General features: G+C 46.1%; 1 protein-coding gene across 1 annotated transcript; it reads left to right on the top strand.

The window, feature by feature from the left end:
- Window positions 1–9,612: 9,612 nt before the first annotated feature.
- LOC144493174 (arrestin-C-like) lies at window positions 9,613–77,957 on the top strand. Its single transcript, XM_078212071.1, has 17 exons — window positions 9,613–9,632; window positions 12,770–12,800; window positions 13,060–13,120; window positions 15,346–15,390; window positions 18,667–18,863; window positions 22,119–22,178; window positions 28,201–28,203; window positions 30,312–30,379; window positions 37,791–37,926; window positions 42,194–42,278; window positions 43,737–43,809; window positions 47,105–47,242; window positions 49,214–49,297; window positions 51,189–51,212; window positions 53,824–53,876; window positions 60,578–60,746; window positions 77,858–77,957. Exons 1-17 carry the CDS (start codon window positions 9,613–9,615, stop codon window positions 77,955–77,957), a joined length of 1,347 nt encoding a protein of 448 aa, XP_078068197.1.
- Window positions 77,958–144,179: the final 66,222 nt, after the last annotated feature.

Here is a 144,179-nt window from a genome sequence, read left to right on the forward strand (position 1 = left end):
TTCTCCCTCAATGTATCCAAACAGGTGCCGGAGTATAGTGGCTGGGAGATTTCCACAATAACTTCATTGCAGTGTCAATGTAAGACTATTTATGACACTAATAAATAAACTTTAAATGCTAGCCTAGCCAGTGTTCTTACATCCACTGAGTAACTTTTTAAAAAGTTTCCATTCTGCAGAAACCGACATTTACTTGAATTAATCCAAAAATTTACCAACAATACAAATTGTTCACATCACCACAGTGTAATCACTCAAATACAATAAATCTATGACTGCGAAATAACATATTGCTTTGTGATTTCTGAGTGCATTATCCTGTAATTATATTTCTGGTGTTCCATATTCTATGACATTGCATTGTTATTTACTCTCATCATAGTTCTGACTCATGCCTTGTGTAAATTCAGCCAACCTGACCCCAAATAAATGCATACTCTCGACTCTCTTTCCAAAGGTGGGAAACAACAGGACAGAAGACAAGATGAATTAAGTATTGGTTAAGTGACACTTTGTTTGTCTGATAAAAGCCTGTTGGTTGTAAGAAGAATCTATCAGAAATTTAGTAAAATATACTCATGGTTTCAACACTATGGGATGTAGAGAAAACCTGACAAATGGAGCAGTTTGAAGGACCTCTGCTCTGGTGACTGCAAGTGGAATGCGTTATCATCCATCTGAAGATCAATACGCCTTATCTAGAATCATAGAATAGAATCCCTACAGCGCAGAGGGAGGTTGTTTGGCCCATCGAGTTTGCACTGACCACAATCCCACCCAGGCCCAATCCCCATAACTCCACTTATTTAGCCCACTAGTCCCCCTGACACTAAGGAGCAATTTAACATGGCCAATCATCCTAACCCACACATCTTTGGACTGTGGGATGAAACCAGAGCAAACCCACACAGACACAGGGAAAATGAGCAAACTCCACACAGACAGTCACCCGAGGCCGGAATTGAACCCGGGTTCCTGACACTGAGAGGCAGCAGTGCTCACCACTGTGCCACTCCAACTCTCTCAACATTCTGTCTCTTTACTCTGGGAATCACGACGATCCCCTGATGACCTTTGCTTTGTAAAGTGTGAGCAGAGGTTCCAATCTCATGCAAAGATATTCCAGGAACATATGGAAACTGCGGGGATCCAGTTCAACTCCTGATGAGCTCCTTTGGTCATTGCTGGTGTTAGCTCAGGAAATTAGCAGAATCTTGAGGGACTTCCATTCCCAACATGAATTGCAAGTTAGGGGAGCAGGATTGAGCATCCGAGAGCCAGTGGTAGGGTCTGTAGAATGTTTAGGTCCTTTCTTCCCAATCTACGCAAGCATTCAGATGACATTGTGATGCAAAATGAGCACTGATGTGTCAAAGCTGATATCGGAGCAGTTTATAATGAGTGATCAATAATTGGTTTTAGCACTGCTGCACTTGGGAGTCTACAATTTACCACCAATAATTGACTTCAGCTCATTGTTATGATTGTACATAACTCAACCTCTTCACTGTCTCCAATTTGTCACAATGCTTGTCCACCATTCATTACTGGATGACCAAATATTCCCTCCAACTGAAGGGTGGGAAGACTGTAGCCATTATCTTCTGTTCCCCAGCACAGACACCATTTTCCCAAGTCACAAGCTCCATTCTCTCTCCATGCTCACTGTCTGAGACTGAACTAGGTTGTTGGAACCCCGGTATTTTATATGATCCTGGGATGAGCTTCTGATCGAAGATTTGCTCTGCCACCAACATTGTATAATTTCACCTGCATAACAGTGCCCCATTCTGAAATGGCCCAGCAAGCCACACAGGAAGGGCAACTTGGGATGGGCAAAAAGTGCTGGCCAGCCAGCGACAACCACGAATGGATAAAATAAAGCTAATCTGCTGCTGAATCCCTCTTCCATACCTATTAACTCAAGATTAGACCATTCCAATATACTTCTGGCCTGTCTCACATTCGAACCTCCATAAATGTAACCTCATCCAAAACGTTGCTGCCTTATCCTCGCTCGCATCAAGTCAGCTTCTTTCATCATTCCTAATTTATTCACTTGTGTTATCTCCTGGAATGGCAACACCTCAGTTTGAAAAAGCTCATCCCTCCATGATCTCATCCTTTCCCATCTCTGTAATCTCCTTTACAGCCCCATAATCCTTTGCCTTCTCTGCATTCTTCTAATTGTGCTCTCATGCATTTTCAATATTAATCGCTCTAGTTCAACCAACTAGACCCTATTATTTGGAAATCCCGATTTAAAGTTTTATGCTTCCCCCCCTCTTGAAATTTCTCCTCCTTTAAGAGACTCCAGTGGCACAATGGTTAGCACTACTGCCTCACGGCACCAGGGACCTGGGTTCGATTCCCAGCTTGGGTCACTGTCTGTGTGGAGTTTGCACATTCTGTCTGTGCTGTGATTTCCTCTGGGTGCTCCTGTTTTCCTCCTCTCGTCCAAAGATGTGTTGGTTAGGTGAATTGGCCATGCTAAATTCTCCCTCAGTGTACCCAAACAGGTGCTGGAGTATGGTGGCTAGGGAATTTTCACAGTAACTTTATTGCAGTGTGAATGTAAGCCTACTTGTGACATGAATAAATAAACTTTAACTCCTGGAAACTTACCTTACTCATCAGTCTTTGGCCATCTGTCCTAATAACTACAGTGTCAATTTTTGTTTAATATCATGTCTACGAAGTGTCTCGGAACATTTTACCATGTTGTTGTAATAGCTCCAGGTACAGAATTGGATCTATGCAAGGATCACACTAGTAACAGGAGTCAAAAAGTCAGTGGAACTTACACTGAACCCCAGATAGACATTAGTGAATTTAGTTCGCAATTCTATTACTTACTTGTGGTTCTCATCCCACAAACAAAGGAACAGGAGTAGGCCATTCAGCCCCTTGAGCCCGCTCCGCCACTCAATAAGATCATGGTTGATCTGTGGCCTAACTCCATCTACCTTCCCTAGGCCCATATCCCTTGATACAACGAAAATTTGTTGATCACAGACTTAGAACAATTGAACCAGCATCCACCGCCGTATGAGGAAGAAAGTCCCAAACCTCCACACTCTCTGCGTCTAGAAGTGTTTTCTAACATAATTTCCCGAACAGCTTGGTCCCAATATTTTAGATTATGGCCCCTGGTTCTAGAGTCTTCAACTGATTTGTCCTTATCCATCCTGTCCTTCCTGCCCTATCGCTAACCTGCATTGTGAACTCAATGCTGCCTACCAGACATTTCTTGATCAAGTCTTTTCATTAGCTCAGATGTTAAGTGCTTCTCTAGTGTGTTTACAATAATCAGCTTGAAGGGTTTATTTCCATTAGCTGCTTAACAATAAACCTTTCAATGTTTACATCTCACTGTGGGCTCTTGGATAGAAATGGACTGTGAACAGATTTATTTTCTCTTTTAAGAAGATTAACAGAATGCGTTAAAACTGTTAGACATCAAATTTAGTCAGATTTGCAAAGGGTTAAATCTTCAGCTCTTATTTTTAAACCCAGTGCTGTTAATGTGCTAACCTGCTGTTGAAAGCATTTCCCTGGTTGACTCAGTGGAAAAATAGATCGAAAGAAAAAAAAATGCTTGCATTTATATAGCCTCAGCAAGTCTCCAAGCGTTTCACGGCTATTCAAGTACTCTTGAAGTGTAGTCACTGCTGTAACGTTGGCAGCAATTAGCAGCAAGTTAGGGAAGATGTCCATGGGCCTGCCCACCAAGGAATTAATTGGGGTGGAGGTGGGAATGTGGTGGGATCTCTACTTGCTCCCCAAACAATTAAATGCCACCCCTCGCCACCAACCGCCCCCCCCTCACCCCCGCCCCGCCAAAAATGCCACCAGAATCTGAGGGAGTATTGTTGACATAGTGGTAAACACACTGGGCTACTAATCCAGAACCAGCAGCTTAATGCCCTGGGCACCAGGGTCCTAACCCCACAATGGCAGTGGGAGGAATGTGAGTTTGAAATCAATTAATAATCTAGAATGAACAGCTTGTCTCAGTAATGGTGACCATGAAGCAATTGGTGTAAAAACCATCTGGCGAACTAATGAGGAAAACTGGCACGTTTGATCATTGAAGGTGGCAAAACAGGTGGAGGGAGCAGTTAATCGAGCATTTAGTATTCCGGGCTTTATTAATAGGGGCATGGAGTACCAGAGCAAGAATCTGATGCTGAACATATAGGGCAGGATATTATGGCCTTGTTCTTCTCAAAATCATAAAATTCCACCGAGGTTAACGGACCTTTCTATTTTCCGCCCCCCCCCCCCCCCCCCCCCCCGCTCCGATTCCCGTAGCGGGTGGGGCAGTAAAATTCCGGCCATAGTTTTAACTTTTTTTTAGTTTAACACTGCAGTGAAGTAGTGAAGTTACTGTGAAAATCCCCTAGTCGCCACACTCCGGTGCCTGTTTGGATCCACTGAGGGAGAATTTAGTATGGCCAATGCACCTAACCAGTACATCTTTGGACTATGTGAGGAAACTGGAGCACCCGGAGGAGACCCACACAGACACGGGGAGAATGTGCAGACTCCACACAGACAGTGACCCAAGCCGGGAATTGAACCCAGGTGCCTGACGCTGTGAGGAAGCAGTGCTAGCCACAGTGCCGCCATGCCACCCCCATATACAAGACACTAATTAGACCTCAGATGGAATATAGGGAAGGATCCTCAGCCCACAATCGCCGTCCGTGGGAATGCTGGCGGGGATTAAATATCCGGCGAAACCCAGAACGAAATTCGGAACTTCCGATTTTCACTGCCCCTCACCAGCAAGGTTGTCACATTCACACGCATAACTGATCACCCATGGCATTGTTCAAACCCTCTTTGAACTGTGGAATTTTTAAAATGATGGTTGAAAAAAATTTCACGAAGGAATTTGAGCAATTTTATTATATTTATAAACCAGTAACCAGATTGAGCCATCACAGGTGAATATAGCCTCACCATGAAATAGCAACCGTTACGACACATTTAGCATTGAAAATATTTTTTACATCACCACCTATCGAAATAACAAGTACTGCCAGTACTTGTAATGAATGTTCAATCACCCAAGTACCAATATAGGCCTTTTGGCTAAGATCAAGTGTAGTTATGCGGATGCTGCACTTGGTTGAGGTCGTTGGGTTGCATTTAAGCTTCATATGTTTCATATGAAGCAATTTTAAAAAGCGGTATCTCGGCCTTTTGGCTAAGATGCAAATGAGATCAAGTCTTGGAGGAGGAATTGCTTTCCCTCCTCCAATCAGCTTGGCTCATGTAGATCAGGCCCAGGACAGGGTAAATGGTCGCTTGCCCTGTCTTGCCAGCCTGGATCGGAAATGTCTCAACTTGTTGAGACTCTGAATTGGACTTGATTTGATTGAATTGGAAAAGTATTAAAAAAAGAATGTTCAAGTACCAATATAGGGACTGAGGGCAGGGGATAATTGCAACAAAGCATGCACATGGCATGATGGCACAGTGGTTAGCACTGTTGCCCAGGTTCGATTCCCGGCTTGGGTCGCTGTCTGTGTGGAGTTTATACATTCTCTCTGTGTTTGCGTGGGTTTCCTCTGGGTGTTCTGGTTTCCTCCCACAGTCCGAAAGATGCGCTGGTTAGGTGCATTGGCCATGCTAAGTTTTCCCTCAGTGTACCCGAACAGGCGCCGGAGTGTGGCGACTGGGGAATTTTCACAGTAACTTCATTGCAGTGTTAATGTAAGCCGACTTGTGACTAATAAATAAACTTACACAATTCGTTCCCCATTTCAAAGTCACAGAATATATCTTGATATAAGCAAAGTTTAATATTTAAATATATTCTGAAATCACACCATACTCTTGGCACAGTGGTTAGCACTGCTGCCTCACAGCACCAGGGACCTGGGTTCAATTCCTGGCTTGGGTCACTGTCTGCGCGGAGTCTGCAAGTTCTCCCCGTGGCTGCGTGGGTTTCCTCCAGGTGCTCCGGTTTCCTCCCATAGTCCAAAAGACATGCTGATTACGTGCTAAATTCTCCCTCAGTGTACTTGAACAGGCATCGGAGTGTGGCGACGAGGGGATTTTCACAGTAACTTCATTATAGTGTTAATGTAAGCCTACTTGTGACACTAATAAATCAACTTTAAACTTTACATGCAAATAAATGCCTGAAGTAATGTTCTCAACAGCAACATGCAACAGAACAATTTTAGCAAATACCACCACCGAGCACAGATTAAAATAAACTCACCGGGCGGAATTTTCCCATCCTGCCTTGCCACGGGAATCGTAGCGGGCAGGGGTCGGACCATGCAAAGGTCTGTTCATCTCCAGAATTTCCAGCCTTGAGGCGAGTGTGGCTGGAAAATCCCACCCTCTGAAACAAATGCAATCACGCAGAACAAAATAAAAGGTCAATAGCAAACAAATTCCCAAAAGTGGCGTCGTGATTAGCACTGCTGCCTCACAGCCAGGGAACCGGGTTCAATTCCGGCTTTAAACGACTGTGTGGAGTTTATACATTCTCCCTGTGTCTGGGTGGATGGCACAGCGGCACAGTGGTTAGCACTGCTGCCTCACAGCGCCAGGGAACCGGGTTCAATTTCAGCCTCGGGTCACTGTCTGTGCGAAGTTTGCATGTTCTCCCCGTGTCAGCGTGGGTTTCCTCCGGGTGCTCCGGTTTCCTCCCACAGTCCAAAGATGTGCGGGTTTGGTTGATTGATCATGCTCAACTGACCCTAGTGTCAAGGGGATTAGCAGGGTAAATGTGTGAGGTAACAGGAATAGGGCCTGGGTGGGACTGTGGTCGGTACAGACTCGATGGGCCGAATGGAATCCTTCATAGAATGGAATCCTTCTATGATTGCTCCAGGTGCTCCAGTTTCCTCCCGCAGTCCAAAAAAGTGCAGGTTAGGTGGATTGGCCATGCCAAATTGCCTCTTGGTGTCCCAAGGTGTAGATTCGGGGGATGAGCGGGATAAATATATGGGTTATGGAGATAAAATCCAGGAAAGATGTTCTGTTGGAGAGTCGATGCAGACTCGATGGGCTGAATGGCCTCCTTCTGCACAGTCGGGATTCCATGATTCAACAATTTCATCAACAAATAAATGGGTTGGATTACATACCGAGGGTTGGTCCTCTGCACCATGGTGTAAATGTTGGGCATGAACCCTGTTTCACTCAGCTGGCTGTCCCTGCTTTGAGCTTTTAGTTAATGTGGCCTTTAGTTATTATGAGGAGACACTTTCACCCTCCCCTGGAGGAAGTCCCATCTCATGGAGCTCCTGGCCAATCAGAGATAAGTTCAGGATCGGCCTCGGCAAGGGTGGCGTTGGGCGTGTTGGGAGGGTGAGAGGTGGTGGGGGGGGAGGAGGGAAGTGTGGGGGTGGAGGGATGGCAGTAGACATGGTGCGGGATGGCTGTTGTAGGTGGGGATGGGTATGGCGGGGGGGGGTGGCGCTTCCAATTCATAGGGGACTCGGAAAGGCAGAAAATCACCCCTGCCCCCAATTCCTCAATGGCCACAGGGACAAACCTGCCAGGCTGAACATTTAATCTGAGGGGTAGAGGGAGACCTCGAAGTGGGCATTAATTGCCCACTTAAGGTCCTTATATGGACCACAGGTAAACAGCCCACCTGTGCCTTTGCCACAACATGTAAAGTTGAGGTGGGTACAGGTTAGGCTGGTTAGCAGCAAACACATCTCCAATGCCACTGTGCCCTATTACGCAGTTTCACCCGCCTGCCTCCCTGTCCTTGCATGGCCTGTAAAATCCAGCCCAACATGTCTGTAACTAAAGCCTCAAATTTAATAATAGCGACACCTCACAACAAAGTGAGCACAACTCTATATATAACAAAGCTGGATCTCACAAGTACTTGTTGCAGCAAGAACCAGTATACAGCTGATTACTGAAGAAGAAATTTAAAGTTATTTATTAGTGTCACAAGCAGGCTTACATGAAGCTACTGTGAAAATCCCCTTGTCGCCACACTCTGGCACCTGTTCAGGCACACAGAGGGAGAATTTAGCATGGCCAATGCAACCGAACCAGCACGTCTTTCGGAATGTGGGAGGAAATGGGAGCACCCAGAGGAAACCCACGCAGACACGGAGAGAACGTGCAGACTCCGCACAGACAGTGACTCAAGTCGGGAATCGAACCCGGGTCCCTGGTGCTGCAAAGCAGCAGTGTTAACCATTGTGCCACTGTGTTGTCCCAGAAGATGTCATTGGAGTAGTCAGGTGTGAGGAACATTGGCAAATGGAGTTCAATCCAGAGAAGTGTAATGTTACACATTTGGGAAAGCTAACTGCCCAAGAAAATGCACAATAAATGTTCGGAGTGTGGAAGAACAGAGGGACCTCGGAGTGCATGTCCACACTCTGTGAAGGTGGATGGACAGACAGATAATGTGGTCAAGGAACATACCATTTATTTTCTTTTATAGGAACATACAAATTTAGGAGTAGGAGTAGACCATTCAATCCTTCGAGCCTGCGCCACAGTTTCGTAAGATGAGGGTTGATCTCATTGTGCTCATAGCTCTACTTTCCTGACTGCCACCGCCCCTCTCCCCCCAATAACCTTTGACTCCTTTGCCTAACAAAATTCTGTCTAACTCTGCCTGAAACAAATTCAATGATCCGGCCTCCACTACTTTCTGGAGAAGAGAATTCTACACACTAACAGCCCTTTGATAGATAAAGTTTCTCCTCATCATCTGGCTCACTAATGTCCTTTAGGGAAGGAAATTTACCTGGTCTGGCCTACATGCGAATCCAGAACCACAACAATGTGGTTGATTCTTAAATGATCCTCTGAAATGGTTGAGCAAAGTCATTCAGTTCAAGGGCATTCAATTGGAGATGGGCAACAAATGTTGGCCCAGTCAGTGACACCCACATCCCCTGAAAAAATTTAAACTAAGGGAAAACATCCTCCAGTTATCCACCCTGTCAAGTCCTGACAGCATCTTACATGTTTCCAGAAGATCACCTCCCAGTAATTAGCCAAGGCATAACAACATTAAAGTTTATGCTGTAAGTGTATAAAATACTAGTTTAGGAAATACCCTTCCAGACATAAACTCAAAATCAGTTAGAAAATATGTAGCTTATATGGTTTTTACTTGGTGCCAGTCCTTGAGCTTTTGAACACCCCTGGACAGAGATACAGGGAGGCACCTGTCTTCTGACTCTCAGACAACGGCCTCCAGAGAAAGACCTGTCTTTAAACAACAGTACTCTGACCCAAAAACTCTTTCCATCTGCCAGCAGACATATTTTAAGGATTTATAGGCTGATAACCAATCTGTTTGGCTAAAGTTGTGAACACACCTTCCGTGGCCATCAAGTCCTGAAGTGGAATTTGCACCCAGAGCTTTTGGTCTAGATGTAGGAATGCTAACCACTGCACCACAGGATATTCTCACTGAGGTGCACCATTTGGTACTAATGAGAAAGTAGATGCACAGTGAAAACATCATTGTTAATGTTGTAGAGACTTGCTGGTTTTTATCTACTTGTAATTCTTTATTAAGTCTATTGCTCATATTAATTGTGTGTTATGAATATTGTTCTATTTTACAGAACATCAAATCCATCAACTTTTATCGCCATGACTCAGAAACCAGGCCAGTGAGTAGGAATTCTCTTGCTTTGAAAATTGTCTTGAGACTTCACCTTCTTAAGTTTAAGTTTATTTATTAAGTTCATTTATTAGTGTCACAAGTAGGCTTACATTAACACTGCAATGAAGTTACTGTGAAAATTCCCCAGTCGCCACACTCAGGTGCCTGTTCGGGTATAGTGAGAGAGAATTTAGCATGGCCAATGCACCTAACCAGCACATCTTTCAGACTTAACATCATGGCTTAGTATGTTGACACCAATATACGTTTTCCCCATGTCTGCGTGGGTTTCTTCCAGGTGCTCCAGTTTCTTCCCACAGTCCAAAGATGTGCTGGTTAGGTTGATTGGCCATGGTAAATTGCCCCTTAGTGTCAGAGGGACTAGCAGGGTACATAGGTGGAGTTAAGGGGATAGGGCCTGGGTGGGATTATGGTCGGTGCAGAATCGATGGGCCATTTGGCCTCTTTCTGCACTGTAGGGGTTCTATGAACGCAGAACAACAAACTGATGGCATTTCCCTCTCATCAATTCTCGTTCTCACCCAATAACCATGACATCACCCCTGCTGGTTTTTGGCAAAGAGATTGAACTATTCAAGAGAGGCCCAGCAGTTAAAATGATATTGATTATAGAGTCTCTGGCATTCTCCCTCCTTCCCTCCCAAGACACTGCCCAGGTTAAAATTGGCACTTACAAACCGAATTCCTCAGCAATTCATCAAATTGTATACAATGTCATATGCTGACTCTCGCAAGGGTGCCCTTCACAGTGGCACAACACATTTCAGCTGTTTTTAGCATCGGTTCTGGATATGCCATTCCAATGGGGGGCATTCAGCAATTATACCCGCTTGTTCTGTGGACCAGCAATACACAGAATCACAGAATTTTACAGCACAGAAGAAGCTCTCTTGGTCCATCATGTCGGCATCATATCTCTGAATGAGTAATTCACTTCAGGCATTCTCCAGCCTTCTCCCCGTAATCCTGCAGATTTTTCCATTTCAGGTAACAGGCTAATTCCCTTTTCAATGCTTGAAGTGAATCTGCCTCTGCCACATGCTCAGGCAGTACATTCCAGACCTTAACCACTCGCTGCATAGAGAAAGTTTATTTTCTCATTTCACTATTGCTTCTTTTACTCATTACTTTAGATCAGCGCCCCGTCATTCTCAATTCTTCCACCAAGGGCAACAGTTTCTCCAAACCCCTCATGATTTTGAATCCCTCTGTCAAATCCCCTCTCCACCTTCTTTTCTCCAAGAAAACTACCCTAACTTCTCCAATCTATCTTCCTGCCTGAAGTTCCTCATCCCTGGAACCATTCTCATGAACCTGGGCGGCATGGTGGCACAGTCATTAGCACTGCTGTCCCACAGCGCCAGGGACCCGGGTTCAATTCCACCCTCAGATCATTGTCTACACAGAGTCTGCATGTTCTCCTCGTGTCTGCATGGGTTTCTTCCGGGTGCTCCAGTTTTCTCCCACAGTCCAAAGATGTGAAGGTTAGTTCAATTGGCCATGATAGTGTGTCTAAAGTCCAGAATCAAATTCTAGTTGCGTATTCTTTCACAGAGGTCAGAGGGTTGAAAATTGACTTCTCCAGTGGAACTAACTTCCACGATAAGATAGGTGCACAGAAATAAAATAGCATTGGAGGTGGTGGTACAGAAGTTCAAAGGTTCACATAGAAACAGTGTCAATGAGGGCCAGGCATCTAAACCTGGACACAGTATATTTTGTGTGCAGCTGCTTGATGGGTGAAAAGATGAACAGACAGAGCTTTGCAGCTAAGGCAGTATGACAGGTCCCACCATGTCACATGACTCCCACCTCTCTACTTTGGCTTTGACAGAGACTGTATATCCATTCCTTTGTCTGTGTTACTGAGATTGTTAATGCTCCACCATTAAGTCTTAATGTGAGGTTGGAAGTTTGTTTATCCTTGCAGCCAAATTGGTTCCAGTTGACCAGGCTTGGCTTATGACATGTAGATGGCCTTTGTATAATTCCCTTTTGAATTTGGTTTCTGCAGCTGTTAGCGTACCCTCAGTGATAATGAGGTGCAGGTTCCTATAACACTACCAAATAGCCCTGTTGTTTTAAGGGTCATAGCCAGACCTGACTTCAGCCATTTTTAAAAGTAATTGTCCAATTTTAGAATTTAGCCAAATAAAGCCAAGGATATTGTATACTTTATTAACTGCTCTCTTAAGCTGACTTGCTACATTCAATGAGTTACACACAGATACATTCAGGTCCCTCTGCTCCTGCACCCCTTTAGAATCTCATCTTCTACATTGTCCAGCCATTCCACCATCTTGTCTATAACCTTCCAACGTTCTACACTAAGTTCCTCATAGTTCATAATGCAATACAGTTCAAATTCAGCTGCAGCAAGTGCAAGTATAATCAGGTTGCATCAGCCTATGGAGAGGAGTGTGATGACTCTGATCATCAAATCATTGGAAGAATATTTACCCCTTTGGGAAGATCCAGAGGTAAATAACAGACATACATAGAACCATAGAATTATGGAATCCTGACAGTGCAGAAGAGGCCATCAAGTCTGCAATGACTCTCTGACAAAGTACCTTGCCCAGGTCCTACTATCCCCCCGCCCCCTCCTTATCCTCACCCATTTCACATGGCTAATTCCCCTAACCTACACATCCTGGGTGCTAAGGAGTAATTTAGTATGGCAAATCAACCTCCCCTGCACATCTTTGGACTGTGGGAAGAAACCAGAGCACCCGAAAGAAATCCATGCAGACACAGGAAGAACATGCAAACTCCACACAGGCAGATAGTGACCTAAGGCTGGAATCGAAACCGGGTCCCTGGCATTGTGAGGTAGCAGTGCTAAGTACTGTGCCACCATGCCGCACATCCATGACATAATCCGAGCTGACAAAGTTTAAGTTACATAGAAAGATCAAATGGCCTGGTCTGTTTACTTTGGAGAAAAGATTTTGAGGGAACATCATGTTGAGAATTGATAGTCCATTTGCCAAGTGACCTTTTCGGCTTATGGGATCATTACACAGCGGCTTTTTCTTGTATTGCAATAGCAGAAATGACACTGTAAGATTATAGCTGGAAAGTATGTGCTGGGCTTGTAATTATTTACTTTTTAATTTCCAGAGTCTTCAAAAAGACAAGCCCAAATGAGAAGGTTAGTATCTTCAGGTCCTTGTCTGAGGATTTGATTGACATTTTCATTTCATCTTTTGACATGATGTTGCCGTTGGATTTCTGAACTACACTGTTCCCATTTGTAGTTTGCATTGCTGGCTACCTTAATTCTATTATCCCTCTCCCAGTAAGAAGGTCTGGGGGTTGTTTTGACTTTTGCGATAGTGCCTACTGAAGTATAGAATTGCATAGAGATTTACAGTCCTGTGTAAAATAACACTTATTTCCATTATCAACAGATCTCACTATATCTGGGAAAGCGGGACTTTGTGGATCATGTCAACACTGTGGACCCAGTTGGTGAGTAGCATAACATTTACAAATCAAAACTGATTGCTTACCATGTGCATGCATTCCGCTGCACAATGTCAAAAACACACTAGCAATCGCTAAGGAAACTTGACATTGAACTTATAAAATTCTCCTTGATCAAACAAATTTCCACTCAATCTTGAATTTGGAAGCCATTTTTGATGTGGATGGTGAGGGGAAGTACCTGTCTTCAATACTGTGCTCCGTTCGTAATCCAGCTTGATCTATGGATAGTGTATCCTCCACAGTTGGTTGGACACAGTACAAGATGATTCTCTCTAGCAGCTTAGGGAGCAGCACAGTAGCACAGTGGTTAGCACTGGTGCCTCACAGTGCCACGGGACCTGGGTTCAATTCCCGGCTTGGGTCACTGTCTGTGTGGAGTCTGTATGTTTCCTACGTGTCTGTGTGGGTTTTCTCCTGGTGCTCTGGTTTTCTCTCAGAATGCAAAACTGTTCAAATTCCAAAAGATGTGCTGGTTAGGGTGCATTGGCTGTGCTAAATTCTCCCTCAGTGTACCCAAACAGGCGCCGGAGTGTGGCGACTAGGGGATTTTCACATTTACTTCATTGCAGTGTTAATGTAAGCCTACTTGTGACATGAATAAATAAACTTTAACCTCTTAAAGATACAGGCTGTTTTTTTATTTTTAGAGTGGTGCAGATTTAAATAATTTCAAAGCTTTGAGTTTTTTTGCTATCAAGGGCTGTGTTATGTTAATGTAAGCCTACTTGTGACTATAACACATGGACAGAAAATAAATTGATCTATAACTGGAAACTTCATTAGGATCCGTGCCAGGTTTGGGGTTTGCAATGATCTTAGCTTTCCACCAAAATAATGGTGGTGGGTCTGGAAGGTGGCTGCTTAAGGAGCCTTGGTGAGTTCCTGCAGTGCATCCTATGGGTGGCACAAACTGGTGCCACTCTGCATCAGTGGTAGAGGGAGTGAATGTTTGTGGAAGGAGTGCCAATCAAGTGGGCTGCTTTGTCCTGCATGGTGTCAAGTTTCTTGAGTGTTGTTGGAGCTGCATTCATCCAGCTAATGCACTGTGGGGCTGCTACAATTCATCTTGGCAGCGTCTAGGCTGGAAGGCAGACAGGACAGCCTTGCCATCACCACTATGTAACCTGCTGCAAAATATATGCATGATGATGCTGGGTGGGCTATGTTGTGATGGCAATCAATCAGCCTGCACTATAATCACACACTGAGAATGGTTAATTGGGCAATGTTCCCAGCGTCCTCAGTGCCTGTGGACCCAACTGTCGGTAAACACCTTGAGGAGTGAGAGAATAGTAAAGAAACAAAGGGTAATTCTTGCAAACGTTTTGGGATATTAAATATTTTAATTTCTGTATCACAGTGTGGGCAATAAATTGATTGAAATACATTTATTTTAAAAGCTTTGGGCAAAATATCATTTAAAGTTGTCCTGCTCCTAATTGCAGCAAGGAGTAAGGGGTGGCAGGGCGGCGCAGTGGTTAGCACTGCTGCCTCACAGCGCTTAGGGACTTGGGTTCAATTCCGGCCTCGGGTGACTGTCTGTGTGGAATTTGCATGTTCTCCCCGTGTGGGTTTCCTCCAGGTACCCCAGTTTCCTCTTACAGTCCAAAGATGTGCAAGTTTAGGGGAGGTGGTGGCCTAGTGTTATTATCGCGAGACTATTAACCCAGAAACTGAGCTACTGTTCTGGGGACGTGCGTTTGAAACCCGCCACGACGGTTGGTGGAATTTGAATTCAGTAAATAAAAAATATCTGGAATTATGAATCTACTGATGACCATGAAACCATTGTCGATTGTCGGAAAAGCCCATCTGGTTTGCTAATGTCCTTGAGGGACGGAAATCTGCCGTTCTTACCCTGTCTGGCCTACATGTGACTCCAGAGCCACAGCAATGGGGTTGACTCGCGGGCAACTAGGGATGGGCAATAAATGCTGGCCAGTCAGCGATGCCCATGTCCCATGAATGAATGAAAAAAAGGTTAGATTGATTGGCCATGGTAAATTGATCTTAGTATCAGGGGATTAGCAGGGTAAATATGTGGGATGCAGGGTTAGGGACTGGGTGGGATTGTGATTGGTGCAGACTCGATGGACCGAATGGCCTCCTTCTGCACTGTAGGGACTCTATGATGATTGATGAAGTTTTAGCAAATAGATTGTAATTAACTTGGTATTTTAAAAGTTGTTTTGACTTATTTCTTTCAGATGGCATGTTGCTGCTTGATCCGGAGTATCTTAAGGACAGGAAAGGTAAAGGGACTTTGTTGGCATGTTTTACTTTCCATGTTTTGACTTTTCAGCTCGATCTGCAATATCTCCAAAGCACATGTTGCCACTGGACTCAGCATTACTTTCTTCCTTCATATTGTTTCTCCTGCTAAATCCAGAGTCTTGTTGCCACTCTGTGACCCAGTAGTAGCAAAATATTGATGAAAAATGGCTAAATTCTAGTGTGATTTTGGTCAGTCACCTCGGCTGGCGTCAAGGTAAGTTATTTTCTTATTAATTTATGGGATGTGGGCATCACTGGCTAGGCCAGCATTTATTGACCATCCCCTAGTTGCCCTTGAGAAGGTGGTGGTGAGTTGCCTTCTTGAACCGCTGCAGTCTCTGAGGTGTAGGTTCACCCACAGTGCTGTTAGGGAGGGAGTTCCAGGATTCTAACCCAATGACAGAGAAGGAAGTCAGGATGCTGAGTGACTCTGGGGGAAATTCCAGGTGGTGATATTCCCAGATATCTTCTGCCTTTGTCCTTCTAGATTATAGCGGTCATGCATTTGGAAGGCACTATCTATGGAGCCTTGGCAAGTTCCTCCATTGCATCTTGTAAAGGGTACACATGGCTGCCACTGTCATTGGTGGTGGAGAGAGTGGATGTTTGTGGAAAGGATGCCAATCAAAGGGGCTGCTTTATTCTGGATGGTGTCAAACTTCTTAAGCGTTGTTGAAGCTTCACTCATCCAGGCAAGTGGACAATATTCCATTACAGTCCTGACTTGTGCCTTGTAGATGGTGGATAGGCTTTGGGGAGTCAGGAGATGAGTTACTTATAGCAGGATTCCCAGCCTCTGACCTGCTCTCACAGCCACAGTATTTACATGGCTAGTCCAGTTCCATTTCTGGTAAATGGTAACCCCCAGGATGTTGATCGTGAGGGTTTCAGCAATGCTGATGCCATTGAATGTCAAGGAGTGATGGTTAGATCCTCTCCTGTTGGAAATGGTCATTACTTGGCACTTGTGTGACACAAATGTTACTTGCCACTTGTCAGCTCAAGCCTGGATATTGTCCACGTTTTGCTGCATTTGGACATGGACATGGACATACTTAATTGTCTGCCGAGTCATGGATGGTGTTAAACATTGTGCAATCACAAGGGAACATCCCCATGTCTGACCTTATGGTGGAAGGAAGGTCATTGATTGATGGAGGAATTTGAAATACCCTGGGATTTAAACACAGATAAAGACTATTAGAACCCTGGGATTTAAAACACTAACAAAGACTATTAAAACGGAGTGACAGAGTGGATTAACTTAGGATGGGAATCACAGACTGCCTTACAGATATATTTTACAAAAGTATTGTCTGCATAGAAACACATATAACCACAGTTGGAGGATTTAGACATGTATTTTTCAAAGTGTATTATTGAACAGGCATACATCTTGGCTAATGCCACAGGGAGCTAAGGCATCATGGGAAATAGGCCAGTAAAGTGAACCACATTCCTAATAACAATACACCCATAGAAACATAGCTCTCAACAGCATGGATACCAGACAGTTCAATTCATTGATCAAGGACAAGCTAGTGGTTCCAGACAGCTCAATGAATAGGCAGAGTCTTCAACTAGATAAGAGAGTCTAGAACTGGCAATAGGTAGCCAGGGGAAAGTCAGACAGAAACAACTAGAACTTACTGTTCCCATACTGTCAGAGAATATCTGTAATTGGCCAAGGTATGTGACATTTACTAATGATTATTGACCTGTACTAATGATGGTAGGCTCATGATGAGCAAGAGGGCGGGTAAAATATCTTTTGGAAAATGTATAATTGTAATGCCACTGTGATGTAACTTCAGAGAAGTGTTGGATCACCCAATCCTTCTCTCCCAGCGTGCGTTGGTCAATAAAGAATGTCTTTCACCGGGATGCTGTGGCCGCGGGTCTTTACATTAGCTAAAGTTCGGCTCAATACTTAGCCTCTGAAAAAAACCCTATATTGATGAAGCAGCTGAAGATGGCTGGGCCTCGGACATTACCATGAAGAGCTCCTGCAAAAATGTCCTGGAGCTGAGATTACTGACCTCCAACAACGACAACCATCTTTCTTTGTCCCAGGTATGACTCCAAACATTGGTGAGCTTTCCCTTTGATTTCCATTGACTCCAGTTTTGCTAGGGATCCTTGATACTATACTTGGTCAAATACTGCCTTGATGTCAAGGGCAGTCATTCCCACCTCACCTCTGAAGTTCAGATCTTTTGTCTGTGCTTGAACCAAGTCTATAATGATGATCGAGAGTAGACTTATAGGGCAGTAATTGGCTGGGTTGGGTTTGTCCTGTTTTTTGTGTACAGGACATACTTGGGCAATTTTCCACATTGCCAGGTGGATGCCAATGTTATAGCTGTCCTGAACAGCTTGGCTAAGGGCTCAGCAAGTTCTGGAGCACAAGTCTTCAGTACTGTTGCCAGAATTTTGTCAGGGCCCATAGCCTTGGAAATATCCAGTGCCTTCAGCTGATTCTTGATATCATGTAGAGTGAATCAAACCGGCTGAAGACTGACATCTGTGATGCTGGGGACCTCCAGAGGAGGCCGAGATGGGTCATCCACTTGACACTTCTGGTTGCAGATTTTTGCGAGTCCTTCAGCCTTATCTTTTACACTGGTGTGCTGGGCTCCCCTATCATTGAGGATAAGGATACTTGTGGAGCCTCTTCCACCAGTAAGTTGCTTAACTGTCCGCCACCATTCATGACTGGATGTGGCACGGCCGCAGAGCTTAGAACTGATCCGTTAGCTCCTGAACTCCATCAGCCAATCTGAAAACCTGCCAGTGGGGTGAGGTAAAATTCTGCCCTCTGTGTTGTAACCTGAGCAATTGCAAATCTCAGACAGGTTCAGTTATAGACTTCATATTAAAGCAATGAATCCCCACTTATGTTGCAAATCGTGATGTTCTGCAACCTGCCACTTTGTATTGGTCAAATATAGAGCCAGCCATAGGTTTGTCATCAATGTTAATCTATATAGCCAGAACTGCCTTTGATTTCTACTTGATAAAACCAGTTCTTATCTATATTGTAGAAGAATACACCTTAAAACCCACATGTTTGATCAAGTTTGTTGGAATGTGGTTTGAGGTTGCACCATGTCTGCTTATGCCTTGAGTTAGATCTATTTCGGTAAAGAGGCTATATATACAAACACCATCAATCCTACAAGTGTAATTCCCAATGAGCACGAAGTATTCTTAATTCACTTGTTTCAGAATTCTCTTTTTTCCTATTTCAATAGCTTATGTGACATTGATATGTGCATTCCGATATGGGCGTGAAGATTTGGACGTCATGGGCCTTAGTTTCCGAAAGGATATTTATTGTGAAACGATCCAGGTCTATCCACCAGTTGCAGACAACAAGAAGCCACTGACTCCACTGCAGGAGAGACTGGCTAACAAACTGAAAGAGAACTGCTACCCTTTCATCCTCCAGGTATGACTGTAATGATACGAGGTGCTTCCTCCTGCTGTCAAACACAGGGAAACATGGGTTCCAATAATAGCTCTTGAGGTGGGGAGAGAGCAGGGGAGACAAGACGCCTATGATTACGGGGGTCCCAGATGCCCTGCTGAAATTAGCCGCAAGACATCTTTTACCTGTTTCCTGAGAGAAATAGGGAGAGATTTTCCCAAAAATACTAATTGCCCAACGGGTGGGAAAACGGGAGATTTTTTGGGGCACACTTAGTGGGGTGGATTTCCATGCTGCCAGAGGATTCACGTGGTATGATGTGGGTGAGGGGGGGGGGTTGCTAATCCCACCTGAGAGGCCTGAATCAGCATGCCGAGTGGGCTACTGCACATGCCCTGACCTGTCAGTAGGGAGATGGGCACATGTGCAATGCCCACCCCCCCATCACTGGCCTCCCAATAACTGGCTTCCCCAACAGCCCTCTCCCGCTCTCCGACTACCTGATGGCTTCCCCACTCCACCACCCTCCCCCCCAACCCGGCGCTCACACAAACCCCCCCCCCACCCCCTCCCAGCCTGGGCCAATCCCCGATCACCAGCTCCCCGTGGCCAGCGCTGACCCCCCTCATCCCCGCATGGCCCACATGATCCTCCGCCCCACAACCAAGGAAAGCCCAGATCGCACTCCTCCCTCCCTCTCCCACCGATCTCTAACACAGAGTGCGCAGCTGTCATCAACCCCCATCCACCTCCCCCCCCACCCCCCCCCCCACCATCGATTGTCCCCCGAGTAGGTCCCACCCCCTTGGCACTACCTGGTGCCCAGTGGGAAATGCCAGGGTGCCAGGCTGGCACTGCCAGGGGCCATACCATCCCAGGCTTGCTAATGATGTGAAAATGATGATATCTATATTGTAATCAGCCTCATGCTGATTTCTGGTGCAAGGCTGATTACATTGAAAAGAAGGGCCTGGGAGAGTCGTGATCAACTGGATGCTGGTCGCAACTTCCATTAATGTCCCCCGCTGATATTCCCTGGCCAGCTGCGCTACTCAAGCAGCACAGCGGCTGGAAGAATCACGCTTATAGCCTTTCAGTGCTGGGGTAATTCGAGTGAGTCTTTTCTTTTGCACCTTCTCTAATGCCTCTACATCATTTTATGATATGGACACCAGAATTGTGATCCAAGTACGATTTGGCAAGATTTTAGACAAGTTTAGCACAACCTTGATTCTATGCCTCTGGAAATCAACCCCGGTGCTTTGTTAATTTTATAGCTTTAGTAAATGGTACCGCACCATTTTGGTGAATCTGCACCAGCTCCCTCTGTCCCTCTGTATCATTTAAACTCTTTGATCTGGGTCTTAGCCTGGAAGTGAGCCCTGTGCATTGAGAGTGGTGTTGGCCAGTGGGACAGAACATGTCTGCTTTCAGTGGGCATCCTACCCACAGGCAGAAGAATCTGACAGGGTGGAGGAATCTGGTGTTGAATTTCTCTGAGAGCGGGCGGTGAGAATGAAAGAAACCTCGGGGAGGAACCAGATGACGAGGGAATTCCGGATTGTGGCAGATCAGATGCTTATCCATGGGCCTCTATTGAGGGGGCGGGGGTGGGATTTGGGGACATTGTCCTGCTAAGCTGCCCAGCGAATAAAAATAGAAGGAATGTCACGGCCTTATTCTCATACTCAAATACCAACCCTCTACCTGCCAGAGGATTGTCTCTGACTCTTGTCCTGCCTCAGCTGAAACCAGAATTGGGTGGTTTCGGGATGGGTTCAGTGTCTTTTCCAGGGTTTCTACATTTTAACTCAGACCTGACGTCAGCCCAGCCTGTCACTGGGAGCATAAGATTCAGCCAATGTTTTCTGAGGGGTGTATAGAATCATATAATGGTTACGGTATAGGAGGAGGCCATTCAGCCCAAGGTGCATTCCGTATTCTTCCTACCAAAATGTACTGCCTCACACTTAGTGTTCATTTGCCATTCACAAGCCTACTGTGCACATTTATTAAAGTCTTTCCGTTTGTCACAGTCTACATTAACCACATCCTATTGTCATATGCCTTTGAGCAGCATGACATCACTTGAAGGGAAGTGTGTCATATAATCAAGTCTCAGTTTCACTTTGATCTGTAAGCAGAACACAGCACACACAGCTCTGCTGCTGATGTCTTCAAGCTCTCTCACCATGTATATCCATTCTCATGTGCCTAGTTTAAATAAATGAATGCACAACGTGTTCCCCTCATCCCGTATGAGTGACTTGTGCCTTTATATCATTATGAAAACATGACACATCACAATATCTACAACCTGTTATAACTAGGTAAGCACATTTTAAAAGGAGTAAATTACTTCAATTTCCTCTTACCACATCTGAAATAACTCCTCAGAGGCCGGTGTCCCTTCACCAAATTTAGATTTATTTACACAGTGAGTAACACTCAGAGAGGTACTTCCTCGTACAGAGTATAAACCCAGAGTGGCAGTAACCCTGACACTCACATGATGTACACATGCAGGGTTCCCTGATTGAACAAGTCATTACTGCCGTAATCAGGGAGCTCATATTCTAAGAGGTCCACATCATGGGCCTCACTGAAGTCATTGCAACATGCCTTCTACTCTTTGTGTGGGAACTGGCTCCTTGTCACTCATGATTGTACTCAAGGTCTGTTAAAAGCTAAGCAAAATGAATATTTACACCCACAATATCTATCTCTCTAAGCATTTTAATCTTCCCTTCTTTGGTAAAGGCAAGTTTAACTCTATAATTCTCCACTTACAGAAACATAGAAACTAGAAGCAGGAGTAGGCCATTCGGCCCTTTGAGCCTGCTCTGCCATTCATTTTGATCACAGCTGATCATCAAATTCAATACCCTTCTCCCCATATCCCTTGATTCCTTTAGCCCCAAGTGCTATGTCTAATTTCTTCTTGAAATCAGACAATGTTTTGGCCTCAACTACATTCTGTGGGAGTGAATTCCACACATTCACCACCCTCTGGGTGGAAGACATTTCTCCTCACCTCAGTTCTAAATGGTTTACCTTTCATCCTCAAACTATGACCCCAAGTTCTGGACTCCCCCACCATCGGGAACATTCTTTCTGAATCTACCCTGTCTATGATAGCTGGTAAGGGTTTTTATTTTCAAAAATAGCCTTGTTGTCACAAGATAGTGCCAATTAAAATGAGCTAGATGTTATTATATAACACCAACATTATATTGATATGTGTGTGTTGCTTTACAATAATTAATGTCTCCATAGATGCCTCCAAACCTGCCCTGTTCAGTCACTCTGCAGCCAGGATCAGAAGACCACCGGAAGGTAAACATACATTTTCTGTCCTGGGAACTTAGATTGGGATGGAAATAGAACATTCCCATTGATAATAAGGAGAGGCAATGGCCTTGTAGTATTTTCATTCGACTGTTAATCCAGAAACTCAGCTAATGTTCTGCGGAGCAGGGTTCGAATCCCGTCACAGCAGATGGTGGAATTTGATTTCAAAAAAAAATCTCGAATTAAAAAGATGACCATGAAACCATTGTCGATAGTCAGAAAAACCCATCTGGTTTATGTCCTTTAGGGAAGGAAATCTGCCGTCCTTACCCGATCTGGCCTATATGTGACTCCAGACGTGCTTGACTCTCAGTTGCCCTCGGACAACTGGGGATGGGCAATAAATGCTGGCCAGCCAGAGATGCCAATGCTCCACGAATGAATTTAAAAAAAGTTAGAGATTGTGGGATGAGGATGAAAATTGGGATTAATTTTTAACTTCCATCTGCTATAGTGGCTGCACCTCCTCCTTAATGTCAGCATCAAAAAGTTGCAACCATTATCGTTTGACATCTACTTTGACTGCAAATTCCATCCGGAGGCTCCACCATAGCTCCGGCATATTGGTCAGATAGCACACCAAGCTGGCCCGCAGATTGGGTCTGGGTGAGGTGGAGCAGGAGGGGGAAGAACGTGAAACCAAAGAGTGTGAGGTCAAGTCTGGGGGTCTGGGGGGGTTGGGAGGGGAGGAGAAAAGGTTGAGAGAGATGAGGGTGAGGTCAGGTCCGGGGCAGTGGGTGAGGGCGGGGAGGAGAAGGGAGATGAGGGTGAGGTCGGGTCTGGGGCAGTGGGTGAGGGTGGGGGCTGGAAAAGGGAGATGAGGGTGAGGTCGGGTCTGGGGCAGTGGGTGAGGGTGGGGGCTGGAGAAGGGAGATGATGGTGAGGTCGGGTCTGGGGCACCGGTTGAGGGTGGGGGCTGGAGAAGGGAGATGATGGTGAGTCGGGTCTGGGGCAGTGGGTGAGGGTGGCAGCTGGAGAAGGGAGATGATGGTGAGGTCGGGTCTGGGGCAGTGGGTGAGGGTGGGAGCTGGAGATGGGAGATGATGGTGAGTCGGGTCTGGGGCACTGGGTGAGGGTGGGGGCTGGAGAAGGGAGATGAGGGTGAGGTCGGGTCTGGGGCAGTGGGTGAGGATGGGAGCTGGAGAAGGGAGATGATGGTGAGTCGGGTCTGGGGCACTGGGTGAGGGTGGGGGCTGGAGAAGGGAGATGAGGGTGAGTTGGGTCTGGGGCAGTGGGTGAGGGTAGGGAAGGGGAGAGATATGATGAGGGTGAGGGTGTTGATTCTGGGCTGAGGCTTTTCCTGTCCAAATGAAAATTTCCCTGGACCATTCCAGAGCAGTCTCCAGCTGTTCCCTTACGGTTCACAAACTGTACGAAATGATGGACTTTGCGTAGCACTGTCACCACCTCACTGTTCCCGAAAACTGGCCCCAAATCTGCCGAATGAAGCAGCAGCAGCCACCACATCCCGCCCCAGTTCCGGCAGACATACTGTTCCCCCAGTTTTAACCCTGAAGTAAAGTTCCATCAGGCAGACATTGGGCACTAGCGGGAGAAGCAAGGTGCTCCCTTCCCCCACCGCACCCCACCCCACCCCACCTGACATTCAGCGGCTGGTCATCTGTTTCCTGATATGAAATGAGTGGTCAACAGAGGACAGATACCTCCCCCTCCCCCCAGCCAACTGGATTGGGACAAATTCTCAGAGCAGAAACAAGTTTAAAACAGCTTCACCTACAAAGAACAGCATTGCGCCTTCACTATTGTCACAGCGGACAGTATCTTCCTCTCAGGATCCTGCTGGCTGAGGTGTATAGCTCCCCAACTGCCCAGCTGACTTTTCTCTCCAGATAATCCAACCCTCAGTGCCAAAAAAAATATTTGATTTGATTTGATTTGATTTATTATTGTCACATGTATTAACATACAGTGAAAAGTATTGTTTCTTGCGCACTATACAGACAAAGCATAACGTTCACAGAGAAAGAAAGGAGAGAGTGCAGAATGTAGTGTTACAGTCATAGCTAGGGTGTAGAGAGAGATCAACTTAATGCGAGGTAGGTCCATTCAAAAGTCTGACAGCAGCAGGGAAGAAGCTGTTCTTGAGTTGGTTGGTACGTGACCTCAGACTTTTGTGTCTTTTTCCCAATGGAAGAAGGTGGAAGAGAGAATGTCCAGGGTGAGTGGGGTCCTTAATTGTGCTGGCTGCTTTGCTGAGACAGCAGGAAGTGTAGACAGAGTCAATGGATGGGAGGCTGGTTTGCATGATGGATTGGGCTACATTCACGACCTTTTGTGGTCTTGGGCAGAGCAGGAGCCATACCAAGCTGTGATACAACCAGAAAGACTGCTTTCTATGGTGCACCTGTAAAAGTTGGTGAGAGTCGTAGCTCACATGCCAAATTTTCTTAGTCTTCTGAGAAAGTAGAGGCCTTGGTGGGCTTTCTTAACTATCGTGTCGGCATGGGGGGACCAGAACAGGTTGTTGGTGATCTGGACACCCAAAAACTTGAAGCTCTCGACCCTTTCTACTTCATCCCCATTGATGTAGACAGGGGCATGTTCTCCTTTATGCTTCCTGAAGTCAATGACGATCTCCTTTGTTTTGTTGACATCTGGAGGCCTGGCTCCCGCCGTCACGCTGGCAGAGTGAGGCCTGATAGAACCAGCAACACCAGCTCCACAAGGAGCCCCATCTGCACTTAAACCCCAGCAACCCTGCCCCTCCCCCAACAACAGATACGGGAAACTCCCTCCCCCACAGCCATCAGGGGAACCCCCATATGGAGCTCCCCACTCCTGGCAGTGCCACCCTAGCAGTTCAAAGGGCAGCACCAGAATGCCTGGGGGATGTGCCAGGACACAGCCCAGGCATATCCCTCTCTGTCTTCTGTCTCTCCGCCCCCCCCACTCCCCCTCCCCCACACCCCCAACCCCCCCCCACCCAACCCTGGGAGCTACACTGGCCAGTGCACCCCCGACAGGTTCCCCTCGATAACTTCATGTTTTTGAAAAGCAGTTTGTAAACTGCTTACCAATTGTGAATGTGCAGGACCATGTGGCAGGGAATCCCGCTAATCTTACTGAAACTTACTAAAATGTGTCAAGGGCGGGAAGCTTGTTTAGTGAGTGGCGAAGGGCCGGGGAAAATTGTACAACGAGGATCTCGCTGGCGAGAATCTCATTTTCCAATTCTTGCCGGATTTTGCGCTCACATTGCTGAGGTCACATGGCTAAAGTCTCCAGTCTTTGTCTCCACCGCAAACCAGGGAAAATCATTACAAGTGTTATTACAACCCTCGGTCATACGATGGAGAGATTACTGCCTGTGCTCGGAACCTGAAGTTATGGCAAGCCTGTGTCCCACAAATATTTACAGCAAACCACATATTCTGGACAGTTTTTGAACTATCAGTTTATTAGTGGTGGGGCTGTTTCAGACACTGGAAGTCTCTGATCCATTTTCATAAATTCATAAGCTATAGGGGCAGAATTAGGCCATTTGGCCCATCGAGTCTGCTCCGCCATTCGATCATGGTTGATATCCTCCTCATCCCCATTTTCCTGCCTTCTCCCCATAACCCTTCAACCCATTCCCAATTAAAAATCTGTCCAACTCCTCCTTAGCATCCACCGCACTTTGGGGTAGCGAATTCCACAGATTCACAACCCTTTGGGAGAAGCAGTTTCTCCTCAACTCTGTTTTAAATTTGCTGCCGCTTATCCTAAGACTATGTATGACCTCTCATCCTAGAATGCCCCACAAGAGGAAGCATCGCTCCAAGTCTACTTTATCCATACCTTTTATCATCTTGTATACCTCAATTTATCTCCCCTCATTCTTCTAAATTCCAGGGAGTATAGGCCTCAAATGTTCGCTAGTTTTCTTGTTTGGCATGTCCGTGAAAATTGTGCATGAGCTTTCCCGAGGGAACTGCAGAGCAATCAATGGGCAAGAGACCTGAGCAAACCATGTAAACAACACACTGTGGTGGAACAGCTGTCAGAAATGCATGCTTTCTCTTTCCTTCATTTTCCCATTCAAGTATTCCCCTTGTCCTCCTGGTGATGTGTGTTTATCCTGGGTTTCAGTTCTAAAAGCACTAATCAGTCACCAAATATACTGTCCGAGTCACATACAACCCCTGACACTGAGCCAGCCTGTTCCTGCCAGTGGGGCCGGTAGGACGAGAGATACGCCCAGGGACATAGAATCATAAAATGGTGACAGTGCAAACAGAGGCCATTCAGCCCACTGCGTCTGTGCTGGCAGATTTCAAGAGCAACTCAGCTCTCCTTCACCCTCACACTCTCCCTTTAACCTGCAGTTATTTTCTCTTCAGATCCTGAACCAATCCCTCTTTTGGAAACTCTGAATCCGCCTGCATCATACTCTCAGCAACGCATTCCACATCCACTGCGTAAAAAAAACCTTCTTCTGGTGTTGCCAGGCACCTTAAATCCATCTCTTCCAATTCTTGATCCTTCCACCATAAAAAGTGTTCATGAGGAAATGCAAAGTTTTAAAGTTTATTTATTCATGTCACAAGTCGCCTTACATTAACACTGCAATGAAGTTACTGTGAAAATCCCCGAGTCGCCACACTCCGGCGCCTGTTCAGGTACACTGAGGGAGAATTTAGCATGGCCAACGCACCAAACCAGCACATCTTTCGGACTGTGAGAGGAAACCGGAGCACCCGGAGGAAACCCTAGGGATGGGCATTCAATGCTGGCCAGCCAGCGACACCTGTGTCCCACGAATGGATAAAAAAACCCCACACAGACACAGGGAGAATGTGCAAACTCCACACAGTCAGTGACCCAAGCCAGGAATTGAACCTGGGTCCCTGGTGCTGGGAGGCAGCAGTGCTAACCATCGTGCCACCGTGCCGCTGAATGTAACTCTATTGAAAATGGGGGAGACCATGGCTGCCAGTAGAAAGGAATTAGGCATCCTCCCTCGGAGTGTGATCCTTTGCAGTGAACAGCTCAGCAGTTCTTCACAAAGGACAACGCCACCACCTACTGGTCAGACAGAAAAGTAACAATTCTGTCCTGTGTGGGTGAGAGAAAAAGAGGATCATTCCCCTTTAAAGGGGGCGAGCATTAATCCTTTGCATTTTATTCTTCTGCTTTGAAGTAGGCTTATCTCTGGGTTTGAGTGACAGAATGGTGGCAGTATTGAGAACATCTAGTCTTCACTATCCGGTAACATTCAGCATGGGCACTGGTCAGCCTGCTTTACAATTGAAAGGATGTCTGCAGAATACATTCTACCCACCAGGGATTTTTTTGCTGCTGAAAAACAAAGTAATGAACTAATTCCAGCTCCTACTTTATAAAGTGTGCTGGCAGGGAGCATACTAATACAGTCCACTAGTGACACAGAATCCCTACAGTGCAGAAGGAAGCCATTAGTCCCTTCAGGTCTGTACCAACTCTCAGCAGAGGATCCCACCCAAGTCCTATCCCAGTAACCCCGTACATTTCCCATGGCTAATTCCCCCTAACCTACACATCTTGGGACATTAAGGGGTAATTTAGCATGGCAAATCCAGCTAACCTACACATCTTTGGACTGTGGGAGGAAACCGGAGCACCCGGAGGAAACCCACACAGACACGGGGAGAACATGCAAACTCCACACAGACCGTGACCCGAGGCTGGAATTGAACCCGGGTCCCTGGCGCTGTGAGGCGCTGTATTTCCCATATCACGGCACCTGGTATTTACCCTACGAGTCCCCCGAACACGAAGGGGCAATTTAGCAATTTAGGCAATTTTGGCAATTTAGCATGGCCAATCCACCTAACCTGCACATCTTTGGACTGTGGGAGGAAACCGGAGCACCCGGAGGAAACCCACGCAGACAAGGGGAGAACATGCAGACTCTGCACAGACAGCGAGCTAAGGCCGGAATTGAACCCAGGTCCCTGGCGCTGTGAGGCAGCAGTGCTAACCACATGAAAGATTCCTGTCACTAACACATGGAACCTATTGCCAGCAGGTATCTATAGTAGTTTGTGTGTCAGAAACATGGTCCTGTGCCATGGACCCTCTCGCCAAAATTTCTCTAAAATTCTGGGAAGTGCAAAAACACACCAAGCATCATTTAAAATTGTCTTTTAAGTTCAGGGATGTGGATGTCATCGGCTGGGCCAACATATGCTGCCCATCCTTCTTTGCCCTTGAACTGAGTGGCTTGCTGGGCCACTTCACAGGGAATTTAAGAGTCAACCAACATGACGGTGGGTCTGGTGACACATGTGTCATAGAATCCTTACAATGGAGAGGGAGGCCATTCGGTCCATTGAGTCTGCACCAACCACAATTCCACTCAGGCCCTTTCCCTGTAACCCCCACGAATTTACCCTGCTAATCCCCTTGATACTGAGGGGCAATTTAGCACGGCCAATCCACCTAACCTGCACATCTTTGGAGTGTGGAGGAAACCGGAGCACCCGGAGGAAACCCACAGTGTTTCATGCAAACACCACACAGTTAGTCACCCAAAGCCAGAAATGGAGCTGTGAGGCAGCAGAGCTCATCACTGTGCCACACTCGTGCAGGCCAGGCCAGGTCAGGATGGCAGATTTCCTTCCCTAAAGGGCATTAGTGAACCAGGTGGGTTTTTATGACAATCGACATTGGTTTAATTCCAGATTTTTTAAAAATTGACTCAAATTACACTATCGGCCATGACAAGATTTAAACACAGGTCTCCAGAACATTATTCTGGATTATTAATCCAGTAATAATTCCACTGCGCCATCAGCTCTGGTGCTTGTGGCTACTGCTGAAGTGGCACAATGCACTGCAGTACACAATAATCCAAAATGCATCTCAAAGAGTTTACATTGTGACAGCAGACTCCCTCTGAAATAAACCCAATCACACGGTGTGCAATTTACCCAGACAGCTACAAACAAGAACAAGGGAGTTACAACATCAACATCACAGAAACACAGGTCCAAAATTAAAAATCATTTTCTAGCTTCGGAGTATGAACGATGGCAAAGTTCTCATACAGGTTGGGCTGGGGGAGAGAGTAAGCAAACGAGAAACTGGAGTCGATTTTGACTTTGCGCAACTGTGGGTTGCCAACCCATCTTCCATCTCTGCTGAATTCCTTCAAAGTACTCCCTGGAAATAAAAGAAAGATCGGGGGAGATGATCTTTCATCTTCAACGTGCCCGCACCATTTTCATGTTGTCACATTCCAGGTACAGAACTGTTTCCTGGTAATTTTTGACATTTCTTTAAAGACTGGGGGTTGGGAAAGGGGGATGGAACTTTTTTTAAAGTTTTAAAGTTATTTTATTAGTGTCACAAGTCAGTTTACATTAACACGGCAATGAAGTTACTGTGAAAATCCCCTAGTCGCCACACTGCGGCGCCTGTTCGGGTACACTGAGGGAGAATTGAGCATGGTCAATTCACCTAACCAGCACATTTTTTGGACTGTGGGAGGAAACCAGAGCACCCGGAGGAAACCCACGCAGACATGGGAAGAACGTGCAAACTCCACACAGACAGTGACCCAAAGCGGGAATCGAATCTGGGTCCCCAGTGCTGTGAGGCAGCAGTGCTAACCACTGTGCCACCATCCCACCTCCACTAACCACACTCCAGAATGTTCCAGTGTAATTTCCATGCCAATTGGTGACGGTTTGGAATGCATTGGGAGACTGTTGGAGGCGGGTTGCCTCACATCCTTCAAAAAGTACCTGGATGTGTACTTGGCCCATCATAACATTCAGGGCTATGGGCCAAGTGCTGGCAAGTAGGATTAGGTGGGCAGGTCAGGGCCTTTCATGCGTTGGTGTGGACTCGATGGGCCGAAGGGCCTCTTCTGCACTGTAGATTTCTGTGAGTCTGTGATTCTATGAATAGAGGACAGGTGAAAGCCCCACAGAACCACAGAACATCAAAGTAATTTAATGGCATTTTTGGTGCAGGTGATGTTATGGTTGATAATCTACCTCTTGTTTGCAACTTGTGTAAGTTATAATTGCTGTAGCAATTTGTAATGTTCCCTTTAAAACATTGAATTTAGTTTTGGTGATTTATCCTCCTCCAAAGTAGCTTTAATTAAAATGTCTGTTTCTGTTCCAGACGTGCGGTGTGGACTTTGAGGTGAAAGCATTCTGTGCGGAGAACCTGGAGGAGAAGATTCATAAAAGGCACCTTCACCTTCTGACAATTATCACCATCAGATTAGGATTGGCTGCTTGCTCCAAATATCCCATCTCTTTTTCATTAATCTCAGCTATCTTCCCTCACAATGACTCTCTTCATCCATTTCTTGTCTGTTCTAGTTGCCTGTGTAATCCACAAGCCTCTCAGCGACCCCCTTGCTTTACTTTGATGTCTTCCACAGCCTCTTGCAGCTGGACTCCGTTAGCTCGCTGCCCGCATGCGGGTAGAACCAACAGTGCCTTAATGTGCACCGTGGGCAGAGCAGGAAGGCAATTCCCAAATCCTTCCCAGCCAGAATGGGAATCAAATCCTCTGCTGTTGGCACAAAAACAGAAAATGCTGGAAAGTTTCAGCAAGTCTGACAGCATCTATGAAGCGAGAATAGGAGAGATTTACTTGGGTACTACTGGGACCTGATGGTTTGAAATATAAGGAGAGGCTGGATAGACTGGGACATTTTTCTCTGGAGCGTAGGAGGCTGAGAGGCGATCTTATAGAAGTCTATAAAATAATGAGGGGCGCAGATCAGCTAGATAGTCAATATCTTTGAGTCTAAAACGAGAGGACATAGGTCTAAGGTGAGGGGCGAGATACAAAAGGGTCCAGAGGGGCAATTTTTTCACACAGAGGGTGGTGAGTATCTGGAACAAGCTGCCAGAGGTAGTAGTAGAGGCGGGTACAATTTTATGTTTTAAAAAGCATTTAGACAGTTACATGGGTAAGATGGGTATAGAGGGGTATGGGACAAACGCGGGCAATTAGGACTAGCTTAGCGGTAAAAAAAGGGTGGCATGGAGAGGTTGGGCTGAAGGGCCTGTTTCCATGTTGCAAACCTCTATGACTCTAATAGAGCCAATGTTTCAGGTTGGGATGACCCTTTGTCTGCTGTTGGCACCAGTCTGATCCACACCAGCCATCTAACCAAATAAACCAACTATCCCGCCTCTCCCCAAAGAGACTGAGACAACTGTGACAACATACACATACACTTTGACATGAATGTTGTAGCCTGGATATATGAGTAGTGATAGTCGAGGCTCCAATTTCTTTCCATCACAGGAATTTCCCCCATTCTCACCACCATTGATGGATGTTGTCTACAAGGCATTTGACAAGGTCCCACATGGCAGACAGCTCAAAGAAGTACAAGCCCATGGGATATTTGATTTGATTCATTATTGTCACATGCATTGGGATACAGTGTAAAGTATTGTTTCTTGCGCGCTATACAGACAAAACATACCATTCGTAGAGTACATAGAGGAGAAGGAAAGAAGAGGGTGCAGAAAATAGTATTGCAGTTACAGATAGGGTGAAGAGAAAGATCAGCTTTATATATGATAGGACCATTCAAACGTCTGATGGCAGCAGGGAAGAAGCTATTCTTGAATATACTGGGGCTTGCTTTCAGACTTTTGTATCTTTTTCCTGATGGAAGAAGGTGGAAGAAAGTAAATCAGGGGTGCGTGGGGTCCTTGATTATGTTGGGTGCTTTTCCAAGGCAGCGGGAAATGTAGACGGAATCAATGGATGGGAGGCTGGTTTGCGTGATACAGGGTAATGTGGCAAATTGGATCCAAAAGTGGTTTAGTAACAGGAAACAGAGGGTAATGGTCCTTGGCTGCCCTTGCAAATGGAAAGCTGCTTCCAGTGCTGTTCCATCGGGCTCGGTTTTGGGACACCTTCTGTTTTGCATACTAACGATTTGAACTTGAATGTTTGGGGGGGGGGGGGGGGGGGGGAGGGGGGGGGGCACAATTGGGAAATTTGCAGGTGAAACAAAAAGTGGCCGTGTAGTGCGTAGCGTAGAGGATAGCCATAAGCTCCAAAATGATATAGATGGGTTGGTGGAGTGGGTAGGAAAATGTCAGAAAGAGTATAACTCTGATAAGTGTGAGGTAATTAGGGAGGTCAAACAGTAAAAGAAAATATACAATAAATGGGAGTATACGGAGAGGGTTAGGTGAAAGGTGAAGTGAGAGATCTTGGCGTGCAAGTGCACATGTGCCTAAAGGCTGCAGTACGGCTAGATAAGGTTGTAAACAAGGCATACAGAATACTCTCCTTCATTGGCAGAGATATAGAATACAAAGATATACGGATGAAACTGTGTAAAGACACTAGTGAGGCCATAACTGGAGTATGTGTGCAGTTCTGGTCACCACATTATAGGAAGAACATAATTGCTCTGGAGAGAGTGCAAAGATTTACTAGAATGATGCCAGGGGTGGAGAATTGTAGCTACAACAGGAGATTGGAGAGGTTGGAGTTGTTTTCCTTGGAACAAAGAAGGCTGAGGGGTGCCATGATTGAGGTGTACGAGATCATGAGGGATAGAGATAGTGTAGATAGGAGAAATTTGTTTCCCTTGGCAGAGAGTTCAAAATGATGTGGAGATGCTGGCGTTGGACTGGGGTAAACACAGTAAGAAGTTTAACAACACCAGGTTAAAGTCCAACAGGTTTATTTGGTAGCAAAAGCCACACAAGCTTTCGGAGCTTCAAGCCCCTTCTTCAGGTGAGTGGGAATTCTGTTCACAAACAGGGCATATAAAGACACAGACTCAATTTACATGAATAATGGTTGGAATGTGAATACTTACAACTAATGTTGTCAACTCACATTGTTTTGTTTCTTAAAGACTTGATTAGTTGTAAGTATTCGCATTCCAACCATTATTCATGTAAATTGAGTCTGTGTCTTTATATGCCCTGTTTGTGAACAGAATTCCCACTCACCTGAAGAAGGGGCTTGGAGCTCCGAAAGCTTGTGTGGCTTTTGCTACCAAATAAACCTGTTGGACTTTAACCTGGTGTTGTTAAACTTCTTAGAGAGTTCAAAAACCAGGGGTTATAGATTCAAGCTAAATGGGAAGGATTAGAGAGAACATGAGAAAAGATATTTTTACACAGAGAATGGTGGGTGTCTGGAATTCGCTGCCTGAATTGGTGTTGGAGGTAGAGACCCTAAAATCATTTAAAAAGTACTTACATCTGCACCTTAAGTGCTGGAAGTTGCCGGGCTATGGGTTGCGTGCAGGAAGGTGCGATTAGAAAAGGCTTTAGCACACAAAGTCAGAGTTCTCTGTTTTCCACCAGTGCCTGCAGTTGTGCCAGACTTCCTCTCCAATCTATGATGGGCATCATGAGGAGATGTTTTCTGCCACCTCATCAAAAAAACCTCTGTAATGAGAGGCAGCTGCATGGGGCTGAGTTTGGCAAGTCATGTTAGTGAAGGCTCGTCTTCCGAAAGGAGGCTGCACCGCAGAATCACAGAATTGTTACAGTGCACCGGTGCACTGCAAACACAGACTGCAAGATGATAATGTGGTGGGATTAAAAATTAAGCATGAGAGACCCGAACAGGCACCGGAGTGTGCCGATTAGGGGAATTTCACAGTAACTTCATTGCATTGTTAATGTAAGCCTTACTTGTGCCTAATAAATAAACTTAACTTTTTTTTAAAAAACAGGGCAGCACGGGGTGGCACAGTGGTTAGCACTGCTGCCTCACAGCGCCAGGGGCCAGGTTCAATTCCGGCCTCGGTCACTGTCCGTGCGGAGTTTGCACATTCTCCCTGTGTCTGCGTGGGTTTCCTCCAGGTGCTCTGGTTTCCTCCCACAGTCCAAAGATGTGCAGGTTAGGTTGATTGGCCATGCTAAATTGACCCTAGTGTCAGGGGGATTAGCAGGATAAATATATGGGGTTGCGGGAATAGGGCCTGGGTGGGATTGTGGTCGGTGCAGGCTCGATGAGCCAAAATGGCCTCCTTCTTTACTGTAGGGATTCTATGATAAAAGGAGGCCATTTGGCCCATCATGTCTACACCTGTTCTCCAAGCAGGTATCATGACTTGGTGGCATTCTCTTGCCTTTGCCTTTTTTCCCCATACCCCTGCACATTGTTTCTTTTCAAATAATCATCATCCCCCCCACTGCCTTGAATGCCTCAATTGAACCTACCTCCACCACACTTCCAGGCAGAGTATTCCAGACCCCAGCCACTCGCTGTATCAAAAGGGTTTTTTTTCATATCATATTTGCTTCGTTAGCAAATCATTTTAAATCTCTGCCCTCTTGTCCCTGATCCTTTCACAAGTGGGAACAGTTTCTCTCTGTCTATTCCATCGAGACCTCTCATGATTTTGAACATCTCGATCAAATCTCCTCTTAGCCTTCTGGGAGAACACTTCTAGGCGAACAGTCCCATCTTCTGTAATCTATCCTCATAACTGAAAATTATGGAGGAGGGCCTGGATGCATCTTCAGTGACCTCCTCTGCAGGCAACAGATGAGTTGCAGAGTCTTTGTGGGAATGAAATGGAATTTAACGATGCCTGAAGTTATGTGAACTTGAAACACAGCGAGGTTACCTCAATTTTCATAGAATGAGATAGCATGAAAGGAGTCCATTCAGCCCATTGTTCTTTAAAAGAGCTATCTCTTAATATCACTTTTTGCTCTTTTCTCCAGCGCAGGAAATGCTTCCCCTTTATAATGACTTCAATCAGGCCATTGAGGTTGGCCTATTGGAGTATGAACTCCCTGATTAAGGATCCAATTGAAGGGCCAATCAGGAAGTCTTTGTCTTGTACTTAACTGCTGACTGATAGCACTCTGTGTACTGCTGTTAGAGTTTGTAAAGCAAAGGATTTTGGTGAAGGGGCTTCAGCCTCCACAGACTTATGACACCCTTCAAGTTTTTTTTAATTCCCTTTTGCAAATTACTATTGAGTCTGCTGCCACCATTCTTGCAGGGAGCACGTTACACATCGTAACAACTCAGTGAATAAAAACATCTCCCACTGGTCCTTTTGCCAATCATCTTAACTCTGTGGGGAAATACCCACATTTGGGGAGACTTCTATGCCCATCGGGGAAAATACCCCCTCTCAAGATGGTGCCCTCTCTTTCTCCCCCTTCCTACCCCCCAACCACCAGCCTCCCTAACCCAACACCCCACCTCCTCTCCCATTCGCTGGAGTCTCCCACCATGCTCCCCCCAAAATCTCCAGACTTAATTCGCTTCTTCCTTGGGGTTGCTTGTAGTCCCAGCAGTGGCCACCACTCTTTTCTGGCGCTGTTGGCTCTTTTAGCTGAGATGTCTTGTTCATGAGGGTTGGAAGTCCCTCTCTGGCCCAACAAAGATTTCACATTGGCGAGGTGCTGACTGACTTTTAGTTTGGAAGGTGTGTAATCCATCTCCTTCCCCAGCCCCACCTCAAACCACTTACTTTCCATCCCAAGGTTATCCTTTTCTTTTTAACTTGCCCTTCCATCTTCCGAGATTGCCGCAGTTCTCTCTGTTCCTTCACCCACTTTAATTTGATTTAACAGTTGGCTGGTTAGGAAGGATGATTTGAATGTGGTCCTAATAATGCCATGGTCGTATGTTTGATTCCTGTACTGGCTAAGCGCAATCAATTGTGCTTATACAATCCTATTTGGGTTACTTGTTAGTATAGTGGTTAATATCCCTGCTTGTCACGCGGGAGTCTGGGATTCACTTCCACGCTAGGGGGGGATTGTGAAAACGTACAGAGTTGCGTTGGCAGGCGTGATCTGCTGTTAAAGAGTCAGTGTTGCTCCTGTGGCCTAGTGTTATAAGTCACTGAAGTGGTAATCCACAAACCTAGAGCAATTCTCTGGGGTTCCAGGCTTGAATCCCACCCCAGTGGATGATACACTGTCCTGTGGCAGGCATGGGTGAGCTGGAAAATGTCTTCATTCTTCTATCCCAAATACATTACTTCACACATCTCTGCATTGAATTGCATCTGCCACTTGTTTTCCCGTTTCACCAGTCCATGTCCACGTGAATTGTGTTACTCCTCACTTCCAATTTGAGTGCCTTCTTCTAACTGTAAAATTATGCCAAGTATGCCTCCGTATCTTCCTCAATGGAAAATAGGGCATTGGCGACCATTGTATTGGTCCATGATTATGCTTGGCAAAGTACTGCAGTGGTTTGCCATTGGCTTCTGCAATACGGCTGACCAGGAAACTCTCACTTTACCTCTTGCCATATTGGAAGGATATGCAGGCTGATAATCTTCCTGCTCTGCAATGTTACATGCATGCTGTAGTCGAGTGCTATAACAGTGATGATTAGTGGCTTCAATTTTCCTTCCATCCCATGGCTGATCAGCAATTTCTCCTGCTCTTACTACCCGCCATTGCCAAATGATTTGATTTAATTTATTATTGTCACATGCATTGGGATACAGTGAAAAATATTGTTTCCTGCGGACTACAGAGACAAAACATACCATTCATAGAGTACAAAAGGGAGAAGGAAAGGAGAGGGTGCAGAATATAGTGTTACTGTCATAGCTAGGGTGTAAAGAAAGATCAACTTAATATCTGGTAGGTCCATTCGAAAGTCTGATGGCAGCAGGGAAAAAGCTGTTCTTGAGTACGTGATCTCAGACTTTTACATAGACATAGAATCCTGCAGTGCAGAAGGAGGCCATTCGGCCCATCGAGTCTGCGCCGACAACAACCTCACCCAGGCTCTATCCCAATAACCCCATCTATTTACCCCAGTTAGTCCCCCTGACAGTAAAAAGCAATTTAGCATAGCCGATCCACATAACCTGCACATTTTTGGTGTGTGAAAGGAAAGCAGAGCACCCAGAGGAAACCCATGCAGACACAGGAAGAATGTGCAAACTCCACACAGACAGTGACCCAAGCAGGGAATCGAACCCCTGTCCCTGGCGCTGTGGGGAAGCAGTGCTAACCATTGTGCCACCATACTTTTGTATCTTTTTCCTGACAGAAGAAGGTGGAAGAGAGGGTGGAGAGAAGAGAGGGGTGCGTGGGGTCCTTGATTATGGTGGCTGTTTTTCCAAGGTGGTGGGAGTCAATGGATGGGAAGCTGGTTTGCGTGATGGACTGGGCTTCGTTCGCGACCCTTTGTCGTTTCTTGCGGTTTTGGACAGAGCAAGATCCATACCAAGCCGTGATACAACAGGAAAGGATGCTTTCTATCATGCATCTGTAAAAATTGGCTGAAGAATTTACAAATTGACACTCAACCTCTTTAACCACATTATAAATGCACCTTCCTTGGCCATCAAGTCCTGGGTGGGACTTGAACCCGCGGCTTCTGGCTCAGAGGCAGGGACACCATCCACCATGCCACATGATCTCCAGCCCCTTCCTGTCTCAACTTAAACATTAAGAATAAGAGCAAAGCATTCTATCAACAGTTGTCTTTGAAAAGGCGTGGAGAAAATTATAGGTTGGGTGAAACTTTATAAACTAAATGATAATAATCAAAGCGTGGATCTCAGTGCTGTATATTTTATTCACCTCAGTGAGTGTGGATCAAGCTTAATGTTATTTCTCTATGGCGTGGTGACATTAATGAGGCTTTTTTTTTACGTGACAGGAATTCGGTGAATCTGATTATCCGCAAGGTACAGTACGCGCCGGAGAAAAGCACGGTGCAGCCCAAAGCAGAAACCACTCGACAGTTCCTCATGTCAGATAAACCCCTGCAACTGGAGGCATCGCTGGGTAAAGAGGTCAGTTCCGATCAATAAGAAGTCTCACAACACCAGGTTAAAGTCCAACAGGTTTATGGTATCAGTTAATATGGTATATCAGTTAATGGTAGGGCATTGGGGAGACTTATAGAACAAAGAGGGGTACACGTTCATAGCTCGTTGAAAGTGGAGCCACAGGTGGACAGAGTGGTGAAGAAAACATTCAGCATGCTTGATTTCATTGGTCAGAACATTGAATACAGGAATTGGGACATCTTGATGAAGTTGTACAAGACATTGGTAAGGCCACACTTGGAGTACTGTGTACATTTCTGGTCACCCTATAATAGAAAGGATATTATTAGACGAGAAAGAATGCAGAAAAGATTTACTAGGATGCAACCGGACTTGATGGTTTGAGTTATTAGGCTGGATAGACTGGGACCTTTTTCTCTGGAGCGCAGGATGCTGAGGGGTGATCTGACAGAGGTCTATAAAATAATGTAAGGCATAGATCAGCTCGATAGTCAATATCTTTTCCCAAAGGTAGGGGAGTCTAAAACTGGAGGGCATAAGTTTAAGGTGAGAGGGGAGAGATATAAAAGTGTCCAGAGGGGCAATTTTTTCACACAGAGGGTGGTGAGTGTCTGGAACAAGCTGTCAGAGGTAGTAGTAGAGGCAGGTACAATTTTGTCTTTTAAAAAGCATTTCGACAGTTACATGGGTAAGATGGGTATAGAGGGATATGGGCCAAATGTGGGCAATTGGAACTAGCTTAGGGGTTTAAATAAAAACAGCAGCATGGACAAGTTGGGCCAAATGGCCTGTTTCCATGCTGTAAACCTGTATGACTCTATGAGGTTTATTCGGTAGCACGAGCTTTCGGAGCGCTGCTCCTTCATCAGGTGAGTGGAGAGTTGGGTTCACAAACAGGGCATATATAGACACAGACTCAATTGCAAGATAATTATTAAAATGCGAGTCTTTTCAGGTAATCAAGTCTTTACAGGTACAGACAATGTGAGTGGAGAGAGCGATAATCACAGGTTAAAGAGGTGTGAATTGTCTCAAGCCAGGACAGTTAGTAGGATTTTGCAAGACCAGGCCAAATGGTGGGAGTTACACGTAGTGTGACATGAACCCAAGATTTTGGTAGAGGCCGTCCTCACGTGTGCGGAACTTGGCTATCAGTTTCTGCTCAGCGATTCTGCGTTGTCATGTGTCTTGAAATCCGCCTTGGAGAATGCTTATGCGAAGATCGGATGCCCTTGACTGCTGAAGTGTTCCCGACAGTTCCGATCAGACAGAGGTAATGTCAGCAGACTGCATGGCACCAAAATCATCTTGATTACACCTCTGGGTGGCTCCTGTAGTATGTTTCAGTTTGTAGCACTCACACCTGTGATTCAAAAGGCTGCTGTTTCAGGTGTCCCACTCCAGAGACTTGAGCACACAATCTCAACGACATTTCAGAGCAGCACTGAGAGAAGGCTGCATAGTTGGAGGGTGTGATTTTTCAGATGAGATGTTAAACCTGAGGCTCTATCTTTGCTCACAGGCTGGTGTACAGTAAGTCCTGGCACTGGGTAGCATAGTGGTTAGCATTGCTGCCTCACAGCGCCAGGGATCCAGGTTCGATTCCCGGCTTGGGTCACTGTCTGTGCAGAGTCTGCACGTTCTCCCCATGTCTGCGTGCGTTTCTTCCAGGTGCTCCAGTTTCCTCCCACAGTCCAAAGATGTGCGGGTTAGGTGGATTGGTCATGCTAAATTGCCCCTTAGTGTCAGAGGTTCTAGCAGGGTAAATACGTGGGGCTATAGGAATAGGGCCAGGGTAGGATTGTGGGTGGTTCAGACTCGATGGGCTGAATGGCCTCCTTCGGCATTGTAAGGGCTCTGTGATTCTATGACTACTTCGAAAAAGAACAAGGAGATTTTCCAGTCAATGACCCTCAAGAAAATAATCACTAAAATTGATGATTGAGTCAGTAGCTGTTGCTATGAACACATTGGGTGGGATTTCCTGGCCGTGCATGCTCCAAGATCGGAAGTTTCCACCCGAGGTCAACGGATCTCTGCATGGCCCACCAGGAAAATTCTACCCATTGTCTGTATTGCAACAGTGATTCAAAAGTACTTTGTTGGCTGGAAAGCACTCTGGGACATCCTGAGATATGAAAAGTGCTATATAAATGCAAGTTTTTTTTTAATGAGATGGAGATGCCGGCTGGGGGGTGGGCACAGTAAGAAGTCTCACAACACCAGGTTAAAGCCCAACGGGTTTATTTGGAATCACGAGCTTTCGGAGTGCTGCTCCTTCACCAGCTGAGTCCAGATAAACCTGTTGGACTTTAACCTGGTGTTGTGAGACTTCTTTCTTTAATGCCTGAGCTGCGGAACATTTATGACTGATCATTCTTGCGTTTGTTCTTCCCGCAGAATTAATTGTCACCCAAGATATAGAAAAGCTGAGGCAATAGTTGTCTTCGGTAGCCCTTGTGTGACTCTTGGCAATCGGGTTACGTGTCACACACTGGTCCCTTGAGCGAGCAAGCAGCCTGCGACGAGAGTGGGGTGCCAAGCCAATTACTGGGTGCACCATTGCTATATCCGATTCTTCCCCATTGGCTGCCTCTGTCATTCAGAAGGGGAGGCAGTAACTTATCATAGAATCCGTACAGTGCAGAAGGAGGCCATTCGGCCCATCGAGTCTACACCGACTACAATCCCACCCAAGCCCTATCCCGTAACCCCGTGTATTTACCGTTAATCCCCTGACACTAGGGTCGATTTAGCATGGCCAATCAACCTAACCCACACATCTTTGGAGAGTGGGAGGAAACCGGAGCACCCGGAGGAAACACACGCAGACACGGGGAGAATGTGCAAACTCCACACAGATAGCGACACGAGGCCGGAATTGAACCCTGGGTCCCTGGCGCTGTGAGGCAGCAATGCTAACCACTGTGCCACCGTGCCACCCACAATGCAGGGAAGGATCCGATATTCAGGGGTTTTAGTGCCCTTGTCCTGCCCTCCACCCTTGCTCTGAACATTGTCTTAACTAGCAGATTAACCCAAGTTCATGTCACTTCCAATATTTCACACTCCCAGGCTCAGGAATGCTGCTACAATGTGCAAATGGAAGAAAACAAAGGCAGGAAAAAAATCTTTCACAGTCTGATGTTTTGGAAAATGTTATTATGTTTATAAAAAGCCAGAAGCAAAGCACTAAAATAAACCTTTTTAATCCAATCAGTGGATGGAGAGCTGTACTGGATAATCCTTTGCTAAGTAATAATCCCTCTGATATTTGCAGATTTTCCCTTGTCCGACACTCCCAATCCAAACCACAGTGGATGCCATTTAATCCCAAATATATCCAAGCCCTGATGAAAATACATTTGTTAACATGTTACATAAAATGTGAGCACTGGTGCAAACTAATACACTGTTCATAGATGTGCCGTCATTCTCGACATAGAATTCCTAACAAACAGAAATTGGGCAGTGGGCAGACTGGACAAAGGGAATTTCAGGATGGACAATAAATGCTGGCCTAGCCAGTGATGCCCACCTCTCCCCAATGTCTAAATTTCAAAAAGAAATTAGATGAGGCTGTTTTAAAAGTTTAAAGTTTATTCATTAGTGTCACAAGTAGGCTTACATTAATACTGCAATGAAGTTACTGTGAAAATCCCCCAGTTGCCACACTCCGGCGCCTGTTCAGGTACATTGAGGGAGAATTTAGCATGGCCAATGCATCTAACCAGCACGTCTTTCATACTGTGGGAGGAAACCGGAGCACCAGGAGGAAACCCACGCAGACACGGGGAGAACGTGCAAACTCCACAGACAGTGACCCAAGCTGGGAATCGAACCCAGGTCCCTGGCACCGTCAGGCAGCAGTGCTGACCACTGTGCCAGTTATGGTGTTGGGGCTGTTCCCTTAGAGGCAATTGGCACCAAAACGGAAAAACAATCTTTGGAGTTGATAATAAATGATATTTTCAGAAATGAATGCTGAAACTAGTGATGAAGTTACTGATCAATTCATTTGTTTTGAACTTGAAAGATGCTGGGACGCTGAAGAAATTACAGGCGGGATTTTCCGACCATGAGCACTCCAAGACAGGAAATTCCCACCTGAGTTCAACAGACCTTTAAATGGTCTGCTGAATTTTCTCTCTCGCTCGCTACGATTCCTGTGATTCTTTTATGATTGTGATGAATGGTGTAGCAGGCTAGAAGGGCCAAATGGCCTCCTCCAGCTCCTATCTTCTATGTTTCTATGTTCCTATGTTTACAGATGTATTACCATGGAGAACCAATCGAAGTCACCATCCACATCAACAATAACACAAATAAGGTGGTGAAGAAGATTAAGTTATGCGGTAAGTGCAACTTGCCCAATTGCACACTTGTGTTTGTTTTTCTGTCAGGTGCTGGTGTGCATGGTTAAACACAAGCGCCCCACCTTACCTCATCCCATCTGGCATTAACCGGGACCAACCAGTTAGAATAAAGTGAGTGACACTCACTGTGAACCCACTGCTTCCAGATGTAAGCCTGGTTTTTTGAGCAGGCAGGGACACGTGCTGGAAATAAGTGATCAGAGAATCCCTACAGTGCAGAAGGGGGCTATTCAGCCCATCGAGCCTGCACCGACAACAATCGCACCCAGACCCTATCCCCATAACCCCACATATTTACCCTAGTCCCTCTGTCACTAAGGGGCCATTTAGCATGGCCAATCAGGCTAACGCGCACATCTTTAGACTGTGGGAGGAAAACAGTGCACCCGGAGGAAACCCACGCAGACACGAGGAGAAAATGCAAACTCCACACAGACAGCCACCCATGGCTGGAATTGAACCCAGGTCCCTGGCACTGTGAGACAGCAGTGCTAAACACTGTGCCACCATGCCACCAACCACTGTGCTGCAATATCCTACTTTAAATGTGCAGATAGATTCCCGATTTTGTCATCAAAACCCAAACAGCAATAATAGTTAGAAGCCTGAACTATGAAGGCCTCTCCATCAAACCAGAGGCAGACTATGTGGCCAGAACAGGTGCAGCTAGATAAGTAACTTAAGGCATTAAGCCAAGGCAGAGCAGGCCATGATCCAAGTGCTGGCAAATGGAATTAGCACAGATTAGTGTTTGGTAGTCGGCATAGACATGGTGGGCTGAAGGGCCTGTTTCTGTGCTGTATGACTCTATGACTATTATTTTAGGTGTCCTGTGAGTCAGGAGGGACAGGACTAGTCATTTAGTCCTCACCTGGTTCCAGCTAAGTGCTCCCACCCCACACTGCCAACCCAAACCTGATCATGTTAAGCATTTAATACTGTGATAATGAGAATATATACAGTCCTTAGTGACTGGTCTTTGACTAATTCATTATGTAGCCTCAATAGGCCTGTCTTCTACTATCCTAGCTATATATATCCTTGTACTTGTAATCTTTATTAATTGCCTTGCCACATTCCCCACACGTTGTCAGTGTTAAGTTGCCTGAGTCAGTTTGCACTAATTATATTCCATTCATTTTGCAATAAAGTTGCCCATTATTTTGTCCCACTAATGTGCAGCCGTTTGCACTTGCCAGTAAATTATATTGTGTGCTCTCGAACATTCTCCCAGACAGTTCAGGGGCATTAGAACTTTCGCACAATCGGAAGTGTGAAACATTGAGCCAGGAACAGGATGCAGGCAGCATCAGCTGTAACCCTGCAGAGGAAGCGTGGTTTCAACATTTGATTATCTACTTCATATCAGAGAGGGTATTGCACTGTGAGTGTTACCTGCCAGCTACTGTGACTGACATTGTCCTTTTGTCCAATCAGTCGATCAGATCACGAATGTAGTCCTCTATCAACTTGACAAATATGCAAAGACAGTCTGTTCAGAAGAGCCAACGTAAGTTATGTCTGCATTGGCAAATGAATCACTTGTGCGCTCTATGGGAGGTTTTGCATGTCTATTTGTATATATGTGTATATCTACACATATATATGTGTGTGTGTGAGTGTGAGTGTGTGAATGTGAGTGTGTGTATGAGAGTGTGTGTGTACGCGTGTGTGTATGTGTGTGTACGTGTGTACGTATGTGTACGGGTGTGAGTGTGTGAGTGTGTATGTGTGTGTATGTGTGTGTACGCATGTACGTATGTGTACGGGTGTGAGTGTGTGTGTATGTGTGAGTGTGCGTGCGCGTGTACACTGTGGTGTGTGCGAGGCATTGCATTGCAATTAAATGCATCAGTGTGTGAGATTCCAGCAGGGGAATTATCGAGAGAGGTGTGGCAGCAAATTGATTTTCACCTCAATGTGCTACACCGAACTTTATCAGCTTTCTCCAGACTGATGTGTGGGCACAGAAGGGTAATGGGTGGAGCACAAATATATTCCCTCAAAGCAAAAAGGGGAAAGAAGAAGGAGAAGCAGAGTTGAATTCAGCTGAATTTACTCATCATGAAAGTGAACAGAGCTTCCACTTGGTTTTATGCATAGAATCCCTTCAGTGTGGAAGAGGCCATTCAGCCCATTGAGTCTGCACCGACTTTCTAACAGAGTATTTTACCCAGGCCCTCTCCCCCATCCTATCCCTGTAATCCCACACATTTACCATGGCTAATTCCATCTAATCTACACATCTCAGAACACTAAATGGCAATTTAGCACAGCCAATCGCCTAACCAGCACATCTTTGGAGTGTGGGAGGAAATCGGAGCATCCAGAGGAAACCCACGCAGACACGGGGAGAATGTACAAACTCCAGACAGACAGTGACCCCAGGCTGGTCCCTGGGGCTGTGAGGCAGCAGTGTTAACCACTGTGCCACCCCATCTGGTGAAAGAAGGGGAGGATATTCCCAGCATTCATTTTGGTGGATTGAGATACAAAATGTCTTTGGAAGTGAATGGACTTGTCAGTGATAGGCAGCATGGTTTTGTATGGGGTAGGTCATGTCTCACCAACTTTTATTGAGTTTTTTGAGGAGGTGACAAGAACGAATGATAAGGGAAAGGCACTGGATGTTGTCTACATTTGACAAGGTCTCTCATGGCATGCTGGTACAAAAGATAAAGTCTCATGGGACCTGGGGTGTGCTGGCTAGATGGATACAGAACTGGCTTGGTCATAAAAGGCAAAGAGTAGTGGCAGGAGGGTGCTTTTCAGAATGGAGATCAGTAACTCCTGGTGTTCCACAGGGATCAGTACTTTGTTGTTTGCAATATGTATAAATGATCTGGAAGAAAATGTAGATGGTCTGATTAGTAAGTTTGTAGATGACACAAACATTGGAAAAGTTGCAGATAGTGACACGGATTGTCAAAGTATACAGCAGGATATAGGTAGATTGCACATTTAGGCAGAGAAATGGTCGATGGAGTTTAATCCAGACAAATGCAAGGTGATGCATTTTGGGGGATCAAATTCAGGTACAAATTATACAGTAAATGGCAGAACCCTTAGCAGCGTGACATACAGAGGGATCTGGGCGTACAGATCCCTGAAAGTGGTAACGAAGGTGGATAAGGTGGTCAAGAAGGAATACAGCATAATTGCTTTCATCGGCCAGGGCATCGAGTATAAAAATTAACAAGTTATGTCACAGCTGTAAAAATCTTTGGTTAGGCCGCATTTGAAATATTGCAAGCAGTTCTGGTCGTCACACTGGAAAGACGGAGGCAGAGGGGCGACCTGATAGACGTCTATATAATTATGAGAGGCGCAGATAGGGCAGATAGTCAGGGGCTTTTCCCAAGGTGGAAGGGTCAACTACAAGAGAGCACAGGTTTAAGGTGAGAGATGATAAATTTAGGAGATACGTGCGGGGAAAGTTTTTCACACAGAGGATGGTGGGTGCCTGGAACACACTGCCAGTGGAGGTGGTGGAGGCAGGCACATTAGCAATGTTCAAGGTGTATCTTTTCAAACACATGGACAGAAGGCAAACGGAGGGATAGAAACTGCATATTGGCGCAGACTTGGTGGGCCGAAGGGACTATTCCTGTGCTGTATTGTTCTTTGTTCTTTATGAAATAGACTTTGTCTCCCATTAAACTTTTATTCATTCTAATGGGAATTGTCTTTTAATTTTTCTACCAGCACAACCATCAAGATTCTATTTCTGATTTTTTTAAGTCTGTTAGTTGAAGAAAGGTATCAAGAAATTGATAGATTTGATTGTCCAAGCTGATTTCTCTGAATGACTGAGGGGCAGATATGTAGTTCCCATCCTTAGCCTGTGCCCAGAAGGATGGGAATCTTATGCCAGTAATATCATGTTGCTTGGTTGAATATGTTTAGACCTGTGAATGTGCACACATGCACATGTACACGCGAGTGGATGTGTGTGCATGCATGCATGCGTGTATGTTTGTGTGCGTATGTGTGTACAGTAAACATAGGCTTTCTTTTCCCTGCTCTAAATCTGAGTCTCTGCCATTTCAGTTCCCTAAATAATGACTCACACGTGTAACCCGTACCACAAGAGAAGCCATAATGGAAAACAAGCACTCCTTCATGAAGGAAAATGAAAGGAAAATCAGAGGATCGCTTTGAGTCACATTAATATATCTCTCAGCAATGAGTTATTGAGTTGCATTGGGAGTTGGCCTTTGCCTATCCTTCAGCTAGAGGTGGGAAGGTGATGGCCCAGTGATATTATCGCTGGACTATTAATCCAGAAACTCAGCTAATGTTCTGGGTTCAAATCCCGCCATAGCAGATGGTGGAATTTAAATTCAATTAAAAAATATCTGGAACTAAGAATCTAATGATGACCATGAAACCATTGTCGATTGTCGGAAAAACCCATCTGCTTCACTAATGTCCTCTCGGGAAGGAAATCTGCCGTCCTTACCTGATTTGGCCTACAGGTGACTCCAGAGTCGCAGCAATGTGGTTGACTCTCAACTGCCCTCCAAGGGTAACTAGGGATGGGCAATAAATGCTGGCCAGCCAGTGACATCCGTGTCCCATGAATGAATAATGACACGAGGAAAAAATGATTGATACCTTTTTTTTAGAAAAAATAGCACTCGAGATCACTCTTCAAGTGAAATATGAATGTTACAGCTCTGACTAGTAAACTGAATACACAAGAAGCATATCACATCATTGCCCACCCAAATTTCAAAAATAATTTGTATCCAAGCCTGTTTAACATTGTAAAATTGTTTGGATTTTATTGTGTGTGATTCCAGTGACACTGTGGCTCCCAATTCTACCTTCACCAAAGTTTACAGCCTCACCCCTACTCTGGAAGGGAACCGGCAGAAACAAGGCCTCGCCTTGGATGGCAAACTCAAACATCAGGACACAAACCTAGCCTCCAGTACCATGTAAGTGCCATGGCTAACAGCCTATTCCTGCTGTCCTCTTCATACACAAACTGAACATTAACTCATACAAGAAGGTGGTACAGAATCCAATTTAGGTTTTAGAAATTAAATAGTATTCTAATCCAGAATACTGATCAACAGCGTATGGATACATGCTAATGAATTTAGGCAAGGCAGTGGTATAGTGTTATTATCATCGGGCTAGTAATCTTAGAGACTTTGGGTAATGCTTTGGGGAGCTGGCTTCAAATCCCACCGTGGCAGGTGGTGAAATTTGAATTCAGTAAAAGAAAATCTGAAATTAGAAATCTAATGGTGACCCTGAAACCATTGTCAGTTGTAGTAAAAACCCATCTGGTTCACTGATGCTCTTTGGGAAAGGAAATCTGCCACACTTAACCAGTCTGGCCTATACGTGACTCGTGACTCCTGACCCACAATGATGCAGTTGACTATTAACAATGCCCTCTGAAATGGCATAGCAAGTTCAAGGGCAATTAGGGATGGACAATAAATGGTGGCCCAGCCAGTGATATCCATATCCCATGAATGAAGTTTTTAAAAATTCAGCAGAGTAATTAGTAATTATTTTTCATTCCCTCATGTGCACTCTTTCATTAACAATGGAAATCCTCTGTTCAAATTCTGTCTCATTGTCCCCCTTTCAATTCTACAGTCTGACCATTCTGCATAATTTTCTTCACGCCTTCCCCCTTCACAAGCTCAATGGCCCACCATCACTTCAAGCCTCTTCCTTGCCCAATAACACACCCATTCTTATCCCTGCCTGATACCTGATACAGCTTATTTCCGGCCAGGCTCACCCCGATCTCAACACTCCAGTTATTTCCCTTCATCTTAAGCTTGTCCTGTTATTCGGCCCATCCAAAGCCTTGCCCAGGGCCTTCACAACCTTACCACGATCCAGTCTGCCCTCTCTTCCAATGAAAGAATACCTGATCTCCTCTTACCTCTCCATTTTTAGGTGGAATGAGAGATCATAAAAGGTGAAAGAAAATGTAGGGAATGTATTGACGGTAGTGATAACAAGTTAGAGGTACAGAGAACAAACATTCAAACATCCTGTATACTGACTAATGTATAGGGTGGCACAGTGGCACAGTGGTTTGCACCGCTGCCTCACAGCACCAGGGACCCGGGTTCGATTCCCGGCTTGGGTCACTGTCTGTGTGGAGTTTGCATGTTCTCCCCGTGTCTGTGTGGGTTTCCTTTGGGTGCTCCGGTTTCCTCCCACAGTCCAAAGATGTGCGGGTTAGGTGCATTGGCCATGCTAAATTACCCCTTAGTGTCTCAGGATGTGTAGGCTAGAGGGATTAGCCAGGTAAATACGCGGGGTTACGGGGCCTCGATGGGATTGTAGTCGGTGCAGATCCGATGGGCCGAATGGCCTCTTTCTGCATTGTAGTGATTCTGGGATTCTATGACTCATTGAGGGGAAGTTCAAACATACCTGCCATAAGGGTCATTTCTGGGTTCCGTTTCTTCTGTAAGGCAGACAATTAAAAATATGCCTTTGGGATCTCTATCCAAATAGGAATATCCTCATTGTCATCAGAGAGCAGTAGAGGCTGGGTCATTGATTGCCATTAGTAGGTGAGACTGGGATCCGAGGGCACAGCCTCAGAGTAAAGACCCCTTTGGAACCGAGATGAGGAGGAATTTCTTCAGCCAGCGGGTGGTGAATCTGAGCTATTCATTGTCACAGAGGGCCAGGTCATTGAATGTACTTAAGACAGAGATAGATTGGTTCTTGATAGGTAAGGGGATCAAAGGTTACAGAGAAAAGGCAGGTGAAACATATCAGCCATGATCAAATGGCAGAGCGGACTTGCCAGGCAGGCCCGAAAGGGCTGAATGGCCTACTCCTGCTCCTATTTTCTACGTTTTTTCATGTCTCCTTTTCCATCGCAATCACTTTCCCACTTGTGCTTTGATTCTGAATCCTAATAGGTTCAGAGCAGGCTTGGATAAAGAGGTCCTCGGAATGATTGTGTCTTATCTGCTGAAAGTGAAGGTGACAGTCTCCCGGGGAGGGTAAGTAACCTTTCTTCAATCAATGCTCTCGCCTCTCGCCAAGGCTGAATCCACATGGGATGGAATAAGATATTTACTTAAAAGTAAAGCTGTCATTGAATTGGATCATTTGTGAATTTGAATTAAAACATTTCTGGACACAATCTTGAAGGGTTGCTGGCAACCCTGATTTTCATGTTTGCTACTTACCGATACATTGTACGAGTGGTCCCACTACACTCAAGGGCAGCACAGTGGTTAGTGTTGCTGCCTCACAGCTCCAGGGATCCAGGTTCTTTTCCAGCCTTGGGTCAATATCTGTGTGGAGTTTGAACATTCTCCCCGTGTCTACGTGGGTTTTCTCCAGGTGCTCCATTTTCCTCCCAGACTCCAAAGATGTGTGGGTTAGATCATAGAATCATAGAATCCCTACAGTGCAGAAGAAGGCCATTCGGCCCATCGAGTCTGCACCGACAATAATCCCACCCAGGCCCTATTCCCGTAACCTGCTAATCCCCCTGACACGAAAGAGCAATTTACCATGGCCAATCAACCTCATCTGCACATCTTCGGACTGTGGGAGGAAGCCGGAGTGCCCGGAGGAAACCCACGCAGACACGGGGAGAACGTACAAACTCTACACGGACAGTGACCCGAGGCTGGAATTGAACCCAGGTCCTTGGCGCTGTGAGGCAGCAGTGCTAACCACTGTGCCACCGTGCCCTTTACTTCATCTTATCGCATCAATATAAACTTCTGTCCCTTTCTCCCTTGACCATGGGAAATGTGTAGAGTTGCGGGGTAGAGGACCTGGGTAAGATATTCTGTCAGAGAGTCGGAGCTGACTCAATGGACTGAATGGCCTCTTCTGCAATGTAGGGATGCTATGAAAGCCTTTCATATGTACTTTTCTTCCCCCTTTTTTCAATTATCTCTCCTCTTCTCCTGAACGCACAGACTGATGTTTGCTACAGCTCCAGGCCCTCTGCTACCTTTTTCAAGTCTTCATTCATCGTAAAGTAAAGCAATCCATTCAGCCATTGGAGCACCATGTCAATCCACTGATCACCTTCGCCTGACAAGCGTGCATAAAAAAATTTCCAGCAGTGAAAAGTGATGAGCTTCGCCCCCATCCCCACGCCTGATTGTAGCACCCCTTAACTTTATATCCCAGCTGAAGATTGTTCAGCTCGAATGCAGCATGGAAACTGAGCGATGCCTGTCTTCACTAGACGGATGATTTTCTGGTATTTGAGGGGAACTAGGGCAAGGATATGAGGGAGAAAGGAACAGAAGTTTATATTGATGAAGTAAATCGAGTTGGAGGGGAATTGTACAGGGCACGAACACAACCCCCTTATTTGAACGTGTAAAGCACCAGATGCTTGCTTCACCTCTTCTGTTTGACCTTATCAAGTGGAATACATTTCCAATTGGAATTGGGAAGACACTTACTGCCCTCCACACTGGGGAATCATTAATCTGAGCAATGCATGCAAAATGGGAGGCATGCGGATCAATTTCAAAGCCCATATCTGTCATATATTTAATTGTCCATCTGTTTTGTGGTTAGCACTTCTGCCTCACAGCGCCAGGGACCTGGGTTCGATTCCCAGTTGGGGTCACAGTCTGTGCGGAGTCTGCACATTCTCCCCGTGTCTGCGTGGGTTTCCTCCGGGTGCTCCGGTTTCCTCCCACAGTCCAAAGATGTGCTGGTTAGGCGCATTGGCCATGCTAAATTCTCCCTCAGTGTACCCGAACAGGCGCCGGACTGTGATGACTAGGGGATTTTCACAGTAACTTCCTTGCAGTGTGGATGTAAGCCGACTTGTGACACGAATAAATAAACATTTAAACTTTAATTTTTTTGTGTGTTCTTATTTCTCTTTCTGTTTTTATTTCCTTTCCTTAGGATCTTGGGAGACCTCACTTCAAGGTCAGCAAGAATTTTATCACATTCAATTCTGAGCATTGTTTTTCACAGCGACAGTGCCACAGCTGAATTGATTGTTGGGTTTTCTTTTTGTTCACTCATGAGATATGTATATCCATCATTGGCAAGGTGACCATGTTGCCCATTCCCAATTACCCCTGAGAAGGTGTTGGTGAGCCATCTTCTTGAAACACTGCAGTCCACGTGATGAAGGTACACCCACAGAGCTGTTAATGAGGAAATTCCAGGATTTTACAACAGTGAAGGAACAGTAATATGCATCCAAGTGTGAGGCTTGGAGGGGAATTTGCAATCGGTAGTGTGCCCATGCTTCTGCTGCTCTTGCCCTTCTAGGTGGTAGAGGCTGTGGATTTGGAAAGAATTGGTATTATTGCAGTGTATCTTGTAGATGGTACACACGGCAGCCTCCCTATTCTAGTGGTGAAAGAAGTGAATGTTTGAAGTGGTGAATGGGTTGTTGATGAGGATTGCTTTGTCCCGGATGGTGTTGGGCTTCTTGAGTGTTGTTGGAACCGCACTCATCCAAGAAAGTGGGGAGTATTCCACCACACTCCTGACTTGTGCCTTGTAGAAGGTGGACAGGCTTTAGTGAATCAAGAGGCGAGTTATTCAGCACAGAATTCCCAGCCTCAGGCCTGCTCTTGTAACCATGGGCCCAGATTGTCCGGTCAGTGTTGGAGTGTCTGACACTGACTCCAATTCAAGCTGCCCACTTATCATTTCACAACGGAGCTGTGGCAGCTTCCAGCGCGAGCTTTAGTGAGGAGACAGGGACAAGGGGCAAACACGGTGAGGACTCAAATAATTCCAAGGCAGCCATGGCCCTGTTTCTCAAAATTAACTGAAGACACGCCCCTTAAAATCTGTCCTCACTTCAATGACTGACATTGTTTTAAATGGAGCTTTAAATGGAGCTCTCAATTTCAGAAGCTGCCCCGCCCCAGTGACAGTGTTAACTCCCCCCCCCGCACCCCACCTCACTGACAGTGTTAACCCCCCCACCTCACTGACAATGTTAACCCCCCCACCTCACCGACAATGTTAACCCCCCCACCTCACCGACAATGTTAACCCCCCCACCTCACCGACAGTGTTAACCCCCCCACCTCACCGACAATGTTAACCCCCCCACCTCACCGACAGTGTTAACCCCCCCACCTCACCGACAATGTTAACCCCCCCCACCTCACCGACAGTGTTAACCCCCCCGCCCCACTGACAGTGTTAACCCCCCCACCTCACCAACCGTGTTAACCCCCCCACCCCACTGACAGTGTTATCCCCCCCACCTCACTGACAGTGTTAATCCCCCTCCACCCATCAATACTGTTAACCTCCCCCTCACCCTGCCAAGACTGTTACCCGCCCCCCACACCTGATAATGTTCATCTCCCCTCACCCCCACTGACAGGGCTAACACCCCCCTTGCACTCTTGCCCGTTTTCACCCGCCCCCCCCCCCCCCCCAACACACATGAAATTGTTCACCTCCCCCAACATTGTATACCCCTCTCTCACGTCCCCAGCAGTGTTTGTTCCGTTCACCTCTCGAAAACACCCCGGCGGCCCTGCGCTCCCCAACCATGCTGGCTCTTTCAACATCAGTCGGACAGGAGCCAGGGATTCTGGAAGGTGAGTTAGGAGAAGGGGTATGGGAATGGGTGAGCACTGGTAAGCCGGTGGGAGATGGGGGGCGGTGTGGGGAGGGGGAGTGGGTGGCGAGCACTGTCTGAGAGTGCAGGAGAGGGTGAGCACTATCTGGGGTGCAGAAGGGGGTGGGGGGTCAACATTGCTGGGATGGGGGTGAACATCACTGTGGGCTCTGGAGTGTTTTGACAATCCAGCTGATTTACTGAAGAGTTACGTTGGTTTTAAACCTGCTGTGAAAAAATAGCCAAATCCTTGTGAAAACTAGGGTAGGTGTGCAAGCAGCCCACGTATCCGTGGTTCTGACTATCTGATCCACTGTCATTGGAATCAAGGAGCAGTCTGGACAGAGTGAAACCGGCCATTGAAACATTAGATTTCCCATATAAGTACCACAAAATTGTATACGTCAGGACGTCCTCAGTGTCCTGAGACTCATGAGCAATGTATGTTCAATTGGAGGCCTCGCCACATGGTGGAGGGCAGCATGGTGGCACAGTGGTTAGCACTGCTGCCTCACAATTCCAGGGATCCCGGTTCAATTCTGGTCTGGGTAGAGTTTGCACATTCTCCTTGTGTCTGCATGGATTCCCTCTGGGTACTCCGGTTTCCTCCCACAGTCTAAAATAATGTCGGTTAGGTGGGTTGGCCATGCCCAAATTGCCCCTTAGTGTCCAAAGTGTGTAGGTTAGGTGAATTAGCCATGGTAAATGAGTCGCTGGGATAGAGCAGCAGGATGGGCCTGGGTAAGATTCTCTTTTGGCTAGCTGGTGCAGGGTAGATGGGCTGAATGGCCACCTTCTGCACTGTAGTGATTCTATTCTATTGAAAATTTGGGCCGAGTATTCATATGACTGGTTAATAGACACTTGTGAAACATTAAAAATTCTGATTATTATGATGTATTTTGCTTTTACATGATGCAGTTTGTTTCTGTTATATCTTAGTGAGGTGTCTGTGGAGGTCCCCTTCTATCTGATGCACCCTAAACCCTCTGAGGGTAAGTACTGTTTAGGTACCAGAACCTTCCCCATCACCATTAACGATTTGAACCCTTTTTAGAATTGTATCTTCCATTTTATATTGCCTCTCTTTGTTCTTTTTACTGAAATGTATCAGTTCACATTTCTTTATATTAAGGGAAAGCGATAGCCTAGTGGGATTACCACTAGACTATTAATCCAGAAACTCAGCTAATGTTCTGGGGATCTGGGTTCGAATCCCACCACAGCAACTGGTGAAATTTGAATTCAATAAAAAATATCTGAAATTAAGAATCTATTGATGACCATGAAACCATTGTCGATTGTCGGAAAAACCCACCTGGTTCACTAATGTCCTTTCGGGAAGGAAATCTGCCGTCCTTACCCGGTCTGGCCTACTTGTATCTCTCCAGAGCCACAGCAATGTGGTTTACTCTCAACTGCCCTTTAAGATGGCCTCGCAAGTCACTCAGCTCAAAGGCAACTAGGGCTGGGCACTAAATGCTGGCCTGCCTAATGCCCATGTCCCACGAATGAATAAAAAATAAATAAATTTCATCTGCCACATGTTCACCTATTCCACCAGCCTCTTTATCCCCTCTTGAAGTCTATCATTGTCATAGAGTCACACAAAGAGGCCCTTCAGCCCATCATGGCTACGCCAGCCATCAGGTCCCTATCTCTCCTAATCTCATTTTTCAGCATTTGGCCCGTAGCCTTGTATGCTTGACTGTAAGATTCTTCGGGCAGGAACACCCAGAGACTACACAAAGCTACACAAGCAGAACAAGTGATGAGATAGGATGTATGCGCATTTAGAAAGGAATAAACTAATTAACGATAGTCAGCATGGTTTTGTGAGAGGGAGGCCATGCCTCACTAACCTGGTGGAGTTTTTTGAAGAAGTGACCAGAATGGTTGACGAGGCAAGGGCCGTGGATGTCGTCTATATGGACTTTAGTAAAGCGTTTGACAAAGTCCCTCATGGTAGGCTGGTGAAAAAGGTTGGATCTCATGGGATAAAGGGGGAGGTGGCTAGATGGGTGGAGAACTGGCTTGGTCACAGAATAAGAAGTTTAACAACACCAGGTTAAAGTCCAACAGGTTTATTTGGTAGCAAAAGCCACACAAGCTTTCGGAGCTCTAAGTCCCTTCTTCAGGTGAGTGGGAATTCTGTTCACAAACAGAGCTTATAAAGACACAGACTCAATTTACATGAATAATGGTTGGAATGCGAATACTTACAACTAATCAAGTCTTTAAGAAACAAAACAATGTGAATGGAGAGAGCATCAAGACAGGCTAAAAAGATGTGTATTGTCTCCAGACAAGACAGCCAGTGAAACTCTGCAGGTCCACGCAACTGTGGGAGTTACAAATAGTGTGACATGAACCCAATATCCCGGTTGAGGCCGTCCTCGTGTGTGCGGAACTTGGCTATCAGTTTCTGCTCAGCGACTCTGCGCTGTCGTGTGTCGCGAAGGCCGCCTTGGAGAACGCTTACCCGAATATCAGAGGCCGAATGTCCGTGACCGCTGAAGTGCTCTCCAACAGGAAGAGAACAGTCTTGCCTGGTGATTGTCGAGCGGTGTTCATTCATCCGTTGTCGCAGCGTCTGCATAGTTTCCCCAATGTACCATGCCTTGGGACATCCTTTCTTGCAGCGTATCAGGTAGACAACGTTGGCCGAATTGCAAGAGTATGTACCGTGTACCTGGTGGATGGTGTTCTCACGTGAGATGATGGCATCTGTGTCGATGATCCGGCACGTCTTGCAGAGGTTGCTGTGGCAGGGTTGTGTGGTGTCATGGTCACTGTTCTCCTGAAGGCTGGGTAGTTTGCTGCGGACAATGGTCTGTTTGAGGTTGTGCGGTTGTTTGAAGGCAAGAAGTGGGGGTGTGGGGATGGCGAACATCTCGCCAAGGCCATCCCCACACCCCCTCTTCTTGCCTTCAAACAACCGCACAACCTCAAACAGACCATTGTCCGCAGCAAACTACCCAGCCTTCAGGAGAACAGTGACCATGACACCACACAACCCTGCCACAGCAACCTCTGCAAGACGTGCCGGATCATCGACACAGATGCCATCATCTCACGTGAGAACACCATCCACCAGGTACACGGTACATACTCTTGCAATTCGGCCAACGTTGTCTACCTGATACGCTGCAAGAAAGGATGTCCCGAGGCATTGGGGAAACTATGCAGACGCTGCGACAACGGATGAATGAACACCGCTCGACAATCACCAGGCAAGACTGTTCTCTTCCTGTTGGGGAGCACTTCAGCGGTCACGGACATTCGGCCTCTGATATTCGGGTAAGCGTTCTCCAAGGCGGCCTTCGCGACACACGACAGCGCAGAGTCGCTGAGCAGAAACTGATAGCCAAGTTCCGCACACACGAGGACGGCCTCAACCGGGATATTGGGTTCATGTCACACTATTTGTAACTCCCACAGTTGCGTGGACCTGCAGAGTTTCACTGGCTGTCTTGTCTGGAGACAATACACATCTTTTTAGCCTGTCTTGATGCTCTCTCCATTCACATTGTTTTGTTTCTTAAAGACTTGATTAGTTGTAAGTATTCGCATTCCAACCATTATTCATGTAAATTGAGTCTGTGTCTTTATAAGCTCTGTTTGTGAACAGAATTCCCACTCACCTGAAGAAGGGGCTTAGAGCTCCGAAAGCTTGTGTGGCTTTTGCTACCAATTAAACCTGTTGGACTTTAACCTGGTGTTGTTAAACTTCTTACTGTGTTTACCCCAGTCCAACGCCGGCATCTCCACATCTTGGTCACAGAAGACAGAGGGTGGTAGTGGAAGGGTCTTTTTCCGGCTGGAGGCCTGTGACTAGTGGTGTTCCGCAGGGCTCTGTATTGGGACCTCTGCTGTTTGTGATTTATATAAACGATCTGAAAGAAGGTGTAACTGGGGTGATCAGTAAGTTTGCGCACAACACAAAATTGGCAGGACTTGCAGATAGTGAGGAGCATTGTCAGAGGCTACAGAAGGATATAGATAGGCTGGAAATTTGGGCAAAGAAATGGCAGATGGAATTCAATCCCGATGAATGTGAAGTGATGCATTTTGGTAGAAATAATGTAGAGAGGAGCTATACGATAAATGGCAGAACCATAAAGGGTGTAGATACGCAGAGGGACCTGGGTGTGCAGGTCCACAGATCCTTGAAGGTGACGTCACAGGTGGAGAAGGTGGTGAAGAAGGCATATGGCATGCTTGCCTTTATAGGACGGGGCATAGAGTATAAAAGTTGGGGTCTGATGTTGCAGATGTATAGAACGTTGGTTCGGCCGCATTTGGAATACTGCGTCCAGTTCTGGTCGCCACACTACCAGAAGGACGTGGAGGCTTTGGAGAGAGTACAGAGGAGGTTTACCAGGATGTTGCCTGGTATGGAGGGGCTGAGTTATGAGGAGAGATTGGGTAAACTGGGGTTGTTCTCCCTGGAAAGACGGAGGATGAGGGGAGACTTAATAGAGGTGTATAAAATTATGAAAGGCATAGATCGGGTGAACGGTGGGAAGCTTTTCCCCAGGTCGGTGGTGACGTTCACGAGGGGTCATAGGTTCAAGGTGAAGGGGGAGAGGTTTAACACAGATATCAGAAGGACATATTTTACACAGAGGGTGGTGGGGGCCTGGAATGCGCTGCCAGGCAAGGTGGTGGAGGCGGGCACACTGGGAACGTTTAAGACTTATCTCGATAGCCATATGAACGGAGTGGGAATGGAGGGATACAAAAGAATGGTCTAGTTTGGACCAGGGAGCGGCACGGGCGTGGAGGGCCGAAGGGCCTGTTCCTGTGCTGTATTGTTCTTTGTTCTTTGATGTCCTTTTAACTCTCTTGTTGCAGACTGCCTCTGCTGGTAAAATTATGTATGATAGCTTCAAGTGGACAAAACATACATTGCAATTTTAAAACACTACAATACCACATCCCTCTCCTTAGTCAATGAGAGACATACCATATTTCCATAATTTGTCTCCAAAGTGTAAACAATAAACTTAAGCATAACTTGAAGATTCAACTCATTATTCAAACTTGATTCAACTTAATGTACTCAGGAAAGATTTGTTCATCAGCTGTTAGGGTACTGATCAGAAACTCCAAAATATTATTATGAAGCCTGACGAGATCCCAACTGCTTTTTCTGTTTTGGCATTAGCGTGAGGATAAGGTTTTCACTCCAGGTGTGATTCTATTGGTACACTAGGCAGCTTTTATCAAAACAAACTTGATTTAATGATACAGTTTAACAATAACTAATAATTGAGCTTAACTTTTACCAATTGAAATACTTAAACATGACAAGATACAATGCTTAACTCCTAACCTATCTCTATTAGTTCCAATTCAGGTAATATTCCTCTTATAGACTTAAACGCCTCTTCAAAACCAATTAGCACTATACAGGTTTACATGCTTGGGCTTGGGCTACCATTGAGCCTCCAGAATCCTGCTGGAGAGAGATAGAGAGAAACCTATTTCTCCTAGCCGGTCCCAAACATTAGCCTCTAAGGAGAGAGACAGAAAGAGAGAGAGAGACTTCTTGCTTCTTACAGAACCCGACAGTAACTACCTGCTTTTCCATGTAAACTTAGCTCCTTCCCTTAATCCAACCAAAACCCAATTCCAAAACCTCAGGGGAAAAAAACAAATAAACAAAAATGCATTAACTCAGATTGAAACAAACACATTTCTAGCTAAAACAATCATTGGCCCACATTCTCAGGATGTGAGCTGCCTGGTGCCCAGACAAATTGGCACCATGTAAAAAGAACTGAATTTTAAACATATCCCTCACATGAAACATGATCATGAATACATTTCTTAAAGATGCAGCATCATCACACAACTGAAAATGATTCACTTTGCAACATAATCACTTAAATATGATGGGTTTGTTTCTCACAAATAGGATATTGTGTAGCCTCAGTTGTGGTCCCATTTAACGTATGTTCTTCATTTGAGATGTTGATGGTGGAATCAGATTTGCTGCTTACAAATGATGCTTTCAGTGCTTTGAAGAATGATGTGTTTTGTCTGATGATTTGTGAACTGTACCGAGCAGTGATCAATGATCCTATCGTGATGGTCACAAGAAAATGTTGGATGTCATAATGTTTGCTTTCCAACACAGCCATCATGTTTCACAAGTACTTTATCTCCTGGCTTTAGCAATGCAGCTTTGAATTTCATGTATTTACTTGCAATCAATCCTCCTATTCTCAGTTGTGTTCTCGTACGTGTTGATCATTAGCTCCACGGGGTAGCTCAGGGAGATGTGTGCACATTGGATGTGCAAAGTTGAATATAATTGAAGGTGTTCCAGTAGCCAAATGAGGAGTTGCTCTGTAATTGTGAAGAAAGCGTTGGAACACTAACTTCCATGATTTGCACCCAGTTGTAGCTGTACTTTATTCAAGGTGTGTATAAATGTCTTAACATTTGGCCAATTTTGTGCCCATGCTGCCGCATACTGTCCCTTGGGATTAGCTCTTGGCTAATGGGGTGTGAGTTTCAATGAGGGAAGCCTCAGTAGTTGTGAATTTACCAAACTCATCGCCGTTGAATAGACGCCCATTGTCACTTCTCACTGTTTGAGTCATTCCAAACTAGACGAAAATCTGGTCAAGTTTTGGGATACTAATTATGTTGCAGTAGACATAATGACATCCAATTATGGAGAATCTGTTGTACTCATCAGTGACAACAAGTAGGTGTTCACCAGTGGGCAAGTCCACAAAATCCATGATCCTGGAAGTAGTTTAGAGAAGCAGTGAGATTTGACATTGTGTTTACTTAACATGGCAAGTACTGATTGATTTTGTGCTCTACCATGCACTCAATTCCTGGGAACCAGACCTTCTCCCTCAGGAGTTGTTTGCTTTTGACAATTTACTGGTGACCTTCATGTGCTACATCCTCAACACATTCCCTCAGTGATTGTGGAATGATAACACAATAGCTGCCTAGCACAAGATCAAGTGTGGTTACAACAGTGAGCTCATTTTCAACCTTGTGAAGACCTTGTACTGTGTGAGTGATTTTATTGGTAGACGGTCACATCCTTCCAGTTTTGTGATCCTACAGTCATTATGCTTTGTTGTAAATCCTCATGTTGTTTCGTTACCACTTTGGTGTCAGCTCATTTTAGTGGCTTCGAAACTGCATTTAGACTTACATAGATCAGATGTTGTTCGGCAACCTTTTCCTCAAGACTAGGAGGAAATGACTATTAGCAATGGATGCCGCAAAAAATGGTCTGCTGGGTTGATCTTGCCTGGTTGATATGCAACATAGAACATATGCTGTTGCAGTGTGAGTATCCAATGCTTTATTTCACTTGAGAGATTTGCTATGTGGATTGTTGAACAAGCTTACTAGTGGTCCATGATCAGTAACGGCTTTAAACTTGCTTCCATACAGATAGAGATGAAAATGCAAGATACCCCATGTGATTGAGAGCACTATTCTCTTGGCTTGTGAATAATGTTGCTCTGTTGGTGTTAGTGATTGCATTAGCATGCATTGATGGGTTTCCTGACTTGTAGTTTTGCACCAGAACCAAAGCCAAGCAGGTTTGCACCCCTGGCTAGCTGGGTCATTTTCTCAGGGTTAAAATAAGTCTTTGCACAACTTGCTGACAATCGTTGTTTGATCTGATGTCCAGCTTGTTTGTGTGATGTAGTCCACTCCTACTTGGTGGTCCTTTCTGTCAGTTTGCATAGGGGGCCGGGCACCGTAGTGAGATCAGGAATGAAGCAACTACAGTACATGAAGAGCCCCAACAGATTTGGGACTTCTTGCATCGGTAGAATCCACAGCATTTGCAATGGCTTCAAATTTCCCTGGATCAGGTGAGAGACCTTCATCAGTGAACATGAATGAAGAATTTAACTCTGTTTTCATTGAAACTGAATGAATTTCAATTTCATTGGAATTGAAGCCAGGTCCTTGGCACTGTGAGGCAGCTGTGTTAACCACTCTACCACTGAGTTTTCATGATCTTGATAACTGTAATGGTTCTGGCAGCCTTCTGTCTTTTACAAGTGCTTTTCCGTATAGTTGGCAAGAGAAACAACTTTCACTTGTTTGTGTTTTTATTTCCTTTTCAATATCTTCAATATCGCCTTAGCTGTCTCACATGAGTGAAATATTGGTTAATTGTCTCATTTGCTTCGGGTGGGCAAAATATGCGTTGCAATTTTCAAAACACTATACTAGCAATTCACAACACTTCCAAACTGTGTGTCAAAAATTGTGCCCTCTATACCAAGTCCAGCTCATTGGCCAAAGGCAGGTCCTTGGTTCATTGTCTGCTGACGCTTCAGCCTGAACTGTTTTTTGGTGGGTTTTTTCTCAGTTTGGTGATTTGCCATTGTACTCCCAGGAGGAGGGAGAGGAAAGATGTTCCAAGTCTACCACAGCTGCAACATGAATCGGAACCACACGCTAGCCACCCAGTTAACGGTCTAACCAGCCCCAGCTCACTGACATATTTCAAGAAAAGCAATGGCCCCAGCACTGACTCCTAGGAACAACGCTGTGCACCCTCTTCTTGTCTGAAGAACAACTGTTCACTATTCCTCTCTATTTACTGTCATTCAGCATGGTGGCGCAGTGGTTAACACTGCTGCCTCACAGCGCCAGGGACCCAGGTTCAATTCCAGCCTCGGGTCACTGTCTGTGTGGAGTTTGCACTTTCTCATCTCTGTGGTTTCCTCCCACAGTCCAAAGATGTGTGGGTTAGGTTGATAGGCCATGCTAAATTGTCCCTTTGTGTCAGCGGGATTAGCAGGGTAAATGAGGGTTACGGGAATAGGGTCTGAGTAGGATTGTGGTCGATGGGCCAAATGGCCTCCTTCTGTACAGTAGGGATTTTATGGATTTTATGATCCAGCCAATTTTGTGCCCATGCTGCCGCATACTGTCCCTTGGGATTGATGCCCACATTCTCCGCTTTGATTTAGGGCGGTACGGTGGCACAGTGGTTAGCACTGCTGCCTCACAGTGCCAGGGACCCGGGTTCGATTCCCAGCTTGGGTCACTGTCTGTGTGGAGTTTGCACATTCTCCCCATGTCTACGTGGGTTTCCTCCGGATGCTCCGGTTTCCTCCCACAGTCCAAAAGATATGCTGGTTAGGTGCATTGGCCATGCTAAATTCTCCCTCAAGTGTACCCGAACAGGCATCGGAGTTCGACTACTAGGGAATTTTCACAGTAACTTATTTACAGTGTTAATGTAAGCCTACTTGTGACACTAATAAATAAACTTTAAATTTATTCCATGAGTTTTGACTTTGCTCACAAGTCTGTTATGTGGCACTTTATCAACACCGTTAGGAAGTCCATTTTCACCCCATCAACTATCTCTCTGTTGCATCATCAAGTCAGTTAAATGATTTGCCTTCAACAAATCCATGTTGGATTTCTCTAATGAATCCACATCTGTCCAAGTACAAAGTAATTTAGTTCAAGATTATCATTTCTAAATGCTTTTCCAGCACTGAAGCCAATGTCACTGGCCTGTACTTGTTAGATTTATCTTTGCACATTTTGTTTTGAGCAAAGGTACAAAATTGGCAATTCCCAATCCCCCGGAATCACCCCCATTTCTGAGGAGAATTGAAAGGTTATAACCACTTCTTCTTCTGCAATTTCTGCATTTACTTCCCTCTGAATGCATCTTATCCAGTCCTAGTGGTTTATCAACTTTAAGTACAGTCAGCCTATCTAATATCTCCTGTTCATCTTTTTTTTCAACCTATCCAGTATCTCACTTACCTCATCCTTCACTCGGAGCTTGGCAGAATCTTCTTCCTTGATAAAGGCAGATAAAGACAGAGAGGGTGGCATGGTGGCACAGTGGTTAGCACTGCTGCCTCACAGCGCCAGGGATCTGGGTTCTATTTCAACCTTGGGTGGCTGTGTGAAGTTCGCACATTCTCTCCGTGCCTGCGTGGGTTTCCTCCGGGTGCTCCGGTTTCTTCCCACACAACAAAGATATACAGGTTAGGTGGACTGGCCACGCTAAATTGCCTCTTAATATCAAAAGGTGCGCAGGTTCGGGGGATTGGCCATGCTACACTGCCCCTTAGTGTCCAAAGATTTGTAGGTTAAGGGGATTAGCCATGGTAAATGCACGGGGATAGGGTGAACACAGGTAGTTGACCTTGGGTGAGATGTTCTTTCAGAAAATCAGTGCAGACTCAATGGGCCAAATGGCCTCCTTTTGTACTATAGGGATTCTATTAAGTAATCTTTCATGACTTATGCCTCCATGCATGGATCCACTTTTTGGTCCCTAATGGGCCCCACCTCTCCTCTTGTTACATGTTTACTGTTTATATGTACATTGAAGATGTTTGGATTCCCCAATATGTTAGTTGCCCGCCTCTTCTCATCTTCCCACTTGGTGTCTCTCATTTCCTTTTCCTCATCTTTCTGAACTTGTCCCATTGTATTATTAACCTGACCTCAGTTCTGACCCTCATACCGATTCTGGGGGTAATCACAGGCCCAGTCTCATTGTAAAAGTACAAAGTAGAATCTAAAATACAAATGAATTCAACCTGGTCGAATGTGGAGTGATCCAAGCGAACCTGAAATTGGGAAGATTTTTGACATTCCAATGGTGAACACGAACAGTAATGTGCATTTCTTTTGGCTAACATAATTTGTTTGCAATGACTGACAAGATAAAAACATCAATTATTAATATACTTTCAAAACTGACCCAATTACTTACAAATCCAACATCTTGTGACATGATAGAATCCTGTATTTTCTAATGAATTGGAAAAGGTTGCAGGGCTGAATCCAAAACTACTTGCTGACAATAAATGTCTAGTTTGATTAACTGACACTGCTCAGCGCCCTTGGCTTTGCACTATTTAACTAATTTCTTACTGATTTTACTCCTTCCTTCCTTCCCCTTGGGGGATTTCTCCATAGCTACAAATCTTCCCAAAATTATGGTGTTGCCGAGTTTGAAACTGAGCAAGGTTGAGGATTATACATGGCAATAGTTGGGATTAGGGCTTGTGTTCCGAAATATCTTTGCCTCTGCTGAATTTTCACTGGCTTCATGTTGTCACACATTGTGGAACTTTGGGAGGTAAGGCATAATTTTCTGAGGCTAGAAATTGGCAAAGGCAGCAGGTGAATGTTTTTTTCCTGACAGATTACAGTAATCAAGGCATTAAGCCATGTAAAAAATACTTCAGTGAACCCATCTATTAGACTGTTACTTGGATGCCATGCAACCATGCTGAGTATCTTTTCACCAATATCACTTATAGGATTTTCGACCCTCAAATTTTTCGACTTGCGTGTAGATGTTTCAGGATAACCGCTTAAAAACCAAACAGTACATTCCAAATGGAGAAGGTTGCTATTTTATTACATAATCTGAAAGTCCCGATGAAGACCAGGTTGTGGATTGTGTCAAAATAGAGACACATTCTGTTGTAATAAAGGAAGCAAGTCTGAGTGAGTTCAGCTGTGTTGAGTGTCAAGAGAGTAAGGCAAGGCTGGATGGTCTTTACTTTAATGTTAAGATTGTAACAGATAAGACTGAGGAGTTAAAGGCATGGATTGACAGGTGGAAGTGTGAGATTGTTGCCATCACAGAAACACGGTTGAGGGAAGGGCAGGACTGGCAACTCAACATTCCGAGCTACAGCATCTTTAGACGAGACAGAGGAGGGTGTAAAAAGGTAGGTGATGTTGCACTATTGATTAATGAGTCAATTACTGCAATAAGGAGATATGATATCTTGGAAGGGGCTTCAAACGAGGATTTGTGGATAGAAGTTAAGAATATAAAGGGGGCAGCCACATTACTGGAAGTAACCCCCAAAGAGTCAGCAGGAAATGGACAATTCACTGAGGTGTGTGAGAATAATAATCGAGTAATTATGCTAGGCAATTTCAATTTCACCAACATAAATTTGGATAGTCATACTGTTAAGGGTTTACAGGTCACAAGTAGTTTACACTTGTTTACACTTTTACACTTTTAAAACTCCAGTTTGGCATCAATTGACCTAAACACCTTCATTTGTTTAATTTACCCTCCTACTCTTTGTAAAATGGGTGGTGCCTGAATTATTGGGCCTTAGTTCTAAACCTAGATTTCTAAATTAATGATGTTATATCCATACAGAATTCAAATGAATCTTGGATTGATCCATAGTATAGTATCTTGAATCTTATTCGGTCTTTAACCTCCCGTGTCCCTTGAAAACCCAATGACTGGTTCACTCATAACAAAGAATAAATGATGAAAAGCTTGATTGAAGTTAGACAGAACGCATGTTCATTTCTTCTTTTTGAAAGCAGTGGGAGTGGCTTTCACAGGTGGCATAAGCCTAGACAGAGAGTATCACAGTTCAACCTTTACTTTAGTAGCCACATATCTCCACGTTACCACAGGAATTACAGAATAATGACCAGTAGCAAAACTGTCTCCCCTGCATGTGTGGGGAACTGAAGTCAATTGTAATGACCCAACTTCTTGGGCGGCAGGGTGGCACAGTGCTTAGAGCTGCTGCCTCAGAGTGCCAGGGACCCGGGTTCGGTTCCCAGCTTGGGTCACTATCTGTGCGGAGTCAGCTCACTCTCCCCGTGTCTGCGTGGGTTTCCTCCGGGTGCTTCAGTTTCCTCTCACAGTCCGAAAGACGTGCTGGTTATGTGCATTGGCCATGTTAAATTCTCCCTCAGTGTACCCGAGTAGGCGCCGGAGTGTGGCGACTCAGGGATTTTCACAGTAACTTCATTGCAGTGTTAATGTAAGCCTTACTTGTGACGCTAATAAATAAACCAAAACTTGATGCAGTCGCAGTGTCGCCCCTGGTCCAGTAGACTCAGGCTGGAAGAAATATCTCACCTGGTATTCAGTATTGTCACTGGCTGATGGCTCTGCTTCAGAAATGTTGAGTAATAGTGTGTTGTAAATTTGACCCAGTGTATGACATGTATGAAGCGCCCCGCTGGTCTATCATTTACTAACCCTCTGCATTTTCCTTTCTTTCACTGCTTCAATTACATTCCAGGCAATGTCAGGTAAGTCAGAAATGGAGAGTTGCTATTAAGCAATATGTAGAGCAATTCTACACTCATTGAAGAACAGCTATTGGGGCATAGCATACCGTCAAAATAATGGTGAGGGTAATGGCACTCACCAATATAAATGTGTAAATGTGACGGTAACTTCAGATGAGGGGAAGAGGCAAAATTACACTTGAATACTGAGAGAGGCAAAGGAGGAAATTGCTGAGGCCTTGAGAGAAATCTTTGTATCCTCACTGGCTACAGGGGAGGTCCCAGAGGATTGGAGAATAGCCAATGTTGTTCCTTTGTTTACGAAGGGTAGCAAGGATAATCCAGGTAATTACAGGCCGGTGAGCCTTACGTCAGCACTGGGGAAATTATTGGAGAGGATTATTCGAGACAGGATTTACTCCCACTTGGAAATAAGTGGACGTATTAATGAGAGGCAACATGGTTTTGTGAAGGGGAGGTCATACCTCACTAACTTGATCGAGTTTTTCAAGGAAGTGACAAAGATGATTGATGAGGGTAGGGCAGTGGATGTTGTCTACATGGACTTCAGTAAGCCCTTTGGCAAGGTCCCTCATGGCAGACTGGTGCAGAAGGTGAAGTCACATGGGATCAGAGGTGAGCTGGCAAGGTGGATACAGAACTGGCTCAGCCATAGAAGACGGAGGGTAGCAGTGGAAGGGTGCATTTCTGAATGGAGAGCTGTGACAAGTAGCATTCCTCAGGGATCAGTGCTGGGGCCTTTGCTGTTTGTAATATATATAAATGATTTGGAGGAAAATATAACTGGTTTGATTAGTAAGTTTGCGGACGACACAAAGGTTGGTGGATTTGCGGATAGCGATGAGGACCATCAGAGGATACAGCAGGACATAGATCGGTTGGAGACTTGGGCGGAGAGATGACAGATGGCGTTTAATCCGGACATATGTGAGGTAATGCATTTTGGAAGGTCTCATACAGATAGGAAATATACAGTAAATGGCAGAACCCTTAAGAATATTGATAGGCAAAGGGATCTGGGTGTACAGGTACACAGGTCACTGAAAGTGGCAATGCAGGTGGAGAAGGTAGTCAAGAAGGCATACGGCATGCTTGCCTTCATCGGCTGGGGCATTGAGTTTAAAAATTAGCAAATCATGTTGCAACTTTGTCGAACTTAGTTAGGCTGCACTTGGAATACAGTATTCAATTCTGGTCGCCACACTACCAGAAGGATGTGGAGGCTTTGGAGAGGGTACAGAAAAGATCTACCAGGATGTTGCCTGATATGGAGCGCATTAGCTATGAGGAGAGGTTGGGGAAACTTGGTTTGTTCTCACTGGAACGACGGAGGCTGAGGGGCGACCTGATAGAAGTCTGCAAGATTATGAGAGGCATGGACAGAGTGGATAGTCAGAAGCTTTTTCCCAGGGTGGAAGAGTCAATTACTAGGGGGCACAGGTTTAAGGTGCGAAGGGCAAGGTTTAAAGGAGATGTACAAAGCAAGTTTTTTTTACACAGAGGGTGGTGGGAGCCTGGAACTCGCTGCCGGGGGGGGGGGGGTAGTGGAAGCGGATACGATCGTGACTTTTAAGGGGTGTCTTGACAAATACATGAATAGGATGGGAATGGAAGGATATGGTCCCCAGAAGGGTAGGGGACTGTGGTTCAGTTGGGCAGCATGGTCAGTGCAGAGTTGGAGGGCCAAAGGGTCTGTGCTGTAATTTTCTTTGTTCTTTGTTCTTAATATACAACATTTCCTGTCCGAGGTTGACCATTAGTTTGGTGAAAACTATTGCATTGTCCACCTTCCCATTAAAATACACAATATGGAGGGAAGTTGCTATATTTGCATGGGAAATATAAATTAAAACCACCACTGAATGTAAAGTCTTGTCCATTTTAGTCTGAGCAAACTTTAAACAATGTTATATCTCTTAATTACCACCAGTCAACCTCTTTGTGGAATCTCATTGCTGCAGGTTTTAATTGTTGTTCGAGATTTTTAAAAAGGTAAAAGTTAAATGAGAAGAAACTGCTTTAATTTTCCTTTCAGTTTGTTTTCCCCACTGGTTTTAATCCAAACTTTCTTCCTCTCTTTATTTCTCTTTCCAATTTGTCATTACATGAATCCACTCTATTTTCTTCCTTCTTAGAAGTTGCAGTGTTAATCCCACAATCCTTCAATCTGATTAGTTACGGCGATACACAGTTGGTTATCCTCTTCACTCAGGCTCCAGATACCATTTCCCTCACTGCAATGATATCAGCTTGCACTTTCAGTGACTGGCTATACAAAAAAATTGAAAACCTAAGATTACAAGGGCAAGGCTTACGAATAGTACATGCTGCCAGATGCCAAAGCAAATTATACCTCATTGTGTTTGAATCTACTTCACCAATGTTGACACTAATTCGGAGGAGGCACTGTTACGTAAGAAAATGAACATTCAACATTCCATATAAATAAAGGCCGCGATCTTTCCAGCTCATTCTGCCACTCAATTGATGAGGCCAGCCGGTAAGATCGCACGAGAGGCAAAAAATCAGGATTGCGCCCAGATTTTCGCCTCTTGCAATGTTACCATCACTGATTTCCCAGCTAAATCGGCATTGTGCTTAGAAAGGGTGCGAATCCGATTCCAATATTCATGATATCCTTGGCATGTCATTAGTGAGTCCAGGACGCTATAGTCTGGGCTCACTTGAACTTATCCCCTCACCGGTTGAGGTTCTCACCGGCGAGGATCACGTATGGTCCTCACCAACGAAGACCAGACGTGTCGGCATTGCCAGTGGGACCGGAAGCCATTGAAACCCCGGGTGGTTGGGGGTAGGGCTGCGCAGTGCCCCTTGGGCAGTGACCACCTTGGCACTGCCCACCATGTACCCGAGCACAGCCCAGCAGGCACCTTGGCACTGCCCAGCAGGCACCTTGGCACTGCCCACCTCACACCCTGGGAATGCCAGGGGAAGTGCCAAGGGGGCATGGTTTGAGGGACGGAGCCTGAAAGAACAGAGCCTGAGAGGGGGCGGAGCCTGATGGGGTGGGACCTGAGAAGAGGTGGTGCCATGACTGTGGGGGAGATGAGGGGGAACACCATAGGTGGGAAAGGGAAGGAGGGAACTCTGCAGAGGGGAGGGGGATTGATGGATGGGGGCGGAAATCAGGGGTGGGAGGGGCTATATCTGGGCCAGCGATTGGGTGAATGAGGGAGGTGATGTCCAGGCCGCCGATCAGGGGGTGGGGGGGGTCAACGTCCGGAGCGGTGATCGGGGGTTGGGGAGGACTGGCACAGGGAGTAATCAGCAGTGGGTCCTGATATCAATGGGGGAGGCGGAGGGGTGGGTGGCGGTGGGTGACAGGAGATTTCCCAGCACACTGGAAGATCAGGACGCCTTTGCAATTGTGCCCTTAGAGATCAGTAGCCGGCTTCACCGGTGAGATTCGGCTCTGCCCCACCCCCTACTGGCAAGAATCGCATCCTGGCTCTTTTCTTTGACTAAGTGGCGTAAGATTTCTTTTTTATAACTCGCCCAAAAAATTAGTCTAAAACTCTCCCATTTTCTCGCTCATTGAGCAATTAGAATTTCTTTCATAAAATTCCATCCAGAGTGTTGGTGCATATCTCTTTTAAAAAGGTAGATATGTATAAATATATACTTGGCACAACCTCAGGGGATCCCAAATGCTTCATAGTCAATTAAGTATTTCTGAATGATGGTCGCTGTTGTAAGTTAGGAGATGTGGCAGCCAATTTTCACATAGCAAGATCCAGAAACAGCAATAAGATAATTACCAAGTAACCCTTCTTTTCAGTGATTTAGATTGAGAGGTAAATGTCGGACAGGACACCAGGGAGCACTCCTGTGCTTTTCCTTAAATACTGCCAGGATATCTTACAGGTCTATCTGAGGAGACAGGCAATTTATCTGAAAGTCAGTGTGTTTGGCAATGCAGCATTCCCTAAGTACTGGACTCAATTGTCAGCCCAGATTAAGTGCTCAAGTTATAATGCTGCAAGATATAATGGCCTGGGTCCTTGAAATGAATAGTGGCTTCAGTCGAATATAAAAAGCCTGGACTTGTTTGACAAACAGATTTGTTCACAAGCTGGAGGCTATGTGGAGTAGCAGGTTCTTGGAGAGAGTGAAACATATATATATATCAGTTCAAGGTTATTTACATCTGCAAGTATGATAGCCAAATGCTAGAGGTACAGAACCAGAGGGGAGATAGGGAGAGCTTTTTGATGTGGCAAATTATTTCAAAGTGGCTCACACTATCTATAAAGCTGGAGCAAGCAGATTCACTGGTAACTTTCAAAGAGAATTTGGATAATTGACAAGTAAAGGAAATGCAGGGTTATGAAGAAAGAACAGGTGTTGGGACTAAATGGATAACTCTTTCAAAGAGCCTCCTTCTCCACTGAGATGAAGGGAAGATTCTGCGGATGCTGGAATCTGAAACAAAAAAAGTTAAGGTTGAAAAGATAAAATTTATTTATTAGTCACAAGTAAGGCTTACATTAACACTGCAATGAAGTTACTGTGAATGCTGGAAAATCTCAGTGGGTCTGACAGCATCTGTGGAGAGAGAATAGAGCCAACGTTTTGAGTCAGGGTGACCCCTCATCAGAGTTGCTCTGATGGGTGGCACGGTGGCACAGTGGTTAGCGCTGCTGCCTCACAGGGTCAGGGACCCGGGTTTGATTCCCGGCTTGGGAAGTTTGCACGTTCTCCCCATGTCTGCGTGGGTTTCCTCCGGGTGTTCCGGTTTCCTCCCACAGTCTGAAAGGCGTGCTGGTTAGGTGAATTGGCCATGCTAAATTATCCCTCAGTGTACCCAAACAGGCACTGGAGTGTGGCGGCTATGGTATTTTCACAGTAACTCCATTGCAGTGTTAATGTAAGCCTACTTGTGACACGAATAAATAAACTTTAAACTTTTAGATTAGAAAGGGCACTTGGGTGTCCGCAGGCTTGCATGGACAAGATGGACGGAATGGCCTCCTTCTGTGAACAAAAAACAAAGAACAAAGAAAATTACAGCACAGGAACAGGCCCTTCAGCCCTCCAAGCCTGCACCGACCATACTACCCAACTTAACGAAAACCCTCTACCCTTCCGGGGACCATATCCCTCTATTCCCATCCTATTCATGTACTTTTCAAGACGCCCCTTAAAAGTCACTACCATATCCGCTTCCACTACCTCTCCCGGCAACAAGTTCCAGGCACCCACTACTCACTGTGTAAAAAATCTGCCTCGTACATCTCCTTTAAACCTTGCCCCTCGCACCTTCAACCTATGCTTCCTAGTAATTGACTCTTCCACCCTGGGAAAAAGCTTCTGACTATTCACTCTGTCCATGCTCTCATAATCTTGTAGACTTCTATCAGGTCGCCCCTCAACCTCCGTCGCTCCAGTGAGAACAAACTAAGTTTCTCCAACCTCTCCTTATAGCTAATGCCCTCCATACCAGGCAACATCCTGGTAAATCTTTTCTGTAACCTCTCCAAAGCCTCCACATTGTTCTGGTAGTGTGGTGACCAGAATTGAACACTGCGGAATTGAAGTGCGGCCTAACTAAGGTTCTATAAAGCTGCAACATGACTTGCCAATTTTTAAACTCAACACCCAGCATGCTGTATGCCTTCTTGACTACCTTCTCCACCTGCATTGCCACTTTCAGTGACCTGTGTACCTGTACACCCAGATTCCTTTGCCTATCAATACTCTAAAGGGTTCTGCCATTTACTGTATATTTCCTATCTGTATTAGACTTTCCAAGATACATTACCTCACATTTGTCTGGATTAAACTCCATCTACCATCTCTCCGCCCAAGTCTCCAACTGATCTATGTCCTGCTGTATCCTCTGATGGTCCTCATCGCTATCCACAAATCCATCAACCTTTGTGTCGTCCGCAAACTTACTAATCAATCCAGTTACATTTTCCTCCAAATCATTTATATATATTACAAACAGCAAAGGTCCCAACACTGATCCCTGAGGAATGCCACTTGTCACAGCCCTCCATTCAGAAACGCATCCTTCACTGCTACCCTCTGTCTTCTTTGATGAGCCAGTTTTGTATCCACCTTGCCAGCTCACCTCTGATCCCATGCGAGTTCACCTGCTGCACCAGTTTGCCATGAGGGACCTTGTCAAAGGCCTTACTGAAGTCCATGTAGACAACATCCACTGCCCTACGCTCATCAATCATCTTCATCACTTCCTCGAAAAACTCAATCAAGTTCGTGAGACACGACCTCCCCTGTAACTTTTCTATGGTTCTATGAAGTTGTATAGCACTCTGCACGTTGCCTGATCTTCTCCTATCACGTATAGCTGGACCCACTCCAATTACGCTGCAATGCCTTTTCCCTGTTGCTACTCCATTGCAGTAGATCTGTGGCAATTTTAGCTCAGTGATTTTATGCTGGATCTGTTTCTGTTTGGTTCCACCACTCCTGCATTGTGTTGAACTGGATAATGTGCCAAGCCCTCATCTGTGCAGCAATAAAAGCAAAGGTTTTTGATTTAAAACATAAAAATGGTAGATTTGAAGCGCACACCCCATCAACTGAGAGTACAAATGGGAAAATATTGTCATCTGTGGCTGTAGTCTTCTCAGCCTGGGCTTATCAGTGGTTTAGTGTGATTTTTGTCACCACATTCAGAACACGTTCTCATATTGAACACAACTAGCCCAGACCATGGGGCGGCACAGTGGTTCAGTGGTTAGCACTACAGCCTCACAGCATCAGGGACCCGGGTTCGATTCCAGCCTTGAGTCGCTGTCTGTGTGGAGTTTGCACGTTCGCCCCGTGTCTGCGTGGGTTTTTTCTGGGTGCTCTGGTTTACTCCCGCAGTCCAAAGAAGTGCTGGTTAGGTTGGTTGGCCATGCTAAATTGACCCGAGTGTCACGGGAACTAGCAGGGTAAATATGTGCTGTTGCGGGGATAGGGCCTTGGTGGGATTGTGGTCGGTGCAGACTTGATGGGCTGAATCGCCTCCTTCTGCACTGTCGGGATTCTATAATTCTATATCCAGCTCACATCTTTTATTTACAACAGAATTCTCCCTCTTTGGATCAGAACTGCTTGCGGCAGTCAAACATATTCTCCTCCACAAGGTTTCCTGCCCCTTGACTAACTTTCTTGCTCTCTCAGTTTGTCTTCTTTGAATTTCAAGGGTTGAATGCTTTGTAAAGGCGCGTCCTTAGTGTTGCTCCCTGACTAGAGGCTGTTAAATTTGTATTTTAACAGTTGCGAGGGCGCTGCAGAGGATAGTCCTTTGTAATGCCTCAAGACCCTTGAATTCACAGAGGGGAACTCTTCAAGCGCGGAGAAGAGGCTGACACTTCAATGCCATGGGTGGGATTTTCCGGCCTTGCTCACTCCAAAGCCGGAAAATCCCACCCGAGGTCTGTGTCCTGCCTGCTACGATTCCCTTGGCGGGCAGGATGGGAAAGGTCCATCCCACATGTCTGCAAATTCTTTTTTCCAGTACAGACTTTCAGCATGGTGCCCACACATTTTGTCCAGTTAATTTTGTGGTACTTGTTGGATTGTGAAAAATAGACAACAGCCTCTCATTTCAAATTGGCTCTTTTTGCTGCAATCCTTTCCATTCCAATTCTCTTCCCGCACCTAGTGGTGCACTAACATAAGAACATAAGAAATAGGAGCAGGAGTAGGCCATCTAGCCCCTCAAGCCTGCTCCGCCATTCAATAAGATCATGGCTGATCTGATAGTGGGTTCAGTTCCACTTACCCGCCCGCTCCCCATAACCCTTAATTCCCTTAATGGTTAAAAATCTATCGATCTGTGACTTAAACACATTTAACGAGGTAGCCTCTACTGCTTCATTGGGCAGAGAATTCCAAAGATTCACTACCCTCTGGGAGAAGGAGTTCCTCCTCAACTCTGTTATAAATTGACTCCCCTGTATTTTGAGGCTATGTCCCCTAGTTCTTGTTTCCATTGTAAGTGGAAATAACCTCGCTGCTTCTACCCTGTCTAGCCCCTTCATTATCTTATATGTCTCTATAAGATCTCCCCTCAATCTTCTAAACTCCAATGAGTGCAGGCCCAGTCTACTCAATGTCTCCTCATAAGCTAACCCCCTCATCTCCGGAATCAACCTGGTGATAAGACAGACTTATTTGATTTGATTTGAGTTATGACTGTCACATGTATTGGGATACAGTGAAAAGTATTGTTTCTTGCACGCTAAACAGTCAAAACATACTGTTCATAGATTTCATAGGAGAGAAGAATATAGTGTTGCAGCTACAGGTAGGATGAAGAGAAAGATCAGCTTAATATACGATCGGACCATTCAAAAGTCTGATGGCAGCAGGGAAGAAGCTGTTCTTGAGTAAGTTGATGCATGTTTTCAGACTTTGTATCTTTTTCCCAATTGAAGAAGGTGGAAGAGAGAATGCCCGGAATGCTTGGTGTCCTTAATTATGCTGGCTGCTTTCCTGAGGCAGCGAGAAGTGTAGACAGAGTCAATGGTTGGGAGGCTAGTTTGCGTGATGGACTGGGCTATATTCACAACCCTTTTAGTTCCTTGCGGTCTTGGTCAGAGCAGGAGCCTTACCAAGCTGTGATACATCCAGATAGGATGTTTTCTGTGGTGCATCTGTTAAAATTGGTGAGAGTCCGAGCAGACATGCCAAATTTCCTGAGCCTCCTGACAAAGTAGAGGTGTTGGTGGGCTTTCATAAATATAATGTCAGCTTGGAGGGACCAGGGCAGATTGTTGGTGACCTGGATACCTCAAAACTTGAAGCTCTCGACTATCTCCACTTCTTTACCATTGACATAGCTGCATGTCCTCCACTAAGTTTCCTGAAGTTGATGACTATCTCGTTCGTTTTACTGATATCGAGGGAGAAATTATTGCCATTGCATCATTCGCCAGATTCTCTATCTCTTTCCTGTACTCTGTCTCGTCATTGTTTGAGATCCGACCCACAACAGTGGTGTCATCAGCAAATCTGAAAATGGCGTTGGAGGGAAATTTGGCCACACAGTCATAGGTGTATAAGGAGTATAGCAAGGGGCTGAGGACACAGCCTGTGGAGCAATGGTGTTGAGGATAATCGTGGAGGAGGTGTTGTTGCCTATCCTTACTGATTGCAATCTATATCTGTTCATCTGTTTCCATAGCTAGTAATTCCCAGAACAGATTGCTAATTTGTCACCAGGGGCTTATAGCTTGAAGGGCAAGCTGATAGCAAGAGTGGCTGGCCAGGAGTCTCTCCTGCTCTTACCGCCAGCCATTGGTGTGTTTGGAAGGATTTTCAGGTTAACATCCAACCTGTTTGACCGTGTTGTGAATGCACTTTCCTTGTCCATCAAGTCTTGGGGTGGGACTCGAATCTGCAACTTCTGGCAGAAGGAGGGATGCTACCCGATGCAGCATAAGACCTCTCTACACTGCTGTTCCTTAGTTTACATTTAATCATTGGATACTTAATGGATAACTGCTGAACTGAACCAATTTCAGTTACAGGCTCGGCATTGTGTGGGGTGTGGTGCCCCCAAAGAGGTGACATTTCTAATCCCACCCTTTCGGGTATGATGTCTTGGAAAGTGTGATCATAGAATCATAGAATCATAGAATCCCTACAGTACAGAAAGAGGCCATTCAGCCCATCGAGTCTGCACCGACCACAATCCCACCCAGGCCCTACCCCCATATCCCTATATATTTACCCATTAATCCCTCTAACCTACGCATCGCAGGACACTAAGGGCAATTTTAGCATAGCCAATCAACCTAACCCGCACATTTTTGGACTGTGGGAGGAAACCGGAGCACCCAGAGGAAACCCACGCAGACACGAGGAGAATGTGCAAACTCCACACAGACAGTGAGTGACCCAAGCCGGGAATCGAACCCAGGTCCCTGGAGCTGTGAAGCAGCAGTGCTAACCACTGTGCTACCGTGCCGCCCAGACTGATCTGTAGATGCACATCAGGCAGAAGGAATTTAATTATGATGATATCTATATACACAAAGGACATCACAGTAAAAATGTGATATTATTTTCCAGTCAACAATTGTCCCATTTTTACACAAAGTCACAGGGATAGATTTCGCAGCTGCAATGAAAGTGAAACACTCTTGAGGATAGGAAGAAAGAATCCTTGTTTGAACCAGATATTGAAAAGCTGTGCTCCTTCTTCATTATAAATTCTCAGGTTTGCATTTAGCAACAGAGATTGCACGTGTAAGCATGTGATCCTATAATTACATTGCTTCCCCCTTCCCAACACCCCAACCACTGATAAATAGCTGCAATGTCTCCGCTGTGGGGAATGTGTGCTACAGCATGACAAGGCTATATTGCCCAGTAAATGTAGATATGAACATTGATAGTGGGAATACTGTACAAAAAAAAGACATGTAAAGTCAGGGACTTAAAGTCGTTTGCAAGACCCAGTCCAATTATCCAGGCACCTTGCTTTATCTAAAGACTACGTTTGGCTTCTTATGTGCAACACACAGGGGATTTACTAAAATAAAGTACTGTAGAATAATGGTACGTTCAGCTTTGTCAGACCTTAAATCTCACTTTCAATTTTCTGTATCTCACTTCAAAGAAGAACATAAAGAAACAAAGACATAAAATACCGGAGCCTGAGAGCGATTGGGGAAATGCAGTTGCGTGTACTGTTCGTGGTCGTGGAGAAAACGTTTGGACAAAATATGACAGGAAATGGTTGGAAATTAGATGAAGAGTAGCTGTATTATGAATTGAGTAGAAAGGGTAAGCAGAGAGTAGGAGTGAAGGGCTCTTACTCAGAGTGATTTCAACTCAATGGCTGCTCCCATGGGGTTCTGTTCTGGAACCCCTTCTGTTCAATGCTTTGGTTAGAGGGATAAAGGGTGTTAAAATTTGCAGACAAGACTGAAGTGGAAAGCACAATAAATTCTTCCCAGGAGAGACAGTTATTGTCGGGGGATATGGGCAAAACAATGGCTCAGGTCACATACCAACCGTCTCAAGAATAGCTTCTTCCCTGCTGCCGTCAGACTTTTGAATAGACCTACTGAAGCGCTATCAATTCGGCAAAAGACGACTTGTGTGCCAATACAACTGTAGGCTTTTATTCATTACAGAACTAGGAGCATATCCTAACAGATAACCGACCCGAACTGAACAAGGGGGAGGAAACAGCCACCTTTATACTAGGTGACAAGGGGAGGAGCCGGCAGGGGATGTGTCCAGGCATGACAAACACAACAACGGTGGTCCAGACAGGACAAAGGCGCAACTGTCGTCCACCACACCTACCTTGCATTAAGTTGATCTTTCTCTACACCCTAGCTGTGACTGTAACACTACATTCTGACTCTCCCCTTCCCTTCTCTATGCCTTGTCTGTATAGCACGCAAGAAACAATACTTTTCACTGTATACTAATACATGTGACAATAATAAATCAAATCAAATCATACCAAATCAATGGCAGTTGGTAACTAATGTCAGAAAACATGAGATGGTGCATTTTTAACTTTTAAACTTAAAAAAAATCTTTTGCTGAGAGAAGGTAAAATAAATTATACTTTCATACAAGTAATTCTGAGGATGTGGAAGAGGTCGTAAAATCCTGGCATTTTGCTCTTTTAAGATATGGCAAAAAAAACACTTGTTCAGCATAGGAGAAGGGATAGGCTATTCTACTTTGAACCTGTCCTACCAAAATTGGGCCTTATCCAGACTTGGTCCCATATATGGAGCAACATCAAATTTTTATTAGGTGCCAGCAGGAACCATGAAAATCATTTTTGAAGCAGCGTTGCAACAGGGGTGAAAAGTTATATTTTCAGCGACCATGCATTTAAAGCAAGAAGCAAAATGCATATTTCCTGACAATCTCTTTCCTCCTTTCCTAGTGCTGAAGACATTGTGATTGAGGAGTTCAATCGTCAAAAGATTGATGGAGAACAAGAGGATGACGATGAAGGAAAAGCAGCCACGGAAGGGGAAAAATAAGTGCAGGAAAACCGATGGGCAGCAGAGAGAAGGTCATAGAAACGTGCATAGTTAATCAGACTATTAGAAAAAGAAGCAAAACCTTTCCTTCCCATCCAAGGATGTAATCATTTCAGGGTTGTCATCCATCTAGCTTTAAACTAAATTGACTAAAAATTTAAATTTAAATTGACTAAACTATTGGGAAATTTCTGAAGCATATAGCAGGCACCCTACAGCACTAGCTAAGGACACATATTAGCGACACAGTGGCACAGTGGTTAGCAATGCTACCTCACAGTGCCAGGCACCTGGCTTGGGTCACTGTTGTGCAGAGTCTGCACATTTTCCCCGTATCTGCTCGGGTTTCCTCCCGGTGCTCTGGGTTCCTCCCAAAAGTCGGAAAGACGTGCTGGTTCGGTACATTGGCCATGCTAAATTCTCCCTCAGTGTACCCGAATAAGCATGGAGTGTGGCGACCAGGGAACTTTCACAGTAACTTCATTGCAGTGTTAATGTAAGCCTACTTGTGACACGAATAAATAAAATTTAAACTTTAACATCTTATCAGGAGCGACCTTTCAATCTTGTTCCACCAATTAAATTATGGCAGATCTGTACATTAACGCCATTGGTTCCATCTCTTTTAATACATTTGCGCAATGCAAACCATTTTGAAATTTTCAATTGTCCAAGCCTCAATAGCTTTTTTGGTGAGAGTTCCAGATTTCCATTTTCCTTTCCTGTGAAGAGGTGTGAGATTTGGAGGTATGAGTTACTCAAATTTTCAGTAAATTCTCATCAACAAGGAAGGAATGGGAATTCAAACTCTGATTTGATCTCAGCTGTCTGGCCTGATCCTGTTCCCTTCCCACTTTGAAGAAAGTGAATGGCCCTCGTACACCTTAAATGACTAGTGGTCGAAGGACCATTAACCAAAGGGTACATTTTTCAATCAGCAATAGATAGTAGACACGAACACTTTCAAAGTGAGAAACAAAGAACGAAGAACAAAGAAAATGACAGCACAGGAACAGGCCCTTCGGCCCTCCAAGTCTGCACTGACCATGCTGCCTGACTTAACTAAAACCCCCTACCCTTCCGGGGACCATATCCCTCTATTCCCACCCTATTCATGTCATTGTCCAGATGTCCCTTAAAAGCCACTATCGTATCCGCTACCTGCCCCGGCAGCGAGTTCCAGGCACCCACCACCCTCTGTGTAAAAAACCTGCCTCGTGCATCTCCTTTAAACCTTGCCCCTCGCACCTTAAACCTGTGCCCCCTAGTAACTGACTCTTCCACCCTGGGAAAAAGCTTCTGACTATCCACTCTGTCCATGCCCCTCACAATCTTATAGACTTCTATCAGGTTGCCCCTCAACCTCCGTCGCTCCTGTGAGAACAAACCAAGTTTCTCCAACCTCTCCTCATAGCTAATGCCCTCCATACCAGGCAACATCCTGGTAAATCTTTTCTGTACCCTCTCCAAAGCCTCCACATCCTTCTGGTTGTGTGGCAACCAGAATTGAACACTGTATTCCAAGTGCAGCCTAACTAAGGTTCTATCTAAGATTCACAAGAAATGTTTAATGTCAAGCAAGCATTCCTGTTAGTCTTTCCCTTCTTATCATCTCAGTGATATGAAGATAATAAGAGTGATAGATGTAAAAAATAACCTCTGCCCCTTGTCCCTCTAGTTCCATCACCCTGCAGTTTTAGCAGCTTACTGAATGTTCCTACTTTCTGAGACTGCCTTGCCCCACATGGCTGATCAGCCCAAACTTATCACCAGTTTGGTTTAAAATTACCTTTTGCTAAATTTCTGTTCCCTTCTGTTCTACCTTGCATGCTTGCTTCGAGTAATCTGGGGCAACACGGTGGCACGGTGGTGCGCACTGCTACCTCACAGCGTCAGGGACCTGGGTTCAATTCCGGCCTCGGGTGACTGTCTTTGCGGAGTCTGCACGTCCTCCCCGTGTCTGCGTGGGTTTCCTCCTGGTGCCTCGGTTTCCTCCCACAGTCCAAAGATGTGCAGGTTAGATTGATTAGCTTTGGTAACTTGCCCCTTAGTGTGAGGGGGATTAGCAGGGTAAATACATGCGGTCATGGGGATTGGTGGGATTGTTGATGGTGCAGAATTAATGGGCTGAATGGCCTCCTTCTGCACTGTAAGGGATTCTATGATTCTATTAATCTGTACATTCAATATTTAAACACGACTAAACCATGCATTGACCTTTGTTGACCCTGGTTTTCTCCAATTGCGTGCTGTAAGCCAGCTCCCTAATACTTCAGATCAGTCCCATTGCTCATCCCTGTAGTGCAAGCATAACATTTTGTGGTGTTCTGAATTTAATAATTTAATAGACTGTATTGCAAAACCTCAGACCAGTTTGTGCAGATTTGCACTCTCTTATCCCAGATATAGATCCTAGCATTCTGTGTGATTTTTAAAATTACTTCACCACTTTGCACAGACATTGGAAAATGATAAGTCTCCTCTGATGTCTCTTACAATAAGTCTACTATAAGGTCTCTTTCTAAGCTGTGCTGCACTAAATGAATTTACATACAATGTCCATTTTTCAACAACATGATATTAAATTCAGTCTGTCATTTGAAAAAACGAAGTGCAATATTAGTAGCTAATTTCCATGTCTCCTGTTCTTGAAATGAAAAACTAAATAAGTTTGTAGATTTGGTAGACGCTATTAAACTGCCCTGCTGCTCAGTAAATACTGGAGCTGGTGGGCGGACCATTAACCATTTAGTCCGTGCGATGCTGCCACTAATTGGAGTCAGTGTATGATTGCTTCTTCACAGTGGTCAGCACTGCTGCCTCACAGCGCCAGAGACCCGGATTTGATTCCCGGCTTGGGTCACTGTCCCTGCGGAGTCTGCACGTTCTCCCCATGTCTGTGAGGGTTTCCTCCGGGTGCTCCGGTTTCCTCCCACAGTCTGAAAGACGTGCTGGTTAGGTGCATTGACCTGAACAGGCGCTGAAGTGCAGTGATTCGGGGAATTTCACAGTAACTTCATTGCAGTGTTAATGTAAGTTTACTCGCGACTAATAAATAAACTTTAATTTTAGCTTTAAAATTGGCTCCCTTGATAATATCCAAATGGATTGTTTAAGTTGACTGGGGCTTTTAAATCAAATTGGAATGCATTTTGGCTCCAAAAAAGGTGCGGCTATGGGCATGGATTGGGTGCAACCACAGAATTGTTATGGTGCAGCAGGAGGCCATTTGGCCCATCGTGTCTGTACCGGCTCTCCAAATAAGATTGTGATGAAGTACCATTCCACTTCCTTTTCCTGTATCCTGCACATTGTTTCTATTCAAATAATCTTCTGATGCCCATCTTGAATTTCACAATTGAACCTGCCTCCACCACACTTGCAGACAGTGCATTCCAGACCCAAAGTACTCTTTGTGTGAAAAATAATTTCTCACATCACATTTGTTTCTTTTGCAAATCACTTTAAATCTGTGCCCTTTCGTTCTTGATCCTTTTCCAAGTGGGAACAGTTTCTCCCTATCTACTCTGTCCAGCCCCCTTATGATGTTAAACATTTCTATCAAATCTCTCCTCAACCTTCTTCTCTCCAAGGAGAAGAGTTCCAATCTCTCCAATCCCTCTCCATAAAAGAACAAAGAACAAAGAAAATTACAGCACAGGAACAGGCCCTTCGGCCCTCCAAGCCTGCACCGACCATGCTGCCCGACTTAACTAAAACCCCCTACCCTTCCGGGGACCATATCCGTCTATTCCCATCCTATTCATGTATTTGTCAAGACGCCCCTTAAAAGTCACATTCGTATCTGCTCCCACTACCTCCCCCGGCAAAGAGTTCCAGGCACCCACCACCCTCTGTGCAAAACATCTGCCTCGTACATATCCTTTAAACCTTGCCCCTCACACCTTAAACCTATGCCCCCTAGTAATTGACTCTTCCACCCTGGGAAAAAGCTTCTGACTACCCACTCTGTCCATGCCCATCATAATCTTGTAGACTTCTATCAGGTCACCCCTCAACTTCTGTCGTTCCAGTGAGAACAAACCAAGTTTCTCCAACCTCTCCTCATAGCTAATGCCCTCCATACCAGGCAACATCCTGGTAAATCTTCTCTGTACCCTCTCCAAAGCCTCCACATCCTTCTGGTAGTATGGCAACCAGAACTGAACACTGTATTCCAAGTGCGGCCTAATTCACGTTCTATAAAGCTGCAACATGACTTGCCAATTTTTAAACTCAATGCCCCAGCCGATGAACGCAAGCATGCCATATGCCTTCTTGACTACCTTCTCCACCTGCATTGCCACTTTCAGAGACCCGTGTACCAGTACACCCAGATCCCTTTGCTTATCAATACTCTTAAGAGTTCTGCCATTTACTGTATACTTCCTATCTGTATTAGACCTTCCAAAATGCATTAGCTCACTGAAGTTTCAAATCCCTGGAACCATCTTGTAAACCTCTTCTGCCCTCTCTCCAATGTGTTCACATCCTTCCTATAGTGTGGTGCCCAGAACTGTTCACAATGTTCCAAGTGAGGTCTAATTAATGTCTTGTATAAATTCAGCATAATCCCCTTAATCTTATACTGTATGCCCCTATTAATAAAGTTCTGAATAATCTATGCTTTATTAACTATTCTCTCCACCTGCCCTGCTGCCTTTAATGGTCGATACGCATATACACCCAGGTCTCTCTGCTCCTGCACCCCCTCAAAGAATTTTATCCCTTATTTTATATTGGCTCTCCAAGTTCTTCCTACCAAACTGCATCACCTGACACTTCTCCACATTGAACTTCATCTGCCACCTGTCTGCCACTCCACCAACTTGTCAGTGTCCTTTTAAAGCTGTACACTGTCCTCCTCAAAATTTACAATACTTCCAGCTTTGTGTGTTATCCACAAACTTTGAAATTGACCCCTGCACACCAAGATCTAGATCATTAATATATATCAGGAAAAGCAAGGGTTCCAATACAGACCCCTGGGGAACATCACGATAAACATACATCTCCATTGACTGTTACTCTCTGTTTTCTTTTATTCATGATGTGGAGCTCTGTTTGTGAACAGAATTCCCACTCACCTGAAGAAGGGGCTTAGAGCTTCGAAAGCTTGTGTGGCTTTTGCTGCCAAATAAACCTGTTGGACTTTAACCTGGTGTTGTTAAACTTCTTACTTCTTTTATTCAGCCAATTTTGTATTCCTGTTGCTACTGTCCCTTTTATTTCTTGAGCTGTAACTTTTCTCACAAGTCTGTTGGTGGTACTGTATCGAATGCCTCCTGAAAGTCCACATACACCACATCGACTGCATTACCCTCATCAACCCTTCCTGTTACCTCCTCAAAAGATTCCAACAAGTTAGTTAAACATGATTTCCCCTTTAGAAACTCATGCTGGCTCTTCCTAATTAGCCCACATTTTTCCCTATGCTTACTAATTCTATGCTGAATAATTGTTTCTGGAAGCTTATACACCAGTGAAGTTAAACTGACTGCTCTATAATTGCTGGGGCTTTCCTTACAAGCTTTTTTGAACAAGGACGTTACATTTGCAATTCTCCAGTCCTTTGGCACCTTCCCTGAGTTTAAAGAAGATTGGAAGATTTGTGAGGCAGCAGTGCTAACCACTGTGCCACCGTGCTGCCCATCATTATTTTCGCCCTTACTCCATCTTCACTTATTAACTCACTATTCTCTACATTAATGCTTTATAACCTCTCCCAATATTTGGTGCATCCTGGTATTCCTCTCTGATATTTCCTCTTGGTGTCCACACCCTCTGCTGAGTTCGTTTAAAGCCCTCCCAACAGCAAAAAACCCCACAAGAAACACAGACCGAACTCTATTCAGGTGCAACCCACTCGGCTTGCACAGGTGTCATCTCCCCCAGAGTTAGTCCCAGTGTCCCATGAATCTAAAGCCCTCCCTCTCGTCCTTCCGATCTTTCCAGCCACACATTCAGGGAGTAATCCAGAGATTACTACCTTTGAGGCTGCGCTTGTTAATTTTCTGCCTAGCTCCATAAATTCTGATTGCAAGACCCCACCCCCTCCCTACTAAGTCATTGGTACCATTGTGGACCACGACCTCTGGCTGTTCATCCTCTCCCAGAAGAAAACCCTTGCTCCGGGTACCAGGGAGGCAACAGTACATCCTGGAGTCACATCAACAGTCACAGAATTACCTGTCTGTTCCCCTAACTAAGGAATCCCCTATCACTATTGCCCTTCCCTTCTTCTTCCTCCCTCCGGTACAGCTGAGCCACTCATGGTATCACACAGCTGGCTCTGACTGCACACCTCTGAGGAACCAATGCGGGCGGCACCTTGGCACAGTGGTTAGCACTGCTGTCTCACAGCTCCAGGGACCTGGGTTCGATTCCCGGCTTGGGTCACTGTCTGTGTGGAGTTTGCACATTCTCCCCGTGTCTGCGTGGGTTTCCTCCGGGTGCTCCGGTTTCCTCCCACAGTCCAAAAATGTGCGGGGTAGGTTGATTGGCCATGCTAAATTGCCTTTTAGTACCCCGGGATGCGAAGGTTAGAGGGATTAGTGGGGTAAATATGTGGGGTGAGGGGGATAGGGCCTGGGTAGGATTGTTGTGGGTGCAGAGTCGATGAGAGAATGGCCTCTTTCTGCACTGTAGGATTGTATGATATATCTCACACCATCTTCCAAAATGGAAAATTGTTTTCCGAGTGGGACTCCAGGAGACTCCTGTACCACCTGCCCAGTTCTCTCGGACTGCCTGGTGGTCACCCATTCCCTTTCTTCCTCCAGATCTTTAAGCTGCAGTGTCTGTCTGAACGTGCTATCCAGCTAGCTCTCAGCCTATCAGATGCACCACAGTAAATCCAGCCACCACTCAAGCTCTGAAACCCTGAGCTCAGGTTTCTGCAGCTGGCAGCACTTCAGTCAACAAAGAACAAAGAACAATACAGCACAGGAACAGGCCCTTCGGCACCCAAGCCCGTGCCGCTCCCTGGTCCAAACTAGACCATTCTTTTGTATCCCTCCATTCCCACTCCGTTCATATGGCTGTCTAGATAAGTCTTAAACGTTCCCAGTGTGTCCGCCTCCACCACCTTGCCTGGCAGCGCATTCCAGGCCCCCACCACCCTCTGTGTAAAATATGTCCTTCTGATATCTGTGTTAAACCTCCCCCCCTTCACCTTGAACCTATGACCCCTCGTGAACGTCACCACCGACCTGGGGAAAAGCTTCCCACCGTTCACCCTATCTATGCCTTTCATAGTTTTATACACTTCTATTAAGTCTCCCCTCATCCTCCGTCTTTCCAGGGAGAACAACCCCAGTTTACCCAATCTCTCCTCATAACTAAGCCCCTCCATACCAGGCAACATCCTGGTAAACCTCCTCTGTACTCTCTCCAAAGCCTCCACGTCCTTCTGGTAGTGTGGCGACCAGAACTGGACGCAGTATTCCAAATGCAGCCGAACCAACGTTCTATACATCTGCAACATCAGACCCCAACTTTTATACTCTATGCCCCGTCCTATAAAGGCAAGCATGCCATATGCCTTCTTCACCACCTTCTCCACCTGTGACGTCACCTTCAAGGATCTGTGGACTTGCACACCCAGGTCCCTCTGCGTATCTACACCCTTTATGGTTCTGCCATTTATCGTATAGCTCCTCCCTACATTAGTTCTACCAAAATGCATCACTTTGCATTTATCTGGATTGAACTCCATCTGCCATTTCTTTGCCCAAATTTCCAGCCTATCTATATCCTTCTGTAGCCTCTGACAATGCTCCTCACTATCTGCAAGTCCTGCCAATTTTGTGTCGTCCGCAAACTTACTGATCACCCCAGTTACACCTTCTTCCAGATCGTTTATATAAATCACAAACAGCAGAGGTCCCAATACAGAGCCCTGCGGAACACCACTAGTCACAGGCCTCCAGCCGGAAAAAGACCCTTCCACTACCACCCTCTGTCTTCTGTGACCAAGCCAGTTCTCCACCCATCTAGCCACCTCCCCCTTTATCCCATGAGATCCAACCTTTTTCACCAGCCTACCATGAGGGACTTTGTCAAATGCTTTACTAAAGTCCATATAGACGACATCCACGGCCCTTCCCTCGTCAACCATTCTGGTCACTTCTTCAAAAAACTCCACCAGGTTAGTGAGGCATGACCTCCCTCTCACAAAACCATGCTGACTATCGTTAATGAGTTTATTCCTTTCTAAATGCACATACATCCTATCTCTAAGAATCTTCTCCAACATTCTGTGGGGAAGTCTCCAACTTCCCCACCACGGACGTCAAGCTCACCGGCCTATAATTACCCGGGTTATCCTTCCTACCCTTCTTAAATAACGGGACCACATTAGCTATCCTCCAATCCTCTGGGACCTCACCTGTGTCCAGTGATGAGACAAAGATTTGCGTCAGAGGCCCAGCGATTTCATCTCTCGTCTCCCTGAGCAGCCTTGGATAGATTCCATCAGGCCCTGGGGATTTGTCAGTCTTTAGATTCTCGAACAAACCTAACACTTCCTCCCTTGTAATGGAGATTTTCTCCAACGGTTCAACACTCCCCTCCGAGACACTCCCAGTCAACACATCCCCCTCCTTTGTGAATACCGACGCAAAGTATTCATTTAGGATCTCCCCTACTTCTTTGGGCTCCAAGCATAATTCCCCACTTTTGTCCCTGAGAGGTCCGATTTTTTCCCTGACAACCCTTTTGTTCCTAACGTATGAATAAAATGCCTTGGGATTCTCCTTAATCCTGTCTGCCAAGGACATTTTGTGACCCCTTTTTGCCCTTCTAATTCCCCGTTTGAGTTCTTTCCTACTTTCTTTGTACTCCTCCAGAGCTCCCTCCGTTTTTAGCTGCCTGGACCTAACATACGCCTCTCTTTTCTTTTTAACCAGTCCCTCAATTTCCCTGGTTATCTACGGTTCCCGAATCCTACCCTTCCTATCCTTCTTTTTTACAGGCACATGCCTGTCCTGCAGCCCTAACAACTGTTCCTTAAAAGACTCCCGCATGCCAGATGTGGATTTACCCTCAAACAGCCTCTCCCAATCAAGAGCTGCCAATTTCTGCCTAATCCCACTAAAGTTAGCCTTCCCCCAATCCAACACCTTACCCTTGGGACACCACTCATCCTTTTCCATCACTATCCTAAAGCTAACAGAATTGTGGTCACTATTTGCCACATGTTCCCCTACCGAAACTTTGAAGACCTGACCGGGCTCATTCCCCAGTACTTCTTGTACATATGGTCATCTCGGACACTCGTTAGATCCATGACTTCATTAATATTACAAGATACGCATTCCACTTGATTGAGCTGCCCTGCCATGTCTTAACTTTGCTTCTCTTGTGTTAACTGTGTTCTATTTTGGATTACTTGTATTACCTTACAATGTAGGCATTAACTTTCCCTTGTTGAAAACATTAGCTTTACACACACTGCTCATTACACTGAGCACTTACCGACCAATCCAATTATCAGTTCCCAGTAATATCTTTATTTCCATTGCTTCCTCATAGCAGCTGAAATACTCATCAGATAAACAGCCTCTTCACCTCTAACAGTTTAAGATTACTTTCTGAAGATGAAAAAGTTAGAAGGCAAAAGAGAACCTCTTGCCCTCAGCACCAAATTCCCCAAAATACTCACCTGGACTGTGTCTCACTCAGGATGTGATCTCTCCCAGTGCTTGTGCACCCACTTAATAACCTTTTAGATATTTAGGGCGGGATCTGATGACCTCACTCGGGCGAGACCAAAACGTCCTGTCCGAGGTCAACGGAGATTTCCGTTGTTGGACCCTCGCCCGTGCCGATTCCATGGCAGGCAAGGTGGTAGAGTTGCAGCCCTAGGGTGAGATTCTCTGGCCTCCCCTCAGTGTTTTTCTCGGTGATGGGAGGCAGCGCACCATTCCCTGGTGGCAGAATCCTCTGTCAATGGGAATTCTCATTGAAGCCACCCCACGCTGCCGGGAAGCTCAGGGCAGGGGGCGCGCTGTCGGCAGGAGAAGAGAATCTTGCCGGCGTGAACAACCGGAGAACCCCGGCCGAAAACTTTATCTTAGACATTCGCATTTTGCTCTTTTAACAGGAGGTAGAATTAATCAAGGATGATTATTATAAATGAGATGACATGGATTAGTCATTACATGGGAAATGTTTATAGGACGGTATGATTTGGGTGATTTATCGGATCAAATGTACTTGAAAAGATAATGATTTCAATTGGAAAGATTTCCCACAGCTGGTCGATTTAAACTGTATGTACATGTGTGTTTTAAAGTGATCGAGTTTGTGTTTGACGGTAAATGATAAAATGAAATAAATACTACCTTCCCACTAGTCTATGTTAATAATTAAATTACTGAATGTGATCTTGCATCAAGATGATTTTGCTAAAGCTGCAAATTTGTTGTCAATTTCCCTTGGAGAATTTCTCTTCAATATTCTTTCTTTCTGTGATTCAGTCTAATTCACACACACTCTCACACACTCTCACATGCACACACGCGCACGCACACACACGCACACACACACACGCGCACACACACACTCACACTCACATGCACACACACACACTCAAGCATGCACGCACACACACACACACTCTCACACATGCGCACACACGCATGCACACACACACGCACACTCAAGCATGCACGCACACACACACACTCTCACACACACACACTCACGCACACACGCACGCACGCACACACACACTCTCACACTCACACATGCACACACACACGCGCACACACACGCGCACACACACACGCGCACACACATTCACACACAAGCACACACACACACACGCATGCACACACGCACACACGCATGCACACACACACACACATACAGAAATGCACACACACACACACACACACACAGATGCAACACACAGTTTCTGTCAGCGATCATAGGATAGTCCTCAAATTTAGAATCCCTGGGTGTTCCTTTTCTCATGTCTCTGGAGCATTGCACCATTGGAGATGTCACCTCTCACACGGGATGTTAAACAAGGCCCCATCTGAACTCTCAGGTGAATGTAAGACTGCAAGAAATTACAAAGGGTGGTGAACGTGGCCCAGTTCATCACACAAACCAGCCTCCCATCCACTGACTCTGTCTACACTTCCTGCTGCCTCGGAAAAGCAGCCGGCATAATTAAGGACCCCGTGCACCCCGGACATTCTCTCTTCCACCTTCTTCTGTTGGGAAAAAGTCTGGGAACACAATAAGAACAGCTTCTTCCCTGCTGCCATCAGACTTTTGAATGGACCTATCTTGCATTAAGTTGATCTTTCTCCACACCCTAGCTATGACTGTAACACTGCATTCTGCATCCTCCCCTTTCCTTCTCCCCCTATGTACTCTATGAATGGTATGTTTTATTTGTATAGTGCGCAAAAACAATACTTTTCACTGTGTCCCCTGCATGTGACAATAATAAATCAAACCAAATCAAGTCAAAATTGAACCCCAATTGTCGCACCTTTTTCCCGGTCCCCCTCCTCCCGCTCAACTCCTGCCACTACCATACAGCGGCCTAAACTGAATTCAGCTGATTCACAACAACTCCAGATGAAACCTGGAGCTACAACTATCCATATGGTTCATTGTTCCACAGTGTAGTACTCCCGGAGCCACTGGGGAGACCAATTTGTGAAAGTGAATCACAGACTTCTGTTTCTCAAGCAACTTGTGCCTTCAGAAGCAAAAAGGAGTAAACCCGCAGTTCATGCTGATCCCCACAAGGTGGCCACAGATTCTCACGTTTGACATCGGGTCTGATTTTACCATTTTCATTCTCAGTGCTGAATCTGGGCGTAATTCAGATCCGACTTGGAAATCTGCTTTCAGGCGCCCCCATACGCTCTCAGCCTGAAAAGAAATCGTGGGTCTGAATTGCGCTGTGGGCGGGGCTTAGCGCGGCCGAAACGATCGGAGCTCTGAACTGCGCATGCGCAGTTAGAAAACAATTTGAAAAAGCGCGCCCGTGTCAGATCGCTCCCAGGCCGCAGAAAGCGGAGAAAGCGGCTCGGGAGCGAAAAGCGGGAGCAATGGCCCCACAGACATCACTGTCCCCCTTATCCACCCACCTCGCCGCCCCCCCCCCGCTGTGACCCAGACCGATCGTGACCCCCTGCCCCCTTCCCCCCACCGATGGCCGGCAGAGTGGCAGTGGACCCTCCTGCCCCCCCCCATCAGAGATCCATCTGCACCCCCCCCCCCCACCAGTGAGCGATCGAGCCTCCCCCCCCCCCCACCAGAGATACATCTTACTCGCCTCCCCCCATGCCCCGCCTCCCCCCCCCCCCAGAGAATGATCTGGCCCGCCTCCCTCTCCCCCACCAACCAGACAACAATCGCCGCCCCCCCCCCCCCCCCCCCCCCCCCCCGCACCCGAATACCGATCTGAGTCAGGGAGCCGTCGGAAGCTCTGAACTCGCCTCTTCAGCAGCTGGAGCGTCCGATTCAGGCTTTTATTTAGCAGGTCCATTACGGCGCGGTTCCGGATTGGCGAACGCGGGGGTAAAGGGGGAAATGCTGATGAAGTTGGGCGGGCAGTTCATTAATTCAATTTAAATGCATGCAAATCGCCGTTAGGCCCGTTTCGGGTGCAAATCAGATCGCAGCCATTCCCAGGTCTCGGTAAAGTGGCAATCTGCGCAGACGCGGGCGCAGATTGTGTTAATGGCCTCACACCCGACTTTACCACATTTTCACGCCCAAAAACGGGCGCGACGCAATGGTAAAATAGGGCCCATGTTCTTCAAGTGGATTACCGCATGAGCCCCTTCACAAGACCATCAATACTTTGATCATTAAGTATCAATTTCCAGGAAGTTTTTTTATGTGCCTGTCAATATCATTTACCAAACAGTTAAACAATAAAGAATTTAAACAGCACTGATTAGTCAGGGCTGCGTACTGCTCTGTTACAGAGATGTTTATGTATAAATAATGATTTTTTTTACAAAGGTATTGCCCCTGTTTGAGGATTTCTTTTCTCCCCAGTTGAAGATGACTGGTTAGTCCCCTGATGGTAAGAAGGATTGTCAGATATTCAATGGATCCCCTCCACCTGGGCCATGCTTGGCAAGAATTATGTCAAAATATCCAGTGTTGGCAAAGAAAATATGTAATTGTCTGCACTCCTGGACAAGAAAAGGGGTGGCACTGTAGCACAGTGGAGGGGCAGCATGGTGGCACAGCGGTTAGCACTGCTGCCTCACAGCGCCAGGGATCCGGGTTCAATTCCAGCCTCTGTTCACTGTCTGTGTGGAGTTTGCACATTTTCCCCGTGTCTGCGTGGGTTTCCTCCCGGTGCTCCGGTTTCCTCCAACAGTCCAAAGATGTGAGGGTTAGGTGGATTGGCCGTGCTAAATTGCCCTTTGGTGCCACGGGGACTAGCAGCATAAATATATGCTGGGATACAGGGTTACAGGGATAGGGTGGGATTGTATTCAGTGCAGACTCAATGGGCTGAATGGCCTCCTTCTGCACTGTCGGGATTCTCTGATACTATGAAAAAAATCAAAGCATGGGGTCAGATAATTAACTCTTTATTTTTCAATTTCATCATCTTTTATGCCTTTGTTCCTTCAAGCTTTCCTTTAGCTGTCCGGTTACACCCCTCATCTTGCTTGCCAGTACATCTTTAATGTTTAGAAATCCAATATCATTGGCACAGAAGGGAAAATTGGGTGGGTGCCTAATAAGCAATCAATCTGCTACCACCCATTCTGTACTTGTCCCAGTCTTTAACTTTGCCAACATTCTTTCCCTAGAATCCAAACCTATGGAACTCTTTGTATCCCTCATGCCCCCCCCACCGCCCCCCCCCCCCCCCCGCCCCTTCCTTGGCTGTAGGTTTCAGTGATGTGGAGATGTTGGCGTTGGACTGGGGCAAACACAGTAAGAAGTCTCACAACACCAGGTGCTCCGAAAGTTAGTGGCTTTTGCTACCAAATAAACCTGTTGGACTTTAACCTGGTGTTGTGAGGCTTCTAACTATAGGTTTCAGGACATGGGCAGCGCCACATTTGTTGCCCAGTGGTGGATATTCTTCGAAGCCATGATTGTCCAACTGTCAGCCACGTCAAGGGACATTTACACTCAACCACCTGATATGGATTAGAGTCACACTTGGGCCTTCCGGGTATGGTTGGAAGGCCCCAGTGCAGCACACAGGAGTTTGAGGGTCCTCGTGCATAAGTCACAAAAAGCTAGCATGCAGCTTCAGCAGCTAATTGGGAAGGCAAATAGAATGTTGGCCTTTATTTCAAAGGGAATGGAGTGTAAAAACAGGGAGGTCTTGCTAAAAACTATACAAGGCACTAGTTAGACCACACCTGGAAAACTGTGAACAGTTTTGGTCCCCTTATCTGAGGAAATATATACTGGCATTGGAGGCAGAGAAGGTTCACATGGTTGATCCTGGGTATGGAGGGACTCTCTTATGAGGAGAGGTTGAGTAGGTTGGACACGTACTCATTGGAGGTTAGAAGAATGAGGGGTGACTTTATTGAAACATGTAGGATTTTCAGGGGGCTTGGCAGAGTAGATCGGAGGTGGTTTCTCCTTGTGGGAGAGTCCACGAACAGCAGGCATAACCTCAGAGTAAGGGGTGGCCCATTTAAGACAGAGATGAGGAGGGATTTCTTTTCTGAGGGTAGTGGAGACGCTGGATTGTTAAATATGTTCAAGGCTGAGATAGGTTGTTAATCGGTTAGGGAATCAAGGGTTTTGGGGGTAAGACGGGAAAGTGGAGTATTAGATTAGTATCATATTAGATCAGTCACGATCTATCGGATACCAGAGCAGACTAGATGGGCTGAATGGTCTACTTCTACTCCTACATCGTATGGTCTTATGGCCACAAGTAAAGCTGTTGGGTCTTGATGACAATCTGACAGGTCTCTTAACCATTCTTTTCTGCCAGCCCATAAACTGCGGGCGGCACAGTGGCACAGTGGTTAGCACTGCTGCCTCACAGCTCCAGGGACCTGGGTTCGATTCCCAGCTTGGGTCACTGTCTGCGCGGAGTTTGCACATCCTCCCTGTGTCTGTGTGGGTTTCCTCCGGGTGCCCTGGTTTCCTCCCACAGTCCGAAAGATGTGCGGGTTAGGTGCATTGGCCATGCTAAATTCTCCCTCAGTGCACCCGAGCAGGCGCCGGAGTGTGGCGACTAGGGGATTTTCACAGTAACTTCATTGCAGTGTTAACGTAAGCCTTACTTGTGACACTAATTAATAAACTTTAACTACTTGGATTTTTATTGAATTCGGCTGCATTATTTTCTCTGATGGAGACTGAACCCCTAAACCCTGGGTTGCAGCACCATAATTATTACACTCGCTGGGCAGAATCTTGTTGACGTGTCGGTGATGGGTGTGACGGGGGTGAGGGGGGTCTGGACTGATATCTGGACAGTCGTCGAGAGCCCTTTGCTGCCTTTTTTTCAGAAGACCTGCCGAACCATTCAGGCAGTGGGGAGGCCAGCCTTCTGCTGGAATCAAGACCTCAGGGAGGAAGCCTTGCCTCATGAGAGCTGCCGACAGAAACAACTTCATTTTAAATGGATTGCCACTACTGTTAAGATGCCACTAATGTCGATTTCATCATCAAGAAATTCATTGAGCAAATCAATTCGCCAAGCAAAGCTTCTAAGTGGAGTTGAGAAAAAAAATAGATAACAGATAAGCCTTTCCTGTCGGTAACTCTATTCAGAATGATGCCAAAGCTTCATGCAAGAAAGGATGTATTTTAAAGACTATATTGTTCTCAAGGTTACAAGATTTGTACATTTAGCCTATCGTAATTCACCCTTCTAAAGCAACACATCTCCCCCATCCCCCCCTTTTAGGTTTCATTCAATTCCACTCTTATTTGTTACAATATCATACAGCGAGCAGGCGTTTGAGAACACCACAGTGTGCAAGTGTGTGGAGTTTGCACATTCTCCCTGTGTCTGCCTGGGTTTCCTCCGGGTGCTCTGGTTTCCTCACACACTCCAAAGATGTGCAGGTTAGCTGGTTTGGCCATGCTAAATTGCCCCTTAGCATCCAAAGATGTGTAGGTTAAGTGAATTAGCCATGGTAACCGTGTGGGGGGTTACGGGGATAGAGTGTAGGGGAGGGCCTGGGTGGGATGCTCTTTCAGTACATCAGACAGTGCAAACTCGATGGGCCAGATGGCCTCTTTCTGCACTATAGGGATTCTGTGGCTAGGGTAAACCATGTTGACTACTGTTTACAAGGTAATCATTGAACAGATAATCCCAAAGATTCTGACCAATAATTGATTCAATCAGATTCAATACATGGACGGCACAGTGGCACAGAGGTTAGCACTGCTGCCTCACAGCGCCAGGGACCCGGGATCAATTCCTGGCTTGGGTCACTGTCTGTGTGGAGTTTGCACGTTCTCCCTGTGTCTGCGTGGGTTTCCTCCCACAGTCCGAAAGATGTGTGGGTTAGGTTGATTGACCATGCTAAATTGACCCTTCGTGACAGAGAGACCAACAGGGTAACACGTGGGGTTGTGGGGATAGGGCCTGGGTGGGGTTGGTGTTGGCACAGGCTCAATGGACCGAATGGCCTCCTTCTACACTGTCGGGACTCTGTGATTCTATGATCTGTAATATCCATTGTCTGATGTATCATCCTGTTTGAACACAAGAACGATAGTAATCCTCTTCCATATAATGCCCATTCAATCCCACTTAGCTTGTCCACATCTCACAGATCTCTTCATTCATGTCTCTCAAGACTCTGGGATGGTTTAACTTGTTTGAAAGGATAATTAAATATGCTCTGAATGATAAATTCAAAAGCAGAGAAATATATCAAAGAATTTCAATATGGTTTCTGGAAAAGAAAAACCTGTCTCACCAAGATCACTGATTTGTTTTGAGGACGTTACGATGCTAGTAGATAATGACATCCTGGCTCATCTTGGTCTGAATTTTTAGGCTGGCAGAAGCTTTTAGAAGCGGCACTGCGGAGTTCAGCCTGGAACTAACTCCTGGGACTGGGAGGGTCGGTAAGTGTACAGGTGCTCCAGGGTGGAGAGGGTAGGGAATGTCTGGGGGGTGGGGGGGGGGGGGGGGGGTGGGGGGTCGCGAGGTGGCAGACGGGGGTGTCAGGGGATAGGCCGGGGGAGGGAGGTCTGGAGGTCACTGGGTCTTAAGGGGAGGGCATCCCCAGTCTGAAGGAGCCATCTGATGCAAGATCTCCCCCACCCCACCCCACCCCCCTCCCACATTGGTGTTTTCGGAAGAATGAATGAAATGACACTGCATGAAATGTCGACGGCAGTTAATAATGTTTGGCACCCACCACACCCACGGAAACATCCTTGGCATAGTCCTAGATCTGTTTTGATTGGCTGAATTCTGCTGGCGTGTGTTACAATTGGTTTCATTCAGAAGGGAGCTGGTGGGGGATTCAGCCAGAGATTCAAATCCCCACCCCTTCCCCTTCCCTTCATGTCCGGGATCAGAATTGTTTCTGGACATTCCCCGACTGAACAGTCATCTGCCAGCCAGCCTAAAAATGGAGGTTGGGCAGGAAAGGCCCCTTAAGTGGCAACTAAGTGGCCACTTAAGGGCTTTGATGGTACAAGAACGGGCTTCCCATCCATAGGCCTGCATGCCCCAGCGTAGAATTGTAACCAGATCCTGGTGGTCAAAAATCCGGAAGGTAAGTCAACCAGGAAACTTCACCATCCCCTCCACCCACTGGGGAGGACAGCGGGGGAGGGGGGAGCATGGAATTCTGGCCATTTTATATCTCGGCTTTTAAGAAGCCTTTGATAAAACACTGCATAAAGAGCAGTAGAATCATAGAATCCGACAGTGCAGAAGGGGGCCGTTTGGCCCATCGAGTCTGCACCGACCATAGTCCCACCTGGAGTGTGGGGGGAAACCGGAGCGCCCAGAGGAAACCCACGCAGACACAGGGAGAACATGCAGACTCCACACAGACAGTGACTCAAGCCAGGAATCAAACCCAGGTCCCTGGGGCTGTGAGGCAGCAGGGCTAACCACTGGGCCACCGTGCCACCTTGTACCTGTGGGGTTGATGAGCAAATAGGTAAGGAATGAGTTGCGTTTGCACAGACTGAAAGTAGCTGTCAATGATAGTTTTTTGCGAGGTCTGGTTACTGGTTGAATGTCGTGGGCAGAAATTTCCGGATCTGTCGCAGGACATTGGCAGGGCTGCAAACTCACGCTGGTGTTTGTGTGTGTGTGTGTGTTGTGTGTGAGTCCGGGGGTGTGGGGGTGGGCGGGGGTTGGGTGCGAGTTGGTGTTAAGATTCCACCCTGTATGTTCTATATTAGAGCCATTACTCTTCATTTTCATCAGATGAAGACACAGGGGAAATATCTGTAAATCTACGCACGGACGTGAGGACATAAAAATAGTTTGTGGGTAGACCTAGATGGGATGATGGGCCCAAGGTTGCGAGATGACTGTTAGTGCAGACATATGTAGCATTTGACATCTCCAACCTTGCTGCCGTGTGTGCAAAAGGCTTTTAAGCATGAGAAGGACGGACAGATTATAGTGCATGATTCATTGAAAGTCCATCTGGTTCCATATGACTAGTGCAGCTTGGCATCAATTCACACATATACAGCACAGACTAGGGAGAGAGGATAACTCACTCCTGTTTGATGCTGTACAGCTTATGAGTGTGTCAGTGTTAGATCCTGTACAGAGTCTATAATCTTATCCAGAGTTTGCAACACTTGTTCGGAACATGACACTGAGACACAAGCGGCCACATTAACTACAGGGGCTGAGACTGATCCTCTCCCTTAACCTATGTCCTTTAAATGTGACACTGGGGCAGCATGGTAGCACAGTGGTTAGCATTGCTGCTTCACAGCTCCAGGGACCTGGGCTCAAATCCCGGCTCGGGTCGCTGTCTGTGTGGAGTTTGCACATTCTCCTCGTGTCTGCGTGGGTTTCCTCCGGGTGCTCCGGTTTCCTCCCACAGTCCAAAGATGTGCGGGTTAGGTTGATTGGCCATGCTAAAATTGCCCCTTAGTGTCCCAGGATGCATAGGTTAGAGGGGTTAGTGGGTAAATATGTAGGGATATGTGGATAGGGCCTGGGTGGGATTGTGGTTGGTGCAGACTCGATGGGCCGAATGGCCTCTTTCTGCACTGTAGGATTCTATGAATGACACTGAGTAACAGGAGTCATTGGACAACAATCAGAATTTGAATCCCTGGTTTAAACCCCCGGCTGCCTTCCAAATTGTCACACCCAAGACAACACTTTGAAAACAAATCATAAAATTCCATCCCGGATTTGTACATTTTAAGCAGCTCAATTTATAAATTGTCTAAAGTTATGTTTTGAGAACATGATTTTCCAATAAAGCTCGAGTAAGATGTTATATGCAAAGAGTACAAGGGCCACAATTTTACGTTCGGAAGTCGGGCACATGCATCACCCGACCGAATATAAAATAGCATCAAATGACATCAGGCATGCTGCCCGCGTCATTGCGCACGCGTGCATTTTCGGTGTCAGCAGGTGCACGCGCGAGTGCGCTACACACCCACCAACAATAAAAGGGTCAGTTAACAAGGCAGTCAGCAATTTTACTCAGTCTTTGCAATTTCCAGCTCATTGATGGACAGGCACAGTGGTTAGCTCTGCTGCCTCACAGCACCAGGAACCCGGATTCGATTCCCGGCTTGGGTCACTGCCTGTGCGGTGTCTGCATGTTCTCCCCATGTCTGCGTGGGTTTCCTCCGGGTGCTCCGGTTTCCTCCCACAGTCTGAAAGACGTGCTGGTTAGGGTGCATTTGCCATGCTAAATTCTCCCTCAGTGTTACCCGAACAGGCACCGGCGTGTGGCAACTAGGGGATTTTCACAGTAACTTCATTGCGGTGTTAATGTGAGCCAACTTGTGACACTAATAAATAAACTTTAAAATTAAACTTAAACTTAAACTTAGAAGATGCGTATTTTATTATTTTCCCCTCATCCAAGGGTGGGATACAAGGTCCCGGAGCACAAATATTTTCTCTGCCATTGTGAGTTGATTGCTGTGTGAGTGCAGAGTTGACCAGAGTTTCTTTTGATTTTGGTCCCATTTGAAGCCTGCCTTTCTTCACTTCAGGACCGAATCTTCCCTGGATGGTTTCCCTCAGGATTGCAGCACAGCGCTCCATCATTTGCATGGCACTGGTCCTCTGCATTTCATCAAATGGCGAGAGTATATACTCAACTGGTGGGCCCCCCTTTGAAGAGGGAAAGCTGGGCTGGGGGGAAGAGGAGGCCGGATGAGCGCTGGCAGTATCTCAGCATGTCTCAATCAGCTACACACGATTGCGTCAAGCTCATGACTGAAGCAATCTTCAGACATGTCTACATGTTTATTGATTACAGGACAGGCGACTCTATCAAGGTGGAGTGGGCAGAGGCCACGCCATGATTCCCACACATCCAATGGTGTAATAGATTGCACTCACGTGGCCATCAAGGCGCTAGCAGATGAACCAGGAGCTTCTGTTAACCGAAAGGAGTTCCACTCAATGAATGTTCAGATTGTCTGCGATCACAGGACACAGATTCTGCAATTCTGTGCCCGTTGCCCTGGCAACTCACACGGTGCATACATCTTGCGACACACACAGGTACCAAGGCTGTTTGCGGCTCCTGCATGAGTGGACAGCTGGTTCCTGGGTGACAAGGGCTATCCCTTGAAGAGATGGCTCATGACCCCACTCTGACACCCAAGAGCAGAGACAGAGGAGAGATGCAACAGGGGGTCGTGCCTCCGCAAGAGCAGTGGTGGAGAGCACTCAAGATGTGCTTCAGATACCTGGACCGATCAAGGAGGAGCACTGCAGTATCCTCCGGATTGTGCCTCCCTTATAGTTGCAGCATTTTGCCCCTGCAGGGTGTGGTTATGAGTGGGGGGTGATCAGGGAGAAGTGTGATCAGTGAGAGGGGTGATCTGTGGGGTGTTGGGTGATCAGTGAGGGATGGCCATTGGAGTGCTCAGGTGGAGTGATGCGTGGAGTGGATAAGAATCATAAAATCCCAACAGCGCAGAAGGAGGCCATTTGGCCCATCAAGCCTGTCAACAATTCCACCCAGGCCCTATCACCGTAACCCCACATATTTACTCTGTTAATCCCCCTGACACTGAGGGGCAATTTATCATGGCCAATCCACCTAACCCGCACATCTTTGGACTGTGGGAGGAAACCGGAGCACCCGGAGGAAACCCACGCACGTGGGGAGAGCGTGCAAACCCCACACAGACAGTCACCCGAGGCCAGAATCGAACCCGAATCCCTGGCGCTGTATGGAAGCAGTGCTAACCACTGTGCCACAGTGCCTCCCACCAGTAAGGTGGTTCGTGGGGGAGTGGGGGCTGGACACTCAGTGGGGGTGGTCAGTGATGGGGGGGGGGGGGGGGGGGCGGGGAAGCGAGGTTGATTGGAGTCCAGTGTGGATTTAGGATTTAGGGTTAGGGTATAGGGTGAGTCTTGTGGGGGTTCAGTTGGCAGGGAGGGGGAGGGAGGAGGGTGGTAGTTGAGGGGTATCCCTGGAAGGGGGGGCCGGAGGTTCCGTGGGGGTCTGAGTGGGGTGGAGGGGCTCGGGGGCGGAATCCGGTGGTGGATTAGTTGGGTAGGTGGGGTGGGTATTAGTGGAGAAACATAGAAATTAGAAGCAAGTCCCTTTTTGCCTGCTCCACGATTCATTTTGATCATTGGCTAATCATCGAATTCAATGTCCTCATTCCCCCCTTCCTCCATATCCTCCATATAGCCCCGACAGCTATATCTAATTTCTTCTCGAAATCAGACAATGTTATAGAGGAGGAGCAGGGGCAGTCCAAGGGTTCCATGCAGGAGTCGGGGGATGGGGAAAATCCTAAGTGGGTTCAAGGAAGAGGTCATATACCCTCGATAATGTTATCCAGACATTAGAAGTGGTTTTAATTCTTCTAACTTATTCTGGGTGACTATTGCTGTGAGGCAGACAGACCATCCAAAGGTTGGTACTTTCAGAGGATTCCCATTATAGATCAAGTGAAGTTTGAACTTCTCAGATAACTGCACTGCAATCCTTACCTGGGAACATCTGTAAACGGTTCTATAGCACATCTTTGGGGTACTGTACCTGCCCCCAGCACCCCAACCCCCAGTTATGACACCGGAGTTCCAAAATGACAGGCTAATAACGCCATTCCTTTCTGCACAGATGCTGCTAGACTTATGGAACATTCCAGCACATGAGGAGGTGATGGCCTAGTGGTATTATCGTCAGACAATTAATCCAGAAACTCAACTCATGTTCTGGGGACCTGGGTTCGAATCCTCCTGCAGCAGATGGTGGAATTTAAATTCAATAAAAAAATGTCTGGAATTAAGAATCTATTAATGACTGTGAAACCATTGTTGATTGTTGGAAAAACCCATCTGATTCACCAATGCCCTTGAGAGAAGGAAATCTGTTGTCCTTACCTGGTCTGGCCTACATGTGACTCCAGAGCCACAGCAATGTGGTTGATCCTAACTGCCCTTGGGCAACTAGGGATGGGCAATAAATGCTGGCCGGCATTTGAATTTAAAAAAAATTCTGATTTATTTTCAGACATCTCAGTGCTTTGCTTTTGTCAAAATAAACCAAATCTCAGACCCAGATGGCCCTGCTGGGCCTGGGTTTGTTTCTGTTCATTCTTATACATAAATATTGCCCAATAGGCAAAGGCTAACACCATTACTATCTCCAGTGTTATGCACCTGATATAAGCTTTGAGTACCAGCTGGTTCACGCGTATATTGTGAAGTCAATAACTGCAATGCTTGCTCTAATGCAGAAGTTGGCACAGTGATTGTACCAGTAATAGAACAGGCACTTGTTTCAGATCTCAGATGAGTACAGATTGATGGTTGTGTTCATGGCATCCATGTCCCACAGACAACCAAAGTGTATGACACATGCAACAGATGTGTGATTCTTGAATGGATGCACACAATATGCAGTGATGTCATCTTTTAGTCTGTGTAGTCAGCATTCCCTGACAAAACAGTGCCCTTTTGTCCTCATTTTAACAAATAACAAAGTAGTTCACCAGCGATCTAATTGGGGAATACTTAGCTCAGAATGTAATTTTTTTTAAGGGTAAAGTTCAGAATTATGGGCAGCCGGGTGGCACAGTGGTTAGCACTGCTGCCTCACAGCGCCAGGGGACCTGGGTGCAATTCCCAGCTTGGGTCGCTGTCTGTGGGGAATTTGCACATTCTCCCTGTGTCTGTGTGGGTTTCCTCCGGGTGCTCCGGTTTCCTTCCACAGTCTGAAAGACGTGCTGGTTAGGTGCATTGGCCATGATAAATTCTTCCTCAGTGTAACCCGAACAGGCGCCGGAGTGTGGCGACTAGGGGATTTTCACAGTAGCTTCATTGCTGTGTTAATGTAAGCCTACTTGTGACACTAATAAATAAACTTAAGCTTAAACTTGCAATGTGTGTCATCCAGAATGGTCCAATTAGCATCGTGACATGGGCTGCCTGCATTCGCGTGTGAAGAATGGCCACTGGGGTGGGATAAGGGATTCAGGTCAGTGTTATGTCTGAAAAGCTTCAAATTAATGCGGTAATTTCTAGTTGCTTTTATTTTCAGAGCCATTAAAATATTCCTATCAAAAAGTAACAGAAGCATTACAAGGCTGACCTTGGAGTACAATCACTATAATGTGCTTATTCCTATCAGAAGATCATCTCGATTTCAATTAACAGCAACAAATGCTGTATAGATCAGTCAGCACTTAGATAAACTGTTCCCCACAGTGAATAATTGCTTGCAAGAAAGGAGGGATGCAAACCGGGGCAATAAATGTTGCCTTTTGAATCTAAATAATCAAACGAAAGGACAACGCCCGGCTCTGTGCATTGGCAGGAGAAATGGGTGTTGTTTCACGTGGCAATGCATTGTGTCTCTCATCAGCATGTCATAAAAACTCAGCAGAAACATTACTGACCGCAGAAGGGTACAAATACGTGAGCACCACGGGAATATTGGATACAAGATTGAGGCCACCGTCAAAGATGAAAGACAGCAAGAAAATACCAGGGAAACCCGAGACTTCGGCAACATATTATTTGATCCCAAACACAAGCTCCCTGCCAGATGATGTGTCATGCTTTTTTTCTGAATCTGGAAGTGGTCGCAGATGCTGCGAAGTCTCTGCCAGACAGATTTCCTCGAGGTGTTTGTGCAGAGTGCTGTGCTCCGCCAACTTCCCTTTGGAATAGTTTTGCCCCAGGACATTTTACAGGGCAGCAGTGGGACGGGAGTGGAGGGGGTGGGCTCAGTGCCGATTGATAGCTTGCTTCAGGGTCATCCCCAGGCATCCTACAATGTTGGGAAACGATGAGAGACGGGTCTCCGCCTGCAAACTTCCACCCGGAGAGCTCTGACTTAAATGCCACCATCATGAGCTGAGTTGCTGCTTCCCGCAGGAAAAGGGTAAAACAAAAATGTAGAAATATTATCAAATCAGCCTGAATTGACTTGATTTCGATTTGATTTATTATTGTCGCAAGTATTGGGGATACAGTGAAAAGTTTTGCGCACTAAACAGACAAACATACCGTTCATAGAGTGCATAGGGGAGAAGAAAAGAAGAGGGTGCAGAATACAGTGTCATAGCTCGGGTGCAGAGAAAGATCAACTTAATATAAGATAGGTCGAATTCGAAAGCAGGGAAGAAGCTGTTCTTGAATCAGTTAGGATCCTTCAGGTGTTCAAATGCCAGCTCTGCTTACTATTTGTTTTCATAGAATTAACATCTCTGATAAAATGGTGAATTTCTTGTGAATGGTGAATATTACATGCGAAATTGCAAAGGCCCCTGTTCAACTTTACTTTTTATTCATTCATGTGGGCGTCGCTGGCTGGGCCAGCATTTATTGCCCATCCCTAATTGCCCTTGAACTGAGTGGCTCACTGGCTGTTTTAGAGGGCATTTTTACTCAAGGAATGATCAATATTTGGGATGACTTTAGAATGACCAGAAGATCCCGCCCCAATGGGTTTCCCTATGGTTAGGATGGTTGATACTTGCCCCTGAACCTGAAATAACCTAAGGAATGCAGTAAATAAGTCTCAAAATTGAGTCTGTAGCCAAACTGAATGCTGGGAATGGAAATGGTGAAAGCTTATTTAATTATGAAGGGTTCAGAGTGGGTTAGGATGCAGGCAGCAGAGATTTTGAGCTCAGATTTAGGTCGTGGAAAGTGAGAGGCCGACCAGCAGAGCATTGGAATAGTTGAGTTGGGAGATAGCAAAGGTTTGGAGGAGAGATTCAGCAGCAGATGGGTGCCAGTGGGGCAGAGCCAGGAAATGTTGCGGAGGTACAATCGGGCACTCTTGGTGCTGGACAAGATATGGGGTCGAAAGCTGGTTTCAGGGTCAAATGCTGATGCTACTGTGTCTTTAAGAAATGTATTTTTTTTAATCGTGTTCTCTGCGGTTATAAGCAGCTTTGTTTTTTTTTCACTGTGGCACCGGCCGCCTGATTAGGTGTCCTTTCATTGCTGCTTAAATGGGGTTTTGTTTATTTTTTAATCTGGGCCTAATGCACTCGCTGGGACTTTACGATCCTTTTTGAAGTGTTGTGGGAAGATTGATTGACAGATTAGGTTTGTTTTCTCTCAGAAGAGATCTTTCAGTTTTGGTTGCTGGTTAGTTAGAAGGTGTGCAGAATCCAGACTGACAAATGTTTCTGTATTAGAAATGCTGCTGGCTAATTTGGAAGCAGTCTTGCTTACTTTTTTGGAGTGATAATGGTGCTGTTGGCAGCTTGCTTGCTGGAGGCCAAGCAGTGGCTCTATCTCTACCTCAAGGTGGGCTGGTAGCTACAGGCCGGGGAGTCAGAGTTTCAATTCTCCATCCGAAGGACTAACTCACAGCAAATGTTGCAGTGCTCGAAAATCCAGCATCACATGAGCATTCTTATTTTTTGGGCTAAACCTGGGACGGTGGCACAGTGGTTAGCATTGCTGCTTCACAGCGCCAGGGACCCAGGTTCAATTCCAGCCTCGGGTCACTGTCTGTGTGGACTTTGGACATTCTCCCCGTGTCTGCGTGGGTTTCCTCCGGGTGCTCCGGTTTCCTCCCACAATCCAAAGATGTGTGGGTTAGGTTGATTGGCTATGCTACTTGACCCTTGTGTCAGGGGATTAGCAGGGTAAGTACATGGAGTTATGGGGATAAGGCCTGGGTGGGATTGTGGCCAATGCAGACTCGATGGGCCAAATGGCCTCCTTCTGCACTTGTAGGGATTCTACGATTCTTTGATTCTATGAGTCCAGTTGTATGCTGTGTTGGGACAGTGCATTTAGTTGATTAAGGTTTATACAATATCATGGTTGTTTTTTTCTTGTTTGTAATTGGTAAACGTTATTGCTAATTGTCTTTCTATATGTTAACTGTATTCTGAAATGAACTTTGTTTGATAAAAGCTCCCTAGTGGGTCATTTGAATCAAACCTGAAGTGGAACACCTCATGGGTTACCCTAATCAAATACAAATCGCAAAACCTATGACCTGGGCTGACTTCATAAAATACCTTGGAGTTTCTGACCTGGATTGTAACAAACACCAATGTTGCAAGGTTCAGCATTCCAGACAGTGGCCAGGAGAGAATTCAGTCGACAGCTAGGAAATGGGATTTGTGGCATGTCTGAGGACAATAGGTGGCATGTTCCATGATGTGGAGAAGACGGCGTTAGACTGGGGTAAGCACAGTAAGAAGTCTCACAACACCAGTTTAAAGTCCAACAGGTTTATTTGGTAGCACAAGCCACAAGCTTTCGGAGCATTGCCCCTTCTTCGGGTGAGTGAAGAGTTGTGTTCACAAACAGGACATACAGAGACACAAACTCAATTTACAAGAATAATGGTTGGAATGCGAGTCTTTACAGGTAATCAAGTCTTAAAGGTACAGACAATGTGAGTGGAGAGAGGGTTAAGCACAGGTTAAAGAGATGTGTATTGTCTCCAGCCAGGACAGATAGTGAGATTTTGCAAGCCCAGGCAAGTTGTAAGGGTTACAGATAGTGTGACATGAACCCAAGATCCCAGTTGAGGCCATCCTCATGTGTGCGGAACTTGGCTATCAGTCTCTGGTCAGCGATTCTGTGTTGTCGTGTGTCGTGAAGGCTGCCTTGGAGAACACTTACCTGAAGATCAGAATGTTCCAGGACAGGCTGCTGGCTGAGGCAAGAAAACGGGCGTGTAGCTCGCAGGCTGCACAGCCGGGTTTCCCCTCTGGACAATCTAGCGCACTGCGCAGACAAAGCTCAGGGGGCATCGCTCACACTGGTAGGGCAGTGCCAGACAAAGCAGCAGGCAGGAAACCTGAAACCCCTTTACATCATAAATATTAATAAAAAGAAAAAATTGAGCAAAAAGGTTCCACGAGACAGATAACACGTCAGGGGCTACAAAGAGATCTCCTATTAGGCTGTAAACGTTACCAAAGGGAAAAGCGGAGCCTGCCTTTTACTATAAATGTAACTCCTCAAGCTCTTTCCACTGATGTACATTCTGGCCTGACTCAGGCCTTGCAGTTGCAGTTTGGCACACAGATCAAAGGCTGCCTTTTTACTGAAACGTACTTGGACAAAAAGGCCTGTTGCTTCCCTTTGATACAAGCAAGAGGTTACAGCTGTCAGCAGACATGACATTTTATTGAATATGGTTTAGGATTAGCCCAGGTTCTATTTTACATGAAATGTCAAAGCTGTGGAAAGCAGAGGTCTGTGCTAGTATTTTAGGAAAGATTTTTAATCAAGTTGTTTACCTTGTGTCGGATGGTACATGCTGCTTTTTATTAAAAATAAATCTGGACAAAATTCATTTTTCGGTTTGTAAAATTTAAGATACTGTCTGAAACAAATTTATGATAAAATTTTGCCCATTAGCTATCATCATATGTTACCCTTCAATGTGTCTCATTCAATGCATGGCTCGAACTCCTTCCCTCTCCTACTTGTCATCTGATACCCAATTAAAGTACCCCAAGTACTTGTGCCTTCTCAATCCTCCCCCTGTTCCCCACCCTCCTGTCTCTTGTACCCGTCAGATCTCTCCCTAACCAACCATCTGACTCACTCACTAATGTAGCCCATGGCCTGAAATTCTCATGATGTCCCAAAGCACTTTATGCCAAAATAAGTGCTTTTGAATTGTAGTCGCTGTTATAATGTAGGAAACACACCAGCCAGTTTACACACAACCAGCTGCCTCAAACAAAAATGACTGAATGATCTGTTCTTGCGATGATGATTGAGGGATAAATACTGGCCAGGACCCTGCGGAGAACTCCCAAACTCCTCACTGAAACAGTGCTGAGGGTTGGTTAAATCTTTTGCATTCACTCAAGTGGCAGATAGGGGTAACATCTTACCGTAAAGACAAGACCCCTAGCAGCACTCCATCAGTACTCTGTACTCCATCAGCCCTGAACTGAAGGGCCAGTCGAGATTTTGTGCTCCAATATCTGCTTGTAGGTTCCAGCCCCACTCCAGAAGGGCATTCAATTCTTTTTGGAGTCTTTGTTCCATGGTCACTGACTACTCTTTATGTTAGTGTGAATCTTTAGCACATCTAAAGTAAAGTAAGTAAAGTTTATTTATTCGTCACAAATAAGGCTTACATTAATACTGCAATGAAGTTAGTGAAATTCCCCTAGTCGCCACACTCCAGTGCCTGTTTGGATTAATGCACCTAACCAGCACGTCTTCTAAGGTTCTAAGGTCACTAAGGGCAGCATGGTGGCACAATGGTTAGCACTGCTGCCTCACAGCACCAGGGTTGGGTGCATTGCCCATGCTAAATTCTCCCTCAGGTGTACCCGAACAGGTGCCAAAATGTGGCAACTAGGGGATTTTCACAGTAACTTCATTGCAATGTTAATGTAAGCCTACTTCAGTTTTTTTTAAATCAAAAACAAATCTGGACAAAATTAGATTGTTATTGCTGGCATGAAATTTAAGCTATTTTCTCAAACAAAATGATAAATACACTTTAAACTTCTAATGGTGGGTTTTAGACCCGGAGTACTTCAATAAAATCGCACGTTGCACTTACAGCCAAACTACTCCAGTCCCCACTTAAACATAGACCCTTGGTCCTCTCCACATCACCAACACTGGATATTTCTACATTCTTGAGGCCAAAAAAAAAATTTTCAGGAATAGCAGAGCTCTCATTCAGTTGCTCATAATGAGTCAGAATATGTTCTCCCTTAACTTTGCTCAATGATTTGGATTCTCTCCCTTTCATTCTCCTTCGAGTGTCAGCATTACCCACCAGAAATTTAACACGGCCAATGTACCTACCCAGCCCGCCTTTTGGACTGTGGGAGGAAACCGGAGCACCTGGAGGAAACCCACGCAGACACAGGGAGAACGTGAAGATTCCGCACAGACAGTGACCCAAACCGGGAATCAAACCCGGATCCCTGGTGTTGTGAGGCAGAAGTGCTAACCACTGTGCCACTATGCTGCCCTTTTAATCAAATATTTATTTACTCTCATAATTCTTTTTCAAGCTTTTGTTTATTCAGCTGAGCAACATTTCTGGTGAGTTCACGTGCCTTTGTTTCAGAGTTATCTGTGGAATCCCTTATAAAAGCTGAACAACCTCAGATGGAAATTCAGCTCCTTTTGAAGTCTTTGTTCCATGGTCACTGACTGCGTTTTAGACTCGCTTAATTCATTCAATAGATCCTCAATCTGTTTCTTAGAATTTTCCTGCTCTCTGGCTCTTCCACATTGCATCTTTCATGTCCTTCAGATTAGGTTGAAGTTCATGAATTTCATTGCTCTTCTTATGATGAAGTTGCAACATTTCATCAGTTTCGGTTGTTAATTCGACCAACTATTCCGACTCATCCACAATTCCTTTACCAGTTCCAGGCAGTTTGCGGAGACTCACGGGGGGGGGTGATCGTACCAGAATTTGGCAGAGTGTTGGTTCCAGCAAGAAAAATTGAGTGAATCCTATCTATGGTTCCAACGTAATTTCTGATCGAACCTGGTGCCTCATTAACAAAACCTTGTGGCCATAGTCTCACCCAGTATGCCCCTCTCTTGTGGTCAGCTCCTGACAACGTAGGGGCACCAACTCAGATGCTGTTTGAACAATAACCCAGCACGGCAGCCAGCCCATTCCCTCGGAACAAGGGTGACCCGATATGAAGGGAAGGTAAGACCTCTGAGCGACATACATTCACCCCACCCCAAACCCCATCCCCTTTGGCGAAAGTGACCATCAACCCCAAGCTGCACTTGTATGTGCCCCCAGCATTCTCCCTGATGCTCGTTGAGTGTTGGACTGCCCAAGAAGTATTGGCCACCTGAGCACTCACCTCCGATATCCCCCTTGGCAGTGACAGCACCATCTTCACCCTTATGTAGAGCTGTTGTAAATGGTGCTGACGTGTCACACAGGCTCCAGTTGAATATTCAGTGCAGCCTCGATATCCGGCATGAGTGCTGACTAATGATATGCTGTTACATTCAAATTAGCTTCCCACTCTTCTCCCGTGTGTTCCACATCATTCCGATGGCGCGATTAGCTCAAAATCGGAAAATGCGATCTCACTGGGAAGAATCACAACTTTTCTGAACTCTCCTCATTTTGAGCGCACACCACCCTTCCCACAAATGGCAAATGCGGGCTCAGGATCCCTTCCGATGTCTGAAGTTCCATTTGCAAGCTCATCCTCTATGCGTGGAAGTTAGTTCACTATGTTAAGCCTCTCAGTTGCAGTCCAGTAATAAAAGATGATACAAATCCAGCTTCCTCACGAACTTACTTTATTCTCTTTTACAACTCCATATACACACCCAACGCCCAGTGTACCTGTAACCCCTTTATATATCCCAATGAGTACTATTAAACAATTAACATACAAATTAGGTGTAAAGTGGGAGGTTGCAGTTAACCCATTCCTTACACTCTACACTGAACAGGTTTTCCTTAGCAGAGCCAAATTCCTCTGTGCTATCCTTCAAGATGTCATTACTTCAATTTCATGTCTGCCAGTTCTTTCCGAGAGTCTTCACGCTCCACTGTGAGAAATTTTACTTTCTCTTCCAACTGTTCAACTTTTCCTTGACATTCGGGGTTCCTGATCTTCATTTTAGCCATTTCAATTTTCAGCAACACAATGGTTCTCAGGAAGTTTGAGGCATCCAGCACTTTTCCTTCGAATGCCTTGGTCTTCCATGCTGTAAACCTCTATGACTCTATGACACAGTGCAGAAGGAAGCTTCCACCTCGCAATCCCACCCACTAAAATTTAACTCTACCTTTCACAGAGACACACTCTCAGTCGATTTTTCCAGCTCCATTAGGTTGTTGTGTTGAAGGTGCGGCAATGGGCAGCGTCAGAATTTTAGCCCTTTAGAACTTGCTGTTAAACAATGGACAGTTTAATGGAGAGGACACTTTGATACCTGCCATTTGCTGAAGAACCACTTTCAGATTGTTTGAGCTCATTCATGTCTTCAATTGCAGCAGGTTCAGGGCCTGTGTGCTTTATACTAAAGTCACCAAATTATAGACTTGATGGCAGAAGCATACAATTTATATCTGTTCCAAAGGTTATGCTTGATAAAAAATTTACTTTAATCTTGGAAATTGAATGTCACTGTTAAATCGTATTAAGTTGAAGCAGCTAAGGTAGTATCGTGAAATTCTTTATCTTGAAATTCACGTTCCTCTGTTCGACAGTGAACCCAGTGAGCGTCCTCCCATTGTCATTCCCCCCAGTGAGTGCCCTTCCATTATCATTCCCCCCAGTGAGTGCCCTCCCATTATCATTCCCCCCAGTGAGTGCCCTCCCATTGTCATTCCCAATACCAAGCTATGGATGCATTTGCAATAATGACATTCAACATCTCGCAACCACTTAGCGGGGGGAGGGGGGGTGTTGTGGGTGGGTGTGGGAAGCAGGGGAAGAAAAGGGAAGTTCTGCAATAGGGTTGAAGGGGGAAATGATTTAAAAGGATGATGATGACAGGCAAAAGATCATAGGTCATAGCATCCCTACAGTTCAGAAGGAGGCCATTCAGCCCATCGATCACAATCCCACCCAGCCCCATTCCCGTAACCCCATATATTTACCCTGCTAATCCCCCTGAGACTAAGGGACAATTTAGCATGGCCAATCAACCTAACCCGCACATCTTTGGGCTGTGGGAGGAAACCGGAGCTCCCGGAGGAAACCCATGCAGACACGGGGAGAACGTGCAAACTCCATACAGTCACCCGAGGCCGGAATTGAACCCGGGCTGCTGGCGCTGTGAGGCAGCAGAGCTAACCACTGTGTAACCAGAGCTAACCACCGCCCATTGGCAATGGTACAAGTCATGTTGGAAAATAGTTATTAGCGGGATATTAAAGTATCCTTCCTGGTTTTCGGTGTCCGGGAACTTCCACAGAGTGACCCCCGCGCCCCCTCCCCAACCCCCACTGCACTCCCGGCAGTTATGGAGATAGACGAAGAGCGTCAACAAACCTACCTGACATGTTGGAGTGAAGCAAAGGCATTCGTGCTGAGTACCAGCAGCTGAATTGTGGCGGGGTCTTTCTGATAGGGCCGCAGGAAATTTCAATAGCCCAATTAATCACCACCCGACCATGCCAGACATAAACCCACATTTTGATTAATTTCTCCTGCATATATACATAATGGAAAATACAAAGAATTTGAGTGCAATTTTTGTCCATTTACAAGAGTATTTAGTCACTCCAATACTGCTGTCAAACATCGAGCAGCTCTGACCCAATCAATTATATGTCAAATAAAGATTACTTTTTACTAATTTATTAGTATAATTACTGTTCTTTTGGAATAACATTTTCAGTTCCCATGAAGAGGTCTTTTCACAATAAACTAGAAGCACCCACAAAATATTTGCAGTGAAATCATGTATTTATTGTGATAGCACTTTGTAAAAACCACATCCCACGTCATTCCACAATTTCCATCCATCCCTTTCGTGCCATGCACATCCCATTCCTTTCATCCCTCTCCTATCCTCCCAATCCCATTCCCCATTCAAATCCTTCCATGCCATCTCCACCTCCCATTCTCTCTATTCATGCCAACCACTACCTCTGCCCCATACTCCCTCCCCTCTCTCCCTCCCCTGTCCTCCATGTCTAGCAATAATGGGTAATCTCATCAGTATGGTTTGACTTCATGGCTGTGGACATGGCAAGTGGGCTGGAACGCCAGAGACAAGCGGTCAATTCGAAGCCCCAGCACAGTGGTTAGCACTGCTGCCTCACAGCACCAGAGACCCGGGTTCGATTCCCGGCTCGGGTCACCATCTGCATGGAGTCTGCACGTTCTCCCCGTGTCTGCGTGGGTTTCCTCCGGGTGCTCCGGTTTTCTCCCACAGTCCGAAAGACATGCTGGTTGGGTGCATTGGCCATGCTACATTCTCCCTCAGTGTACCCGAACAGGCCTCCAGAGTGTGGCGACTAGGGGATTTTCACGATAACTTCATTGCAGTGTTAATGTAAACCTACTTGTGACACCAATAAATAATAAATAAACTTCAAGAAATTAAATAGTATTCTAATCCAGAACACTGATCAACAGCAGAGGGATTTTCACAGCAACTTCATTGCAGTGTTAATGTAAGCCTACTTGTGATGCTAATAAATAAATTAAACTTAAATTGAGCTGCTCACTATTCCTGAGAGAAAACAGCAGTTTGTCGGGTAATGATTGAACAAAGAACAAAGAACAGTACAGCACAGGAAACAGGCCCTTCGGCCCTCCAAGCCTGTGCCGCTCCTTGGTCCAACTAGACCAATCGTTTGTATCCCTCCATTCCCAGGCTGCTCATGTGACTATCCAGGTAAGTCTTAAACGATGTCAGCGTGCCTGCCTCCACCACCCTACTTGGCAGCGCATTCCAGGCCCCCACCACCCTCTGTGTAAAAAACGTCCCTCTGATATCTGAGTTATACTTCGCCCCTCTCACCTTGAGCCCGTGACCTCGCGTGATCGTCACCTCCGACCTAGGAAAAAGCTTCCCACTGTTCACCCTATCTATCCCCTTCATAATCTTGTACACCTCTATTAGATCTCCCCTCATTCTCCGTCTTTCCAAGGAGAATGGTGGAAGTTTGGGGGGGGCAGTCATGGTAGTCACAGAAGCAAAGCCCAGACATCACCCATCGTTATCGAAAAAGACTGCAGACAGCAAAGGCCAGGAGGTGTTAAGAGGAATGGAAGCTGTTTTCACCAGGGTCTCACTGATCTAGGGAGTGGGGTGGGCGGGGGTGGGAATCTCTGTGCTACAGACAATCAAACTATCTTTGTGGGGCACAGAGGACCCTAGATGAACACTCCTGTCCCTTCTGACCTACTGTCTCTGTAACCTCCTCCAGCCCCACAGCCACATGATAGCTAAACAATCCTGAAGGCACTGGATGCAGCAAAGATTAAGTGTCCTGACAATATCCTGGTAGTAATACAGTGGTGCAGCACGGTGGCACAGTGGTTTGCACTGCTGCCTCACAGTACCAGGGACCTGGGTCACTGCCTGCGAGGAGTTTGCACATTCTCCCCGTGTCTGCCTGGGTTTCCTCCGGGTGCTCCGGTTTCCTCCCACAGTCTGAAAGACGTGCTGGTTAGGGTGCGCTGACCCGAACAGGTGCTGGAGTGTGGCGATTAGGGGAATTTCACAGTAACTTCATTGCAGTGTTAATGTAAGCCTTACTTGTGACCAATAAATAAACTTTAGACTTTAGAGGGCCTCTGCTCAAGAGTTTGCCATGCCCCTCGCCAAGCCGTTTCAATACAGCGATAACATCGGCATCTACATGGCAGCCCGGAAAATTGCCCGGATATATCCTGTACACAGCAAGCAGGACAAATCCAATCTAGCCAATTATCACCCCATCAGTCTACACTCAATTATCAGTAAAGTGATGGAAGGTTTGTCGACAGAGCTATCAGGCAGCACTTACACAGCAATAACCATCTTATCGATGCTTAATTTGGGCTCCGTCAGAGTCACTCAGCTCCTGACCTCCTTACAACCTTGATCCAAAGATGGGCAACACAGCTGACTTCAAGAAGTGGATTGAGAGTGACTGCCCTTCGTATCAAGGCAGCAACTGTCCGAGTGCAGTATCAAGGAATCCTAAAAAAATCAAAGTCGATGGGAATCGGGAAAGCTCTCCACTGGTTGGACTCATATCTAACAGAAAGAAAGATGATTGTGGTTGTTGGATGTCAATAATCTCAGCCCCATGACATCAGTGCAGGAGTTCTTTTTAACTCATTCATGGGACATGGGCATCACTGGCTGGCCAGCATTTATTACCCCAGCCTAGTTTCCCTTGGAGGGCAGTTGAGAGTCAGCCACATTGCTGTGGCTCTGGAGTCACATGTAGGCCAGACCAGTAAGATGGCAGATTTCCTTTCCTGAAGGACATTAGCGAACCAGATGGGTTTTCTTGACAATTGACAATGGTTTCATGGTCATCAGTAGATTCCTAATTCCCCATATATCTCTTTTTATTGAATTCATATTCCACATTGGCTGAGTTTCTGGGTTAATAGACTCGTGATAATACCATTAGGCCATCACCTCCTCCTTCCCCAGAATAGTGCTCTCAGCCCAACCATCTTCAGCTGCTTCATCGACTGACTTTCCTTCCATTATAAGGTCAGAAGTGGAGATGGTCGCTGATGATTGCAGTGTTCAGCACCATTTACGACTCCTCAGATAGTGAGGAGATCCATGTCCACACATAGCAAGACTTGGACAACATTTAGGCTTTAGTGGTAAGTAACATTTGCGCCACACAAGTGCCAGGCAATGAGCAGCTTCAACAAAAGAGAACCCAATCATCACCCCTTGACAGACAAAGCATTACCAAGCTTGAATCCCAAATATTTGTATCCTGGGCATTACCATTAACCAGAAAATTAATTGAACCAGTCTCATAAATACAAGAGCATGACTGAGGCTGAAAATTTGACTGCGAATAACTCACCTTCTGACTCCCCAAAGCCTGTCCACTGTCTAAAAGGCACAGGTCAGGAGTTGGTTGCCATGATGTGGAAATGCCGGTGTTGGACGGTGGTGAGCACAGTAAGAAGTCTCACAACACTAGGTTAAAGTCCAACAGGTTTATTTGGTAGCACAGGCTTTCAGAGCGCTACTCCTTCATCAGGTGAGTCCTGATTGCAAGATAATGGAAGATAATTGTGTCTTTGTGTCTTTGTCTATATATGCCACATTTGTGAAACCTATCTCTCCATTCACCTGATGGAGGAGCAGCGCTCCGAAAGCTCGTGATTCTGGATAAACCTGTTGGGCTTTAACCTGGTGTTGTGAGACTTCTTTTCTAACATAATTGTGGGTGTACCTACACCAGATGCGGAGGTTCAAGAAGGCTGATCACCACCACCTTCTCAAGGGCAATTTTGGATTAGCCCATGATGCCAACATCCCATAAAATAATTTTTAGAAATCCCTCTGAGATGGAAACATAGAAACATTGAAAATAGAAGCAGGAGTAGGCCTTTCAGCCCTTCAAGCCTGCTCCACCATTCACCATAATCATGGCTGATCGCCAAATTCAATATCCTGATCCCCCCTTCCCCTCATGTTCCCTGATCCCTTTCGCCACAAAAGCTATATCTAATTTCTCCTGGGAATCACATAATGTTTTGACCTCAAAGCTTTGACCTTATGAGATATCCGGGCTCCCCTAATTCTACATCCTAAGCATACTCTTGCAAATCTTTACACCAAATTGATTTTAATTTCTCCACCATCAGTGGCCCTGCCCTTAGCAGCCTCGACCCCAAGTTCTGGAATCCTCTCCCTAAACCTCTCTGTCTCTCAATCTCACTTTCCTTCTTTAAGACTGTTCTTAAAACATACCTCTTTGGCCATTAGGCATTTGCCCTAATATCTCCTTATGTGGCTTGGTGTCATATTTTGTCTTATCATGCTCCTGTGAAGCCTTTTGGGGTAACATCATGTTAAAGGCACTTTAATTATGTATTTTTTAAACTTATCCTCGGTTGCCTTCTTAGAGGTTGGAGATATGTTCTTCACTCAGGAGCCAGTTACAATGTTTGCCACAAGCTCCGACTCACATTGGTTTCTGCCAAAGTCTGATGGATGCCTCATTCATCATCAAATCCAATGGTGTTAAAATTACAAGGAACTATCTCATAGAATCATAAAATCCCAACAGTTCAGAAGGAGGCCATTTGGCCCATCGAGCCTGCACCAACACCAATCCCACACAGGCCCTAACCCCATAACCCTTTATATTCGCCCTGTTAATCCCCCCGACACTAAGGGGCAATTTAGCATGGCAAATCGCCTGAATCCACACATCTTTGGACTGTGGGAGGAAACCGGAGCACCCGGATAAAACCCACGCAGACACGGGGAGAACGTGCAGACTCCACACAGGCAGTGACCCAAGACCGAATTGAACCTGGATCCCTGGCGCTGTGAGGCAGCAATGCTCACCACTGTGCCTCTCAACACAATTTGAAAGATTGAAGATTAGGAGGGAAGAAAATTACCGTGCTAATTTTTGACCCACGCAAAACAGAGTTCAGCATGTCTTTAAATGGTTTTGTAATTGCCGTGTTCCTCTAGCCATGAGCATCATATTTCCTCAGGGCTGAGATCCTGGAAGTGGTGGTTTTGGCACCCGATGGTAAGTACGTCAGGGGTGTTATGATATGTATAATTTGGTGTTTGAATGTGGCACTGCTTATCAATGCCTCACTGACACTAAACAATTGCGACCCTGTATTTAATGCAATAAAAATCTTTTACCAAACAACTGAGTCATTGGCAGCTTATGAAATGGAGCCCACAATTAGTAAAATGGAGAAAAAGAGAAGTCCTGACCCCTAATACAAGCAATAAAAGAATGAGAGCACCTTCCGCACTTTTGTTCAATATAAAATGGATGAGAGCCAATGGCCATTAGTGGTAATGTTTTTCAGCTTGATCTATTTCCCTTCACACATTTGAACTATAGTCTGCCACATGGGTTCTCACTCCCTTCCCCTCTGGTTATACAGAGAGCGAGTTAGCTGAAACCAGACCTTGCATTAGCACGCTTGATTCACCTGCTTTTATGCAACATTAGAAGCCACTCAGGCTTGTCTGCTGTGATTAAAATCCCCCATGTGCTTAAAAAAAAGATCTCAAATTCAAATAAAAATAAAGGGCATGTCAAGAAAAGGATTCATAATGATTAGCAACAGAGCAGAAACTGGTTAAACTCAACGCGTGATTTTACACCTGCCACTGGTGTCGACAGGTGGAGATTCTATGCACTGCCATGCTAAAAAACAAAACCTTTCACACAGAACTGATGCTAATAATAAAACACATCTCAGTCAATGGATTTGACCATGTTACAGGAGTATTAATCCAGAGGTCTGGATTAGTAATCCACAGAACGGAAGTTGAAATCCCACCATGATAATTCCGAGAATTAGTATAAGCGGTGGCAGTGAGGCTCTTGGATTGGCATAAAGTAATGGTTCAATAATGTCCTGCTCTGGTCTACATCTGACTCCAGCTTCACACCAACTCTAAGATACACTCTGAGGCTCCTTGCTGCTCTGCTACCAATGGTACCAGAAGGTGACTGACCACCATCTTCTCAGGAATACAGATAATCTCTCTATCTCGCTCCTTCGTGTCCTTATCCGAGGAAGGATGTCCTTGCTTTTGAAGCAGTGCAGCAAAGGTTTAACAGGCTGATTCCTGGGATGACAGGTCTGTCATTGGAGGAGAGATTATTTCAGTTAGGATTGTATTTATTGGCATTTTGAAAAGTGAGAGGGGATGTCAAAGAAACTTATAAAATTCTAACAGGGTTAAACAGGGTCGATTCAGAAAGAATGGGTCCGATACTCCCATCGCGACCCGTAACTTTTCTGGTGGGTCTGGTCGGGGGAATCGCGTCGTCGGCCTTTTTCCAGGATTTGCACATGCGCCGGGAATGCATGGACATCTCCCGGAGCTGGAGAACAGTCACAGTCCAGACCACGCTGGAAACCGGCGGGAAGAGAGGTAAGTGATTTGAATCTTTTTTTAATGTAGTTTATATATATTTTGCATGTCATTATCTGGAACTTGCCAGGCCCGATAGAATCTCCCATCCCGCCAGGAGTACTTCATCCCGGTGGGGTTTAGAGTAGCTCCCCACGTTCGGGGAATGAGTGGGAGACCACAACGGAATGAAGGGAGGGCAATCGGGGCCCCCCAGGGGGTCGGGTGGAAGTGGGGTGGTGCCCCCTGGGCATGGGAACCCCTGCAGTGCCGGCCTGTGCCCCCTGGCACTGCCTAAGGGACAAAGTGCCCATGCCCAGGGAGGCACCTTGGCACTGCCCATCGGGCATCGGACAGTGCCAATGGGGCGGGGCATATTGTGGACGGGGCCGAGGGGCAATTGGTGGGGATGGGAGTTCCCACTACCACTCTGCATTGGGATCGATCTGAGTTGGGGGGAGGCCAGCGATCAGGGTGGGCTTGTGGGGGGGGGGATGGCCTTCCAGGGGGGGGAGGGGGGGGGGTCTGACCCTGGGGGGGTGTCAGCAAGGGGGGGGGGGTTTGCCAGGTGAGGGGGTGGGGAGATCGGCACTGCTGAGGGTTGGGCTGGACATCGGGGCACTCTGGGGTGGGGGGGGGGGGGGTCAGGGTTGGCCTGGGAATTGTCGTGGGGGGCTGCGATCGAGCTGTGGCGGGAGGGGGAGGCTGGAGGGACAGAACCATAGAACCATAGAAAATTACAGCTCAGAAACAGGCCTTTTGGCCCTTCTTGTCTGTGCCGAACCATTTTATGCCTAGTCCCACTGACCTGCACTTGGACCATATCCCTCCACACCCCTCTCATCCATGAACCCGTCCAAGTTTTTCTTAAATGTTAAAAGTGACCCCGCATTTACCACTTTATCCGGCAGCTCATTCCACACTCCCACCACTCTCTGCGTGAAGAAGCCCCCCCTAATATTCCCTTTAAACTTTTCTCCTTTCTCCCCTAGCCTCAGTGGAAAAACCTGCTTGCATTCACTCTATCTATACCCATCAAAATCTTATACACCTCTATCAAATCTCCCCTCAATCTTCTACGCTCCAGGGAATAAAGTCCCAACCTATTCGATCTTTCTCTGTAACTCAGCTTCTCAAGTCCCGGCAACATCCTTGTGAACCTTCTCTGCACTCTTTCAATCTTACTTACATCCTTCCTGTAACTAGGTGACCAAAACTGTACACAATACTCCAAATTCGGCCTCACCAATGCCTTATATAACCTTACCATAACACTCCAACTTTTATACTCGATACTCCGATTTATAAAGGCCAATGTACCAAAGGCACTCTTTACGACCCTATCCACCTGTGACGTCACTTTTAGGGAATTCTGTACCTGTATTCCCAGATCGCTCTGTTCAACTGCACTCTTCAGAGTCCTACCATTTACCCTGTACTTTCTACTTTGATTTGAACTGTGGGGGTCCCGGGCTGGCCAGTGATCGAGCTGACCAGCAAACGGGGAGTCTGACAGATTGGGACCACTGCGCATGCGCAGAGTTCCAGAACTGTCAGACTCTGGCGCAAGACTCTGGCGCAAATAGGCTCCCCCCCCCCCCCCCCCCCAAATCCCCCCTGGGTTTTTAATGAGATTCAATGCACAGAGTCGGGAGATTCAGGTCTGAATCTGCACTGAGAAAACAGTCGTGATCTAGAACAGTTTTCCCACCAATTCAGCACTTTTGGGAGAATCGCCCCCAATGTTTCCAACGATGGGGGAGTGCAGAACTAGGGTTCATAGTTTGAGGATAATGGGCAAACCTTTTAGGACTGAGGTGAGGAGAAATTTCTTCACCCAGAGAGTGGTGAATGTGTGGAATTCACTCCCACAGAATGTAGTTGAGGCCAAAACTTTGTGCGATTTCAAGAAAGAATTAGATATAGCTCTTGGGGCTTAATGGCTCATGGGATATGAGGGGAAGGGGGGATTAGGATATTGAATTTGATGATCAGCTATGATCGAAATGAATGGCGGAGCAGGCTTGAAGGGCCGAATGGCCTCCTCCTGCTTCTATTTTCTAAGTTCCTATGTTTCAGGTACCAGGCCCTAAAGGTGGTTGGCGATCATGGACTTCCATGTTAATCTTGCTCTGGAGGCATGGATCATCTTCATTGGTGTACATTCATTTAGTTCTTAAGCTCTTGAGGAAGATTATTCTTTGTCTACCACAATCTCTTATACCATCGATCCCTCCCATTTTAAAACTTTTTAAACTATGATCTCTTATTGTACTCAAGAAATTCTCTTCTTGGGCTTGGTCAGCTGAGTTCTAGCCTTGCCAGGAAATGCCCGCATCCTGGGAATGAGTGGAAAAAAGAGAAGCTATGAGAGAGCAACACTGAGGCCAAATGCTTCTTGGCAACAACCTCCACTGATTTGGGTTGGATACAGTTACAACAGCAAAAACAACTTATATTTATATAGCAACTTTAGTGTAATAATATATCCCAAGCCGATTCACCGAGGCATGACAGATGAGATTGAAATCGGAAATGATCAAGAGGCCAGAACGAGAGGAGCGTAGATGGCTTCGAGCTTTGTACAGCTGTAACAAAGACATCAATGCAGGTATCAACAGAAGAGTTGAAACAGGGGCAGAACAGGTTAGAGAGGGGTAAGTGAGTGGTTTTAGTGAAAGCACAAATATATGATTGAACAGTTCATCACATGAGAGTTAATAGTACTTTGTGACAACCCGTTAGTGACAGTTTATGATATATAATTAAAATGATTTCTGCTGCTAGAAACCTTCCAAGTTGATGGGAGTCGGAATTATAAATGAATGTTTAATAGAGGCTCATTCTCTTCTCCAGACCTCCATTGGACTCCCACTCGGCTATTGGAAGTGCACCAAGCCTGTAAATGGATAGATGTCTACAAGTTTCTGGGTTCAGGTCTTTTGTATTGATTGTTATAATATCCCAAATGGTTCAATAATGTCCTGCGCTGGTCTTCCTGTGATTCTGGCTTCACACCAACCCCTAGATACCCTCTGAAGCTCCCTGCTGCTGTTCTGCTGCCAGTGGTTACTAGAAGGTGACTTACCACTACCTTCCCAGGGATACAAATTTGATGGCAGAGCTTTGTGCTAAAATCATTTGTAAGGAAGGTGTGACAGACACATGAAGGTCACTTTGGGTTTAAGGGGTCTATATCTCTACTGCTGATCACTGGCAACTGGATCTTCTGCCTTCTCTTTGAGAGCAGCGGCCTGCAAACATTGAAGCCAATGGTTAATCTGAAGCATGGAGGGAAACATTGAACATGTCCTGGAACCTTTGCTCTGTGGTAAGTCCCAGCTTAAGTGCCCAGTTATAATTTCTAACACCAGGGGTGGCACAGTGGCACAGTGGTTAGCACTGCTGACTCACAGCGCCAGGGACCTGGGTTCAATTCCCAGTTTCGGTCACTGTCCGTGCGGAGTCTGCATGTTCTCCCCATGTTTTGCATGGGTTTCCTCCGGGTGCTCCAGTTTCCTCCCATAGTCCAAAGATGTGCTGGTTAGATGCATTGGCCGGACTAAATTCTCCCTCAGTGTGCTCGAACACGTGCCGGAGTGTGGCGACTAGGGTATTTTCACAGTAACTTCACTGCAGTGTTAATGTAAGCTTACTTGTGATTAATAAATAAATAATAATAAATTTCAATTAGTCATTTTCCTAATCACATGACATTTTAACTCCAACCATCCAGTCCCATACTCCTGCCATTGACCTGACATGCCCTTCCTAATGGTCCACCGCTTTCCTTCAACCATTGGAAAGTAAACACAGCCTTCATTACCTAATTTGATAAATCAGTCAAACAATCTTATTCTCCACATCACCAGTAGATAAACAGCAAACATGTTTTCATTCGTTATGAAAAATATTGGGGATGAGAGGAAAGTGGCAGTTTGACTGACAGCCGCGTCCTTCAATTAGGTAATGAAGAGTCATTACCTAATCATTTTGGGGTAATCCGGGAAATTGCAAGGCAACCTTGTGTGGGTGAAGACCAGGCCAAATAGATCTCCACCTATAATAAGTCAATGAACCTTGCAACTGTGCATCTTAAGGTTGAAGACAGAAGAAAAATCTCCCATATCAATTTCTGCTTCATTCTTTGATTACAACAGAGTTTATGGGGGCAAGTTAAAGGTTTTAACAGTAACACCAACATAAGGATAATGCAGACTACAGTATCTTTTATTTCCCTTGTCTCAAATGGTATTCGTATATAGACTTATATTGTGATTCAAGGCATACTCCTCACAGAGGAAGTACTAATTATCTCAGTGGGGGAAGCACCTCTAAAATCGCCACTAAATCTCCTGTGATAATTGTTGAATGCATGCAGTTTTCTTAAATGAGCAGCCAGTGTAAGGCTGAGTTATGAACTGGAGCTGTACCCATATAATCACCATGTGCACGCACAGACGCCTAGAGAGAACACGCTGAGCTGGACAAGCCGGATAGAGCATTCGTTTGCATGTCTTTTCCTTTCATTAACTGCAACTTGCCATGTAATAAAGAGTGCATTAGCCAGGGAGAATGTTCACAAACAACACCAATAGGAGATAACTCAGTGAGTTACACTGCGGGCTTTTGCGTTGATTCAGTGTAAAAAGTCAGACCAACAAAGGAGCCACATTATAGCAACGTCGATTCCTTTCATTATAGTTTAGTAGAAGTAGCATGAGCCAACTTTGAGGTGATAATCTCACACATAACTTCAACTTCACACCAGCTGTCTCATGACTGCAACTGGTACAAAATAAACTTTTTCAACAGCGGAACCAAAGTTTAAGAATTTTCCTGGGGAAGAACAGCTTCTTCCCTGCTGCCGTCAGACTTTTGAATGGACCTACCTTACATTAAGTTGATCTTTCTCTGCACCCTAGCTGTGACTGTAACACTACATTCCGCACTCTCTCGTTTCCTTCTCTATGAACGGTATGTTTTGTCTGCACAAGAAACAATACTTTTCACTGTATACTAATACACGTGACAATAATAAATTAAATCAAATCAAATTAAATCACACTGTTATAAAGTGTACTTGACTCTAAGTTAAGAACCTGACTGTCCTGTTTGCCCTCAATTGGCATTACAAATGCCACAAACATTTTTGGATGCCTCAAAATACGAGTGAGAGCACGCGTTCGAATCTCCCCTTCCCCTGACTGGAGAGAGAGAGACTTGGCGCGCAGGCGGCAGTCTAACTGCATGTTGCTGGCTGGTGCCACTTTACAGCATTCACTGGAGTCAGAGCAGTGCTTGCAGTGATAGCGAGAGGCATGGATATTTCATAACTGTTAACAGCAGTACATTGTACTCCAAGAAAACAAAGTGGGAAGCACTTAAAGCAATACCAAGGGGGTCCATAATTAGTAATGCAAGAGGAAGGGAAAAAGACTAACCGCTGAGATAATTACTGTTGAGAAGGAGCATATGATGACAAGGGAGGAGAATGTATACACTCTAAATGCTTTAATGATGGATCAAGCAGAGATTGCCCTTTTCGGAATGAGTCAACATTTTCACAAAGTGTGGCATGGAGTAGGAAAACTGTTCACATATCAATTGAAACAAGAGCAACCAGCAGCAGTTACATTAGGGATGTACCCAGGTATGAATATTCCATCCACAGGAGATCATCAATGTGTTTGTCAGATTTCCCTCAAGGACCTGTTTAAACTGAAGGAGCAGGGAGGAATGTGATGCATGCAGTGCCTCGAATAAGCTGGACTTGGCAGAGGTTTTAGTATTTCAGGGATCAATTCATAGAATCCTCCAGTGCAGCAGGAGGCCATTTGGCCCATCGAGTCTGCACCGACCACCATCCCACCCAGGCCCTAACCCCATAATCCCATGCATTTATCTTAGCTAGTTCCCCTGACACTAAAGGGCAATTTAACATGGCCAATCAACATGACCCGCACATCTTTGGAGTGTGGGTGGAAACTGGAGCACCCGGAGGAAACCCACGCAGACGGAGGGAAAACGTGCAAACTCCACACAGACAGTGACCCAAGCCAGGTATCGAACTTGAGTCCCTGGCGCTGTGAGGCAGCAGTGCTAATCACTGTGCCACCGTGCCGCTTCCTAGGCTTATCAAAGGGATGTTTAACCAGCAAACAATGGGCTACGCTTGTGTGGCGGGATTAAAGTGCTAAAATACTGAATCCCATCACCAACTTGCCTTCAACCCTCAACCCAACTGTTTCCAGTTGTAATGGACTGCGACAGGGGACAGGGTGAGAGCCAGGCAGCTAACCCACTCCAAGGTGGGGGGGTTGTCCCTTTGAATATTCTAATGAGGCTGCTAGCCTTATTGTTATTCAGCATTTTGAATTTAAGTATTGACCAGACTCGTAGAATGATAGAATCCTACAGTGCAGAAGGAGGCCATCTGGCCCATCGAGTCTGCACCGACCACCATCCCACCCAGACCCTATCCCCATAACCCCATGCATTTATGCTAACTAGTCCCTCTGACACTAAGGGGCAATTTAACATGGCCAACTCAGGTGACACTATTGCAAAACCCAGGCCAGGACCATTGGATACAGGAGATATGCACCTTTCCAGTTAGCTACTGGATCCAGTGCAAGCCCCTGTGATTGGATACCCCATGACCCTTCCAATCCTTACAAACTAACCTATAAGACCTCTGGACTCTGCTCGGGCCTCTCTGGACTTGTAGCCTTCACTCCAGCCATCACTCCAACCTTCACTCCAGCATTCACTCCAGCATTCCCTATTAGGGAATGGTCTCCAGGTGGGGAATTTGTCAGAATTAAAAGTCCACAGTGTTAGCAGACTACCCCGACATTGAGTGGCTTTAAGACAGAGATAGATAGGTTCTCAATCAATAAAGGGATCAAGGGTTACAGGGAGAAGACAGGAGAATGGGGATGAGAATCATGTCAGCCATGATTGAATGGTGGAAAGGATTTGATGGGCCGAATGGCCTAATTCTGCTCCTATATCTTATGGTCTTATGGACACCCTGGTTTCCCCGCGTTCTACCAACAACTGCACCCCCACCACCTCTACCAACAACATCCTGCTCCCTGTGGGTTAGAAAAGCTAAAATCCTGCCTAACGTCCAGCACCAATTGGAGTCTCTCTGTATTGAAAGCACACACACAACTCACTTCTTAAAACAAGTGCCCAGTGCGGGACTGAGCCACAGAATTAGGAAGGACACAGGATCAATATCCAATCTGTGTTAGGCTGGTCACTCATAGCATGGCTGGCAATAGAAAGAATGCAACTTGCCTCAGCGTCCCGAGACTGGAGGAAGGTGACAAAAACTGGCGTTGTTTTGCTTCCATATTACTCTCCAGTGTCTCACAGGAACGAATGCTTGGATGTTAAGCAAGGGCTTGACAGGATTTTCTTGCGACGGTCGTCTAGTCGACCAACCTTCCAGTGTTCACATACGTAGGCGTGTATATGAATTTGGTGATATCATCATAGCAATCATAGAAACCCTACAGTACAGAAAGAGGCCGTTCGGCCCATCGAGTCTGCACCGACCACAATCCCACCCAGGCCCTACCTCCATATATTTTACCCACTAATCCCTCTAATCTATGCATCCCAGGACACTAAGGGGCAATTTTAGCAGAGCCAATCAACCTAACCCGCACATCTTTGGATTGTGGGAGGAAACCGGAGCTCCCGGAGGAAACCCACGCAGACATGAGGAGAATGTGCAAACTCCACACAGACAGTGACCCAAGCCGGGAATCGAACCCAGGTCCCTGGAGCTGTGAAGCAGCAGTGCTAACCACTGTGCTACCGTGCCGCCCAGGGTTGCCAACTGTGATTAAGTGCATCCCTGGAGGGTTCATCACATGACTCGCCCCCATGCTCCTGCCATTGGTCGGCCAACACATCCATCCTTGTGATGTGCTGCCTTCCTGCACCAATCGGAAAGCAAAGTGACTCATTACTCAACTGGATGATGCTTGAATCTCGGCCAAACAACCTCCCCGCATCCCCCTCCACCGCAGCACCCATATTCAATATTTGAGTAGACGGTAAGGAGAAAGGTTCAAAGAAAATAACAGAAAAAACAGGGGCAATTCTCCCCAAAAAATCCTAAGTGTCGAATTCGCCTAAAAACTGGAGTAAATCCCAATGGTTTTTTTCAGCGGGATTTTCAAAATGAATCTCCCACACTCTGTGTACTGCAGAGTGCCTCAGCGTGAATCACGATGAAAACCAGTGGGCGGGCCCTATTCCCGTTGGAGAGGCAGGCAGCATAGTCTTTTAAGGAACTATTGATAAGGCTGCAGGATAGGCATGTGCCTGTAAAAAGGAAAGATAGGAAAGGTAGGATTCGAGAGCCGTGGATAACCAGGGAAATTGAGGATCTGATTAAAATGAAAAGGGAGGCGTACGTTAAGTCCAGGCAACTGAAAACAGCTGGAGCTCTGGAGGAATACAGAGAGAGTAGGAAAGAACTCAAACGGGGAGTTAGAAGGGCAAAAAGAGGTCACGAGATGTTCTTGGCGGGCAGGATTAAGGAGAATCCTAAGGCATTCTATTCATACGTTAGGAACAAAAGAGTTGTCAGGGAGAAAATCGGACCTCTCAGGGACAAAGGAGGGGAATTATGCTTAGAACCCGAGGGAATAGGGGAGATCCTAAATGAATACTTTGCATCGGTATTCACGAAGGAGAGGGGCGTGTTAACCGGGAGTGTCTCGGAGGGAGGTGTTGACCCGTTAGAGAAAATCTCCATTACAAGAGAGGAAGTGTTAGGTTTTTTAGGGAACATTAAAACTGACAAAGCCCCAGGGCCTGATGGCATCTATCCTCGACTGCTCAGGGAGACGAGAGATGAAATTGCTGGGCCTCTGACGGAAATCTTTGTCGCTTCTTTGGACACGGGTGAGGTCCCTGAGGATTGGAGGATAGCGAATGTGGTCCCGTTGTTTAAGAAGGGTAGCAGGGATAACCCAGGAAATTATAGGCCGGTGAGCTTGACGTCCGTGGTAGGGAAGTTGTTGGAGAGGATTCTTAGACACAGGATGTATGTGCATTTAGAACGGAACAATCTCATTAGTGACAGACAGCATGGTTTTGTAAGAGGGAGGTCGTGCCTTACAAATTTGGTGGAGTTTTTTGAGGAAGTGACAAAAACGGTTGATGAAGGAAGGGCCGTGGATGTCGTCTATATGGATTTCAGTAAGGCATTTGACAAAGTCCCACATGGCAGGTTGGTTAAGAAGGTTAAGGCTCATGGGATACAAGGAGAAGTGGCTAGATGGGTGGAGAACTGGCTTGGCCATAGGAGACAGAGGGTAGTGGTCGAAGGGTCTTTTTCCGGCTGGAGGTCTGTGACCAGTGGTGTTCCGCAGGGCTCTGTACTGGGACCTCTGCTATTTGTGATATATATAAATGATTTGGAAGAAGGTGTAACTGGTGTAATCAGCAAGTTTGCGGATGACATGAAGATGGCTGGACTTGCGGATAGCGAAGAGCATTGTCGGGCAATACAGCAGGATATAAATAGGCTGGAAAATTGGGCGGAGAGGTGGCAGATGGAGTTTAATCCGGATAAATGCGAAGTGATGCATTTTGGAAGAAATAATGTAGGGAGGAGTTATACAATAAATGGCAGAGTCATCAGGAGTATAGAAAGACAGAGGGACCTAGGTGTGCAAGTCCACAAATCCTTGAAGGTGGCAACACAGGTGGAGAAGGTGGTGAAGAAGGCATATGGTATGCTTGCCTTTATAGGACGGGGTATAGAGTATAAAAGCTGGAGTCTGATGATGCAGCTGTATAGAACGCTGGTTAGGCCACATTTGGAGTACTACGTCCAGTTCTGGTCGCCGCACTACCAGAAGGACGTGGGGGCGTTAGAGAGAGTGCAGAGAAGGTTTACCAGGATGTTGCCTGGTATGGAGGGTCTTAGCTATGAGGAGAGATTGGGTAGACTGGGGTTGTTCTCCTTGGAAAGACGGAGAATGAGGGGAGATCTAATAGAGGTGTACAAGATTATGAAGGGTATAGATAGGGTGAACAGTGGGAAGCTTTTTCCCAGGTCGGAGGTGACGATCACGAGGGGTCACGGGCTCAAGCTGAGAGGGGCGAAGTATAACTCAGATATCAGAGGGACGTTTTTTACACAGAGGGTGGTGGGGGCCTGGAATGCGCTGCCAAGTAGGGTGGTGGAGGCAGGCACGCTGACATCGTTTAAGACTTACCTGGATAGTCACATGAGCAGCCTGGGAATGGAGGGATACAAACGATTGGTCTAGTTGGACCAAGGAGCGGCACAGGCTTGGAGGGCCGAAGGGCCTGTTTCCTGTGCTGTACTGTTCTTTGTTCTTTGTTCTTTGTTCATAGCACTGAGTGGGCCACTGCGCATGCACTGATCTGTCAGTGCCAAGATCGGTACATGGGCAGTCGCCGCACATTGCCGGCCTCCCGATCACTGGCCAGCCCGATCACTGATCAGCCCCGTGACCTCAACATCACCGGCCGTGTGACCTCACCCACGGCCAGATCAATGGCCCCCCAAACATGCCCGGGCCAGCCTCGTCGCCCTCCCTGCCCTCGCCCCCAGCCTGCCTCGGTGTTCCTCCCTCCACCATCGCCCCGATCTCCCAATCCCACTCCCGAAATTCCCCCCAACTGGAAGCCCCTCCCCACCCTCCTCCCCTCCCCCACCACTCCACTGCAACCCTGACCCACCTGGCAGGCCGACCACGCCCCCAAGCCTGTTGGCCAGCCCCAACTGCTGGCCCCCATCCCTCTGTCACTCAGTCCAACTGCAGCGTTGCAGCGGGACCCCCCCACCATTCACTTCCAGAAGCCCCATCCCATCAGGCCCCATCCCCATTGGGCCCCACCCCTTTAGGACTGCCCTAGGCATTGGCACTTTGCCTCTTGTACAGTGTCAGGGGCCCAGGCTGGCACTGCCAAGGTGACAATGCTTAGGGGGCATCCCCCCGACGCTCAACCTTCTGGAGGGGCCTCGATTGCCCCCCTTCATTCCAGCGGGTCGGGCTGCCACCTCCCCACAAGTGGGGAGCTATACTAAACCTTGCTGGAGTGAACCATTCCTGGCATGGGGCGAGAGGCGAGCGGGCCTGGAAATTTCAGTCTCGGGCCCGCTAATCATATGGAAATTATAGTAAATAATATAGCTCCATACTGATTTCTGGTGCAGAGCTGACAATGCAGGATATCCAGTTGCTGGAGACGTGCAGAAGCTGTGGTACCCAGCAGGGAGCCCACAATACGATCTCCGCTAGAGTCTCCCGGCCCACTGTGCTACAAAAGTAGTGCAGCAGAATAGGCGAATCATCCCAGACATTTTTTTTAAGGTCCCAATGATTCTTCTCCAGGGTTGCACAAGGTTTCCTGGACATTGATCTTCGATCTCTGGAGACTCCAGGCCAATCCTGGAGGATTGACAACCCAAGGATGACACTGAGAATCATTCCCAGTCTCTGCAAACTGCAGGAGAGATAAATGAAGGAGACATAAGGAGGCTACAAGGGGATATAAAAGATCTGGCAAATGGAGTATAATGCGGGCAAATGTAAATGGGCCACTTTAGCTGGAAAAATAACAAATGCATTATGTCTAGATGGTGATAACTTCTAGAGCGCTGCAATGCAGAGGGATCTGGGTGTCCTTGTACATGAATCGCAAAAGGCTTGCATGTAGGTACAACAAGTAATTAGTAAAGCTAATAGAATGTTATAGTTTATTTTGAGGGGAATTGGTTACAAAAGTAGGGAGGTTGTGCTTCAGCTGTACAGGGCATTGGTGAGGCCACATCTGGAGTAGTTTACAGTATTAGTTACTTTATTTAAGGAAGAATGTAAATGAATTAGAAGCAGTTCAGAGAAGGTCTACTGGACAAATAGCAGGAATAAGTGTGAGAAAAGGTTGGACAGGCTCAGCTTGTATCCGCTGGAGTTTAGAAGAGTAAGAGGCGACTTGATCAAAATCGTTAATGTCCTGAGGGCGCTTGCCAGGATGGTTTTGGAAATAATATTTCCTCATGTGGGAGAATCTAGAAATAGGGGTCACAGTTTAAAGACAAGGGATCACCCATTTAAGACAGAAATTAGGAGTATTTTTTTTCCCCTCAGAGAGTCGTGTGTTTTTGGAACCAGGCGGTCATGTGTACATCAGGATGATGCGGACACAGGAAGTGACATACCTGTAGTGTGGGAGTTCTCCTCCAGCATAGGCAGACACACAACATGTAAGAGCTACGAGGATTGTTGAATAAACCCTCGACTTGTTCATCCCTTGTCATCAGTCTGTACAACCCAGAAACCTCTACATGGTGTCAGGGACTGGCCGGGATGACACAGGGATTTTGCCGCATCGACCTGCTTGTCTTCGATGAAAACATCACAGATAACAGGAGCGAGTTCGAAAAAGAATGGCATGTTCCGCCACCACCCCCCTCCCCACCCACTATGATTCCCATGGTGGGTGGCAGGGACAGGAAAAGAATGGTGCATCTACTGTGATGCCAGCCTCTCCGATTAAATCAAAAAAAGTGCAAGTGTACACGCGATTAAACTTAGCGGGCCCTGAGGCAGTCGAAAAATTTGAATCCTTTGTCTTCCCAGGGGAGGAAGAGAAAGGAGAACCAGAGGTTACAGAAGTTCAAACAGATATGCATGAAGATGAAAAATATCATATTGGACAGATGTGTTCAATGCTACAAACCAAAAACTCAATGGGTGGAATTTTCATGTCCCGCCCACCACGGGAATCATAGCGGGCGGGACATGGACCATGCAAAGGTCTGTTGACTTCGGGCAGGATTTTCCAGTCTTGGGGAGACTGCAGCTGGAAAATCCCACCCAACAAGTCTGTACAGTCTTATACCATGACTTAAAAATCCTTGTCAAAGAGTGAGTGTTCAGCACCCATTGACAAGGTTGTGGGAGATCATATTGTCGGTCAAATCCATACCAATATTGTACAGTTGCTTTGAGAGAAAAATCTAACACTAGAGTCTCCCTCAACACCTGCTAATGAAGCAGTCAGAAAAAAACACCAAAAGTTAAGATGGGAAATAGAAGTTTTCAGCGTACAGAGCACATCCTGCTCCAATTGCAAGGCTCATCACTCATAGAATCATAGAATCCCTACAGTGCAGAAAGAGGCCATTCAGCCCATCGAGTCTGCACCGATAACAATCACACCCAGACCCTATCCCCGTAACCCCACATATTAACCCAGCTAATCCCCCGACACTAAGGGGCAATTTATCATGGCAAATCCAACTAACCCGCACATCTTTGGACTGTGGGAGGAAACCGGAGCACCCGGAGGAAACCCACGCAGACACGGGAGAATGTGAAAACGCCAAACAGACAGTAACCTGAGGTGGGAATTGAACCCGGGTCCCTGGCGCTGTGAGGCAGCAGGGTTAACCACTGTGCCATCCACACCCACGGAACAGAAGTGTGTGCTTCGCAACTAATAAACGTAACAAACGTGGCAAGTGGATCCACTTATCTAAATGCTGCAGGTCCAAGTCAGAGCAACACTGCTTCTGCCACTAGCTGCATTGACTCTGTCTACACTTCCCGCTGCCTCGGCAAAGCAGCCAGCATAATTAAGGACCCCACACACCCCGGGCATTCTCTCTTCCACCTTCTTCCATCAAGAAAAAGATACAAAAGTCTGAGGTTACGTTACAACTGACTCAAGAACAGCTTCTTCCCTGCAACAGATTTTTCCCTCGCATTAAGTTGATCTTTCTCTACACCCTAGCTATCACTGTAACACTACATTCTGCACTCTCTCCTTTCCTTCTCTATGAACGGTATGCTGTGTCTGTATAGCACGCAAGAAACAATACTTTTCACTGTATGTTAATACATGTGACAATAATAAATCAAATCAAATACAGTGCAGCCGATCACTCCTCCAGGATTCGCAATGCAAACAGGGTGAATGAGTTGGAGAGCAATCAGAGCACTGAGTCTCAAAACATTCTATTGCAAAAGAGTCAACTCCATCATGGAGAAAGGTGAAATCTTTGCCACATTAAACATTGTCCACAGCAATGCAAAACTCAAAGTCAAGATCCACATTGGAACAAAGTGCAATGTCTTGCTCAAGCAGATGTCAGGGGAAATCGACCCATATGTTGCACCAGATTTCACCACCAAGGTAAATCTTGCAGCATACAGCAGACAAACTGTCCGTACGGAAGGCGTGGCCGCTCTCCATTGCACGCAGCGTAACTTCCAGTTTCAGGTAGTGTAAAGGTGATGTTGGGTCTCTCGGGGCAGCATCACACTGGGGTGAATCCAGCCTGGTTTGAACGTGCACACTCTGCAGCACCAGGCCCTAGAGATGCTAGAAAACAAAGACCTGTTTAATTGTGACATCATTGGGGAGCGACCTGTCATAAAACGAGGTAAAGGCCACTGTCTGTGCTCCAGAAAGAGTGCTCCTTAGGCTGAAACTGAAAGTAGTCGACAAACTGGATTGGATGACAAGACTGGTTGTCACAGCCTCTGTAGATGAGGCCACAGGATGGGTTTCAGCGATGGTAGCTGCGGTAAAGAAAGGCAGCACGGTCAGGATCTGCACTGACCTAAAACCAAAAGAGAAAATGCTGGAAAATCTCAGCAGGTCTGGCAGCATCTGCAAGGAGAGAAAACAGCTGACGTTTCAAGTCCAGATGACCCTTTCTCAAAGCTGGATTTGCCAGCTATGACAAAGGGTCATCTGGACAACATGCCCAATGACAAAGTTTTCAGTGTCTTGGATGTGGAGTGCAGATTCTGATAAATCCAGCTGAATGAAGAATCCTCGAAGCTCAAATCTTTCCTCCAAGAGCTTTGCCCCCTTCTCTCTCTGTCACCCCCTCCAGCCCAACAGCTCCCTGAAGATCACGATGCTCTTAAAAATCGGTGCTTGTATCTTTAAATGCTTTGACACCAAACTCTGGAATTCCCTCACTACCTCTACACACCTCGCTCCTCATTTAGAATCATAGAATCCTACAGTGCAGAAGGAGGCCATTCGGCCCATCAAGTCTGCACCGACCACAATCCCACCCAGGCCCTATTCCCATAGCCCCATCCATTTACCCTAGCTAGTCCCCCTGACTCTAAGGGGCACTTTAGTATGGCCAATCCACCTAACCTGCACAGGTAACTGGCTGTCTGATCGAAGACAGAGGGTGGTGGTGGATGCAAAATTTTCGGATTGGAGGCAGGTTGCTAGCGGAGTGCCACAGGGATCAGTGCTTGGTCCTCTGCTCTTTGTGATTTTTATTAATGACTTAGAGGAGGGGGCTGAAGGGTGGATCAGTAAATTTGCTGATGACACCAAGATTGGTGGAGTAGTGGATGAGGTGGAGGGCTGTTGTAGGCTGCAAAGAGACATAGATAGGATGCAAAGCTGGGCTGAAAAATGGCAAATGGAGTTTAACCCTGATAAATGTGAGGTGATTCATTTTGGTAGGACAAATTTAAATGTGGATTACAGGGTCAAAGGTAGGGTTCTGAAGACTGTGGAGGAACAGAGAGATCTTGGGGTCCATATCCACAGATCTCTAAAGGTTGCCACTCAAGTGGATAGAGCTGTGAAGAAGGCCTATAGTGTGTTAGCTTTTATTAACAGGGGGTTGGAGTTTAAGAGCCGTGGGGTTATGCTGCAACTGTACAGGACCTTGGTGAGACCACATTTGGAATATTGTGTGCAGTTCTGGTCACCTCACTATAAGAAGGATGTGGAAGCGCTGGAAAGAGTCCAGAGGAGATTTACCAGGATGCTGCCTGGTTTGGAGGGTAGGTCTTATGAGGAAAGGTTGAGGGAGCTAGGGCTGTTCTCTCTGGAGCGGAGGAGGCTGAGGGGAGACTTAATAGAGGTTTATAAAATGATGAAGGGGATAGATAGAGTTAAGGTTCAAAGACTATTTCCTCGGGTGGATGGAGCTATTACAAGGGGGCATGATTATAGGGTTTGTGTTGGGAGATATAGGAAGGATATCAGAGGTAGGTTCTTTACGCAGAGAGTGGTTGGGGTGTGGAATGGACTGCCTGCAGTGATAGTGGAGTCAGACACTTTAGGAACATTTAAGCGGTTATTGGATAGGCACATGGAGCACACCAGGATGATAGGGAGTGGGATAGCTTGATCTTGGTTTCAGATAAAGCTCGGCACAACATCGTGGGCTGAAGGGCCTGTTCTGTGCTGTACTGTTCTATGTTCTGTCTATCTTTGGCCTGTGGGAGGAAACCGGAGCACCCGGAGGAAAGCCACGCAGACACGAGGGGAATGTGCAAACTCCTCACAGACAGTGACTCAAGCCGGGAATCAAACCCGGGTCCCTGGTCCCTGGTGCTGTGAGGCAGCAGTGCTAACCACTGTGCCACCGTGCCGCCCCTCCAAAGTCTCCAAAATATTTAAGTCTCCAAAAACCCTCAAGACTATTGGCTTACACCTTCCCAACAAGAATAAATTGGCAGAGTTTCCCCATTACTAATCCTAGATCTGGGCTAGCAGTGACAATAGGGAGTAAATATGTCCTTGCAATTTAAAAGACATGAACTGGGCAAGGACAGTGCGGCTTTTTCTAAAACAAGGAGATTTTGTTGGAAGTTATTTCTGCCTGCCTGATTTCCGCCTTGAAAAGCTTTTCACTATATTTCCTGTGCGATGTGAAGCCCTCCCGTCATCTGCACTCTGAGCTGCTACTCATCTCATTTGTAATTGTCACGGTGACAGCCAGTGTCGAAACACCTCAGTGTTTCCTGTGTTAGGACTGCAGATGTAGTGAGGGTAAGTTCCGCTGAGTTCTGTGAGACACTGCAGCTGTCAGGGTCAGCTGATTAAAGGAGCAGTGATCGCTGAATTTAGGAAGCGGTTTTTAAAGCTTCTCCTTTTGTTATCCTGGTTACTGATACCTGCACTTGCTTCTGACGACTTCTCGCGGAGTCAGGTCAGCAGCAGATAGCAGCTGCATTCTTCTTGGCTTAGAGCCATGTCCCGCTGCCCTCTGGGCACAGATGGTGTCTGCGCAGTCATCATAGAGTCATAGAGGTTTACAGCGTGGAAACAGGCCCTTCAGCCCAACCTGCTCATGCCGCCCAGATTTTACAATTAAGCTCTTCCCAATTGCCCGCATTTGGTCCATATCCCTCGATACCCATCTTACCCATGTAACTGTCTAAATGCTTTTTAAAAGACAAAATTGTACCCGCCTCTACTACTATCTCTGGCAGCTCATTCCAGATACTCACTACCTTTTAATGAGTGAAAAAATTGCCCCTTGGACCCTTTTGTATCTCTCCTCTCTCACCTTAAACCTATGCCCTCTAGTTTTAGACTCCCCTACCTACGGGAAAAGATGTTGACTATCTACCTTATCTATGCCCCTCATTATTTTATAGATCTCAATAAGATCATACCTAAGCCTCCTACGCTCCAGGGAAAAAAGTCCCAGTCTATCCAGCCTCTCCTTATAACTCAAACCTTCATTTGAAACAAGTATATAAAGCATTGCCGAGGCATTCAGTGTAGTCACTGGAGAGTGAAGTGAAAGTGTTGAACATGGCTTTGTTCTCCTACCTCGTTGTGAAAGAACAGGACAAATAGTTTGAGCTGGAGGCAGCACGGTGGCACAGTGGTTAGCACTGTTGTCTCACAGCGCCGGGGACCTGAGTTCAAATTCCCAGCTTGGGTCACTGTCTGTGCACGTTCTTCCCATGTCTGCGTGGGTTTCCACCGGGTGCTCCGGTTTCCTCCAACAGCCCAAAAGACGTGCTGGTCAGGTGCATTGACCATGCTAAATTCTCCCTCAGTGTACCCGAACAGGTCAGAGTGTGACAACTGGGGGATTTTCACAGTAACTTCATTGAAGTGTTAATGTAAGCCTACTTGCGACACTAATAAAGAAATAGTACAATAGAAATAAATAAGGGATAGCAGATAAAAGGAGATGCAATTTCAGGAACCCCCATATCGTCTCAGCAGAGTTACTAGCCCATGACAACATGTCTGCGCATCACTGACAAATGATGCATAAAGTAGGTTTTATTTTTCTAACGAGGCTGTGACATGACGTAGAGTGGATGTCTCCCCTTGTTGGACATCCCAGAATGAGACAACATGATTTTGGGCTAAGGGGAGGTAGGTTTAGAACAGAAATGTGGAAAAATTACTTCATGTAAAGGGTCGTGAATCTGTGGAATTCTCGACCCCAGAGTGCAGTGGACACCAGAACACGAAACAAATCTAAGGAGGAGATGGATAAAGAGCAGGCAGGAAGGTGGGGGTGAGGCCGGGATGAGATCAGCCATGACCATGTTGATTTGCGGATCAGGCTTGCGGGACTGAATTGCTGACTCCTGCTGCCAATTCTTATGTTCTTGTGTCACCTCCTGCAAGGAGGCCTGAAATCAGATGGCAGGTGCTGACTGTTGCAGTCAAGGTGACTGCACCCCTGAACTTCTTTTGCGCTGGCTCTTTCTGGGCTGCCACACGGGATATCAGTGGAATCAGGCAGCGTGCAGTCCGTACACCCTGAAGACCTGTGGCCACCTCCATGGCAGCTGCTACAATGCTTTCTGTCTTCTAGAAATTCTCCATCAATCCACGGTGGCACAGTGGTTAGCACTGCTGCCTCACAGCACCAAGGATCCGGGTTCGATTCCTGGCCTGGGTCACTGTCTGTGTGGAGTTTGCACGTTCTCCCTGTGTCTGCGTGGGTTTCCTCCCACATTCTGAAAGACGCGCTGGTTAGGTACATTGATCCGAACAGGCGCCGGAATGTGTGGCGACTAGGGAAATTTCACAGTGACTTCATTGCAGTGTTAATGTAAGCCTTACTTGTGACTAATAAATAAATAAACCTAAACCTTCCTGCTCCTGCTCAACAAGTAAAGGGCTGACTGCATGTGGGCAAGGGTTATCCTCTGCAAAATTGGCTAATGATTCCTCTCAGGAACTCAAACTTGACAGCCAAACTGCACTACAATCAGATCCATGTGACAGTTGCATCAAGCATACCATTGGAGTTCTCAGGTAATGATTCTAATGCTCGGGCAAGCTTTGCAGCAATCTACAATATGGCCCAAAGTATGTCCCATATGACAGAGGCTCTACATATCACAAACCTTATTTGCTCCTCATTCCAGCAGCACATGCACATACCATGAGACAAGGCACGATGAGGAAGAGAATATTGATAACATGCAGCACAGGAAGGAAGTGGGAGGGATCCAACAGTTGCCTACATCCTGAGCACTTCAGCAGCTCATTTTGAAGAGATTGAGCTGAATGATATCTTAAATGGACCGCTGCTTATGTGCTGACTGGTTGAATTGTGCCAACAGCACAGGGTTGCTTCTCCTTCCAGCTGGGGTAGATTTGGGACCTGCCTCTCACCCTGCATGAGTGGAAGGCAGTGGCAAATCTTCATAAAACTGCCAAGAAAACAGCTCAGGATCCGCAGACAGTGAGCCAAGGACTTGTCTTCCGGCACAGCACAGATGATTATGATGGTGGCATTGCGGAATCATCCCGATCTCATCATATTTATCGGGTGGGGTTTTCCAGACGCGCCCGCACCAAAATCGGAAAATCCCACCCGAGGTCAACGGACATTTGTATGGTCCGTCCCCCCGCCCACTACGATTCCCATGGCGGACGGGATGAGAAAATTCCCCCCATAGAATTTTCAATCTCACTGATAACCAGATGTGTATCCACCTTAATTTTGAGAGGCTTCAGCTGTGAGGGGGAGAATTAGGTAGCAGATGGGAATTGTTCCGAATTGTTAATTGTTTGCTAATTTTGCACTCGAAATGTGACCACACTCTAAGGACAAGGGGCGGCACGGTAGCACAGTGGCTAGCACTGCTGCTTCACAGCTCCAGGGACCTGGGTTCGATTCCCGGCTCGGGTCACTGTCTGTGTGAAGTTTGCACATTCTCCTCATGTCTGCGTGGGTTTCTTCCGGGTGCTCCGGTTTCCTCCCACAGTCCAAAGATGTGCAGGTTAGGTTGATTGGCCATGCTAAAATTGTCCCTTAGTGTCCTGAGATGTGTAGGTTCGAGGTATTAGTGGGTAAGATATGGGGGTAGGGCCTGGGTGGGATTGTGGTCGGTGCAGACTCGATGGGCCGAATGGCCTCTTCCTGCACTGTAGGGTTTCTATGATTCTATGATTCTATGACAAGAGGCATGTGATTACTTATCTCAATTTTTGTTTCATTCCTTCAAGGGATGTGGACATCGCTGGTGAGACCAGCATTTATTACCCACCCCTAATCGCCCTTGGGAAGGTGGTGGTGAACTGTCTTCTTGAACCACTGCAGTCCATGTGGTGTAGGTACACCCACAGTGCTGTTAGGGAGGAAGTTCCAAGAACTTAACCCAGCGACAGTGAAAGAACGGTGATATATTTCCAAGTCAAGGTGGTGAGTGGCTTGGAGGGGAACTTGCAGGCGGTCGTGTTCTCAGGTATCTGTTACCCTTGTCCTCTGGCTGGTAGCGATCTTAGATTTGGAAGATGCTGCCTCAGCAGCCTTGGGGAGTTCCTGCAGCACATGAGGAAACACACTGCTGCTACTGTGCGTCAGTGGTAGAGGGAGTGACTGTTTGTGGAAAGGATACTAATCAAGCGGGCTGCTTTGTCCAGGATGGTGTCAAGCTTCTTGAGTGTTGTTTGAATTAGATTCATCCAGGCAAGGGGAGAGTATTCCGTCACACTCCTGACTTGTGCTTTGTAGATGGTGGATAGGCTTTGGGGAGTCAGGAGGTGAGTTACTTGCTGTAGGATTCCTAGCCACTGACCTGCTGTTATAGCCACAGTATTTAGATGGCTAGTCCAGTTCTGTTTCTGGTCAATGTTAACCCCCACAATGTTGATTATAGAACATAGAACATTACAGCACAGTACAGGCCCTTCGGCCCTCGATGTTGCGCCGACCAGTGGTACCAATCTAAAGCCCCTCTAATCTACACTATTCCAATATCATCCATATGTTTATCCAATAACCATTTGAATGCTCTTAATGTTGATGAGTCCACTACTGCTGCAGGCAGGGCATTCCACCCCATATGGGGTATTCAGTGATTGTAATGCCATTGAAAGTCAAGGGGCGTTGGTTAGTTCCTTTCTTGTTGGAGATTTGATTTGATTTATTATTGTCATATGTATTAGTAAACAGTGAAAAGTATTGTTTCTTGTGAGCTATACAAAGCATACCATTCATAGAGAAAGGAGAGGGTGCAGAATGTAGTGTTACAGTTATAGCTAGGATGTAGAGAAAGATCAACTTAATATAAGGTCGGCCTCTTCAAAAGTCTGCTGGCAGCAGGGAAGAAGCTGTTCTTGAATTGGTTGATATGTGACCTCAGACTTTTGTATCTTTTTCCCGACAAAAGAAGGTGGAAGAGAGTGTGTCCGGGGTGCTCATTGCCTGGCACTTACATGGTGTTAATGTTACTTACCACTTGTCAGCCCAAGGTCTTGTTGCATTTGGGTATGGGCTGCTTCAGTATCTGAGGAGTCTGGAATGGTGTTGAACATTGTGTAGTCATCAGCGAACATCCCCATTTCTGACCTTATGATGAAAGGAAGATCGTTGGTGAAGCAGCTGAATATGGTAAACAAATGCACACATATTCATCATTCGAAAAGAGTTGGATCAATGCTACCTCTCCTGAACATCTCTACTTCAGCATAAAATACATTTAATTCAATCATGCTTTTCTTTCCCTTCATCATAGGATGCATGCAGTGTTGGCAAGAGCAGCATTTTTTGCCAATCCCTAATTGCCTTTGAGAAGATGATCTTGAAGTTCCGCTATTTTGGTGATGTAGGTACTCCCATAGTGCTGTTAGTTAGCAGATTCTAGAATTTTGACCCAGTGAAGGAACAGAGATATATTTCCAATACAGAACAGTAAATAATTTGGTGGTTGTGTTCCCATGTCTGTTTAGGTAACAGCAGTATCAAATTTGGCAGATGCTGCTGAAAAAGCCATGATGAGTTGCTATCGTGAATCTTGTCGATGGTACATTCTGTTGCCACAGGGCACCTTTGGCGGAGGGAGTGAATGTTTAAGGGATCCAAAAATTTTCTTTGCCCTTGATGGCGTTCAGCCTACTGAGTGTTGTTGGAACTTCACTCATCCAGCCAAAAAAAAGAGTGTTCCATTGTACTCCTGAGTTGTGCATTGCAGATGGTGAAAAAGCCTGTGGAGTTTGGAACCCAGCCTCTCAACTGCACTTGTAACCATTGGTTGGTCCACATGAATTTCTGGTCAATGCTGACCCCTATGATGCCACTGAATGCCAATGTGAGATGGTCAGACTCTCTCTTGTTGGAGATGGTCACTGCCTGGCACTTGGATAGTGCGAATGTTACTTTCCACTTCTCAACATGAACCTGGATGTTTGTTACCTGAGTAGTTACGAATGGAACTGAACATTGTGCATTCATCAGCGAACTACCCCATCTCTGACCTTCTGATCAAGTGAAGTTCATTGATGAAGCGGTCGAAGTTTGTTGGGTGCAGGACGCGACCCTGAGGAATTCCTGTAGCAACGTCCTGGGCTTGAGATGATTGGCCTCCGACAATTGCAGCCACCTTCCTTTGTGCTAGGTATGAGTGCAGCCAGTGGCTGATTACCATTGAGATTAATTGTGAAAGAGCTCCTTGATTATTTGGTTAAATGCAGCCTTGATATCAAGGGCAGTCAATCTCACTTTGCGTCAAGAATTAAGCTCCCTTTTCCATATTTAGACCAAGGTTGTAATGAGGTCAAGAGCAAGTGGCCCTGCTGGTGTAACTCAAACTGAGCATCGGTGAGGAGGTTGCTGATGTGTAAGTCCAGCAATAGTACAGTTGATGAAATCTTATCATTTTGCTGGTGATTGGGAGTAGGCTAATGGAGCGGTGGTTGACTGGATTGGATTTGTCCTGCTTTTTGTGGGCAGGAATTAAATGGAAAATGTTCCACATTGACAGGTGATGCCAGTGTTCTAGCTATAGCTGGAACAGCTTGGCTAGCAGCGCAGCAAGTTCTGAAGGGCAAGTTTGCAGCACAACATTTGGGACGGTTTCATAGCCTTTGCAGTATCCAATACACTCTGATATTAGGTGGAGTAAAATCGAATTGGTTGAAGGCAGACATCTATGATTGTGGGACCTCAGGTGAAGAGCATGTGGATCATCCACTCAGCACTTTCGACTGAGGAAGTTGCAAACACTCCCGTCTTGTCTTTCGCACTCACAAGCAGGACTCTGCCATTATTGAATGGATATTCATGGACCCTCCTTTGATGTCCCGCCACCCCACAACCTGCACCCCGATGTCTGAACAGCCCTCGCTGATATCCGACACTCCCTCCCCGCACCCATCGATGTCTGAACCCCTTACCCCCCTCGATGTCCAATCAACCCCCACCCCCCCCCCCCCCCACAATGACTGACCACCCTGTCAATGTCTGACCCCCAACCCGCACCCACCACTGGTGTCTGACCCACTCCCCAAATCCTTTACATTTAACTCAGACACTTACGGCACGGTAGCACAGTGGTTAGCACTGCTGCTTCACAGCTCCAGGGTCCCGGGTTCGATTCCCGGCTCGGGTCACTGTCTGTGTGGAGTTTGCACATTCTCCTCGTGTCTGCGTGGGTTTCCTCCGGGTGCTCCGGTTTCCTCCCACAGTCCAAAGATGTGCGGGTTAGGTTGATTGGCCAGGTTAAAATTGTCCCTGAGATGCGTAGTTAGAGGGATTAGCGGATAAATATGTGGGGGTAGGGCCTGGGTGGGATTGTGGTCGGTGCAGACTCGATGGGCCGAATGGCCTCCTTCTGCACTGTAGGGTTTCTATGATTTTACCTCTTCCCTGGCCTGTCATGTTCAATGGGACCTTTAAAGCTACCTGCTTTACGGCAGCTAGTGCCATACAAAATGTGGCGTATCCTCGTTTGCTCCAATTCTTTGACACTGGGCGGTGGTGTTCCCTACTACTGCCTGGATCTCACCCGGCCTGAGTCAGGAAGTCAGGCGAGACAGGCGCTAAATATATTTGGTGCAGGTCAGTGGGAAAGAAGTGGCAAACTAATGCTGATTGCCATTCCGAGGAAGTTATGGTCCAATGTATCCCTGCTTGGCCTTGGAGGGAGTGCAGAGAAGGTTCACCAGGTTGATACCAGAGATGAGGGGTGTTAATTATGAGGAGAGACTGAGCAGATTGGGTTTGTACTCGTTGGAATTTAGAAGGCTGAGGGGGGATCTTATAGAGACCCATAAGACAATGAAGGGGCTGGATAGGGTAGAGGTGGAGAGATTCTTTCCACTTAGAAAGGAAGCTAGAACTAGAGGGCACAGCCTCAAAATAAAGGGGGGTTTAGGACAGAGTTGAGGAGGAACTTCTTCTCTCAGAGGGTGGTGAATCTCTGGAATTCTCTGCCCACTGAAGTGGTGGAGGCTACCTCGTTGAATATGTTTAAATCACGGATAGATGGATTCCTGATCGGTAAGGGAATTAGGGGTTATAGGGGTCAGGCGGGTAAGTGGAACTGATCCACTTCAGATCAGCCATGATCTTATTGAATGGCGGGGCAGGCTTGAGGGGCTAGATGGCCTACTCCTGCTCCTATTTCTTATGTTCTTATGTTCTTGGCACTTCATCAAAGTGTTATTCAACACAGTCGATGGGCGGCACGGTGGCACAATGGTTACTTTGATTGATTTGATTTATTATTGTCACATGTATTAACATACAGTATTGTTTCTTGCGCGCTATACAGACAAAGCATACCGTTCATAGAGAAGGAAACTCTTAGAGTGCAGAATGTAGTGTTACAGTCATAGCTAGGGTGTAGAGAAAGATCAACTTAATACAAGGTAGGTCCATTCAAAGGTCTGACAGCAGCAGGGAAGAAGCTGTTCTTGAGTCGGTTGGTACGTGACCTCAGACTTTTGAATCTTTTTCCCGATGGAAGAAGGCGGAAGAGCGAATGTCCGGGGTGTGTGAGGTCCTTAATTATGCTGGCTGCTTTGCCGAGGCAGCGGGAAGTGTAGACAGAGTCAATGGATGGGAGGCTGGTTCACTGCTGCTGCTGCTGCTGCTGCCTCACGGAGCCAGGGACCCAAGTTCGATTCCCGGCTCGGGTCACTGTCTGTGTGGAGTTTGCACATTCTCCTTGTGTCTGCCTGAGTTTCCTCCGGGTGCTCCGGTTTCCTCCCACAGTCCGAAAGACGTGCCGGTTAGGTGCATTGACCCAAACAGGCGCTGGACTGTGGCAACTGGAGGAATTTCACAGTAACTTCATTGCAGTGTTAATGTAAGCCTACTTGTGACTAATAAATAAACTTTAAAACTTTTAAAAAAAACTTTATGGAGGATTACTAATTCATGTGAAAGAGGTGGTAAACAGCAGGTCCTTTCCTTAGGAATGTTTGATCAGAGGCCTCGAGATTCCATCGGGTCCAGGGTCAATGTTGAGGATTCTTCGGGCCCTTGTAGTTAATTATCAATTTTAAACTCTCCAATTGTCAGGGTGAAATTTGTACTTGTGTCTATGGATTGTTCCAAACATCTGGATTATCATCCAGTAATGTAGCCATTCTGCCATTGCATCCTCATAAGCTTGAGAGGTTTGTTTCCCAGACATATCCCTATCACAATGTTTGAATTCTCTCAAATGTACCAATGTCCTTTTGAAGTTAAGGTCACCAACCTTCATTCAATATTCCAAATGTGGCCTCAGTGATGATTCACACAGGTCTAAAGTAACCTGCTTTGACTTATATTCAAATGACCTTGTAACATATCCTAACACTTGATTAGCCTTGTAAATAACAGCTTTATATTGCTGAGATGACTGAAAGTTCCAATCAAATTTTTCTCAATAAATGATGAATCATAACTGACTGATGAATGTTTTGCCCTATTTTTTTAAAAGCCCTATTTTTAAAAGCCCTACTTTTCAGGTTGACTCACATCAAACAACTCACTGCCGAGTATAGTCAAGCAGACAGTACCAGGGAATGGGTGACACTTTCACTTTCCGCAATGGTGTAAAATGAGCAATATAACATAACGGAAATCGCACAAGGTGTATAACAGATGATCAATCCAATGTCACATATTTTATACCCCCCAGGATGTCATCACTCCCCAAATACCATTCTTGAATCAAATATATTTGAGTGATCATCTGGATTTTCCTTCAATTCCTGTGGCAAACTGTTAAACTTCTGTTCTCCCCTTTTCCCCTCCTAATGGTACAGCTAAAAGTAGTGGAAATATATATTTTTGTGGCAATGGTGGACACAGACCCATCTTCTAGCACTCTGTGCCACACATTGTGGAACACCTTGGTGGACTACCATTAAGCCTACAGATTGCAGGAAAGCAATCCATGCCCCATCTGCAATTTTCTTTCCTCCTCTTGATAAGCCATTGGTCATCTCAGGAATGGGTGCCAGAATGTCTGTTTGGCCCAAGTGGCATTCCTTCATGTGTGACCTTAGGTGATGAGTTTAGTCGACTGTTTAACTGACTGGGGTGTACGTGGACAGGCATGATCTTTTACTTAGTCAAGAAGGATCGAGAACCCAGGGGCGCAGGTTTAAGGCAATTGGCAAAGGAAGCAATGGTGGCATGAGGAAAACCTTTTTAAGTATCAAGTGGTGAGGATTGGGAATGGACTGCCTGGAGATAGAGTCAAACAAGGCAGTCAAAAGAGAATTGGATCACTTTCTGTAAAAGAGAGATTTGTCAGGCTATAGGGAAAAGGGATTGGGGGGATGGTAGCATTGTGGGTAGCCAGTATTGGCAAGATATGCCATTCTCTACCCATTCTGTCCTTCTATGCCCCACTTCCATCTTCCAGCAACTGTTGCTTTTTAAAATTCATTCATGGGACATGGGTGTCGCTGGCTGGCCAGCATTCATTGCCCATCCCTAGTTGCCATTGGAGGGCAGTTGAGAGTCAACCACATTGCTGTGGCTCTGGAGTCACATGTAGGCCAGACCAGGTTAGGACGGCAGATTT

This window comes from Mustelus asterias, chromosome 4 (assembly GCF_964213995.1).
Source record: "Mustelus asterias chromosome 4, sMusAst1.hap1.1, whole genome shotgun sequence".
NCBI classification, from domain to species: Eukaryota; Metazoa; Chordata; class Chondrichthyes; order Carcharhiniformes; family Triakidae; genus Mustelus; species Mustelus asterias.

Coding starts and splice junctions, on each gene's coding strand:
- LOC144493174 (XM_078212071.1), top strand. CDS start 9,613: ATGACTCAGAAACCAGGCCA. Junction 13,121..15,345: donor CAACACTGTGGACCCAGTTG/GTGAGTAGCATA, acceptor TATTTCTTTCAG/ATGGCATGTTGCTGCTTGAT. Junction 15,391..18,666: donor GTATCTTAAGGACAGGAAAG/GTAAAGGGACTT, acceptor CTATTTCAATAG/CTTATGTGACATTGATATGT.